Source organism: Pseudophryne corroboree, chromosome 2 (assembly GCF_028390025.1).
Source record: "Pseudophryne corroboree isolate aPseCor3 chromosome 2, aPseCor3.hap2, whole genome shotgun sequence".
In the NCBI taxonomy this organism is placed as follows: Eukaryota; Metazoa; Chordata; class Amphibia; order Anura; family Myobatrachidae; genus Pseudophryne; species Pseudophryne corroboree.
In genome coordinates, this window is record NC_086445.1 from 375,240,315 (window position 1) to 375,384,493 (window position 144,179).

The following is a 144,179-nucleotide window of genomic DNA, read 5'->3' on the forward strand; positions in this document are numbered from 1 at the left end:
CAATTCCGGGACCAGACAGACTGAAGTGATCGCAAGGGCTGAGTAAGTCCAGAGCTACTCAGAAACTGCAAAAAACTTTTTCGTCCCGCTCGGCTGCACAAGCGTTTACACACTTGCAAAGCGAAAATACACTCCCCTAGAGGCGGCAACTATCTGATCGCTGCTCTGCAAAAAATAGCCAGCGAGCGATCAACTCAGAATGAGGGCCTATGTGTTGGTATGGGATGTTTTCTGGGGCCAGATAGGTTTAGTAAAAATAGAAAGTAGATGATTGCCAACACTCATTATTTTGCCTCTCGATAAAACCATTTAATGATAGGGATGCTCATTATACAAATGGTGGTCAAAATTAGGGGACCATCTCTTACAGAAAACCACCACTGACTGCAGCGACCCTGTATGTAAATCAGTGTGAAAACCTCTCCATCAGATGACCCACTTACCTACAGCAACTGCTTTCATTCAACTGGTGGACAGCAGGACATTTATCCAGCAGTATACCCATAGATTTGCAAGTGCAGGAGCGATTTTGAAAGGAACCCAAGGCCTGATTCAAAGGCAGTCGCAACTGAGCGATTATCAGTAGACACGCTAGATTGGTGTGGTTATTTTATGCCATATAGTGCAGATCCATTAGCCCTTTGTCTCTAGTTTTTTACTGTGACGTACAGTGGAGGAGAGGCAGAGCCTTACCCATCATACTCCAGAGTTTTACTATGCAAACTTAGAATAATACAAAGATATTTATTAGCTTATAAATGTAATCTTTGTATTATTCTACTCATTTTTATAGTCAAAACTCACCAAATTTGCAGCACTCTTCTGGAACTACAGTCAGGGAGAAGCCAGAGATGAGGCCGCTATGACCTCAGCCTCCCCTCTGTGTTTGTCAGGAACTTTCTGGAGCTGGGGACTGGGCTGCACTGTGGCCAATAATACTGCAGAAAAAAACAAAAAAAAAAAAAGCACAAGGGGAGGATCAGAACTGCCTCACTGAGGGGGGGGGGGGGGGCTGGATTAATGCAGTATCTTATACAGAGAGTACCAAGGATTCTGGATAAAAGGTCCCATACCTGTACACAGGATAATACATGTATCACTAACAACATATCATAGAAAATAAGAATTTACTCACCGGTAATTCTATTTCTCATAGTCCGTAGTGGATGCTGGGGACTCCGTAAGGACCATGGGGATTAGCGGCTCCGCAGGAGACTGGGCACAACTATAAAGAAAGCTTTTAGACTACTGGTGTGCACTGGCTCCTCCCACTAAGACCCTCCTCCAGACCTCAGTTAGGATACTGTGCCCGGAAGAGCTGACACAATTAGGAAGGATTTTGAATCCCGGGTAAGACTCATACCAGCCACACCAATCACACCATATAACACGTGATACAATACCCAGTTAACAGCATGATAACAACTGAGCCTCTCAACAGATAGCTCAACAATAACCCTTTAGTTAAGCAATAACTATATACAAGTATTGCAGACAATCCGCACCTGGGATGGGCGCCCAGCATCCACTACGGACTATGAGAAATAGAATTACCGGTGAGTAAATTCTTATTTTCTCTAACGTCCTAAGTGGATGCTGGGGACTCCGTAAGGACCATGGGGATTATACCAAAGCTCCCAAACGGGCGGGAGAGTGCGGATGACTCTGCAGCACCGAATGAGAGAACTCAAGGTCCTCCTCAGCCAGGGTATCAAATTTGTAGAATTTTGCAAACGTGTTTGCCCCTGACCAAGTAGCAGCTCGGCAAAGTTGAAGAGCCGAGACCCCTCGGGCAGCCGCCCAAGAAGAGCCCACTTTCCTTGTGGAATGGGCTTTTACCGATTTAGGATGCGGCAGTCCAGACGCAGAATGTGCAAGCTGAATCGTACTACAGATCCAGCGAGCAATAGTCTGCTTAGAAGCAGGTGCACCCAACTTGTTGGGCGCATACAGGATAAAAAGCGAGTCAGTCTTCCTGACTCCAGCTGTCCTGGAAACATAAATTTTTAGGGCCCTGACTACATCCAACAACTTGGAAGCCTCCAAGTCATTCGTAGCCGCAGGCACCACGATAGGTTGGTTCAGATGAAAAGCTGATACCACTTTGGGGAGAAACTGGGGACGAGTCCTCAATTCTGCCCTATCCATATGGAAAATCAGATAAGGGCTTTTACATGACAAAGCCGCCAATTCTGAAACACGCCTGGCCGAAGCCAAGGCCAACCACATGACCACTTTCCACGTGAGATATTTTAAATCCACGGTTTTCAGTGGCTCAAACCAATGTGACTTTAGGAAATCCAACACCACGTTGAGATCCCAAGGTGCCACTGGAGGCACAAAAGGGGGCTGAATATGCAGCACTCCCTTAACAAAAGTCTGAACTTCAGGTAGTGAAGCCAATTCTCTCTGGAAGAAAATCGATAGAGCCGAAATCTGGACCTTAATGGAACCCAATTTAAGGCCCATAGTCACCCCTGACTGTAGGAAGTGCAGGAACCGGCCCAGCTGAAATTCTTCCGTTGGGGCCTTCCTGGCCTCATACCACGCAACATATTTTCGCCATATGCGGTGATAACGGTTCGCGGTTACTTCTTTCCTGGCTTTTATCAGCGTAGGAATGACTTCCTCCGGAATGCCCTTTTCCTTCAGGATCCGGTGTTCAACCGCCATGCTGTCAAACGCAGCCGCGGTAAGTCTTAGAACAGACAGGGCCCCTGCAGCAGCAGGTCCTGTCTGAGCGGTAGAGGCCATGGGTCCTCTGACATCATTTCTTGAAGTTCCGGATACCACGCTCTTCTTGGCCAATCCGGAACAATGAGTATAGTTCTTACTCCTCTTCTCCTTATTATCCTCAGTACCTTTGGTATGAGAGGAAGAGGAGGGAACACATAAACCGATCGGTACACCCACGGTGTTACCAGAGCGTCCACAGCTATCGCCTGCGGGTCTCTTGACCTGGCGCAATATTTTTCTAGCTTTTTGTTTAGGCGGGACGCCATCATGTCCACCTGTGGTTTTTCCCACTGGTTTACAATCATTTGAAAGACTTCTGGATGAAGTCCCCACTCTCCCGGGTGGAGGTCGTGCCTGCTGAGGAAGTCTGCTTCCCAGTTGTCCACTCCCGGAATGAACACTGCTGACAGTGCTAACACGTGATTTTCCGCCCATCGGAGAATCCTTGTGGCTTCTGCCATCGCCGTCCTGCTTCTCGTGCCGCCCTGTCGATTTACATGTGCGACTGCCGTGATGTTGTCTGACTGGATCAGTACCGGCTGGTTTTGAAGCAGGGGTTTTGCCTGACTTAGGGCATTGTAAATGGCCCTTAGTTCCAGAATATTTATGTGCAGGGAAGTCTCCTGACTTGACCATAGTCCTTGGAAGTTTCTTCCCTGTGTGACTGCTCCCCAGCCTCGAAGGCTGGCATCCGTGGTCACCAGGACCCAGTCCTGTATGCCGAATCTGCGGCCCTCTTGAAGATGAGCACTCTGCAGCCACCACAGCAGAGACACCCTTGTCCTTGGAGACAGGGTTATCAGACGATGCATCTGAAGATGCGATCCGGACCACTTGTCCAACAGGTCCCACTGAAAGGTTCTTGCATGAAACCTGCCGAATGGAATCGCTTCGTAGGAAGCTACCATTTTTCCCAGGATCCGCGTGCAGTGATGCACCGACACCTGTTTTGGTTTTAGGAGGCCTCTGACTAGAGATGACAGCTCCTTGGCCTTCTCCTCCGGGAGAAACACTTTTTCTCTGTTCTGTGTCCAGAACCATCCTTAGGAACAGCAGGCGTGTCGTAGGGACCAGCTGTGACTTTGGAATGTTTAGAATCCAGCCGTGCTGTTGTAGCACTTCCCGAGATAGTGCTACCCCTACCAACAACTGCTCTCTGGACCTCGCCTTTATCAGGAGATCGTCCAAGTACGGGATAATTAAAACTCCCCTCCTTCGAAGGAGTATCATCATTTCCGCCATTACCTTGGTAAAGACCCTCGGAGCCGTGGAGAGACCGAACGGCAACGTCTGGAATTGGTAATGACAATCTTGTACCACAAACCTGAGGTACTCCTGGTGAGGATGGTAAATGGGGACATGTAGGTAAGCATCCTTGATGTCCAGCGATACCATGTAATCTCCCTCGTCCAGGCTCGCAATAACCGCCCTGAGCGATTCCATCTTGAACTTGAATTTTTTTAATATATGTGTTCAAGGATTTCAAATTTAAAATGGGTCTCACCGAACCGTCCGGTTTCGGTACCACAAACATTGTGGAATAGTAACCCCTTCCTTGTTGAAGTAGGGGCACCTTTACTATCACTTGTTGTGAATACAGCTTTTGAATTGCCTGTAACACTGCCTCCCTGCCGGAGGGAGTGGTTGGCAAGGCAGATTTGAGGAAACGGCGGGGGGGAGACGTCTCGAATTCCAGTTTGTACCCCTGAGATACTATTTGAAGGATCCAGGGATCCACCCGTGAGCGAGCCCACTGCTTACTGAAATGCTTGAGACGGGCCCCCACCGTACCTGGCTCTGCCTGTGGAGCCCCAGCGTCATGCTGTGGACTTAGAGGAAGCGGGGGAGGACTTTTGCTCCTGGGAACTGGCTGTATGCTGCAGCTTTTTCCCTCTACCTCTGCCTCTGGGCAGAAAGGACGCGCCTTTAACCCGCTTGCCCTTATTGGGCCGAAAGGACTGTACCTGATAATACGGTGCTTTCTTTGCTTGTGAGGGAACATGGGGCAAAAATGTAGACTTCCCAGCTGTTGCTGTGGAAACGAGGTCCGAGAGACCATCCCCGAACAATTCCTCACCCTTATAAGGCAGAACTTCCATGTGTCGTTTGGAATCTGCATCACTTGTCCACTGCCGAGTCCATAACCCTCTCCTGGCAGAAATGGACATTGCACTAATTTTGGATGCCAGCCGGCAAATATCCCTCTGTGCATCCCTCATGTATAAAAGTGCGTCTTTTATATGCTCTACGTTCAGCAAAATAATGTCCCTGTCTAGGGTATCTATATTTTCTGACAGGGAATCTGACCACGCAGCAGCAGCGCTGCACATCCAGGCTGAAGCTATAGCCGGTCTCAGTATCACACCTGTGTGTGTATATATAGATTTCAGGATAGCCTCCTGCTTTCTATCAGCAGATTCCTTCAGGGCGGCCGTATCCGGAGACGGTAGTGCCACCTTCTTTGACAAGCGTGTGAGCGCTTTATCCACCCTAGGGGATGTTTCCCAGCGTGACCTATCCTCTGGCGGGAAAGGGTACGCCATTAGTAACCTCTTAGAAATTACCATCTTTTTATCAGGGGAAGCCCACGCTTCTTCACACACTTCATTTAACTCTTCAGATGGAGGAAAAGCTACTGGTAGTTTTTTCTCTCCAAACATTATACCCTTTTTTGTGGTACCGGGGGTAACATCAGAAATGTGCAACACATTTTTCATTGCCTCAATCATGTAACGTGTGGCCCTACTGGAAGTTACATTAGTCTCTTCGTCGTCGACACTGGAGTCAGTATCCGTGTCGACATCTGTGTCAACCATCTGAGGTAGCGGGCGTTTTAGAGCCCCTGATGGTTTTTGAGACGCCTGGGCAGGCACAGGCTGAGAAGCCGGCTGTCCCACATTAGGTATGTCGTCAAACCTTTTATGTAAGGAGTCGACACTATCACGTAATTCCTTCCACAGCACCATCCACTCAGGCGTCGACCCCGCAGGGGGTGACATCACATTTACAGGCATCTGCTCCGCCTCCACATAAGCCTCCTCATCAAACATGTCGACACAGCCGTACCGACACACCGCAAACACACAGGGAATGCTCTGACAGAGGACAGGACCCCACAAAGCCCTTTGGGGAAACAGAGAGAGAGCATGCCAGCACACACTAGAGCGCTATATAACACTGGGATCCCACTATCAATGAGTGTTTTCCCTATAGCTGCTTTTTATATATATATTACATATATATATATCTATACTGCGCCTAAATTTAGTGCCCCCCCCCCTCTCTTTTTTGCCCTTCTGTAGTATTCTCAGACTGCAGGGGAGAGCCAGGGAGCTTCCTTCCAGCGGAACTGTGAGGGAAAAATGGCGCCAGTGTGCTGAGGGAGAAGCCCCGCCCCCTTTTCGGCGGACTTTCTCCCGCTTTTTCTGTGATACTGGCAGGGGTAATTTACATCTATATAGCCTCTGGGACTATATATGATGTATATTTTGCCAGCCAAGGTGTTATTTATTGCCCTCAGGGCGCCCCCCCCCCCCCCCAGCGCCCTGCACCCATCAGTGACCGAAGTATGAGGTGTACATGAGGAGCAATGGCGCACAGCTGCAGTGCTGTGCGCTACCTTGGTGAAGACTGAAGTCTTCTGCCGCCGATTTTCCGGACCTTCTTCGTGCTTCTGGCTCTGTAAGGGGGACGGCGGCGCGGCTCCGGGAACGAACACCAAGGTCGGGTCATGCGGTCGATCCCTCTGGAGCTAATGGTGTCCAGTAGCCTAAGAAGCCCAAACTACCACCTGTTAGGTAGGTTCGCTTCTTCTCCCCTTAGTCCCTCGCTGCAGTGAGTCTGTTGCCAGCAGATCTCACTGAAAATAAAAAACCTAAATATACTTTCTAGGTGCTCAGGAGAGCCCCTAGTGTGCATCCAGCTCGGCCGGGCACAAGAATCTAACTGAGGTCTGGAGGAGGGTCTTAGTGGGAGGAGCCAGTGCACACCAGTAGTCTAAAAGCTTTCTTTATAGTTGTGCCCAGTCTCCTGCGGAGCCGCTAATCCCCATGGTCCTTACGGAGTCCCCAGCATCCACTTAGGACGTTAGAGAAAAGGTCTACAGTTTATTGTACTACAAATGCAAGATGAGTTTAATATATTGGGCCTTTAAGTTGATGCAGAAGCATATGTCCGACATGAACAATCTGAAATTGGTAAAAGCAATGTTTTGTGTTGTTTCCATTTTACCCTTAGTTTCTGTTACATAAAATGTTAGAAAATATCATTTGGTGCCCTAACTGTATATAAATGATGAACCCTAAGGCAAACTTTAAAAAACTCAGATGTTGCACTATTTAAAGTGTCTGTTCACCTGCCTATGACTTTATCATTATTGGTTCATATATATATACATATATATATATATATATATAGCTTTACCTATGTATTAGGAAATAGAATTATTAGTAATTGGTTATCCATAGAGGAAGCCTCTCTGCATGTGCATTTACATTTCTTGTCACTGCCCTAGGACGTAACTCTACAATAATAAACATAAACCAGTTGTGTGTCATATCTAAGGGCAACAAAAAAACATTTCTGACTGTTTATATAAAAGCAGAAAAAAAGAGAGCCAGAAAGATAATGCAGAGTGTATCGTAAAAGTTGCAGTAGAACACGTACAAGTAATAAAATTGTCATCATAAGTTATAAAAAGTCCTTCAAACAGTTACTATTAACATTTACAAATATATCTGCAAGTGTTACAGTATTCCAAAACTACATATTCTTAATATAAACGCAGACTTCTTCCTTTATAAGTAAAATACAGATACCGGAGATAGCAAAAACAGTACTTTGGACTTGGCAGCACAGAAAATGTAGATTTATTATGAAGTACTTGAACAGTCCATGTATATTTGTGAATAATATCAGATGTCTTCATTTTTAAATAAAAAAAATTGGTAACTAAAAGTAGAATGATACATTTTTTAGTAGGAACGGCTCTTATAATTTTGGACACAATTCACTTTCTGTATTTGTATATTATCTATGCACACAAACCTCATGTTTGTGCTAAAATGTTATTTACTTGTTCTTTTGATAGTGTTTTTGTATAAATAAAAATTTTAATTTGTGGATTACATTTCCAAAACTAAAATAAAATGGGATATAGTCGACATCCCAACAGTCAGAATTCTGATGCTCACAATACCGGTGGCGGGATAGCGGCGTGACAAAATGCAGACAACTTAAAATAGTTAGTACTACGATTAGGGGTGGATTAGGATTGGGGGTTAGATTTAGAATATTTACCTTATAATAAGTGTCTATCCCTTATAGCTGCTTATATATATTTTTAGCCAAATAAGTGCCCCCCCTCTCTGTTGTACCCTGTTTCTGTAGTGCAGTGCAGGGGAGAGTCTGGGAGCCTTCCTACCAGCGGAGCTGTGTGGGAAAATGGCGCCGTGTGCTGAGGAGATAGGCCCCGCCCCCTTCACGGCGGGCTCTTCTCCCGCTTTTATCTGGAAAACTGGCAGGGGTTAAATACATCCATATAGCCCAGGGGCTATATGTGATGTATTTTTTGCCATAGGAGGTATTTTCATTGCTGCCCAGGGCGCCCCCCCCCAGCGCCCTGCACCCTCAGTGACCGCCGTGTGAAGTGTGCTGGGAGCAATGGCGCACAGCTGCAGTGCTGTGCGCTACCTTAATGAAGACAGGAACGTCTTCTGCCGCCGATTTCTGGACCTCTTCACTCTTCAGCATCTGTAAGGGGGCCGGCGGCGCGGCTCCGGGACCCATCCAGGCTGTACCTGTGATCGTCCCTCTGGAGCTAATGTCCAGTAGCCAAGAAGCCCAATCCACTCTGCACGCAGGTGAGTTCGCTTCTTCTCCCCTTAGTCCCTCGATGCAGTGAGCCTGTTGCCAGCAGGTCTCACTGAAAATAAAAAACCTATTTAAACTTTACTTCTAAGCAGCTCAGGAGAGCCACCTAGCCTGCACCCTTCTCGTTCGGGCACAAAAATCTAACTGAGGCTTGGAGGAGGGTCATAGGGGGAGGAGCCAGTGCACACCACCTGATCCTAAAGCTTTACTTTTGTGCCCTGTCTCCTGCGGAGCCGCTATTCCCCATGGTCCTTACGGAGTCCCAGCATCCACTTAGGACGTCAGAGAAATTTTCATTATTTTCACTGCCGAAAACTCACTGCCAGCAGTCTGACCATTGGGGTGCCATACTGAATGCAAAAAAACCATTACAAGCAGCTGTTTAATAGGGAAAGAAGTGGCCTTGTACTCAATGCCTGTCTCAGATTGCTGGTACATAGACAAGGCCATAATTTAACAGGCCTAAAAGGGACTTGTTATCACAACAGATTCAGAGTAGTACGCAGGTCAGCAACAAATATGGCCGTATTGTGGTCACAGAATAAATAGGTATATTCTAATCTATTCAGAGTTGGTTAGATGCATGTGGCCGCATTTGCCCAATCCATCCAATTGTGAAGCCATTGTTGACATAATATCCGTGTTAACATTCTGAACATCGACTTTCAAAATGTTGACATTTTGTACCACACCCATTTTAAACACATCTTCTGGTTCACTAGGGACCTTATGTAATAGCTTGCGAGAGGCACGCATGGGTGCGATCGAGGAAGGTAGCCCATGTTTTCAAAGCAGCAATTATTTAAAAAGCCCAGATAATTGTAGTGTGTATGCCCAGCATAAGTCATAGCATAAACTTGCCCGTAACCCCCTTAACTTTATCCCTCTATGCTTAAATCAAAATAAATTCCTATCAAACGTCATATCAAAGATAAAATCTTACCTCTACTGAAACCTCTTCCAATGACAGCACAGACAACAGAAACAGGTTATTTCCTGTACTCCTGCTGTCAGTATTAGAGAGTGAGTAAAGGGAGTACACTCAGGGTGATTTTAGCCGAAAAAATGAACGATGACGACGTAAATGTCGTTATTAATTTTTAGGTTTATATCATCCAGTGTGTATTATTGGGGAACGATGAACAATGCGCGCTCACGCACTTCATTCAGCGATCACTAATATTGAGCGGACATGCAGCTCAAGCCGTCAGTGTCAGGCTGAGCTGCATGTTCGGGAATGCCGGTGGTGACGTCAGTAAACGTTATCGTTGAACGATAACGTTCAGCATGTACACACTATATCGTTGAACACTATAGCGTTCCACAATATAGTTGTCCATCGCCGGCAATTCCCCCGTCGCCTAGTGTGTACCCGCCTTAAGTAAGGTATTGGGGGGACGCAATTTAAAGCTGTGTTTTGTTAGTGAGGGGAAAATCTATTAGCATTGTATAATGCTAATTGAAATTACAGTAAAAAATTATCTATGTTCAAATGTAGTTATTTTTTATATCAGAATGAAAATTTTCCATCTTCTTTTTACAATTATCTTTGCCAGTTGTGTATAATTCCACGTCACTTTTAAATTAATGGTGGATCAATACATCAGTGGCCAAATATGTAGAAATAAAAGCCGTGCATCTCGACAAAGGAAACACCTGTTAACCAAACTCAATTTATTTTGTGTGTCCTGAGTGATCAAAATGAAATAAATCCACACTACATACAGAAACTGCAGCAAACTGTATTTTCCTTTTATTGCTCCCCATAACAGTCTACCAGTACTCTAGGCAGAGGACGACGAGTCCACTAGATCCCAATTGATGAAAATATATCATCTATGTCATCCGTCGCAATAAGATTTCGGTCTGTTCCTTTAGTGCTTGCGTCAGACATAAAGGTCTCCGAAGTTTCAGGTCTCAAAGAAATATCTGTGGCAGCTGTTGACACCGTCTCATCCCCAGTACACAAATCTAAACACAGAGGAGAGGTCTTTACATCTCTCTTAACTTTTGATTTAGAATAATTGATGCAACATTTGTGAAGTTTCTGTTTTCTTGAGTGAGCGGCCATATATTTCCAAGTCTGTGGAAATCTTTGTATTCTGAAACAAGACTTTGGATGATCTCCATTCAGAGTCTGTTTATGTAGACTGTGACATATGGACTTTTTCCAGCATTGCAGCTTCTTTTTTAAACTTTAAAAAAAAAAGAGAAAAATTGGTTTAATAATAAGTTCAGACTTTGCAGCGCAAGAAAACCCCCCATACAATACCATCAACCTATACAACTGCAGAGTTAAATAAATAGTGGTCATCAAGCTGTTTAATAAAATGTGTCTTAATAAGGAACATGATTCTATAATTAGGACAAACCCGCCAGATTATTACAATACATAACAACAAAACACTTATACTATGACCGCAGCATCTCTGCTTTCAGTGACAGCAATGAGCTCATGATGCTATGTTACTCTGGGAATCTTGACTACTGTGTATTCACTGAGCTATTTTCCTGCCAGTTGTATGCAGCTCTGCAGATTCTGCAATCTTAACACCCAAAAATAAGCACTTGCCCATAAAATGTGACACATTTGTGCAACGTTGTGCAATTGACATCCCAAAAATAAGAATTTACTTACCGATAATTCTATTTCTCGGAGTCCGTAGTGGATGCTGGGTTCCTGAAAGGACCATGGGGAATAGCGGCTCCGCAGGAGACAGGGCACAAAAAGTAAAGCTTTAGGATCAGGTGGTGTGCACTGGCTCCTCCCCCTATGACCCTCCTCCAAGCCTCAGTTAGGATACTGTGCCCGGACGAGCGTACACAATAAGGAAGGATTTTGAATCCCGGGTAAGACTCATACCAGCCACACCAATCACACTGTACAACCTGTGATCTGAACCCAGTTAACAGTATGATAACAGCGGAGCCTCTGAAAAGATGGCTCACAACAATAATAACCCGATTTTTGTAACTATGTACAAGTATTGCAGATAATCCGCACTTGGGATGGGCACCCAGCATCCACTACGGACTCCGAGAAATAGAATTATCGGTAAGTAAATTCTTATTTTCTCTATCGTCCTAGTGGATGCTGGGGTTCCTGAAAGGACCATGGGGATAATACCAAAGCTCCCAAACGGGCGGGAGAGTGCGGATGACTCTGCAGCACCGAATGAGAGAACTCCAGGTCCTCCTTAGCCAGGGTATCAAATTTGTAGGATTTTACCAACGTGTTTGCCCCTGACTAAATAGCCGCTCGGCAAAGTTGTAAAGCCGAGACCCCTCGGGCAGCCGCCCAAGATAAGCCCACCTTCCTTGTGGAATGGGCATTTACATATTTTGGCTGTGGCAGGCCTGCCACAGAATGTGCAAGCTGAATTGTATTACACATCCAACTAGCAATAGTCTGCTTAGAAGCAAGAGCACCCAGTTTGTTGGGTGCATACAGGATAACAGCAAGTCAGTTTTCCTGACTCCAGCCGTCCTGGAACCTATATTTACAGGGCCCTGACAACATCTAGCAACCTGGAGTCCTCCAAGTCCCTAGTAGGCGCAAGGCACCAAAATAAGCTGGTTCAGGTGAAACACTGACACCACCTTAGGGAGAGAACTGGGGACGAGTCCGCAGCTCTGCCCTGTCCAAATGGACAACCAGATATGGGCTTTTTTGAGAAAAAAACCACCAATTTGACACTCGCCTGGTCCAGGCCAGGGCCAAGAGCATGGTCACTTTTCATGTGAGATGCTTCAAATCCACAGATTTGACTGGTTTTAAACCAATGTGATTTGAGGAATCCCAGAACTACGTTGAGATCCCACAGTGCCACTGGAGGCACAAAAGGGGGTTGTATATGCAATACTCCCTTGACAAACTTCTGGACTTCAGGAACTGAAGCCACTTCTTTCTGGAAGAAAATCGACAGGGCCGAAATTTGAACCTTAATGGACCCCAATTTGAGGCCCATAGACACTCCTGTTTGCAGGAAATGCAGGAATCGACCGAGTTGACATTTCTTCGTGGGGCCTTTCTGGCCTCACACCACGCAACATATTTTTGCCACATGTGGTGATAATGTTGTGCGGTCACCTCCTTTCTGGCTTTGACCAGGGTAGGAATGACCTCTTCCGGAATGCCTTTTTCCCTTAGGATCCGGCGTTCCACCGCCATGCCGTCAAACGCAGCTGCGGTAAGTCTTGGAACAGACATGGTACTTGCTGAAACAAGTCCCTTCTTAGCGGCAGAGGCCATAAGTCCTCTGTGAGCATCTCTTGAAGTTCCGGGTACCAAGTCCTTCTTGGCCAATCCGGAGCCATGAGTATAGTTCTTACTCCTCTACGTCTTATAAGTCTCAGTACCTTAGGTATGAGAAGCAGAGGATGGAACACATACACCGACTGGTACATCCATGGTGTTACCAGAACGTCCACAGCTATTGCCTGAGGGTCTCTTAACCTGGCGCAATACCTGTCCCGTTTTTTGTTCAGACGGGACGCCATCATGTCCACCTTTGGTATTTCCCAACGGTTTACAATCATGTGGAAAACTTCCCGATGAAGTTTCCATTCTGCCGGGTGGAGGTCGTGCCTGCTGAGGAAGTCTGCTTCCCAGTTTCCATTCCCGGAATGAAACACTGCTGACAGTGCTATCACATGATTTTCCGCCCAGCGAAAAGTCCTTGCAGTTTTTGCCATTGCCCTCCTGCTTCTTGTGCCGCCCTGTCTATTTACGTGGGCGACTGCCGTGATGTTTTTCCCACTGGATCAATACCGGCTGACCTTGAAGCAGAGGTCTTGCTAAGCTTAGAGTATTATAAATTTACCCTTAGCTCCAGTATATTTATGTGGAGAAAAGTCTCCAGACTTGATCACTCTCCCTGGAAATTTTTTCCTTGTGTGACTGCTCCCCAGCCTCTCGGGCTGGCCTCCGTGGTCACCAGCATCCAATCCTGAATGCCGAATCTGCGGCCCTCTAGAAGATGAGCACTCTGTAACCACCACAGGAGAGACACCCTTGTCCTTGGATATAGGGTTATCCGCTGATGCATCTGAAGATGCGATCCGGACCATTTGTCCAGCAGATCCCACTGAAAAATTCTTGCGTGAAATCTGCCGAATGGAATTGCTTCGTAGGAAGTCACCATCTTTACCAGGACCCTTGTGCAATGATGCACTGATTTTAGGAGGTTCCTGACTAGCTCGGATAACTCCCTGGCTTTCTCTTCCGGGAGAAAACACCTTTTTCTGGACTGTGTCCAGAATCATCCCTAGGCACAGCAGACTTGTCGTCGGGATCAGCTGCGATTTTGGAATATTTAGAATCCACCCGTGCTGTTGTAGCAGTATCCGAGATAGTGCTACTCCGACCTCCAACTGTTCCCTGGACTTTGCCCTTATCAGGAGATCGTCCAAGTAAGGGATAATTAAGACGCCTTTTCTTCGAAGAAGAATCATCATTTTGGCCATTACCTTGGTAAAGACCTGGGGTGCCGTGGACAATCCAAACGGCAGCGTCTGAAACTGATAGTGACAGTTCTGTACCACGAACCTGAGGTACCCTTAGTGAGAAGGGCACATTTTGGACATGGAGGTAAGCATCCCTGATGTCTCGGGACACTATATAGTCCCCTTCTTCCTGGTTCGTTATCACTGCTCTGAGTGACTCCATCTTGATTTGAACCTTTGTAAGTGTTCAAATTTTTTTAGATTTAGAATAGGTCTCACCTAGCCTTCTGGCTTCAGTACCACAATATAATGTGGAATAATACCCCTTTTCTTGTTGTAGGAGGGGTAATTTGATTATCACCTGCTGGGAATACAGCTTGTGAATTGTTTCCCATACTGCCTCCTTGTCGGAGGGAGACCTTGGTAAACCAGACTTCAGGAGCCTGCGAAGGGGAAACGTCTCGACATTCCAATCTGTACCCCTGGGATACTACATGTAGGATCCAGGGGTCCTGTACGGTCCCAGCGTCATGCTGAGAGCTTGGCAGAAGCGGTGGAACGCTTCTGTTCCTGGGAATGGGCTGCCTGCTGCAGTCTTCTTCCCTTTCCTCTATCCCTGGGCAGATATGACTCTTATAGGGACGAAAGGACTGAGACTGAAAAGACGGTGTCTTTTTCTGCAGAGATGTGACTTAGGGTAAAAACGGTGGATTTTCCAGCAGTTGCCGTGGCCACCAGGTCCGATGGACCGACCCCAAATAACTCCTCTTCCTTTATACGGCAATACACCTTTGTGCCGTTTGGAATCTGCATCACCTGACCACTGTCGTGTCCATAAACATCTTCTGGCAGATATGGACATCGCACTTACTCTTGATGCCAGAGTGCAAATATCCCTCTGTGCATCTCGCATATATAGAAAATGCATCCTTTAAATGCTCTATAGTCAATAAAATACTGTCCCTGTCAAGGGTATCAATATTTTTAGTCAGGGAATCCGACCAAGCCACCCCAGCTCTGCACATCCAGGCTGAGGCGATCGCTGGTCGCAGTATAACACCAGTATGTGTGTATATACTTTTTATGATATTTTCCAGCCTCCTGTCAGCTGGCTCCTTGAGGACGGCCCTATCTATAGACGGTACCGCCACTTGTTTTGATAAGCGTGTGAGCGCCTTATCCACCCTAAGGGGTGTTTCCCAACGCGCCCTAACTTCTGGCGGGAAAGGGTATACCGCCCATAATTTTCTATCGGGGGGAACCCACGCATCATCACACACTTCATTTAATTTATCTGATTCAGGAAAAACTACGGTAGTTTTTTCACATCCCACATAATACCCTCTTTTGTGGTACTTGTAGTATCAGAAATATGTAACACCTCCTTCATTGCCCTTAACGTGTGGCCCTAATAAGGAATACGTTTGTTTATTCACCGTCGACACTGGATTCAGTGTCCGTGTCTGTGTCGACCGACTAAAGTAAACGGGCGTTTTAAAACCCCTGACGGTGTTTCTGAGACGTCTGGACCGGTACTAATTGTTTGTCGGCCGTCTCATGTCGTCAACCGACCTTGCAGCGTGTTGACATTATCACGTAATTCCCTAAATAAGCCATCCATTCCGGTGTCGACTCCCTAGAGAGTGACATCACCATTACAGGCAATTGCTCCGCCTCCTCACCAACATCGTCCTCATACATGTCGACACACACGTACCGACACACAGCACACACACAGGGAATGCTCTGATAGAGGACAGGACCCACTAGCCCTTTGGAGAGACAGAGGGAGAGTTTGCCAGCACACACCAAAAACGCTATAATTATATAGGGACAACCTTATATAAGTGTTTTCCCTTATAGCATCTTTTATATATTTCTAACGCCAAATTAGTGCCCCCCCTCTCTGTTTTAACCCTGTTTCTGTAGTGCAGTGCAGGGGAGAGCCTGGGAGCCTTCCCTCCAGCCTTTCTGTGAGGGAAAATGGCGCTGTGTGCTGAGGAGATAGGCCCCGCCCCTTTTTCGGCGGCCTCGTCTCCCGCTCTTTAATGGATTCTGGCAGGGGTTAAATATCTCCATATAGCCCCCGGAGGCTATATGTGAGGTATTTTTAGCCAAAAAAGGTTTTCATTTGCCTCCCAGGGCGCCCCCCTCCCAGCGCCCTGCACCCTCAGTGACTGCCGTGTGAAGTGTGCTGAGAGGAAATGGCGCACAGCTGCAGTGCTGTGCGCTACCTTAAGAAGACTGAGGAGTCTTCTGCCGCCGATTCTGGACCTCTTCTCGTTTCAGCATCTGCAAGGGGGCCGGCGGCGAGGCTCCGGTGACCATCCAGGCTGTACCTGTGATCGTCCCTCTGGAGCTAATGTCCAGTAGCCAAAGAAGCCAATCCATCCTGCACGCAGGTGAGTTCACTTCTTCTCCCCTAAGTCCCTCGTTGCAGTGATCCTGTTGCCAGCAGGACTCATTGTAAAATAAAAAACCTAAGCTAAACTTTTCTAAGCAGCTCTTTAGGAGAGCCACCTAGATTGCACCCTTCTCGGCCGGGCACAAAAATCTAACTGTGGCTTGGAGGAGGGTCATAGGGGGAGGAGCCAGTGCACACCACCTGATCCTAAAGCTTTACTTTTTGTGCCCTGTCTCCTGCGGAGCCGCTATTCCCCATGGTCCTTTCAGGAACCCCAGCATCCACTAGGACGATAGAGAAAAATAATTTGTACTGCTCTTCTGGAAATGACCATTAAAAAGGTTTCATTTTGCAAATACAGCCTCAAATCTTTCTATAACTGCTTGCTACAGTATACAGGGCCATCAATAGGCGTAGTGGTGTAAAAGACCACACTCCCGCATGCATGCGACGCCCACAGTAAAGGCCCACACAGATCTCTCCACATTTCTATTGCTATATATACACCACACTAACCAACAGAGTACATTTAACACTCCTCTCTCTTGCTAACATCTCCCTGCAGGCTGTACTGATAGAGTCCTCTGTGTTCAGTCAGCCGTATCACAAGTCTGATATCAACTAATCTGATTTTAGTAGTGCACACTAGGCCTAATTCAGATGTGATTGGAGTTGCTATCACTGCTGATTCCTTGGAAGCAGCATTTATAGTGCTGTATGGTGTCTATTATAAGCAGAAGCCTCCTGCTGCAGTAGTGATACGGCCTGCTTCCTTAGGTGTCCTCGGGCGGCTTACAGCACCCATGGTGCTGCACAATCCGCCTGTTTCAGAGGCCAGGAAATCTCTGTCCTATGACGGAGATACCCAACCTCTTCCCTTACACTAAACGGCAGCAAAACACCTCCGTTTTCACAAAGAAGGCAGCAGACTGTTAATTACTGACAGTGTGGTGTCGCTCTGCATCCTCTGACGCAGGACCCTCCTTGCCCACCAGAAGGCAGCAGACTGTTAATTACTGACAGTGTGGCGTCGCTCTGCATCCTGTGACGCAGGACCCGTTCACACACGCACAGAAAGGGTTCTGCGCATGTGCAAGGTACTGGTACTTTGCGACAATGGGCGCAGCTCTAACATCTGAATGAGGCCCACTGTATTCAGTGTTACTCTGCTCAAAGCAATCAATGTTAGCAAAGTGTTGCAGTGGTTGAAGATGGCCTTAAACATCTGGCTACTTTTAACTACACAACAGGTCCACTTTATAGCAGTGTGTATGTGGAAATGCTAAAACTGTATCTACGTGCTCTAGCCATACACACCTGTGTCCCAAGGCTTCTGCATTCTGCAGCCTGTAGCTTCGCAGATATAAGTTCCTGAAGAACACCGTATCATTTCTTAGTTTTCTCTCTTTGCACCATTTTACAGCAGAAACAAGCTGCTCAGACAGCTCTTTAAAACTCTCCGCCTGCTGAATTTTAGGCACCATGTGTTTCGCACATTTGCTTTCTCGTCTGTGTTTTGACAAACCTATGTGCTTGTTCTTGGAAAGAATGGACTCCTGCAGTGAACTGAAAACCTACAGCAAAAAACAGTTTTTAGATAAGCTGAAATACAAATGAGAGGCAAAATGCCGATTACTGCCCAACAAATAAAATAAATACACAAACTATATTAGACCACTTTTAACAAAACTCACAAACCACATTCCTTCTTGTCATCCGCACAAAATTAGTGGGCCCTTCTGCATTCCATATAAAGCATCTGCCTATGCTGCAACTCATACACTTCAACGCTCATATGATGTGGGCAGGATCAGTTAATGTTAGTTCATACCAGGATTACACCCTACCCCCCTGACCTTTGCCTTGTCCTCCCCTCTTGCATCACCAGTTATCAGCCATCTCTTAATTTCAAACTCAACAGGTGGTGTTCAAATAATATATCACTCCCAATCTCCTGTCTAAAATGATCCCCGTAATCGTGCATATTGCGCCCACAGTAATCATGTTTAGCTGTGTAAAGGGTTGGGTGACTCAATACTCCAGGGGTAGTGAGCTGAAATAATACCACCACGCCCCCGACGGCAGAAACAGAAAAGGGTGTGGAAAGGGGTGAAAAGAATTGAATACCGCCCAACATGTCATAGAAGTCATTCCTTTCCCCACTCCATGGTTAACTCACCTCACCTTTGACAATACTACCCTCTCCTCCAATCCTCAAGTCCACCATCTTTATGTCAAAGCATATAAGACCTCATCCTAACTCTTTCTCCTTGGCAAATACACACCTACTGTTATACTCCCTTTCAGTGTCACCCGCTTACATGTACCTGCTTCTGCTCTATTGACCTCTGTTCTCAGCATCTCTAGCCTTATTTCTTGCACCCACGTTCCTGGGCTTATTCATAAATGCACCCATCCCTCCTCTGTTCTCTCCCATTCAATTTATGACCTTATGTCCACCGTGTAATTTGTAGTTGTTCTGCTCTACTTTGTACTATGCAAATAGCAGCTGGTTATTCAGCATATAAATTCATAAATTATTTATTTTGTTAAAACCACTAATGCATGGCACTGCAGACCCATTATCGTGCCTTACATATAAATAAAAGAACACTAAAAAGTGGCCAGAGAGATCAGTCTCAGATATTCCCTCAGATATTCCCTGCTTCTAGAGAACTATAGATCCAGCATAACCTGGATAGAACAGTGACTTTCATGTCAGCTACTGTTTACTTCCAAATTATTCTGACTCTACCAGTGCTGGCAACAAAAAGACACAAGACAAACTCCTAGCCTTAAAGCAAAAAAATAAAATCATATTTTGCTTTGAAGTCCTATAACTGTATCATACATAAAACACACATATTTTATATTCCTGTACTCAGGGGAAGAAGACAGGTACAGGTTGAGTATCCCATATCCAAATATTCCGAAATACGGAATATTCCGAAATACGGACTTTTTTGAGTGAGAGTGGGATAGTGAAACCTTTGTTTTTTGATGGCTCAATTAACACAAACTTTGTTTAATACTCAAAGTTATTAAAAATATTGTATTAAATGACCTTCAGGCTGTGTGTATAAGGTATATATGAAACATAAATGAATTGTGTGAATGTACACGCACTTTGTTTAATGCACAAAGTTGTAAAAAATATTGGCTAAAATGACCTTCAGGCTCTGTGTATATGGTGTATATGTAACATAAATGCATTCTGTGCTTAGACTTGGGTCCCATCACCATGATATCTCATTATGGTATGCAATTATTCCAAAATACGGAAAAATCCCATATCCAAAATTCCTCTGGTCCCAAGCATTTTGGATAAGGGATACTCAACCTGTAATGAAAAAGGAGATTTATGGCAGACTTACCATTGTTAAATCTCTTTCTGCGTTACACTGGGTTCCACATGGAATACATTGGGGTGTAGAGATGGATCTTGATCCAAGCACCAACAGGTTAAAGCTTTAGCTGTCCCAAGATGCATTGGGGCCTTCTCTATAGCCCCGCCTCCAGGCACTGTGAGCTCAGTTTTGTTAACCGGGAGGATGCAGGAGCAGGTAAAAGAGAAGGCAGATGTTAGTCACATAGTTCCACATTCTCACGACAGGAGAAGGGATCAGCGACTAATGCCATACAAACCCATAGAAGCTAGTTGCGTCAGGTCAGGCGCCCTGTGGAACCCAGTGTACCTCACAGAAAGAGATTTAACTATGGTAAGTCTACCATAAATCTCCTTTTCTGCAGCGGGGCACACTGTGTTCCACAGGGAATACATTGGGGATGTCCCAAAGCAGTTCCTCAAGGGAGGGGACGCGCCTTAGCGGTTATGAGAACCCGGCGTCCAAAGGAAGCATCCTGGGAAGCGGAAGTATCAAAGGCATAGAACCTAATGAACGTGTTCACTGAGGACCACGTAGCCGCCTTGCACAAATGTTCTGCGGACGCGCCACGGCGGGCCACCAAGAGGGTCCAACAGACCGAGTAGAATGGACTTTAATAGCAGGTTGTGAAATCACAATTCTAATCCATCTGGCCAAGGTTTGCTTAGTCGCAGGCCAGGTACATTTGTGAAAACCAAAAGGTACAAAAAGGGAATCGTATATACGGAGAGCCCGCACCACATTCCAAGACCGCTCTTTGTAGGATAAACCAGAAGAGATGAAGGCCGAAACCACAATCTCTTGGTAAAGGTGAAAAGATAACACCACCTTAGGTAGATAACCAGGGCGAGTTCTAAGATCTGCCCGGTCACGGTGAAATAATAAGAATTTACTTACCGATAATTCTATTTCTCATAGTCCGTAGTGGATGCTGGGACTTCCGTAAGGACCATGGGGAATAGCGGCTCCGCAGGAGACTGGGCACAAAAAGTAAAAGCTTTAGACTAGCTGGTGTGCACTGGCTCCTCCCCCTATGACCCTCCTCCAAGCCTCAGTTAGGATACTGTGCCCGGACGAGCGTACATAATAAGGAAGGATTTTGAATCCCGGGTAAGACTCAAACCAGCCACACCAATCACACTGTACAACCTGTGATCTGAACCCAGTTAACAGTATGATAAACGTAGGAGCCTCTGAAAAGATGGCTCACAACAATAAACAACCCGATTTTTTGTAACAATAACTATATACAAGTATTGCAGACAATCCGCACTTGGGATGGGCGCCCAGCATCCACTACGGACTATGAGAAATAGAATTATCGGTAAGTAAATTCTTATTTTCTCTGACGTCCTAGTGGATGCTGGGACTTCCGTAAGGACCATGGGGATTATACCAAAGCTCCCAAACGGGCGGGAGAGTGCGGATGACTCTGCAGCACCGAATGAGAGAACTCCAGGTCCTCCTCAGCCAGGGTATCGAATTTGTAAAATTTTGCAAACGTGTTTGCCCCTGACCAAGTAGCTGCTCGGCAAAGTTGTAAAGCCGAGACCCCTCGGGCAGCCGCCCAAGATGAGCCCACTTTTCTTGTGGAATGGGCTTTAACAGATTTTGGCTGTGGCAGTCCTGCCACAGAATGTGCAAGCTGAATTGTACTACAAATCCAACGAGCAATCGTCTGCTTAGAAGCAGGAGCACCCAGCTTGTTGGGTGCATACAGGATAAACAGCGAGTCAGATTTTCTGACTCCAGCCGTCCCGGAAACATATATTTTCAGGGCCCTGACTACGTCCAACAACTTGGAGTCCTCCAAGTCCCTAGTAGCCGCAGGCACCACAATAGGTTGGTTCATGTGAAACGCTGAAACCACCTTAGGGAGAAATTGAGGACGAGTCCTCAATTCTGCCCTGTCTGAATGAAAAATTAGGTAAGGGCTTTTATATGACAAAGCCGCCATTTCTGAGACACGCCTGGCTGACGCCAGAGCTAACAGCATGACCACCTTCCATGTGAGATATTTTAATTCCACAGTGGTGAGTGGTTCAAACCAATGTGATTTTAGGAACCCTAAAACTACATTGAGATCCCAAGGTGCCACTGGTGGCACAAAAGGAGGTTGTATATGCAGTACCCCCTTGACAAACGTCTGAACTTCAGGCAATGAAGCCAGTTCTTTCTGGAAGAAGATAGACAGGGCCGAAATTTGAACCTTAATGGATCCTAATTTTAGGCCCATAGACAGTCCTGCTTGCAGGAAATGCAGGAAACGACCCAGTTGAAATTCCTCTGTGGGGGCCTTCTTAGCCTCACACCAGGAAACATATTTTCGCCAAATGCGGTGATAATGTTTCGCAGTTACATCCTTCCTGGCTTTGATCAGGGTAGGGATGACTTCATCTGGAATGCCTTTTTCCATCAGGATCCGGCGTTCAACCGCCATGCCGTCAAACGCAGCCGCGGTAAGTCTTGGAACAGACAAGGTCCCTGCTGGAGCAGGTCCTTTCTTAGAGGTAGAGGCCACGGGTCCTCCGTGAGCATCTCTTGCAGTTCCGGGTACCAAGTTCTTCTTGGCCAATCCGGAGCCACGAGTATAGTCTTCACTCCTCTCCTTCTTATGATTCTCAGTACTTTTGGAATGAGAGGCAGAGGAGGGAACACATACACCGACTGGTACACCCACGGTGTTACCAGAGCGTCCACCGCTATTGCCTGAGGGTCCCTTGACCTGGCGCAATATCTGTCCAGTTTTTTGTTGAGACGGGACGCCATCATGTCCACCTTTGGTTTTTCCCAACGGTTTACAATCACTTGAAAGACTTCTGGGTGAAGTCCCCACTCCCCCGGGTGGAGGTCGTGTCTGCTGAGGAAGTCTGCTTCCCAGTTGTCCACTCCCGGAATGAACACTGCTGACAGTGCCACCACATGATTTTCCGCCCAGCGAAGAATCCTTGCAGCTTCTGCCATTGCCCTCCTGCTTCTTGTGCCGCCCTGTCTGTTGACGTGGGCGACTGCCGTGATGTTGTCCGATTGGATCAATACCGACTGACCCTGAAGCAGAGGCCTTGCTTGACTTAGGGCATTGTAAATGGCCCTTAGTTCCAGGATATTTATGTGAAGAGACGTTTCCATGCTTGACCACAAGCCCTGGAAATTTCTTCCCTGTGTGACTGCTCCCCAGCCTCTCAGGCTGGCATCGGTGGTCACCAGCATCCAATCCTGAATGCCGAATCTGCGGCCCTCTAGAAGATGAGCACTCTGTAACCACCACAGGAGAGACACCCTTGTCCTTGGAGATAGGGTTATCCGCTGATGCATCTGAAGATGCGATCCGGACCATTTGTCCAGCAGATCCCACTGAAAAGTTCTTGCATGGAATCTTCCGAATGGAATCGCTTCGTAAGAAGCCACCATTTTTCCCAGGACTCTCGTGCATTGATGCACTGACACTTGGCCTGGTTTTAGGAGTTTCCTGACTAGCTCGGATAACTCCCTGGCCTTCTCCTCCGGGAGAAAAACCTTTTTCTGGACTGTGTCCAGAATCATCCCCAGGAACAGTAGACGTGTTGTTGGAATCAGCTGTGATTTTGGGATATTTAGGATCCACCCGTGCTGACGTAGCACTACCTGAGATAGTGCTACTCCGACCTCTAACTGTTCCCTGGACCTTGCCCTTATCAGGAGATCGTCCAAGTAAGGGATAATTAAGACGCCTTTTCTTTGAAGAAGAATCATAATTTCGGCCATTACCTTGGTAAAGACCCGTGGTGCCGTGGACAATCCAAACGGCAGCGTCTGAAACTGATAATGACAGTTTTGTACCACAAACCTGAGGTACCCTTGGTGAGAAGGGTAGATTGGGACATGGAGATAAGCATCTTTGATATCCAGAGACACCATATAGTCCCCTTCTTCCAGGTTCGCTATCACTGCTCTGAGTGACTCCATCTTGAATTTGAACCTTTTTATGTAAGTGTTCAAGGATTTTAGATTTAAAATTGGTCTCACCGAGCCGTCCGGCTTCGGTACCACAAACAGCGTGGAATAATACCCCTTTCCCTGTTGTAGGAGGGGTACCTTGATTATCACCTGCTGGGAATACAGCTTGTGAATAGCTTCCACTACCGCCTCCCTGTCGGAGGGAGACGTTGGTAGAGCAGACTTCAGGAACCGGCGAGGGGGAGACGTCTCGAATTCCAATTTGTACCCCTGTGATACTACCTGCAGGATCCAGGGGTCCACTTGCGAGTGAGCCCACTGCGCGCTGAAATTCTTGAGACGGCCCCCCACCGTGCCTGAGTCCGCTTGTAAGGCCCCAGCGTCATGCTGAAGACTTGGCAGAAGCGGGGGAGGGCTTCTGCTCCTCGGAAGAGGCTGCCTGGTGCAGTCTTTTTCCCCTTCCTCTGCCCCGGGGCAGAAATGAGTGGCCTTTTGCCCGCATGGGAACGAAAGGACTGAGTTTGAAAAGACGGTGTCTTTTTCTGCTGAGAGGTGACCTGGGGTAAAAAGGTGGATTTTCCAGCCGTTGCTGTGGCCACCAGGTCCGATAGACCGACCCCAAATAACTCCTCCCCTTTATACGGCAATACTTCCATATGTCGTTTGGAATCCGCATCACCTGACCACTGTCGCGTCCATAACGCTCTTCTGGCAGAAATGGACATCGCACTCACTCTAGATGCCAGGGTGCAAATATCCCTCTGTGCATCTCGCATATATAGTAATGCATCCTTTAAATGCTCTATAGTTAATAATATACTGTCCCTATCCAGGGTATCAATATTTTCAGTCAGGGAATCCGACCAAGCCACTCCAGCACTGCACATCCAGGCTGAGGCGATTGCTGGTCGCAGTATAACACCAGTATGTGTGTATATACCTTTTAGGATATTTTCCAGCCTTCTATCAGCTGGTTCCTTAAGGGCGGCCGTATCGGGAGACGGTAACGCCACTTGTTTTGATAAGCGTGTGAGCGCCTTATCTACCCTAGGGGGTGTTTCCCAACGCGCCCTAACCTCTGGCGGGAAAGGGTATAGTGCCAATAATTTATTAGAAATCAGCAGTTTTTTATCGGGGGAAAACCACGCTTTATCACTGTCGACCATCTGAGGTAACGGGCGTTTTAGCGCCCCCGACGGTGTCTGAGACGCCTGAACAGGCACTAATTGATTTGCCGGCTGTCTCATGTCGTCAACAGTTTTTTGCAAAGTGCTGACACTGTCACGTAATTCTTTAAATACGACCATCCAGTCAGGTGTCGACTCCCTAGGGGGTGACATCACTAACACAGGCAATTGCTCTGCTTCCACATAATTTTCCTCCTCATACATGTCGACACAATCGTACCGACACCCAGCACACACACAGGGAATGCTCTGAAAGAGGACAGGACCCCACGAGCCCTTTGGGGAGACAGAGGGAGAGTTTGCCAGCACACACCAGAGCGCTATATATATACAGGGATAACCTTATGTAAGTGTTACTCCCTTTATAGCTGCTGTTTTATATTAGCTGCCAATAGTGCCCCCCCCTCTCTTGTTTTACCCTGATTCTGTAGCAGGACTGCAGGGGAGAGTCTGGGAGCCTTCCTTCCAGCGGAACTGTGAGGGAAAATGGCGCTTGTGTGCTGAGGAGATAGGCTCCGCCCCCTTCACGGCGGCCTTTTCTCCCACTTTTTTTAGGAAAACTGGCAGGGGTGAAATGCATCCATATAGCCCAGGAGCTATATGTGATGTATTTCTTTAGCCATATAAGGTTTAAACATGTTTTATTGCGTCTCAGGGCGCTCCCCCCCAGCGCCCTGCACCCTCAGTGACCGGAGTGTGAAGTGTGCTGAGAGCAATGGCGCACAGCTGCAGTGCTGTGCGCTACCTTATCTGAAGACAGGAACGTCTTCTGCCGCCGATTTCTCCGGACCTCTTCGCTCTTCTGGCTCTGTAAGGGGGCCGGCGGCGCGGCTCCGGGACCCATCCAGGCTGAACCTGTGATCGTCCCTCTGGAGCTAATGTCCAGTAGCCAAGAAGCCCAATCCACTCTGCACGCAGGTGAGTTCGCTTCTTCTCCCCTTAGTCCCACGATGCAGTGAGCCTGTTGCCAGCAGGACTCACTGAAAATAAAAAACCTATTTAAACTTTTACTTCTAAGCAGCTCAGGAGAGCCACCTAGCATGCACCCTTCTCGTTCGGGCACAAAAACCTAACTGAGGCTTGGAGGAGGGTCATAGGGGGAGGAGCCAGTGCACACCAGCTAGTCTAAAGCTTTTACTTTTTGTGCCCAGTCTCCTGCGGAGCCGCTATTCCCCATGGTCCTTACGGAAGTCCCAGCATCCACTAGGACGCCAGAGAAATCAGAAGGGTGGACGACAGGACAAAGTGCCTTGGTCCGACACCCTCCTAGCAGAGATATGTAGGGAAATAGGGGAGGGGGATATGTTCTGTACCAGCTACTAATTCTAAATAATTGCTATTTGAAGAAAAAAGAGAGAGAACCCAGATAAATGTCCGTCAGTTTGATTAGGTACTAATTACTGGACGTTCGGGGGTGCTACCAGAGACAAGTTGAGTTATACAAAGAAAAAGAAGAGGAAAGAATGTCTCTTTGCTGGCGCACAAATGAAAATTAAAAATTAACTTTTAATAGATTTGTTAAAACGAAATAAAGAAAGTGCAATAAACTTGTGTGATATAATTATCATATATGGTGAATGAAAATAAATTATTAAAAGCAAGGTTCGCTACCTGTGTCGTGTCTTTATTAATCCAAATTTAATGTATCCTAAGCAGGCTATACTGTATTCGTACACTTCATTATATCAATTATTGGCTTATTAATTATAATTAGCCCAATATTAGGATGCTGAATACTTTATAATATTTATTAATTGTATATTATAGCCAGTAGGAACAGGACCTTGAGCGTGAGCCATTTAAGGTCCACTGACTCAAGAGGTTCAAATGGAGACACTTGCAGGGCATTCAGAACAACAGACAGATCCCATGGAGCCATAGGAGGGACATAGGGAGGCTGAATTCGTAAAACACAGAGTGAAAGTATGAACATCAGGAATAGATGCAATTTTTCTCTGAAACCATACCAACAAGGCAGGGATATGAACCTTGAGGGAGGCCAGACGAAGGCCTAAGTCCAGGCCTTGTTGCAGAAAAGCCAGAAGTATGGAAGTACTGAATTCGTAAGCCTCGTAATTCTTAGCAGCACACCAGGTGAAGTAAGAATTTCAGACCCTATAATAAATCCTCGCAGATGCCGGTTTGCGGGCCTTCAGCATAGTTTGGATGACCGCCACTGAGAATCCTTTGGCCCTCAGGAGTAAAGCTTCAAGAGCCACGCCATCAAAGCCAGCCTGGCCAAATATGGATAGACACAAGGGCCCTGAACGAGGAGGTCTGGGCATTGAGGAAGTACAAGAGGACACTCTATTGATAGACCCTGCAGGTCTGAGAACCAATGCCATCTGGGCCATGCTGGAGCGACTAGAAGTAGTATTCCTCCTACTTGCTTGCACTTCCGTAGTACCATGGGTAGGAGTGACACTGGAGGGAACACATAGGGCAGCCAAAAGTTCCATGGAATTGCCAGTGCATCCATGAACGCTGCTTGAGGATCCCTGGTTCTTGATCCGAAGACCGGAACTTTGTGATTGTGCCGAGACTCCATAATTTCTACATCTGGTAGGCCTCACTTGTTCACTAGGAGTTCAAAGACTTCCTGATGAAGACTCCACTATCCGGCGTGCACATCCTGATGACTGAGAAAATCACCTTCCCATTTGAGGACTCCCGGAATGAACACTTCCGATATTGCCAGCAGAAGGCGTTCCGCCCAACAAAGGATTTTTGACACCTCCATCATTGCCATGTGGCTTTGAGTGCCGCCTTGATGGTTTATGCACGCCACCATGGTGGCGTTGTCTGACCGTACTTGAACAGGCCTGTTCTGTATCAGAGGCAGGGCGAGAGACAAAGCATTGAACACTACCCGCAATTCCAGAATGTTTATCGGGAGGAGTGATTCCTCCATGGTCCACCGACCCTGGAAAGACCGCGCCCCCAACCCCTCAGACTGGCATCCGTAGTCAGTAGGACCCAGTTAGGGATCCAGAAGGGACGGTCCCCTTCTCAACTGTTGGTCCTGTAGCCACCAAGTCAGCGACAGACGAACCTCCGGAGTCAAGGAGATCATGTGAGACCTGATCCGATGAGGCAGGCCATCCCACTTGGACAGGATTAACCTCTGTAGAGGGCGGGAATGGAATTGAGCGTACTCTACCATGTTGGAAGCCGACACAATGAGGCCTAGTACTTGCATCGCCGAGTTTATCGACACTCTTGGGCGAGAAAGGAAGTATCTGATTCTGTCCTGAAATTTCAGGACCTTCTCTGGAAACAGAAACAGCCGCTGACTGTGTGTGTCCGGTAGTGCCCCCAGGTGCACCATGCTCCGAGCAGGGACCAGCAAGGACTTCTTCCAGTTGATGAGCCACCCGTGGGCTTGTAGGAAGTTTACAGTCGGTTGTAGATGACTGAGAAGGACATCGTGAGAGTTTGCCAGAATCAGCAAATTGTCCAGATACAGCAGGATCCTGACTCTCTGGCAACGGAGATGAGCCGTCATCACGGCCATAACCTTGGTGAAGATCCGAGGGACTGTGGCCAGTCCAAACGGCAGAGCCTGGAATTGATAGTGAAGGTTGCCAATAGCAAACCGCAGATATTGCAGATGCGATAAGGCAATAGGCATATGCAGGTAAGCATTTTGTATATCCAGGGATACCATATAGCCACCGGGTTCCATGGCCAGCACAATTGAGCGCAGAGTTTCCATATGGAACTTGGACACTCTCACAAACTTGTTCAGTAATTTGAGGTTGAGAATAGGCCGGAAAGACCCATCAGGTTTTGGGACTAAAAACAGGATCGAGTAGTATCCTCTGCCACTCTGGGACAGAGGTACCGGCACTACCACTCCTGTACCCAGGAGGGAACGCACAACCATCTGTAGAGCTTGTGTCTTTAACGGATCCGAAGGGATAACCGTTGTGCAGAACTGGCAAGGGGGGCGTCTCTTGAAAGAGACTGCGTACCCGTGAGAGTTAACTTCTCGCACCCATGCATCTGAAGTGGTCATTAACCAGACCTGGATGAATCGTAGAAGTCGGCCCCCCACCCTGGGATCCCTCCCAGGGGGAGGCCTGTCTGGTCATGAGCAGGCTTGTAATGAGAAGCAGGCTGACGAGCAGCCCAGGATAGTTAGGCCTTGGGCTTAGTGGTTGTTGGGAGCACGAGACATTCTCGGGTGTGCCTGACCTTCGCTTTCCCTTAAGGCCGAAAGCAGGGAAAAGCGGTACCTTATGCACCTTATACCTTCTGTGCAGAAGGAGTAGCATTTGGGAGAAAGGCAGTCATAGTAGCTGTCGATTCAGACGCAAAATTTATAATTAGGTCTTCCCCAAATAAGATGTTCCCAGTAAAGGGGAATACCTCCATGGACTTTTGGAGTCCAGATCCACCTTCCATGACCTCAACCACAGAATACGGCGAGCCAGGACAGACGTGTTTGACGCCTTGGCAACCAGCACACCCACCTCAGGGGACGCCTCCTGGTGTAGAAAAAAGTGGCAGTGGTTTTGTGAGACAGGGAATGTCTGGCATTGTCAGATATATCCTCGGGCAGCTCTTCCTCTAATGCCTGATCCAGTCATCAATCTATTTTGCAGCCCCAAGAGGACGCAATCGTGGTCTATGTACAACACCCGTAAGGGAGTAATAGACTTCAGGCACCCCTCCACACACTTATCTGTCGGTTCCTACAGTGAGGGGACAGTGATGAGAGGCAGAGTGGACGACACCCGATGGGTGACACATGAGTTCACTAGCAGTGAATTACCTACTTGTTATATAACTCTGCAGGGGGAGGATATCGAGCTAATGCCCGTGGTAGACAGAGGGAATGTCTTCCCTGGATTAGACCAGGAGTCTTGTCTGATGTACACTTAATGGTCAGATTGTGGTAACAGAGTTTCTCTGACGTCCTAGTGGATGCTGGGAACTCCGAAAGGACCATGGGGAATAGCGGCTCCGCAGGAGACTGGGCACAAAAGTAAAAGCTTTAGGACTAGCTGGTGTGCACTGGCTCCTCCCCCTATGACCCTCCTCCAAGCCTCAGTTAGATTTTTGTGCCCGAACGAGAAGGGTGCAATCTAGGTGGCTCTCCTGAGCTGCTTAGAGTAAAAGTTTAAATTAGGTTTTTTATTTTCAGTGAGTCCTGCTGGCAACAGGCTCACTGCATCGAGGGACTAAGGGGAGAAGAAGCGAACTCACCTGCGTGCAGAGTGGATTGGGCTTCTTAGGCTACTGGACATTAGCTCCAGAGGGACGATCACAGGCCCAGCCATGGATGGGTCCCAGAGCCGCGCCGCCGTCCCCCTTACAGAGCCAGAAGAGCAGAAGAGGTCCGGAAAATCGGCGGCAGAAGACGTCCTGTCTTCAATAAGGTAGCGCACAGCACCGCAGCTGTGCGCCATTGCTCTCAGCACACTTCACACTCCGGTCACTGAGGGTGCAGGGCGCTGGGGGGGGGCGCCCTGAGACGCAATAAAAATACCTTAGATGGCAAAAAATACATCACATATAGCTCCTGGGCTATATGGATGCATTTAACCCCTGCCAGAATACATAGAAAAACGGGAGATAAGGCCGCCGATAAGGGGGCGGAGCCTATCTCCTCAGCACACTGGCGCCATTTTCCCTCACAGCTCCGTTGGAGGGAAGCTCCCTGGCTCTCCCCTGCAGTCACTACACTACAGAAAGGGTTAAAAAAGAGAGGGGGGGCACTAATTACGCGCAGTATTAAAGATACAGCAGCTATAAGGGGAAAAACACTTATATAAGGTTATCCCTGTATATATATAGCGCTCTGGTGTGTGCTGGCAAACTCTCCCTCTGTCTCCCCAAAGGGCTAGTGGGGTCCTGTCCTCTATCAGAGCATTCCCTGTGTGTGTGCTGTATGTCGGTACGTTTGTGTCGACATGTATGAGGAGAAAAATGATGTGGAGACGGAGCAGATTGCCTGTAATAGTGATGTCACCCCCTAGGGGGTCGACACCTGAGTGGATGAACTGTTGGAAGGAATTACGTGACAGTGTCAGCTCTGTATAAAAGACAGTGGTTGACATGAGACAGCCGGCTACTCAGCTTGTGCCTGTCCAGACGTCTCATAGGCCGTCAGGGGCTCTAAAGCGCCCGTTACCTCAGATGGCAGATATAGACGCCGACACGGATACTGACTCCAGTGTCGACGGTGAAGAGACAAATGTGACTTCCAGTAGGGCCACACGTTACATGATTGAGGCAATGAAAAATGTTTTACACATTTCTGATAATACGAGTACCACCAAAAAGGGGTATTATGTTCGGTGAGGAAAAACTACCTGTAGTTTTCCTGAATCTGAGAAATTAAATGAGGTGTGTGATGATGCGTGGGTTTCCCCCGATAACAACTGATAATTTCTAAAATGTTATTGGCATTATATCCTTTCCCGCCAGAGGTTAGGGTGCGTTGGGAAACACCCCCTAGGGTGGATAAAGCGCTCACACGCTTGTAAGGGCTCTACCCTCTCCTGAGATGGCCGCCCTTAAGGATCCTGCTGATAGAAAGCAGGAGGGTATCCTAAAATGTATTTACACACATACTGGTGTTATACGGCGACCAGCAATCGCCTCAGCCTGGATGTGCAGTGCTGGGTTGGCGTGGTCGGATTCCCTGACTGAAAATATTGATACCCTAGATAGGGACAGTATATTTTTGCCTATAGAGCATTTAAAAGATGCATTTCTATATATGCGTGATGCACAGCGGAATATTTGCCGACTGGCATCAAGTCTAAGTGCGTTGTCCATTTCTACCAGTAGAGGGTTATGGACACGACAGTGGTCAGGTGATGCGGATTTCAAACGGCATTTGGAAGTATTGCCTTATTAAGGGGAGGAGTTATGTGGGGTCGGTCTTTCAGACCTGGTGGCCACGGCAACAGCTGGAAAATCCACGTTTGTACCCCAGGTCGCCTCTCAACATGAGAAGACGCCGTATTATCAGGCGCAGTCTTTTCGTGGACAAGCGGGCAAAATGTTCCTCATTTCTGCCCCGTGACAGAGGGAGAGGAAAAAGGCTGCAGAAATCAGCCAGTTCCCAGGAACAGAAACCCTCTCCCGCCTCTGCCAAGCCCTCAGTATGACGCTGGGGCTTTACAAGCAGAATCAGGCATGGTGGGGGGCCCGTCTCAATGAATTTCAGCGCGCAGTGGGCTCACTCGCAAGTAGACCCCTGGATCCTTCAGGTGATATCTCAGGGGTACAAATTGGAATTCGAGACGTCTCCCCCTCGCCGTTTCCTAAAGTCGGCTTTACCGATGTCTCCTTCTGACAGGGAGACAGTTTTGGAAGCCATTCACAAGCTGTATTCCCAGCAGGTGATAATCAAGGTACCCCTCCTGCAACAGGGAACGGGGTATTATACCACACTTTTGTGGTACCGAAGCCGCACGGCTCGGTGAGACCGATTCTAAATCTAAAATCTTTGAACACTTACATACAGAGGTTCAAATTCAAGATTGAGTCACTCAGAGCAGTGATTGCGAACCTGGAAGAAGGGGACTACATGATGTCTCGGGACATCAAGGATGCTTACCTTCATGTCCAAATTTACCCTTCTCACCAAGGGTACCTCAGGTTTATGGTACAGAACTGTCACTATCAGTTCAGACGCTGCCGTATGGATGGTCCACGGCACCCCGGGTCTTTACCAAGGTAATGGCCGAAATGATGATATTCCTTCGAAGGAAGGGAATTTTAGTTATCCCTTACTTGGACGATTCCCTGATAAGGGTAAGATCCAGGGAACAGTTGGAGGTCGGTGTAGCACTATCTCAGGTAGTGTTGCGGCAGCACGATTGGATTCTCAATATTCCAAAATCGCAGCTGGTTCCGACGACTCGTCTTCTGTTCCTAGGGATGATCCTGGACACAGTCCAGAAAAAGGTGTTTCTCCCGGAGGAGAAAGCCAGGGAGTTATCCGAGCTAGTCAGGAACCTCCTAAAACCGAGCCAAGTCTCAGTGCATCAATGCACAAGGGTTCCGGGTAAAATGGTGGCTTCCTACGAAGCAATCCCATTCGGCAGATTCCACGCAAGAACTTTCCAGTGGGACCTGCTGGACAAATGGTCCGGGTCGCATCTTCAGATGCATCAGCGGATAACCCTGTCACCAAGAACAAGGGTGTCCCTCCTGTGGTGGTTGCAGAGTGCTCATCTTCTAGAGGGCCGCAGATTCGGCATTCAGGACTGGGTCCTGGTGACCACGGATGCCAGCCTGCGAGGCTGGGGGGCAGTCACACAGGGAAGGAATTTCCAGGGCTTATGGTCAAGCCTGGAGACATCACTTCACATAAATATCCTGAAGCTAAGGGCCATTTACAATGCTCTAAGCTTAGCAAGACCTCTGCTTCAAGGTCAGCCGGTGTTGATCCAGTCGGACAACATCACGGCAGTCACCCACGTAAACAGACAGGGTGGCACAAGAAGCAGGAGGGCAATGGCAGAAGCTGCAAGGATTCTTCGCTGGGCGGAAAATCATGTGATAGCACTGTCAGCAATTCCGGGAGTGGACAACTGGGAAGCAGACTTCCTCAGCAGACACGACCTCCACCCGGGAGAGTGGGGACTTCACCCAGAAGTCTTCCACATGATTATAAACCGTTGGGAAAAACTCGACAGGTATTGCGCCAGGTCAAGGGACCCTCAGGCAATAGCTGTAGACGCTCTGGTAACACCGTGGGTGTACCAGTCAGTGTATGTGTTCCCTCATCTGCCTCTCATACCCAAGGTACTGACATTGATAAGATGGAGAGGAGTAAGCACTATATTCGTGGCTCCGGATTGGCCAAGAAGGACTTGGTAACCGGAACTTCAAAAGATGCTCACGGAGGATCCGTGGCCTCTACCTCTAAGAAGGGACCTGCTTCAGCAAGGACCCTGTCTGTTCCAAGACTTACCGCGACTGCGTTTGACGGCAGGGCGGTTGAACGCCGGATCCTGAAGGAAAAAAGGCATTCCGGATGAGGTCATCCCTATCCTGATCAAAGCCAGGAAGGATGTAACCGCAAAACATTATCACCGCATTTGGCGAAAATATGTTGCGTGGTGCGAGGCCAGTAAGGCCCGACGGAGGAAATTCAACTGGGTCGATTCCTACATTTCCTGCAAACAGGAGTGTCTATGGGCCTGAAATTGGGGTCCATTAAGGTTCAAATTTCGGCCCTGTCAATTTTCTTCCAAAAAGAACTAGCATCAGTCCCTGAAGTTCAGACGTTGTAAAAGGGGTACTGCATATACAGCCTCCTTTTGTGCCTCCAGTGGCACCTTGGGATCTCAATGTAGTTTTTGGGTTCCAAAAAGTCACATTGGTTTGAACCACTTAAATCTGTGGAGTTAAAATATCTCACATGGAAAGTGGTCATGCTGTTGGCCCTGGCCTGGGCCAGGCGCGTGTCAAAATTGGCGGCTTTATCCTGTAAAAGCCCTTATCTGATTTTCCATTCGGACAGGGCGGAATTGAGGACTCGTCCTCAGTTTCTCCCTAAGGTGGTTTCAGCGTTTCACCTGAACCAACCTATTGTGGTGCCTGCGGCTACTAGGGACTTGGAGGACTCCAAGTTGCTAGACGTTGTCAGGGCCCTGAAAATATATGTTTCCAGGACGGCTGGAGTCAGAAAATCTGACTCGCTGTTTATCCTGTATGCACCCAACAAGCTGGGTGCTCCTGCTTCTAAGCAGACTATTGCTCGTTGGATTTGTAGTACAATTCAGCTTGCACATTCTGTGGCAGGCCTGCCACAGCCAAAAATCTGTAAATGCCCACTCCACAAGGAAGATGGGCTCATCTTGGGCGGCTGCCCGAGGGGTCTCGGCTTTACAACTTTGCCGAGCAGCTACTTGGTCAGGAGGAAATACGTTTGTAAAATTCTACAAAATTGATACCCTGGCTGAGGAGGACCTGGAGTTCTCTCAATTGGTGCTACAGAGTCATCCGCACTCTCCCGCCCGTTTGGGAGCTTTGGTATAATCCCCATGGTCCTTTCGGAGTTCCCAGCATCCACTAGGACGTCAGAGAAAATAAGAATTTACTTACCGATAATTCTATTTCTCATAGTCCGTAGTGGATGCTGGGCGCCCATCCCAAGTGCGGATTGTCTGCAATACTTGTACATAGTTACAAAAATCGGGTTATTATTGTTGTGAGCCATCTTTTCAGAGGCTCCGCTGTTATCATGCTGTTAACTGGGTTCAGATCACAGGTTGTACAGTGTGATTGGTGTGGCTGGTATGAGTCTTACCCTGGATTCAAAATCCTTCCTTATTGTGTACGCTCGTCCGGGCACAGTATCCTAACTGAGGCTTGGAGGAGGGTCATAGGGGGAGGAGCCAGTGCACACCAGCTAGTCCTAAAGCTTTTACTTTTGTGCCCAGTCTCCTGCGGAGCCGCTATTCCCCATGGTCCTTTCGGAGTTCCCAGCATCCACTACGGACTATGAGAAATAGAATTATCGGTAAGTAAATTCTTATTTTTACTTACCCTCTGACGTGTGAACATATCAGTTTGTTTAACCACAGTAGGAGAATCCTCTTATCAGTTGTTTGTAGGATTTGTTTTCCAGTAACCCCAAGGGCAGTGGTATCATTTAGCAATGAAAAATCCTTGTCAGAAACACCTAATATAGGGACTGATAGGACAACATGTTCTGCCTCTTTTCAGCTAAAATATCAGAGAGATTATTGTATAGGGAGCAGGGAGCAGCCCGCTTAAATGACCCAGAGACACAAGAGTGACATGGAATAGTATTTTGCCTGATCAAGAAATGAGTCATACGCTACAACCCGTGAGGTAAAATTTTCTCGCCCAAAGCGGAGTAACCATGTGGACATCAGTGACTGTAATGTTACAGGTGGTCCCGGAGGGGGCATAAAGCGTTCAACTAGAGTACCCAGTAGGTTTGAGAACGCAGTCCAGGTTGGCTACAGATTGATTACAGGAGCTGCGAACTGACTAGGAGATATATATGAGACATAGCACACAGACCATCACACAAAACTTTTCCTCAGGTAAATCAGTTGCTCATGCTCTGCGTCCTCAGATTTACTGCCCTACATGTTAAACATTGTACACAACTGCAACAGAGAGCGGTTTAGTACGATGAAGCCAGAGAGTACAATACCTGCGAATAAATCCGTCAGCATGTGACTGAGTACCCAGTACACAACACCTGCAAATAAATCCGGTATTATGTGACTGAGTACACAGTAGAATATATGTAATAGGTAAATACTGTAACGCACTATATATTGACCCAGATGCACCTAGTCCCCTAGGGTACAGTATACAGTGATAGATATATCTGGAATACACCGCAGTGAAATCACACAGCAGATACAGGAACACAGTCACGTTTGCAATGCAGATAATTATTTTCATGACAATAAAATTGCAGTGGATTATTACATGAACACAATATAAATAAATAAATATATTTATGAGGAAGTCCAGGCCGTGGGCATAGGACGAAACGCGTTGAGCGTTTATACGTATGGACGACTAACTGACAGATAAGCTGTTTTTAATTTTCTATATGGTACGGGCAATGTTTTTACTGTTGGACTAGTTCCAAATAAATGTGTGTTTTGTATAAAACGTATTGCACCATCGGTCCTTTTTCTGCTCTTATCTTTACTATGTGAGTAAAAAGAAGGAGGAATATCACCAGGATATTACTGATGACATTGCTCATTCTGAGATTGTGACATTGTGCCATTGAGAAAGGTGGTTGGAATTCCACTATATACGGTACACCTCTATTTCACAGGGTGACAATAAGGGTGACGGGCATATCCTATATACAATACTACACTAGGAGGCGCCTATTCTAATTTTTTGTTATATATATATATATATATATATACACACACACACACACACACACACACACATATATACACACACACATATACATACATACATGATATACACATACATATAAAACAATGTGCCGTCTGAGACCGGACGTACATATCAGAATACTCGTACAATATATTCTGGTAGAGGTACACTTGTTCTTAACTAACACTGTCTTGATGTACAGGCGGGTTTACAAAGGAGACCTTGCCCTGAAGTCACGGAGACAAGTGGCATCTATTTTCGAAAATGGCGCCCAGCGTCTCAGTCAGGGAGTGAGGGAGAGTGTGAGGCAGCTCCAGGGCGGGAACACCAGCAGTAGATGGCGCCCTGTGCCGGGGGATGGGCTACAGGTCAAGCACTGGACATTAGTATATCTGACCTGTACTCCTATGCCCTTGTGGATATAGTGGGGTCCCTGCTCGGTCACAGTGTACACGCCAGCATCACAGTCCGTCTCCCTAGACTGCGATCGAATCGCGATTTAATGACGGGTCTCCTCTGGGGGACCCCTCTTACCTCCTCCCCGTAGCAGCCACACGAACCAGGAGAGCGTCTGCGACTGTGTGCCTGAGCCGGAGCGTCTCCGCCGCAAAAACCCGGGAACTGAGCCAGCGGGAGTATGTGACGCCGCTTGGGAGGTGAAGGAGCTGCAGTGCTGAAGTGTCACCCTGACATACAGCACTGACAGCCCAGTTCTGAAGAAATTTTCTGCTAGAAAAAGCTTTTCAGGGCTGCCCAGTGCAGCCCAACTGTTAAGTGACCTGCTTCTGCAGACACCAAATGAAAACTGAGCTCACAGTGCCTGGAGGTGGGGTTATAGAGGAGGCCCCAATGCATCTTGGGACAGCTAAAGCTTTAACCTGTTGGTGCCTGGATCAAGATCCATCTCTACACCCCAATGTATTCCCTGTGGAACACAGTGTACCCCGCTGCAGAAAATATTTTACCCTTCATGAGAAATGACCTATAGGATGAATGAAATACATTATTCCTGCATGTTCTTTCTCCTCTAGCCAACACATACAGCGTAATTAAACAAGATCATTAAGTTACTAAACCAGTAATCAAGTTTGTTGGGTTCACCACAAAGATTCGATGTACACACACGGTATCCATTTGGCAGGTCGACCCTACTTAGGTCGACACTCATTAGGTAGACCACTATTGGTCGACATTGAGATGGACCAGTGGTCGACACGAGAAAATGGTCGTCACGGCTTTTAAATAAAATTTTAAAAAATATAGATTTTTTTACTTTTTCATACTTAACCATCCACGTGGACTACGATTGTGAAGAGTAACCTTGCCCACAAAAAGGCAAGCAAAGCGAGACATGCAAGGGAATATGGTACACTAATTAGGGTTTCTGATTATGTTATGAAAAAAATGACACCAAAAACAGTTGAAAAATCCATGTCGACCTTTTCATGTGCCGACTATTTTACCATGTCAATGTCGACCAATAGTGGTCGACCTAATGACGTCGACCTTAACATGGTCGACCATTCATAACAGAACCTGCGCACAAATGGGACACCTCCCTGTGGCATCATGGGAAGGGGACGTACCCCTGAATGGAAGGCATGGCCTCATGACAACCCCACATTTTCATCACTTGGGGGCATGTCCAGCATTCCCAGAGACGCTGGGCTGCCTCCAGAGACACTCTGTCTGTACTGCTAACTCCTCCTCAGTAACAGGATCTGCACAATAATGTCACAGAGCAGCTCCCGGCTCCCTCTCACTGAGCATTCTGGTGTCAACCCCTGGAAGATTTTTTTTATTTATTTTTTAACCCTAGCCAATCCCGGGATTGACAGTTTTTCAATCCCGAGTCCCGGCATTGAAAAAACAGCCCGGGTTTGGCCTCCCTAATTGCCGCCACCTTGCCTACCAATTTCATTAGCAAACAGACTCTCCTCTGGGAGTCTGTGGGGACTCCTTTAAATTCAGGAGCCATCTGGAGGTTCCAGAAAAGCAGGTAGTATTGGTCTAAAGCCTGCTTCAGTGTGGTGCTTAACCAGATTTCTTGTCCAAAAAACAAGGATTTAGTAAAAGTTGATACAACATGCATATAAACATTATATGGGTGATTTTCCGTGATGCACAGGACAGCTACACAAATTCAAACAACATACTTCTCCAAAATACCAAGATTTTAGTGGGTATTAAATTATAGGGTAAGGTATCGCTACTAAGCAATTATGTTGTCACATAACAACAATTTCTTAACAGACCAGTTTAAAAGAAAAATTAAAAGCGTTTGATGCACGGGACTTTATGTTCACTTCCTGGAGAATCACCCATCAACACTTTCCATTGTCAGAGCCAATTATTTCTTCATATAACAAGATTAAAAAATGCTGATATTGTTTACAAGGAAGACTCATATTCAATTCATAAAAAGCTGCAACTTACTTTAAAATGGTCGGCCTTTACTGGCTGACATAATGCTTTCACATCAAAAGCCTCGAGCTTGCCTGAGTGGAACAAACACAAAACAGATTGGTACAACGTATTTGTACCTTCCACAAATACAATAGCCAAAAATAATATTACAGTATTTTAGATGAAAGCTGTAGCTAGAATTGGTCCATGCTCAAAATAAAACATTCATAATAATTGCATTTGTGTATTATACAGCCATCATTTATTACCAGAAGAAATTGTATATAATTTGTATGAAAGAAGAATAATTTCTCCCATTCACTCCTAAATTTCTACTATGCTAATATGAAGTTCCATTGTATGACACACAGCAGAATTACTCTGGCACATTAAACTTTTCTTTTGCAATTTTCAGTAAGTGCAAAACTTTGAAATTATATTTTAGGTTTCTCTTATTCCTTTGGTAGTTCTTCATTTTACCTATGTTCGGCATAAATGGTTATTCCATATTCTATTTTCCCATTATTTTCAGGGAATCCTTCTCATGCCTTGAGCAGTATAAATTTTGTGGGATTCCATCTATTAGTTAGAACTGCAGTCAGCTCTGATTAGGGAAACTTTAATTATGGCTACGTCGTATTACTTAGCCACAAAACTGTACTGTAAAGTAGTCAAGCAGCCTGTACATCTGTTTGATACACTGAATCTTGATACAAGGAGTTTTCCATGAGTCTTCCATATAGGCAAGTCTCTTTTTAAATATTTACACAATATAACACACACATATTTTGTGCCAGAAAAGTAATTACGTTTCATAAAAAAAAAAAAAAAAAGTTTCACATGCAAGCATATTGTCTGTACAGTGGCTGTTATTCAGCTTCAGTAGCAGTTCTGCTAAAATCGCAATGCGATCGCATCATACCGGGATGCAAAAGTCCACACAATCAGGAGGATGCATCGGCCGATATGCTTTTTTATGCAAATTTGCGACTGATGCTGAATAATCCCCGTTGTACAGTAGATTTAATTTAGTACCTTGAACTCAGTGATACAATGCAAAAAATATTATTCATCCAATTTATACATTGCAATCATGACCAATCATTTCCTTTTGTTTCAAGGATAAAAATACTATGGAGAAATGGGAGGTATTAAAAGAACTGCTCGATAGTAATACTCGCAAATTTATTCCCATGGGTAGCAAACAAAGGGGGTCATTCCGACCTGATCGCACACGCTGCAGTTTTTCACATCGGTGCGATCGGGTCAGAACTGCGCATGCTCCGGCACTGCAGTACGCCGGCACATGCCAGACGGCCGACAGCCGTAGTTGCCTAGCGATCGCCTCTGCCTGATTTGACAGGTAGAGGTGGGCGGGAGGGGGCGGTGCGGCTGCGTTTGGCCGCCGTTTTCGGGCGCTTTCCAGCCAACGCAGGAGTGGCCAGGCCGCGCGTGGGGGGGGCAGCCGCAGCAGCTCAGTGACGTCTCACGCTGGCCCTGTGCTGGGTGTTCCCCCGCATGTCTGTGTCAGTGATCGTACCTGTGCTAAATTTAGGACAGCTACGATCAGGTCGGAACGACCCCCAAAGGACTAAAAATTCCAAACCAATTTGGCTTAGCAAGATGATTAAGGAACTAATAGGCAAAAAAAGGTGAGCATTCAAAAAATGCAAATCAGACGGGAAAGCGGAGTTATTCCAGCACTATAAGGATTGTAACAAAATATGCAAAAAAAGAAATAAGAGCGACTAAAGTAGAAACTGAAAAGCTAGAAGCAAAGGAAAGCAAATCAAACCAAACCCCAAAAAAGGAGATTTATGGTAGGCTTACCATGGTTAAATCTCTGTCTGCGAGGTACATTGGTCCCACAGGGTTGTGCGTTCCCTCCTGGAGACAGGAGTGGTGGTGCCGGTAACTCTGTCTCAGAGAGACAGAGTATACTACTCTACCGTGTTTCTAGTACCGAAACCCAACGAGTCTTTCCGGCCCATACTCAACCTCAAATCACTGGACAAGTTTGTGAGAGTGTCCAAGTTCCGTATGGAAACACTGCGCTCAATACTTCACCTGGTGTGCTGCTAAGAATTACGATGCATACAAATTCAGAACTTCCAGACTTCTGGCTTTTCTGCAACAAGGCCTGGACTTAGGCCTTCTTCTGGCCTCCCTCAAGGTTCATAGCTCTTCCTTGTCGGTGTCGTTTCAGAGACAAATTGCGTCTATTCCTGACATCTGTTGTCCTGAATGTCTTGCAAGGGTCTCCATTTGAACCTCTTGAGTCAGTGGACCTTAAATGGCTCACGCTCAAGGTCTTTTTCCTACTGGCTATTGCCTCTGACAGGAGGGTGTCAGATAGGTGCTCTGTTCCTGTCGTCCACCCTTTCTGATATTTCACCGTGACCGGGCAGTTCTTAGGACTCGCCCTGGTTATTTGCCTAAGGTGGTGTCATCTTTTCACCTTAACCAAGAGAGTGTGGTTCCGGCCTTTATCTCTTCTGATTTGTCCTCCAAAGAGCGGTCTTTGGATGTGGTACAGGCTCTCCGTATTTATGTGGAGAGGACTTCCTCTATCAGGAGGTCAGATACCCTTTTTGTACTTTTTGGTTTTCACAAACGTGGCTGGCCTGCAAATAAGCAAACCTTGGCCAGATGGATTAGAATGGTGATTGCACAAGCCTATTCGCAGGCTGGACTTCCGGCTCCTCTGCTATCAAAGCCCATTCTACTCGGTCTGTTGGACCTTCTTGGGCGGCCCGCCGAGGCACGTCTGCTGAACAATTATGTAGTCCTCAGTGAACATGTTCATTAGGTTCTATGCCTTCGATACTTCCGCCTCCCAGGATGCTTTCTTTGAACACCAGGTTCTCATATCCGCTATGGCGCGTCCCCTCCCATGAGGAACTGCTTTAGGACATTCCCAATGTTTGCCTGTGGAAACCAATGTACCCCGCTGCAGAAAAGGAGATTTATGGTAGACTTACCATGGTTAAATCTCTTTCTGCAAGGTACATTTGTTCCACAGGACGTCCACCCTGACACACTTAGCTTCTATGGGTTTGTAGGGCATTAGCCGCTAGTCCCTTCTCCCGTCGTGAGAACGTGGTTCTGTGTGACCAACATCTACCTTCTCTTGCATTGGACTGGTTAACGAAGCTCAGCTCACAGTGCCTGGAGGCGGGGTTATAGAGGAGGCCCCAATGCATCCTGGGACAGTCTAAAGCTTTAGCCTGTTGGTGCCTGGATCAAGATCCATCTCTACACCCCCGATGTTTCCCTGTGGAAACCAATGTACCCCACTGCAGAAAATGTTTTAAATGTATCAACAGCAAAAGATTAAAGAAGGAAAGTATAGGCCCTTTAAAGGACAAGCTGGGAGTCTGAATCAAAAACGATAATGACATTGCGGACAAATTAAATGAGTTTTTCTCATCGGTAGTCATAAGAGAGCAAGGATTAACACACAGATGCAAGGATTAACACACAATTGCAACAAAGATAATATCTCACTACTAAGTGCTTATTTAAGTGAGGAGATAGTATGTGACCGATTAAAAGAAATTAAGATGAATAAGTCTCCTGGTCCCGACGGAATTCACCCAAGGGTTCTCATGAAGCTTCACTCCGAACTAGCAACACCGCTATTTTTGATCTTCAATGACTCACTTACAACAGGCATGGTTCCCAAACACAGACGTATAGCTGATGTAGTGCCAATATTCAAAAGTAAAGTAAAGCTGAACCGGGTAATTATAGACCAGTTAGTATTACATCTATAGTGGGGAAAGTACTGGAAGGTATTCTAAGGGACATTATACAGAAGTTCATTGAAGCCAATAAGATTATTAATAGGAACCAACGTGGATTTGTGAAGGATAGATCATGTCAAACAAACTTACTAAACTTTTATGAAACTGGTAGTGCGAACCTTGATCAGGGTAAGGAGGTCGATGTAATCTTTTTAGACTCTGCTAAAGCTTTCGACACAGCACCACACATGAGACCTATCTATAAGTTACAAGAACTAGGAAGCACAATATGCACTGGGGTCAGAAATTGATTAGATAATAGGGAGCAGCACATTGTGGTTAATGGACCTTTTTCAAATTGGACTGAAGTACTAAATGGTGTGCCACAAGGGTCTGTACTTGGACCACTACTGTTCAACATTTTTATTAACGATCTAGCAGTAGATCTGGAGAGCATAATGTCAATTTTTGCAAACAATACCAAATTGTGTAAGGTTATAAATACGGAGGGAGATGCCGAGTCTCTTCAGAACGACTGAGCCAAACTGGAAGCATGGCCAGCAAAATGGAGAATTAGCTTCAATACAGACAAGTGTAAGGTAATGCACTTTGGTAGCAAGAACAAAAATAACACCTACATACTAAATGGGGTAAAATTAGGTGATTCTGTAGTGGAAAAAGATTTAGGTGTTTACATAGATAGCAAACTAAGCAGCAGTACCCAAATTATGATTGCGGCAAAGAAGGCTAACAAGGTATTAGCATGTATAAAGCGGGGAATTGATGCAAGGGATGAGAGTGTTATGCTCCCATTATATAAATCACTAGTGAGGCTACATTTGAATACTGTGCACAATTTTGGGCACCATACTACAAACCGGATATCTGGAACTAGAAAAGGTTCATAGGCGGGCAACCAAACTAATTAAGGGGATGGAGACGCTGGAATACGAGGAAATGCTTGCAAGGCTTGGCATGTTTACACTGGAAAAGAGGAGACTAAGAGGGGACATGATCAACATTTACAAATATATAAGGGGACAATACACAGAGCTTGCTGGGGATCTGTTTTTGGTAAGATCAACACAGAGGACACGTGGACACCCGCTTAGGTTAGAGGTTTCGCACACATAAAGGTTTCTTCACAGTAAGGACAATACGTGTTTGGAATTCCCTGCCTGAGAGAGTAGTAATGGCGGACTCGGTCAACACTGGGCTAGATAAGTACCTAATGGATAAGGATATACAGGGTTATGGTGCGTAGTCAAGCACTATAGTTATTTTTTTTTTTTTTTAAAGAGGAATAAACACAACGGACGACATTAGCAACAGACTAAATTAGTCCTAAAAATAATATAGTGTAGGAGACCACAAATAGGTTGAACTTGATGGACAAATTGTCTTTTTTCAACCTCAAAAACTATGTTACCACAGTCACAAAATTGTATTAATAGTTGACAATTGCTTCAAGATTATTGTTGTCATTATTTTGAATACATATAAACATAATTTCTTTATTCTCTTACCTCTGATTAATTTCCTCACTTTAACTGGCTGTCCCAAATCAATACACATTCCTTTGGTTTCTTGTAAAGCTACATTCTCTGTCATTTCCATGTCTTTTTCATTACTAATCAGTTTACTAGTTTTGAATATTTTATTAAGCAATTGTGGTTCGCCCTTTTTGGAAAACATCAGGGGCAGTTTTTTCCTTCCCAAATCTGTAAACACGGGGCCAAGGTAATCTTCAATTTTGTCAGGAAATATAAAGTCTTTAAAGTATGGCATTTTCTGAAACTCGGACACTTCCCGCTGCACTGGCATCTGTGCGTTGTACAAGATGATGAGATGTCTTAAGACCCCTCTGTACATAACCCTGGAGAAAAAGGTGTTGTATAGCCATTATTGAATTATGTTACATTTTCTTTCTAGTCACATTGTTATCTTACTATTTACTATGGGGGTCATTCAGAGTTGATCACTCGCTAGCAGTTTTTAGCAGCCGTGCAAACGCATTGCCGCCGCCCACTGGGGAGTGTATTTTCGCTTTGCAGAAGTGCGAACGCTTGTGCAGCAGAGCGCCGGCAAAATCTTTTTGTGCAAAACAAGACCAGCCCTGTAGTTACTCTTCGTGTGCATTGATTCTAACGATGGAGGGACGGCTTTTGTCGTTACACACCCGCCCAGCTACGCCTGTGTTTTTTCTGCCACGCCTGCATTTTTCTAAGCACTCCCAGAAAACGGTCAGTTGACACCCAGAAATGCCCTCTTTCTGTCAATCTACTTGCGGCCGGCTGTGCGATTGGAATCGTCGCTAGAACCAGTGCAAAACCACAATGGACTTTGTACCTGTACGACACGCGTGCGCATTGAGGTGCATACGCATGCGCAGATTAGCCGTTTTTTTGACTGATCGCTACGCAGTGAACAACGGCAGCTAGCGATCAACTCGGAATGACCCCCTGTATACAAAGGCCACCAACATTAATGAGTACCGATTACCTACTGAATATTAAACATAGTCCAAAAGAAACAATATCAACAAAAGAAACATGTTACATTTATTGTTTGTTACAGCTGTATAGTTTCTCAGTAATACACATATTACTGAGTATTACTGACTGAGTGAAAGGAAAATGATCATATTTCATAACTATATATAAATATAGTTTGTTTTGATCATCAAAATGTAAACTGATGGAGAACTACATACTGAAAGTGTAAAAGGCAAAAAATAAGAATTTACTTACCGATAATTCTATTTCTCGTAGTCCGTAGTGGATGCTGGGGACTCCGTAAGGACCATGGGGATTAGCGGCTCCGCAGGAGACTGGGCACATCTAAAGAAAGCTTTAGGACTATCTGGTGTGCACTGGCTCCTCCCCCTATGACCCTCCTCCAAGCCTCAGTTAGGATACTGTGCCCGGACGAGCGTACACAATAAGGAAGGATCTTGAATCCCGGGTAAGACTCATACCAGCCACACCAATCACACCGTACAACTTGTGATCTGAACCCAGTTAACAGCATGATAACAGAGGAGCCTCTAGAAAAGATGGCTCACTACAGCAATAACCCGATTTTTTGGTAACAATAACTATGTACCAGTATTGCAGACAATCCGCACTTGGGATGGGCGCCCAGCATCCACTACGGACTACGAGAAATAGAATTATCGGTAAGTAAATTCTTATTTTCTCTAACGTCCTAAGTGGATGCTGGGGACTCCGTAAGGACCATGGGGATTATACCAAAGCTCCCAAACGGGCGGGAGAGTGCGGATGACTCTGCAGCACCAAATGAGAGAACTCCAGGTCCTCCTCAGCAAGGGTATCAATTTTGTAGAATTTTACAAACGTATTTGCTCCTGACCAAGTAGCTGCTCGGCAAAGTTGTAAAGCCGAGACCCCTCGGGCAGCCGCCCAAGATGAGCCCACCTTCCTTGTGGAGTGGGCATTTACAGATTTTTGGCTGTGGCAGGCCTGCCACCGAATGTGCAAGCTGAATTGTACAACAAATCCAACTAGCAATATTCTGCTTAGAAGCAGGAGCACCCAGCATGTTGGGTGCATACAGGATAAACAGCGAGTCAGTTTTCCTGACTCCAGCCGTCCTGGAAACATATATTTTCAGAGCCCTGACAACGTCTAGCAACTTGGAGTCCTCCAAGTCCCTAGTAGCCGCAGGCACCACAATAGGTTGGTTCAGGTGAAACGCTGAAACCACCTTAGGGAGAAACTGAGGACGAGTCCTCAATTCCGCCCTGTCCGAATGGAAAATCAGATAAGGGCTTTTACAGGATAAAGCCGCCAATTCTGACACGCGCCTGGCCCAGGCCAGGGCCAACAGCATGACCACCTTCCATGTGAGATATTTTAACTCCACAGATTTAAGTGGTTCAAACCAATGTGACTTTTGGAACCCAAAAACTACATTGAGATCCCAAAGTGCCACTGAAGGCACAAAAGGAGGCTGTATATGCAGTACTCCTTTTACAAACGTCTGAACTTCAGGGACTGAAGCTAGTTCTTTTTGGAAGAAAATTGACAGGGCCGAAATTTGAACCTTAATGGACCCCAATTTCAGGCCCATAGACACTCCTGTTTGCAGGAAATGTAGGAAACGACCCAGTTGAATTTCCTCCGTCGGGCCTTACTGGCCTCGCTCCACGCAACATATTTTCGCCAAATGCGGTGATAATGTTTTGCGGTTACATCCTTCCTGGCTTTGATCAGGATAGGGATGACTTCATCCGGAATGCCTTTTCAGGATCCGGCGTTCAACCGCCATGCCGTCAAACGCAGCCGCGGTAAGTCTTGGAACAGACAGGGTCCTTGCTGGAGCAGGTCCCTTCTTAGAGGTAGAGGCCACGGATCCTCCGTGAGCATCTCTTGAAGTTCCGGTTACCAAGTCCTTCTTGGCCAATCCGGAGCCACGAATATAGTGCTTACTCCTCTCCATCTTATCAATCTCAGTACCTTGGGTATGAGAGGCAGAGGAGGGAACACATACACTGACTGGTACACCCACGGTGTTACCAGAACGTCTACAGCTATTGCCTGAGGGTCCCCTGACCTGGCGCAATACCTGTCGAGTTTTTCCCAACGGTTTATAATCATGTGGAAGACTTCTGGGTGAAGTCCCCACTCTCCCGGGTGGAGGTCGTGCTGAGGAAGTCTGCTTCCCAGTTGTCCACTCCCGGAATGAATACTGCTGACAGTGCTATCACATGATTTTCCGCCCAGCGAAGAATCCTTGCAGCTTCTGCCATTGCCCTCCTGCTTCTTGTGCCACCCTGTCTGTTTACGTGGGTGACTGCCGTGATGTTGTCCGACTGGATCAACACCGGCTGACCTTGAAGCAGAGGTCTTGCTAAGCTTAGAGCATTGTAAATGGCCCTTAGCTTCAGGATATTTATGTGAAGTGATGTCTCCAGGCTTGACCATAAGCCCTGGAAATTCCTTCCCTGTGTGACTGCTCCCCAGCCTCGCAGGCTGGCATCCGTGGTCACCAGGACCCAGTCCTGAATGCCGAATCTGCGGCCCTCTAGAAGATGAGCACTCTGCAACCACCACAGGAGGGACACCCTTGTCCTTGGTGACAGGGTTATCCGCTGATGCATCTGAAGATGCGACCCGGACCGTTTGTCCAGCAGGTCCCACTGGAAAGTTCTTGCGTGGAATCTGCCGAATGGAATTGCTTCGTAGGAAGCCACCATTTTACCCAGAACCCTTGTGCATTGATGCACTGAGACTTGGCTCGGTTTTAGGAGGTTCCTGACTAGCTCGGATAACTCCCTGGCTTTCTCCTCCGGGAGAAAAGCCTTTTTCTGGACTGTGTCCAGGATCATCCCTAGGAACAGAAGACAAGTCGTCGGAACCAGCTGCGATTTTGGAATATTGAGAATCCAATCGTGCTGCCGCAACACTACCTGAAATAGTGCTACACCGACCTCCAACTGTTCCCTGGATCTTACCCTTATCAGGGAATCGTCCAAGTAAAGGATAACTAAAATTCCCTTCCCTCGAAGGAATATCATCATTTCGGCCATTACCTTGGTAAAGACCCGGGGTGCCGTGGACCATCCATACGGCAGCGTCTGAACTGATAGTGACAGTTCTGTACCATAAACCTGAGGTACCCTTGATGAGAAGGGTAAATTTTGACATGAAGGTAAGCATCCTTGATGTCCCGAGACATCATGTAGTCCCCTTCTTCCAGGTTCGCAATCACTGCTCTGAGTGACTCAATCTTGAATTTGAACCTCTGTATGTAAGTGTTCAAAGATTTTAGATTTAGAATCGGTCTCACCGAGCCGTCCGGCTTCGGTACCACAACGGTGTGGAATAATACCCCGTTCCCCTGTTGCAGGAGGGGTACCTTGTTATCACCTGCTGGGAATACAGCTTGTGAATGGCTTCCAAAACAGTCTCCCTGAAGGAGTCATCGGTAAAGCCGACTTTAGGAAACGGCGAGGTGGAGACGTCTCGAATTCTAACTTGTACCCCTGAGATATCACCTGAAGGATCCAGGGGTCTACTTGCGAGTGAGCCCACTGCGCGCTGAAATTCATTGAGACGGGCCCCCCACCGTGCCTGATTCTGCTTGTAAAGCCCCAGCGTCATACTGAGGGCTTGGCAGAGGCGGGAGAGGGTTTCTGTTCCTGGGAACTGGCTGATATCTGCAGCCTTTTTCCTCTCCCTCTGTCACGGGGCAGAAATGAGGAATCTTTTGCCCGCTTGTCCACGAAAAGACTGCGCCTGATAATACGGCGTCTTCTCATGTTGAGAGGCGACCTGGGGTACAAACGTGGATTTCCCAGCTGTTGCCGTGGCCACCAGGTCTGAAAGACCGACCCCAAATAACTCCTCCCTTTAATAAGGCAATACTTCCAAATGCCGTTTGGAATACGCATCACCTGACCACTGACGTGTCCATAACCCTCTACTGGTAGAAATGGACAACGCACTTAGACTTGATGCCAGTCGGCAAATATTCCGCTGTGCATCACGCATATATAGAAATGCATCTTTTAAATGCTCTATAGGCAAAAATATACTGTCCCTATCTAGGGAATCAATATTTTCAGTCAGGGAATCCGACCACGCCAACCCAGCACTGCACATCCAGGCTGAGGCGATTGCTGGTCGCAGTATAACACCAGTATGTGTGTAAATACATTTTAGGATACCCTCCTGCTTTCTATCAGCAGGATCCTTAAGGGCGGCCATCTCAGGAGAGGGTAGAGCCCTTACAAGCGTGTGAGCGCTTTATCCACCCTAGGGGGTGTTTCCCAACGCACCCTAACCTCTGGCGGGAAAGGATATAATGCCAATAACATTTAAGAAATTATCAGTTGTTATCGGGGGAAAACCACGCATCATCACACACCTCATTTAATTTCTCAGATTCAGGAAAACTACAGGTAGTTTTTCCTCACCGAACATAATACCCCTTTTTGGTGGTACTTGTATTATCAGAAATGTGTAAAACATTTTTCATTGCCTCAATCATGTAACGTGTGGCCCTACTGGAAGTCACATTTGTCTCTTCACCGTCGACACTGGAGTCAGTATCCGTGTCGGCGTCTATATCTGCCATCTGAGGTAACGGGCGCTTTAGAGCCCCTGACGGCCTATGAGACGTCTGGACAGGCACAAGCTGAGTAGCCGGCTGTCTCATGTCAACCACTGTCTTTTATACAGAGCTGACACTGTCACGTAATTCCTTCCAACAGTTCATCCACTCAGGTGTCGACCCCCTAGGGGGTGACATCACTATTACAGGCAATCTGCTCCGTCTCCACATCATTTTTCTCCTCATACATGTCGACACAAATGTACCGACATACAGCACACACACAGGGAATGCTCTGATAGAGGACAGGACCCCACTAGCCCTTTGGGGAGACAGAGGGAGAGTTTGCCAGCACACACCAGAGCGCTATATATATATATACAGGGATAACCTTATATAAGTGTTTTTCCCCTTATAGCTGCTGTATATTTAATACTGCGCGTAATTAGTGCCCCCCCTCTCTTTTATAACCCTTTCTGTAGTGTAGTGACTGCAGGGGAGAGACAGGGAGCTTCCCTCCAACGGAGCTGTGAGGGAAAATGGCGCCAGTGTGCTGAGGAGATAGGCTCCGCCCCCTTATCGGCGGCCTTATCTCCCGTTTTTTTATGTATTTTGGCAGGGGTTAAATGCATCCATATAGCCCAGGAGCTATATGCGATGCATTTTTTTGCCATCCAAGGTGTTTATTATTGCGTCTCAGGGCGCTCCCCCCCAGCGCCCTGCACCCTCAGTGACCGGAGTGTGAAGTGTGCTGAGAGCAATGGCGCACAGCTGCAGTGCTGTGCGCTACCTTGTTGAAGACAGGACGTCTTCTGCCGCCGATTTTCCGGACCTCTTCTGCCTTCTGGCTCTGTAAGGGGGCCGGCGGCGCGGCTCTGGGACCCATCCAAGCTGGGCCTGTGATCGTCCCTCTGGAGCTAATGTCCAGTAGCCTAAGAAGCCCAATCCACTCTGCACGCAGGTGAGTTCGCTTCTTCTCCCCTTAGTCCCTCGATGCAGTGAGCCTGTTGCCAGCAGGTCTCACTGAAAATAAAAAACCTAAACTAAAACTTTCACTAAGAAGCTCAGGAGAGCCCCTAGTGTGCACCCTTCTCGTTCGGGCACAGAAATCTAACTGAGGCTTGGAGGAGGGTCATAGGGGGAGGAGCCAGTGCACACCAGATAGTCCTAAAGCTTTCTTTAGATGTGCCCAGTCTCCTGCGGAGCTGCTAATCCCCATGGTCCTTACGGAGTCCCCAGCATCCACTTAGGACGTTAGAGAAAAACCTGTTCAAGGTGCAAATGAATGAGACTAAGTAGAGCATGTTTGTATACAACCAGTGTAAAGCACCAATTATCCTTACTACAATAGGAATGTGTCTATTTATACTACGCATATAGGAGGTCATTCAGATCGGATTGCTCCTGTGCGTTTACGCACAGCGGGCGATCAGATCTGAACTGCCCATGCACCGCAATGCACTGGCGCATCACACAACAGCAACAGGCATCAGCGCCTATCAATGGGATGGTTAGAAAAATCCGAACGCACGGGCAATCGCCAGGTGATTGACAAGAAGAGGCCGTTTGTGGGTGGCAACTGACCGTTTTCCAAGAGTGTCCGGAAAAACACAGACGGAATCAGGCGTTTTCTGGGAGGGTGTTTGATGTCAGCTCCGGCCCCGATCAGCAGTATTCAATCGCACAGGAAGAGTAAGTCTTGGGCTGAGCGGAGACTGCACACACTGATTTTTGTGCAGCTCTGCAACAGAAGCGATTGCACACTTGCACAGTGATTTTCTCCTCCCCCTGTAGGCAGCGACTATCTGATCGAACGCAGCCCAGCCATCAGATCTGAATTACCCCCATAATCACTAAAACTCATTAATATGTATAACTTCCCAAAATATAGGGTTGTGCAGGAACGTAGGAAGGGTGAACTCATAAAAAAAACTAAACATCTTTAACTTACAATACACATAACGTGTATATTTGTGTCACTATGTACATACCATAATCGGCTAAGCAATCCCAACAGAACAACATTTAGGACCATAAACTCCTGTAAATTCAGGTGCTGCAGACATAAACTGTTCAAGAAGTTTAAGGGAAAATATCAGGATTTGAATACAATAAAATTGTATTTTGTGGTGAACAGTTACCGACATAAATGTACTTAAGCATATATTCAGGTACACATAAAAAGCATATTCAATTGTTTTTTGTTTAGTACTCTATTTCACACACTTTTCTAACTTCCTAAGTAAATCACTTTGTTGTTAGATCTCAAAAAAACCCAACAGATTTGCAGCTGTTAGCAGGACATGCAAATCTTCATACGTATCAGTACTGCTATGTCTACGATCCCTGTAAATCGGAGACGGCACGTCCTTTTAATAATAACCCTCTAGTGTAGCACTTTGCTGTATTTCCCACCTTTGGATACTCATGAATTACTTGAGAAACATCCCATGATCTTTCAGGCAGTGCACTAATAAACTGGACCTCTCCTAGGGATTCAGCTCTCTATGGTGGCACGAGTGTACTGATCACCTGATCTCATAGACACTGCCACTTCTGCTACACATAACCGGTCATTGCCGATTCCAATAAACCTACTCTGACCTCCATGTTAAACCCAGCCAGGCTATCATTTGTGATCTGAACTTGTCTCTGTAAACAGGGTAACGGAATGATATTGTAGTCCGAAACCCCCTAGTGATACAGAACTGCTGTTCCGGCCCTTCATAAGTTATACAGGTTGACCAAACGCAAAGGCACATGTCGCTGCTTCATTTCTGCAGCTTTTTTTCTTTTCTTTTTTTTTACCCTTTACATACATTAATTTTTTTTGATCGTCCATCTCTACAACAGTTAACTTTAATTAGCTACAAAATTATGGTGTCTGAATATTTTTGATGACCCTTACTTTTACATAACGAGTATACACTAGGAACGGACTAAATTAGTGCAATGATTATTCCTACACAGGCTTAACCAGAGATCAAATGCTGCATAGCCAAATTTCATATTTTAATCCCTTACATTAATGCTATATGCAAGGCAAACAAAATCTATGGTTCAGAAATGTTATTAACAATATTTGATCATTTTGACGACTCATTAATTGGAACTGTGACTGACGAGTGTGTGGGCAAATTAAGCATTCATGTTTCTGCACAAGCAGAAAAACCTATCCTATCACCCTATTTAATAATTAGGTTGTGCCATCAGCATACAGAAAACTGTTGCATGCAATGCTGTTTACTCTGACGGTTAGAGCCTCCTGCAAATGTCCAACATTATGTAATGACCTCCATAACTTCTGCAGAAAAATGTCAGTCATGTGCATTTTGTAAATAAATGTGTAGCCTGATAAGATCCACCTTCTTTTACAGCCAGAACAGTAAATAGTTGTTACACGCAAGGTTGAAATAGTGCATTTTACATTGTCACACCTAGTTTGTGCCCCACTTTCTATAGGTTTCCTTATTATGTGCAACTAGAAGCAACATAGAAAGGATACTGAAAGGCCTTGCAGCAGCAATCCAAGAGACGGAGCAATAATTTGCAGGCGCCCAGAATCTTCATAGATCCTAGTTCCATAATAGGCTGACTCGGCAGAGAGCAATACTGTGTGTCGTCTAGTTCAGTATTCCTAAACAAATAAAACATTGAAGGTTACGCTTCACATCATATACAGCTCTAGGCATATAAAACTTGCAAAGAAAGAAACTATTCCACACTACTTTATAACCTAGTAAACATCAATACAGTAAACATTTGTAAAAGAAAATAAGATTTTACTTACCGGTAAATCTATTTCTCGTAGTCCGTAGTGGATGCTGGGGACTCCGTAAGGACCATGGGGAATAGACGGGCTCCGCAGGAGACAGGGCACTTTAAGAAAATTAGGATACTGGTGTGCACTGGCTCCTCCCTCTATGTCCCTCCTCCAGACCTCAGTTAAGGAAACTGTGCCCGGAAGACCTGACAGTACAAGGAAAGGATTTTGGAATCCAGGGTAAGACTCATACCAGCCACACCAATCACACCGTATAACTCGTGATAAACTTACCCAGTTAACAGTATGAACAACAACAGAGCATCAGATAACCCTGATGCAACCATAACATAACCCTTATTTAAGCAATAACTATATACAAGCATTGCAGACGAAGTCCGCACTTGGGACGGGCGCCCAGCATCCACTACGGACTACGAGAAATAGATTTACCGTTAAGTAAAATCTTATTTTGTCTAACGTCCTAGTGGATGCTGGGGACTCCGTAAGGACCATGGGGATTATACCAAAGCTCCCAAACAGGCGGGAGAGTGCGGATGACCCTGCAGCACCGAATGAGCAAACACAAGGTCCTCCTCAGCCAAGGTATCAAACTTGTAGAACTTTGCAAAAGTGTTTGAACCTGACCAAGTAGCCTCTCGGCAAAGCTGTAATGCCGGGACCCCTCGGGCAGTCGCCCAAGTAGAGCCCACCTTCCTTGTGGAGTGAGCTTTTACTCATTTTGGAAGCGGTAATCCAGCCGCAGAATGAGCCTGCTGAATCGTGTTACAGATCCAGCGAGCAATAGTTTGCTTTGAAGCAGGAGCACCCAGCTTCTTGGATGCATACAGGATAAACAGCGACTCAGTTTTCCTGACTCTAGCCGTTCTGGCTAAATAAACCTTCAAAGCCCTGACTACATCTAGTAACTTGGAATCCTCCAAGTCACGAGTAGCCACAGGCACCACAATAGGTTGGTTCATATGAAAAGATGACACCACTTTTGGCAGAAATTGCGGACAAGTCCGCAATTCTGCCCTGTCCATATGGAAAACCAGATAAGGGCTTTTATGTGACAAAGCCGCCAATTCTGACACACACCTAGCCGAAGCCAAGGCTAATAGCATGACCACCTTCCATGTGAGATATTTTAACTCCACGGTTTTAAGTGGCTCAAACCAGTGTGATTTCAGGAAACTCAACACCACGTTAAGATCCCAAGGTGCCACTGGAGGCACAAACGGGGGCTGAATATGCTGCACTCCCTTTACAAACGTCTGAACTTCAGGAAGAGAAGCCAGTTCTTTTTGAAAGAAAATGGATAGGTCCGAAATCTGGACCTTAATGGACCCCAATTTTAGGCCCAAAGTCACTCCCGACTGTAGGAAGTGAAGGAAACGGCCCAGCTGGAATTCCTCTGTAGGGGCATTCCTGGCCTCACACCAAGCAACATATTTTCGCCATATAGGGTGATAATGTTTAGCCGTCACGTCCTTCCTAGCCTTTATCAGAGTAGGAATAACCTCATCCGGAATGCCTTTTTCTGCTAGGATCCGGCGTTCAACCGCCATCCTGTCAAACGCAGCCGCGGTAAGTCTTGGAACAGATAGGGTCCCTGTTGCAACAGATCCTGTCTTAGAGGCAGAGGCCATGGGTCCTCTGTGAGCATTTCTTGCAGTTCTGGATACCAGGTCCTTCTAGGCCAATCCGGAACAATGAGTATTGTTCTCACTCCTCTTTTTCTTATGATTCTCAGCACCTTGGGTATGAGTGGAAGAGGAGGAAACACATAAACCGACTGGAACACCCACGGTGTCACTAGTGCGTCTACAGCTATCGCCTGAGGGTCTCTTGACCTGGCGCAATACCTCTGTAGCTTTTTGTTGAGGCGGGATGCCATCATGTCCACCTGTGGCAGTTCCCATCGCCTTGCAATCTGCGTGAAGACTTCGTGATGAAGTCCCCACTCTCCCGGGTGGAGGTCGTGCCTGCTGAGGAAGTCTGCTTCCCAGTTGTCCACTCCCGGAATGAACACTGCTGACAGTGCTCGTACGTGATTCTCCGCCCATCGAAGAATTCTGGTGGCTTCCGCCATCGCCACCCTGCTCCTTGTGCCGCCTTGGCGGTTTACATGAGCCACTGCGGTGATGTTGTCTGATTGAATCAGCACCGATTGGTTGCGAAGCAGGGTCTCCGCGTGACTTAGGGCGTTGTATATGGCCCTTAGTTCCAGGATATTGATGTGAAGGCAATACTCCTGACTTGACCACAGACCCTGGAAATTTCTTCCCTGTGTGACTGCCCCCCAACCTCGGAGGCTTGCATCCGTGGTCACCAGGACCCAGTCCTGAATGCCGAATCTGCGGCCCTCGAGAAGGTGAGCACTCTGCAGCCACCACAGAAGAGACACCCTGGCCCTGGGGGATAGAGTGATCAGCCGATGCATCTGTAGATGCGATCCGGACCACTTGTCCAACAGATCCCACTGAAAGGTCCTCGCATGGAACCTGCCGAAGGGAATGGCCTCGTATGATGCCACCATCTTTCCCAGGACTCGCGTGCAGTGATGCACTGACACCTGTTTTGGTTTTAAGAGGTCTCTGACCAGTGTCATGAGTTCCTGAGCCTTCTCCGTCGGGAGAAAAACCTTCTTCTGGTCTGTGTCCAGAATCATGCCCAGGAAGGGCAGACGCGTCGTAGGAATCAGCTGCGACTTTGGAATATTCAGAATCCAGCCGTGCTGTTGTAACACTTCCCGAGAGCGTGCTACGCTGATCAGCAACTGCTCTCTGGACCTCGCCTTTATGAGGAGATCGTCCAAGTATGAGATAATTGTGACTCCTTGCTTTCGCAGGAGCACCATCATTTCCGCCATTACCTTGGTAATTATTCTCGGTGCCGTGGACAGACCAAACGGCAACGTCTGGAATTGGTAATGACAATCCTGTACCACAAATCTGAGGTACTCCTGATGAGGTAGATAAATGGGGACATGAAGGTAAGCATCCTTTATGTCCAGAGACACCATAAAATCCCCCTCCTCCAGGCTTGCGATGACCGCTCTGAGCGATTCCATCTTGAACTTGAACCTTTTCAGGTATATGTTCAGGGATTTTAAATTCAATATGGGTCTGACCGAACCTTCCGGTTTCGGTACCACAACCATTGTCGAATAGTAACCCCTTCCCTGTTGAAGGAGGGGAACCTTTACCACCACCTGCTGGAGATACAATTTGTGAATTGCAGCTAACACTATTTCCCTCTCTATGTGGGAAGCTGGCAGGGCCGATTTGAGGTAACGGTGAGGGGGCATCACTTCGAATTCCAGCTTGTACCCCTGAGACCCAATCTCTATAGCCCAGGGATCCACCTGTGAGTGAACCCACTTGTGGCTGAAATTTCGGAGACGCGCCCCCACCGGGCCTGGCTCCGCCTGTGGAGCCCCAGCATCATGCGGTGGATTTAGTGGAAGCCGGGGAGGACTTCTGTTCCTGGGAACTAGCTGTATTGTGCAGCTTCTTTCCTCTACCCCTGCCTCTGGCAAGAAAGGACGCACCTCTGACTTTCTTGCCTTTTTGTGATCGAAAGTACTGCATTTGGTAATACGGTGCTTTCTTAGGTTGTGAGGGAATATATGGCAAAAAATTTGACTTTCCAGCCGTAGCTGTGGAGACTAGGTCCGAGAGACTGTCCCCAAACAATTCCTCACCCTTGTAAGGTAAAACCTCCATGTGCCTTTTTGAGTCGGCATCGCCTGTCCATTGCCGAGTCCACAGGACCCTTTTGGCAGAAATTGACATTGCATTTATTCTAGAGCCCAGTAGGCTAATGTCTCTTTGGGCATCTCTCATATATAGGACAGCGTCTTTTATATACCCCAGGGTCAGTAGTATAGTATCCTTGTCCAAGGTATCAAGTTCCTCAGAAAAGGTATCTGTCCATGCTGCTACAGCACTACACATCCAGGCCGACGCAATTGCCGGCCTTAGTAGGGTACCTGAATGTGTATAAATGGACTTCAGGATACCCTCCTGCTTTCTATCCGCAGCATCTTTTAGGGTGGCCGTATCCTGTGACGGCAGGGCTACCCTCTTGGATAAGCGTGTTAAAGCTTTGTCTACCCTAGGGAAGGATTCCCAGCGTAACCTGTCCGTTGGCGGGAAAGGATACGCCATAAGCATCCGTTTGGAAATCTGCAGTTTTCTATCTGGAGATTCCCAAGCTTTTTCACATAACTCATTTAACTCATGTGAAGGGGGAAAGGTCACCTCTTGCCTTTTTTCCCCATACATATAAACCCTCTTGTCAGGGACTGGGGTTTCCTCTGTGATGTGCAACACATCCTTCATTGCTATAATCATGTAGCGGATGGCTTTAGCCATTTTAGGCTGCAACTTTGCATCATCGCCATCGACACTGGAGTCAGAATCCGTGTCGATATCTGTGTCAACAATTTGGGATAGTGGGCGCTTCTGAGACCCTGACGGCCTCTGCGCTGTAGGATCAGGCATGGGTTGAGACCCTGACTGTCCCAAGGCTTCAGCTTTATCCAACCTTTTATGCAAGGAATTAACATTATCTTTTAAAACCTTCCACATATCCATCCAATCCGGTGTCGGCGCCGTCGGCGGCGACCCCACATTTATTTGTACCCGCTCTGTTTCCACATAGCCTTCCTCGTCAAACATGCCGACACAAGCGTACCGACACACCACACACACAGGGGATGCTATATTTGAAGACAGTTCCCCCACAAGGACTTTTGGAGAGACAGAGAGAGAGTATGCCAGCACACACCCCAGCGCTATATGACCCAGGAATCACACAGTAACTTAGTGTTAACCCAGTAGCTGCTGTATATACTGTTTTTGCGCCAAATTTATGTGCCCCCCCCTCTCTTTTTACCCTCTTTCTACCGTGATTCTGCAGGGGAGAGCCTGGGGAGCTTCCTCTCAGCGGAGCTGTGGAGAGAAAATGGCGCTGGTGAGTGCTGAGGAAGAAGCCCCGCCCCCTCAGCGGCGGGCTTCTGTCCCGCGTTTTGTGTGTAAAATAATGGCGGGGGCTCATGCATATATACAGTGCCCAACTGTATATATGCTGCTTTTTGCCAAGAGGTTCCCAATTGCTGCCCAGGGCGCCCCCCCCCCCTGCGCCCTGCACCCTACAGTGACCGGAGTGTGTGGGTTTAGTGTGGGAGCAATGGCGCACAGCTGCAGTGCTGTGCGCTACCTCATATGAAGACTGGAGTCTTCTGCCGCCGATTTCGAAGTCTTCCTGCTTCTCACGCCGGCTTCTATCTTCTGGCTCTGCGAGGGGGACGGCGGCGCGGCTCTGGGATCGGACGACCAAGGGTGCGTTCCTGTGTACCATCCCTCTGGAGCTAATGGTGTCCAGTAGCTTAAGAAGCAGGACCTATCTTCAGTGAGTAGGGCTGCTTCTCTCCCCTCAGTCCCACGTAGCAGAGAGTCTGTTGCCAGCAGATCTCTCTGAAAATAAAAAATCCTAACAAAATACTTTCTTTTTAGCAAGCTCAGGAGAGCTCACTAAGGTGCACCCAGCTCGTCCGGGCACAGACTCAAACTGAGGTCTGGAGGAGGGACATAGAGGGAGGAGCCAGTGCACACCAGTATCCTAATTCTTTCTTAAAGTGCCCTGTCTCCTGCGGAGCCCGTCTATTCCCCATGGTCCTTACGGAGTCCCCAGCATCCACTAGGACGTTAGAGAAAAATATTAATTGCAATCAGAGGAATTAGGTCACGCGTGAATGCACTGTGAGTAATAGGCAAAAGAACAGATTATTATTTTTTTAAATGTCTGCATTATGTAGTAAATAATCCAAGTTTAAAAAGTTGTCAAGTAAGCCACCCTGTGTAATAGCAGAGACAAACAACTTGCGTGTATACTGCAACTTTGGAACCACAAAACACTGTGGTTCCACAACATCTGGGCAGTCACAGGTTTAACCTGTTTCTTATTATTTACACCCATTAATAATTAAAATGAACACATGAAGAAAGGCTAATAGTTATATTTTAGCAAGATACATTTTATATACAGTAAAACGCATACGGTTTACATACTACTGACTGAGCAAACCACATACTTCGGACACAAATCGACAATCTCTTTTATGGAGGCTTCCAAGCCCATAGAACGGATTCGTTTTATACACTGCTGTACCTGTAGGAAAAGAAAAAAAGAAAAAGGTAAATCTAAACCAGCTTATCCCCCACCACAAACACCAGTGGCACGGGCCATCCTTTTTAGGATTCTGATGAGTGCCACTATTTTCTTTACATTTGTAATTAAGTACAGTCACACTATAAGGAATGCCAGCAGGAAACACAGGACACAGGATTCATTAACAGACGTAAAGTACAAAGAGAACAATGCTGGCCACACAATCTGCTATATCTGCAGCAATGATGGGTATCATGACTGATAACTCAACACAAGTGGCTCAAAAATAATCCAATGAGACCTTAACTAAAATGGTTTTTATTGTTATCGGGCACATTTGTAAATGTGTCAGGAAATTAATAGTATGAATGACTGGGCACTCTGCTAGGCACATCTACCCAGTCATGGGTTCCCCGTTTGCCCTCACTAGATTGATGATGGATATCTATGCCTAATACAGGCTTGGACAAATTTTTCACAAACCTACAAATCAGGGTAACTGCCTGTTTTAAATGTCATTGTCGGACACATGATACAATCTCTAAGGGCCAGAAAACCTACTAAATTAGCCACTTGGTATACACATAAAAATGTCATTTCCACTGATCCACATCAGCTTTCATTTGAGGGAAAGTGTAACAATAATGTAATAGTTTGCCATTGAATTAGTGCCATGGCTGGAAATGAAGTCGCTAAGACAAGCAAACATCCATTTGTTTCTGGCAGCTCAGTAAATACATTGTAAATTAACACTGCAGTACCTGATAAATATAATAGCATCTGAACCATATTGTTTATTGAACTTGTAAATAATGTCCATTTTCTTTTACAATAAAAATAAAATTACCTTATGATTTACATTGTCATATCTATAAATAATTTATCCAGGTTGACCACCACTGCCTTTACCAAGACATACAGGGATACATAATGAACACATTCTTCTATTACTGTATGTAAATATTAAATGAATCTTTAATGGAAGCACCACACTCCCTTTCCTCCTCTGCTCATCTCACCATCCCATCGGATTAACATAGTTACATTTATAGTGTTCTTTCTTGCACCCTGTACCTGTCGCAATCCGTGCAGTTCCTCTTTCCTGCCTGGGGCGTCTCTAGCTGCTCTGATGCTTCTAGCACACTCAGGTATGTTTCTCAGCTCTGGGATACAGACCAGAGTGTACTAGAAGCACCAGAGCAGAGCACGTCACCTCAGGCAGGAAAGAGGAACTGCACGGGTTGTGACAGGTGCTAGAATGAACACTAATTTATTAAAATGCAATACAGAACCAGCAAATCAATTCAGCTAACCAACAGCATAAGGGAGTGTTCCATATGAATCACAAGCCAGTATCTCTTTAGCTTGTGATTGGCCCTCCTGCTTAACCTCATCCCCAAGTTTTCTGCTGTGCCTAGAACAGGAATAGGTTTCCGGATAGGTAAGGTGCACCTAAGTAAGATTTTCTGCAAGGGACAGCAGTGTAATTTTAAAACAGCAAACTCACCAACAGAAGCAGCAATCTCACCAGAACAGAATCAGGTGTGCTGCTCTTTTAAAATAAACCAGTGGTAAGCTATAAGAAGGATGTGTTTTATAATTTCCCTTGTTCTTTTCTTCAGAATGCTACTCATTATTTATGGTGCTGGACTGTCTTGGCAACCAGTCATATGATAGACTGAAACACGACCTAGTGAGCAGAGAGGCTTTTAAAATTCCCTCTGAACTTTACCTGCCCTATTCTACACACACTTTGCCTGTTCTGTGCTATTCTCTTTCTGCCAGTTTATGACATACTTAAAGGGTGTGAGCCTGCAAAGACTGACTGTGACTGGCAGCCATTTTTGTTTGCCATCCAGACAGATTTCAAAAGGGGATAATGATTTGTAGAAGAATAGCCAAGACATTAGATGAATGCTTAAAAAGAGTACTTCACTTAAAATTCTATTTGGGGATTGCTGTTTAAGTAGGCTTACTGTACAGTATTTGAATATTCCTAGTATAAAACCATCAATCACAACCAAGGACACCTATCTTAGTTGTGCAAAGAGTACATGAAAGCAAATGTAATGAAGAACAAATATGGAATGTTGCATTCGGACTACAACAGGGAAAAAAAAATTAGTGGAGCAATATCAAATTAGTAATATAACTACAAAGTAATAGTGTACACACACGTGCTTTATCTGGGAAAATATAGTACTCAGGGCCGGCGCTACCATTAGGCAGCTTTAGGCAGCTGCCTATGAGCGCCGGCCACTAGAGGGCGGCATGCTCCCTTTAAATCCATTTAAAAAAAATATATATATTTTTCAATAATAGGTTAGCCTACGGGCGGCCGCGGCGAGGGTCTTGTACTAGCGCTCACATGCAGGGATGGATTGGCCTATGAGTATGAGGTTACCCGGAAGGATCCCAGGAGGCCGACCGTACTGTGGGGCCGATTGCCGCACGTGGCTCCGCCCCCTGCATAGCGCGTCCCTCAGCACTATATCTGGCAGCCGCCAGAACCAGCCGCAGCTTGGAGGAGCTCTGTCACTGGATAGTCTGTCATCTCACGTGACAGAGCTTCTCCAGTCACCAGTAACAGTTCCCGGCAGCCCCACAGCAGTGCACGCAGGGTGAGTCTGTCTCCTCTCCTGCTCTCTCTGCAACACTCCTGACCCCTTCTCACACACACTCCACACCCATCTGTTCCCTCCCCCACTCGCGGCACCCCCCATCCCCCACTTGTGGCACCCCTCCCCCACTCGTGGCACTCACCCTCCCCCACTCACGGCACCCCCTCCCCCACCTGCAGTATAATATGAGTAACGTTTGCATGCCTTCCAACATTTTCAACACAAAAATCGGTACACATTGGAAAAAGGGGCGTGGTCACGGGTAAAGGGGGCGTGGTCACGCCCCATCTCCTATACTTTCAATGGAAGTTTGGAGAGCCAAAAATAGGTACAGACCATTAAAAAAAAAAGGTACTGTACCCATTAAAAAGGTACAGTTGGAGGGTATGCGTATGTCGATGTGTGCTGTAACGTGTCGCCGCTGTGTGCTGTAATGTGAGTAACGGTTGTCTCTGTGCGATGTAACGCGACGTTGCTGTACGCTGTAATGTGACGCCACTGTGCGCTGTAATGTGATGCCACTGTGCGCTGTAATGTGAGTAACGGTTGTCGCTGTGTGCTGTAACGTGCCGCTGCTGTGCGCTGTAATGTGATGCCACTGTGCGCTGTAATGTGAGTAACGGTTGTCGCTGTGTGCTGTAACGTGCCGCTGCTGTGCGCTGTAATGTGATGCCACTGTGCGCTGTAATGTGCGTAACGGTTGTCGCTGTGTGCTGTAACGTGACGCTGCTGTGCGCTGTAATGTGATGCCACTGTGCGCTGTAATGTGAGTAACAGTTGTCGCTGTGCGCTGTAATGTGACGCCGCTGTGCGCTGTAATGTGAGTAACGGTTGTCGCTGTGCACTGTAATGTGACGCTGCTGTGCGCTGTAATGTGAGTAACGTATGTGGATGTGCACTGTAATGTGACGCCGCTGTGTGCTCTAATGTGACACTTCTGTGCGCTGTAATGTGACGCCACTGTGTGCTGTAATGTGAGTAACGGTTGTTCCTGTGCGCTGTAATGTGAGTAACTGTTGTTCCTGTGCGCTGTAATGTGAGTAAAGTTTGTCGCTGTGCGCTTTAATGTGATGCACTGTGTTCTGTAATGTGAACAACGGACATCGCTGTGTGCTGTAATGTGATGCCGCTGTGCGCTGTAATGTGAGTAACGGTTGTCGCTGTTTCGCAGTAATGTGAATAACGTATGTGGATATGCACTGTAATGTGAGTAACGGTTGTTTCTGTGCGCTCTAATGTGAAGCCTGCTGTGCGCTGTAATGTGAGTAACATTTGTCACTGTGCGCTTTAATGTGACGCCCGCTGTGCGCTGTAATGTGAGTAACGGTTGTCGCTGTGCACTTTAATGTGATGCACTGTGTTCTGTAATGTGAACAACGGACATCGCTGTGCGCTGTAATGTGATGCCGCTGTGCGCTGTAATGTGATGCCGCTGTGTGCTGTAATGTGATGCCGCTGTGCGCTGTAATGTGAGTAACGGACATTGCTGTGTGCTGTAATGTGACGCCACTGTGCACTGTAATGTGACGTCACTGTGCACTGTAATATGAGCAATGGACGTCGCTGGGCGTTGTATTGTGAGTACCGGATGCTGCTGGGCGGTGTAATGTGATGACGCTGTACGCTGTAATGTGAATAACAGACGCTGCTGTGCGGTGTATTGTGAATTGGAACTATTCTGTGGCCACAACCCCATATTTTTTGCCACGCACCTTTGGTGCGCCCTGTCAATATTTTGGTTATGTGGTTACCCTGAGGCTGCAACATATGCGTTACTGGATAGGATATCCTATTCATTACAGCACAGTGAATTACAGGTCATCGGTGCAGAGGAATGCTGGCCATACACCAGGTACGAATACACAATATTGACGCGTGGATCGACCCATTGCATGTTTTGGGTGCGATTACGGGTGGTCATTCCGAGTTGTTCGCTCGTTATTTTTTTATCGCAACGGAGCGATTAGTTGCTAGTACACATGCGCAATGTCCGCACAGCGGCTGCGCCAAGTAAATTTGCTATGAAGTTAGGTATTTTACTCACGGCATTACGAGGATTTTTCTTCGTTCTAGTGATCTTAATGTGATTGATAGGAAGTGGGTGTTTCTGGGTGGGAAACTGACCGTTTTATGGGTGTGTGTGAAAAAACGCTGGGGTTTCTGGGAAAACGCGGGAGTGGCTGAAGAAACGGAGGAGTGTCTGGGCGAACGCTGGGTGTGTTTGTGACGTCAAACCAGGAACGAAACTGACTGAACTGATCGCAATGGCAGAGTAAGTCTCGAGCTACTCAGAAAATGCTAAGAGAGGTCTAATCGCAATAATGCAAATACGTCGTTCGCAATTTTGAGAAGCTAAGATTCACTCCCAGTAGGCGGCGGCTTAGCGTGTGCAAAGCTGCTAAAAGCAGCTTGCGAGCGAACAACTCGGAATGACCTCCACGATGCGATGCGTGTCCCCGTGGGTCACACGTCGCATCAACTGATCATGTGTGCTGCACATATGATCATTCGATCTGGGTGGGGGTCAATTGCGGATCATATGATAGATTGTAAGGTGCATAAGCAACTACCGATCTATCGTACGTCAGGGAGCTGGCGGGGGAGCTCGTCGGACAACATTCATCTAATGCAAGTCGTACTAATATATGGCCAGCAGAAGAGTATTTTAGTATAAACTTAATGGGATTCTTCTAGTTTACTTAAAGCAAATCACAAATGAGTACACAATTTGAATTTCCTGCATAGGTGCAGGTCTGGAGGCACATGAAAAAAAAAGTTTAAATTCTAAGGCACAGTAGCAGTGCTGCCCCCAGGGCCCTTTCGTGACAGCATTGCTCGCAACCCATATTTATGGCCCTGTGTACTGATCCCGTCTACTTTAGTGTTGGTTCCACCTACCATTGATTTGGTGTCGCCCACATGGGGCCACTTCTAGAAATTTTTCCAGGGACACTTTTAGTTCCCAATCCGCCCCTGCTTACATGCCATGCACTTCAAGGAATCATCGTGCATGGTGCCCTCCCCCTGGCCTATCAGACACTTTCCGCTTCACAAAACTCAGCAGCACTGGGACCTCGGACATCCTCCTTGTGTCCTCCTAGCCGGCAGTTCCCTGTCCCTCCCCCTTGTTGTTCCTGCAGTGGCCGATCCTGACAAGCGCAGCTATTCTACCAATTACGTGTTTCCTGTGTAGCGCTGAACATTACCCCTGCGGATGATAGGGAGCTGCTGCCCGGGCTCATCGCAGCCAGCTGCGCAGTGAGAGGTGAGCACTACTGTGTTAGTGTGTGTGACAGTGGGTGACTGCTGAGTGCGAGTGTGTGTGACAGTGGGTGACTGGTTAGTGTGAGTGACTGGTGAGTGTGTGTGACAGCGGGTGACTGCTGAGTGTGAGTGTGTGTGACAGTGAGTGACAGTGGATGACTGCTGAGTGTGAGTGTGTGTGACAGTGGGTGACTGCTGAGTGTGAGTGTATATGCCACTGCATCTGCCCTGGTGCTGGGACCTGATTTGAGATGTCAGTGTCCCTGCTTGGGAAGGAGCTGCAGTTGGTGATAAATGGAACTGGGGAGAGGGGCTAGGGGCTAAATAGGAGAGGTTAGTTATACCCCTTTCACACCGTCTGGGGTGGGTCGCACCCAAGAGCATGACACCCAGGGTGCGACCCGCCTCAAGAACCTTTCACACCGCAGCCAGCAGCCTGGCATATTGACGTCAGCGGTGGCGCGGCGGGAGCAGTGCTTGGAGATGACATGATCTCAAAGCGCTGCCCGTACATAGAGAGTGAACAGGACAGTGAGCCAGATTGAAGACATGTTCAACCCTGCTCACGACCAGGGTTGAAATACCGGGTCGCTCGACCCGGTATTTCAACCCTTGCTCCTTTCAGACCGCAGATGAACACGGGTTATGCGCGCTCATGTGCCCACAACCCATGTTCATAGGTGGCGGTCTGAAAAGGGTATTAGAGGTGCCGGGGTGTGAGAAGGAAGCAGGTAGGAAGTGAAACAAGGTGCAGGGAATGAGGGCGGTGGTGAGGGGAGCAGTAAGAAGTGCAGGGGTTGAAAGGATAGCCGGCAGTTGCAGTTGCAGGGGGTAAGTAAAGGTGAGAGACGCAGGCGATCAGACACAAAGAAGAGCATGTGGGGAGTAGGAGGATTACCTAAAATGATGGGGGTGTTCAATTTATACTTCCATATTCCCACTTTGCGCATTGACAGTATGTGTATTTAGGACTGGGTGCATTTTAACATGTGTGCATTTAATGTAATATGACATAAGGCTTTCTTTTTCTGTTATTTTGCCGTTTCAGAATGATCACAAACATTATTTACACAGCCTCTAGAACGTGATCACTCCTCACATTTTGTCTTTCCTGTATATATGTATATATTTATGATGTAGTTTCTGATGCAGTCTCTTCACTCCAAACACATCGCAGGTGGTCTAATCGCACACAAATAGGTATATCGCCCGTTCTATTGAACGGGCGATGTATGTCTGTAGTGCATCAGTGGGTGTGTACACTTGTTATGTCTGTGAAGGCACCGTTCATAGACATATTGCATCAACTCTGCAGCACAGCTGATGCTGATATATCTTGCAGATATATCGGCCTGTCTGGCTGTGTGAATGGGCGACCGTCAGGGGTTAAAGTTGGGGGGGAATGAGGTGGAACTGAGTTCCACCACCTGTAATGGCAGGGGTCCGTGTGCACCGCACACATTGCACCCATTATAGAAACGCCAATGGTTGTGTGTGTAGATATTTTTATACAATTGCACAACAAGACTAATATACCAGCAGAGGGATCTGCAGATGTATGCATCAACACGGAACAGAAAATAATAAATAAAAGTCTTTGTAACTTTTACAACTAATCAATACTGTAGCTGCCAGCTTACTTAGAGGTCGGGGGTGGGGGGAGGCTGAAGTTTTGCCTAGGGTACCAAGAAACCTTGCACCGGCCCTGATAGTACTATACATCTAACTGAAGATAAAATAACAGATAATATATAGTATATATAGAACACACTATAACCCAAGTAGGAACACAGCGGAAGCCAGAAGAATATAGAACACACATGACAAAATCAATACGTAATCACTATGAAAGTCAATGAGCTAACATAAGCAAGCTAATGTACACACTGGCACAACCTGACTCAAAATGATTTCTAAGCAATTTTACATTATAAAACAAACCTGTTTTAAAGCCAAATATGGTTTATGGTAACTGAGACGGTGGTGGTAAATGTACAGTATGGAGTCCAAGGTAGCAATCTCAATATTCAATGCACTGCTTTTCAATGAGGAGTGGACTTCAAAACATCTTTCAAGAAGCTTGTTGATGTATTTTTCTGAAGAACATATAACAGTAATGTAAGTTTATGGAAACAAACTGTATGGTAATTACTTTTACATAAATCATATTCTTGGTTCATATACCCAAATATGACTTTCACTGCTTACTCCACAGTGGTATTTAATTTGGGGTATATTTGAAATATTTACCTAGTAAAGGTTTGTATTATATTTATTGGTAAAGAAAAGTTTCCTTATACCTTTCCATTCTACTATATTCACATTCATTTAGAATGTGAATATAGTAGAATGGAAAGGTATAAGGAAACTTATGGCATACAATAATTCTAACCTTTTACCTCATCTTGACACTCTCTGTCCGATATCACCCCAGACTTGCAGATTGCTGTGTGCAAAAATCAGTGAGTTTGGAGCAACTGTAAGTGTGTGCGAGAGACAGCCTCACTTATTCACAGACTTGCAGGGCAAGCCTAATGTAATCAACCCCTCAATGCAGTTCCTATTTTTAACACCAACTTCCATATCTAGTCTAAACACTAAACGGTGACACTAAATGATGTTTACACAATACCAAACCACTTTTAACAACTGTAAACATTAAAGTATATGCAGCATATTTATTTTACACTATACATATCTTGATAGGATGCACTCAGCCGTAGCTGCCACCCCATGTCTTAGCCCTAGACACCCCCCCATGTCTTAGCCCTCGACAGCCACCCCCCCCCCCCCCCCCCCGCCCTGTAGCGGCCTCCCCAGTCATGTCAGGTGAGGGGTAAAATAACGGTACCGTTCCCTGTCGGCATTCTAATTGTTGGGCTGTCTGTGTTGATCATGTGACTGCCAGACCCACCCATCTTGATAGCTTCAAAATAAAATATACACATAATGTGCTTGCAATGCCGATGTTGACGAAGATGATCAATTATCTACTACTACACGAGAGTGGAAAATCCTGAAAACTGGTACGGGGCATGCATTACACAGAGTGTACACACAAAGGTGCGGTTGTAATTGAGACGCATGGTATCAGAAATGTCTTGGAAAAGTGCTGGGCATTGCCGGGCAGTGGCTGAATAGACGCATGTAGATGGGCTGTCTTATGGACATATTATGGGAGTCTCATAGGCGCATCACTAAAATGTGTGCGTACTCAGACGTTCAATCATTCACTCTGGAGGCCATACTCAGATGATACACCTGCCATGGGGCTGGTGCAAGTTTCGATGGTGCAACCGATGGTGGCATCTAAAGATGAACCGAGCAGTATTTACATAATAAATACCACTAACACTCAACGGGATGCGGTTACATTGCCGGCAGTCGGGATCCCGGCGGTCAGGATAACAACGCTGGAATCCCGACCACTGACAATGCCGCCAGCCGGAATCCCGGCTAACAGGGGCTATTCCCATTCATGGGTGTCCACGACACCCATAGAGTGGAAACAGAACCTGTGACAAGTGCAGTGTGCCACCAAGCCCGCAGTTTGGCGAGCGCAGCAAGCCCAAGAGGGGACTTGGAGCGCTAGCCCCCCTGCCGGCATTCAGGGAGCCGGAATCCTTGCGTCGGTATGCTGACCACCGGGATCTCGGCCGTCGGCAAACCATACCTAATTATATTTACTTATTTCATCTATTTCACTAACAAAGATCAAAAATCCCTATTCTTTATTTCATATTACAAGCTGCAGAAGTAGCACATCACAGCTCACAGAAAAATAAAAATAGGATTTTGGTTACCTACCGGTAAATCCTTTTCTCGTAGTCCGTAGAGGATGCTGGGATCCATATTAGTACCATGGGGTATAGATGGGTCCACCAGGAGCCATTGGCACTTTAAGAGTTTAATAGTGTGGGCTGGCTCGTCCCTCTATGCCCCCCCTACCAGACTCAGTCTAGAAACTGTGGCCGAGGAGACGACATACTTCGAGAGAAGGAATTACACAGATAGTGGCGAGATTCATACCAGCTCACACAACAGGCAAATCCGGCTAACATGCCGGAACAACTCAGCAACAGCTGAAACAGCAAATAACGCAGAACTTACCTAGGAACCAGGTAACACTGAACTATAACCAATGAAGGAAAACGAAGCGCTGGGCGGGCGCCCAGCATCCTCTATGGACTACGAGAAAAGGATTAACCAGTAGGTAACCAAAATCCTATTTCTCTTACGTCCTAGAGGATGCTGGGGTCCATATTAGTACCATGGGGATGTACCAAAGCTCCCAGTACGGGAGGGAGAGCGCGGAGTCTCCTGCAACACCGCTTGACCAAACTGGAGGTCATCAGAGGCCAAAGTATAGAACTTGTAAAACTTGTCAAACGTGTTCAACCCAGACCAAGTAGCTGCTCGGCAGAGTTGTATTGCCAAGACACCCCGGGCAGCCACCCAGGAAGAGCCCACTTTACGAGTAGAGTGGGCCTTTACGGATTTCGGACACGCCAATCCTGCCGTGGAATAAGCATGCTGGATAGTGAACCTGATCCAGCGTGAAATCGACTGCTTAGAAGCAGGACATCTAATTTTCATTGTATCATAGAGGACAAACAGGGAGTCACTTTTCCTGTGACGAGCCGTCCTCTTCACGTAAATCTTCTAAGTACTCACTACATCCAAGGCCTTTGAAGTAATTGAGGAGTCAGTAGCCACTGGCACCACAATAGGTTGGTTGATGTGGAAAGCAGACACAACCTTAGGTAGGAACTGTGGACGAGTCCTAAGTTCCGCCCTGTCTTCATGGAAGATCAGATAGGGACTTTTACAAGATAAAGCCCCCAATTCTGACACGCGTCGTGCAGAAGCCAAGGCCAACAGGGTGACCGCCTTCCACGTGAGAAACTTGAGATCAGCCTCCTGTAAAGGCTCAAACCAAGCAGATTGTAGGAACTGCAACACCACATCAAGATCCCAAGGAGCCGTAGGTGCCACAAAGGGAGGATGGATGTGCAGAACCGCTTTCAAAAAGGTCTGAACCTCAGGAAGAACAGCCAATTGTTTTTGGAAGAAGATGGACAAAGCAGAGATCTGGACCTTGATGGAGCCCAGTCTCAGTCCCATATCCACCCCTGCTTGCAGGAAAAGGAGAAAACGTGCAAGTTGAAACTCCACTGCTGGAAACTTCTTTGCCTCACACCAAGAAACATATTTCTTCCAAATGCGATGATAATGCTTAGACGTTACCCCCTTCCTGGCCTGTATCAGGGTAGGAATGACCTCACTCGGGATACCCTTCCGAGCGAAGATCTGGCGTTCAACCGTGATGCCGTCAAACAAAGCCGCGGTAAGTCTTGATAAGCGAATGGCCCCTGCAGAAGCAGATCCTCCCGAAGGGGTAAAGGCCGTGGATCTTCCAGCAGAAGATCCAGCAGATCCGCGTACCAAGCCCTCCTTGGCCAGTCCGGAGCAATGAGGATTGCCAGAACCCTTGTTCTTCTCACGAGTTGAAGAACCCTTGGTATCAGAGGAAGTGGAGGGAACACATACACTGACTTGAACACCCAAGGTGTTACCAGTGCGTCCACCGCCACTGCCTGTGGGTCTCTTGACCTGGGACAGTACCTCCGTAGCTTCTTGTTGAGGCGGGAGGCCATCATGTCTATGTGAGGTACCCCCCACCAACCGGTTACCTCCTCGAACACCTCCGGATGGAGGCCCCACTCCCCTGGATGGAGATCGTGTCTGCTGAGGAAGTCTGCTTCCCAGTTGTCTACGCCCGGAATGAAGATTGCCTACATCGCCACCGCGTGCCTTTCTGCCCAGACAAGGATCTTTGACACCTCTGCCATGGCAGCTCTGCTCTTCGTTCCGCCTTGTCAGTTTATGTAGGCCACTGTGGTCACGTTGTCCGACTGCACCTGAACAGCCTGATCCTGAAGAAGGTGTGTTGCTTGTAGAAGGGCGTTGTAAACGGCCCTGAGTTCTAGGATGTTTATTGGGAGAAGTGACTCTTGAGCCGACCATCGTCCTTGAAAGGTTTCCCCCAGAGCGACCGCTCCCCAACCTCTTAGACTTGCATCTGTGGTCAACAGGATCCCGTCTTGAATTCCGAACCTTCTCCCTTCCAGAAGGTGTGGAAGTTGCAGCCACCAGTGGAGTGAAATCCTGGCTTTCGTAGACAGGCGTATCCTCTTGTGCATGTGTAGGTGAGAGCCCGACCACTGGTCCAAGAGGTCCAGTTGAAAAGGTCGAGCATGAAACCTGCCGTACTGCAGAGCCTCGTAGGCGGCAAACATCTTCCACAGAAGGCGGATGCATTGATGAACCGATACCCGGGAAGGACGTAGGACATCCCGGACCATTGTTTGAATCACCAATGCTTTCTCCACCGGGAGAAAAACCTTCTGCACTTCCGTGTCGAGGATCATTCCCAGGAAAGACAGCCACCTTGTCGGCTCCAGATGAGACTTTGGAAGATTCAGGATCCAACCGTGCTTCCCGAGTAGCTGCGTCGTGAGTGTGATGGACCGCAACAACCTCTCCTTGGATGACGCCTTGATCAGGAGATCGTCCAGATATGGAATTATGTTCACCCCGTTTGCGGAGGAGAACCATCATCTCCGCCATCACCTTGGTGAAGATCCTTGGTGCTGTTGAGAAGCCAAACGGTAGCGCCTGAAACTGATAGTGATCGTACATCAGCGCAAACCTGAGATAAGCTTGATGCGGCGCCCAAATTGGAATGTGGAGGTAAGCATCCTTGATGTCCATTGACATCAGGAACTCCCCCTCCGATAGCCCTGAAATGACAGCTCTCAGAGATTCCATCTTGAATTTGAACTCCTTGAGATAAGGGTTCAAAGATTTTAAATTTAGAACAGGCCGTATCGAACCATCCGGTTTCGGTACCACAAAAAGGTTCGAATAGTAACCCTTGTTCCGTTGTGGAAGAGGGACCTGAACAATGACCTTTGACACCACCAATTTCCTGATGGCGTCCAGAAGAATTGTCCTATCCGCCAGCAGAGCCGGTAAGCCTTACTTGAAGAAACGGTGAGGCGGAGGCTCTTGAAACTCCAGTCTGTACCCCCTGGGCACTATATCCAGGACCCAGGGGCCCAGACCCGACGACACCCAGACGTGGCTGAACTGCCTGAGTCTCGCCCCCACCTGACCTTCCTCCAGTCCTAGCTGTAGACCGTCATGCGGAGGACTTAGGAGTATCAGAAGCGGGCTTCTGGGTTTGGGAATCTGCGGGAGCAGGTTTCTTTCCTTTGGCACGACCACCTCTGAAGAAGGTGTTCGAAGGCTTATTCTTTCTAGGTCTCGCGGCCCGAAAGGACTGTGACGTGTTAGATGAAAAGGGCTTCTTCATAGCCGGTGCAGCCGAGGGGAGAAAAGGAGACTTACCCGCGGTAGCCGTGGCAATCTACGCATCCAGTGCCTCCCCAAACAGAGCCTGACCTTTGTACGGAAGGCCTTCCACACACTTCCTGGATTCCGCGTCCGCGGACCAGTTGCGCAGCCAGAGACCTCTGCGAGCAGAGACTGACATGGAGGAGATCCCCGCAGCCATGGAACCCAGATCCTTCTTGGAATCCACCAGGAACCCTGCAGAATCCTTAATATTACGTAAAAATAAATCAACGTCACCTTTGTCCAGTGCAGACCGATTCCTCTTGCAGAGTTATCGACCACCTGGCAATAGCTTTAGCAATCCAAGCACAGGCTATAGTAGGCCGCAATATAGCCCCTGAAGCCGTGTAAATGGATTTCAGCGTAGCATCCAGCTTGCGATCTGCCGGGTCCTTTAATGCAGGGACCGGTAATACCACCTGCTTGGACAGCCTGGATACAGAGGCGTCGACTATCGGCGGGGACTCCCATCTCTTCCTATCCTCCTCTGGGAAGGGAAAAGCAACCAAGACTCTCTTATGGGAATATGGAATTTCTTTTCTGGAGTTCACCATGCCTTTTCAAAGATAGCATCCAATTCCTTGGATGCCGGGAAGGTAAGGGGGGGGCTTCTTATTATCCGTAAAGAAGGCCTCCTCCACCTGTTCCGGAGCTGTGTCCGAAATGTGTAAAACATCCCTAACAGCCTCAATCATCAACTGCACCCCCCTAGCAAGTGATGCCGTTCCCCTCAACACATCCCCATCACCGTCTCCAGCGTCAGAATCGGTGTCCGTGTCATCCTGCATAATTGCACGCTTATGAGAATGTACCGTAGGGGACCCCCGAGGAGGCAGAATCAGACCATACGACCATAAAGGACTGAAGGACCTGAGTGGCGTGCTCAGTCCTAGCAACCCTATCAGAAATCTAAAAAATAGTCCCCCTCAGAGAGACTAACCATTCTGGCTCTCTAACTGGGATCTGCGCTAAAACAGTGAAATCCTGATTGCATGGAATGGAGTCTTCCTGGGAAGACAAATCCTCTGCAGCATATGAAACAGTGTCCCTAGACATGTTGGCATATACACTCAAACACCCCACAAACACACAGGGTATTATGCAGACGAGTCCCCCCCCCCCCCAAGAATGGCAGAGAGACACAGAGATTGGAGCCAACCCACACACAGCGCTCTTGAGGCAAAGGGAGTACCTTCCCAGCGCTGACTGTGTCCATTAATAGGTGACACAGCCTTTAGGCAGCCTCCCCCCTCTTCTACAGCCCCCTGGTACCATACAGACTGCTGGCGAAAGATCTGGAGGAACTTGGATCCAGTGAACTGTGACTGCAGGCAGGAAAAATGGCGCTGAACGCTGCTGGGTCCGCTCTGAGAAGCTCCGCCCCCTTCAATGGCGCTGTCTTCCCGCTCACAAGAGGATTATACTGGCCGGAGGAATATGCTGACCTGGGTCCGCAGACCCCGACACGCTGAAGACAACCAGTGCAGGGTCCGGAGCTGGCTCAGGGCGCTCCCTCCCAAGCGCCGCACCAAGGTACCGCTGAGCCTTCCAGGAGTGCAGGAACAACCGCGCTCCTGACCCGTAGCCGCCCTCTTCACACTGTCCCCCCGCTTGCTTATCTGACTCGCCACACTTCAGCTTCTGAGGGGGTGGCGGCTTGCTGCCGGGGCGAGCGTTCCCCTGTGGTGGGGTGCGATCAGACCCCTCTGGAGCCACCATCCAGTCAGTGGGAGCAGTGGCTCAAGACCACGCGGTGCGGACACTGCCTCCCCCCTCAGTCCCACGCTGCAGGGAGGCTGTCGCCAACAGCCTCCCTGTAAAATAAAAAAACCTGAAAGAAAAAATTACTCTTTACCAGAAGAACTCTGTAGAGCTCTCCTAGCTGTGGCCGGCTCCTCCGGGCACATTTTCTAAACTGAGTCTGGTAGGGGGGGCATAGAGGGAGGAGCCAGCCCACACTATTAAACTCTTAAAGTGCCAATGGCTCCTGGTGGACCCGTCTATACCCCATGGTACTAATATGGACCCCAGCATCCTCTAGGACGTAAGAGAAATAAAATTAAGCAGGTAATTTTGATAAGTGACGCCCTTAACAGTGCATGTTTTACAGATCTCCCAATTGGTGTACTGCCCATTACTGTTTGACACATTTTAAAAGTTCAACAGGTGGAGCCAATTATTTAATTGTGATACTGAGATCTGTAGAACACGCACTGAAGCATGTTGGGAAACACTGGTTTAAGGACTGAAATTAAATGATCTGTTTCCCCAGGTTGCTCATGATAAAGTCATCTAGATTGTTAGTGCACTGGTGCATTAAATGAAGTAAACATCCTGCCTGATGCGCCATCAGCACCATACTGCAAACAATACATTTACACCCTTTTACGCCAATGGCTTTAACAAAAAAGGAGTATAGAATTAATATTAGCCTGTAGCAGCAATGCCACTGAAACAAATTGTGTGTTCCTGACATTTTTAAAAAATCTTATTAGATAAATAAAACGATGATGAAATACAAGTGCCTATGCCTAGCCCATGTAAGATGGAGAAGTGTAAGAAAACATAAGGGGCTATATTTACGAAGTGGCAACTTTTGTAAGTCGCTGCATCTCGACAAGTTTGAGGTAAAAACTTAAAGTGGTATCATGCTTAATGTTAGGCATCATGCTTAAAAACCACTTAACTGACGATTTTTCCCTTCAAAAGCGTTAACAACATTGTTTTTTAAAATTTATTTTATTTAATAAAGTTGAAAAAGTATTTTTTTAAATATTTAAACATTATATTATGCACACCTACAGAACGGATCTCCTCGTCAAAAACGGGGGGACAGGGTGGGACGGCGCAGTTGCATGAAATCTGACCATGCCAGTTAAGTGGTTAATGTTAGTGCCACTTTAAACTTTCACCTCAACACCATCACTTTGTAAATATAGCACAAGGTCTGACAGTGCTTGGGTATAAGCTAAATTGGATACACACTATATGATATTTGTGCAATATATCATCCAGACATGGATTGGAAGGATATATAGTGTACATATCGTATAGTGTGTAACCCGAACTGTCGTTTATTGAAGCGCCCCATTGGATGTGCTGCATGTCTACTGGACCAATGCGGTGTAGCTACAGGCAGCATGTAACGATACAATATGCCGTTGTAAAGCAGATTATACAGCAGTGTGATGTATCATTTGCATCGACGCTGAGTCGCACAGTCAGAAGGTGTGTTCCCAGCTATAGACTGTGACCTGTTCACTATTATGTGTGGTATTTCTATGCAATTCTCATTTTTTGCGTTTCTGGCTGAAAATGAATAATGATATGAGTCCCTTACTACAGCATCTGACCTTATCTCCCTTTACACTCCCATCCGCCCTCTTTGCTCCACAAATTTACACCACCACTCCTGTCAACTGATTACTTCCTCCCATTCCTGCCTCCAAGGTTTTGGCCATGGTGCTCCCTATCTCTGGAATTTTCCACCTCTCTACAAAACTTTAAATGGGTTCTCAAGAACCACGCATCAAACCCAGGCATCTCTCATACTAAAATACTACAACATAGGAACAAAGGGTGCAGGTGCACCATACACCATTAAAATTATTATAACCATAATATAATATTTGAGGTTCTTGGCATATATTGGCCAGTATATGAGCCTGCCCACCTGCTTCACGGTGACCTCATCGGACAGGTCCCTAACACTATAGGAGTTCACCTCCGGGACGCAGAGCACCCCCAGACCACCCCAGCCAAACCACCCCAGGGCATCACACAGAAAAAAGGATAGGAGTGAAAGATCAGTGTTAAGCAAATGAAAGAGGCTGCTGAATGTAAAAGAAAAGAAGAGGACAGCAGTAAAGTGTTAGAATGTGAAGTTTAGCTGAGCAGTATTAGAAGTGTAAAAAATATGTGAAAAAAGCTACATAAATATAAAACAAACACAATGTGATATAAGTGTTAAAAGTAAATGTAAGGTGGTGATGCCCCAAGGTGGCCCAGCCAGAGCAATATAGGGAGCTCCACGCCCCAAAAGCTCACCCCCAAACTGTATATAATTAAAAGGATCATACCTATGTCTTTTGTGCAGTCAGAATGTGCTGGTTCCCTGTTTAAAAGCCTGAGAGGCAGTGGGTGGGGTGCTAATCCAGAGATGAGGGCTGTCCCAATCCCTCAGGTGTGTATACACACACATAATATAGACTATATGGAAACAGGGCCTGGACTGCACACCCTAGCTTATTATAATAAGAATTTACTTACCGATAATTCTATTTCTCATAGTCCGTAGTGGATGCTGGGGACTCCGAAAGGACCATGGGGAATAGCGGCTCCGCAGGAGACTGGGCACAAAGTAAAAGCTTTAGGACTAGCTGGTGTGCACTGGCTCCTCCCCCCATGACCCTCCTCCAAGCCTCAGTTAGGATACTGTGCCCGGACGAGCGTACACAATAAGGAAGGATCTTGAATCCCGGGTAAGACTCATACCAGCCACACCAATCACACCGTACAACTTGTGATCTGAACCCAGTTAACAGCATGATAACAGAAGGAGCCTCTGAAAGATGGCTCACAACAACAATAACCCGATTTTTGTAACAATAACTATGTACAAGTAATGCAGACAATCCGCACTTGGGATGGGCGCCCAGCATCCACTACGGACTATGAGAAATAGAATTATCGGTAAGTAAATTCTTATTTTCTCTAACGTCCTAGTGGATGCTGGGGACTCCGAAAGGACCATGGGGATTATACCAAAGCTCCCTAACGGGCGGGAGAGTGCGGATGACTCTGCAGCACCGAATGAGAGAACTCCAGGTCCTCCTCAGCCAGGGTATCAAATTTGTAGAATTTAGCAAACGTGTTTGCCCCTGACCAAGTAGCTGCTCGGCAAAGTTGTAAAGCCGAGACCCCTCGGGCAGCCGCCCAAGATGAGCCCACTTTCCGTGTGGAATGGGCTTTTACAGATTTTGGCTGTGGCAGGCCTGCCACAGAATGTGCAAGCTGAATTGTACTACAAATCCAACGAGCAATCGTCTGCTTAGAAGCAGGAGCACCCAGCTTGTTGGGTGCATACAGGATAAACAGCGAATCAGATTTCCTGACTCCAGCCGTCCTGGAAACATATATTTTCAGGGCCCTGACTACGTCCAGCAACTTGGAATCCTCCAAGTCCCTAGTAGCCGCAGGCACCACAATAGGCTGGTTTAAGTGAAATGCTGAAACCACCTTAGGGAGAAATTGAGGACGAGTCCTCAATTCTGCCCTGTCCGTATGAAAAATTAGGTAAGGGCTTTTATAGGATAAAGCCGCCAATTCTGAGACACGCCTGGCTGAAGCCAGGGCTAACAGCATTACCACTTTCCATGTGAGATATTTTAAGTCCACAGTGGTGAGTGGTTCAAACCAATGTGATTTTAGGAATCCCAAAACTACATTGAGATCCCAAGGTGCCACTGGAGGCACAAAAGGAGGCTGTATATGCAGTACTCCCTTGACAAACGTCTGAACTTCAGGAACAGAAGCCAGTTCTTTTTGGAAGAATATTGACAGGGCCGAAATTTGAACCTTAATGGACCCTAATTTGAGGCCCATAGACAGTCCTGTTTGCAGGAAATGCAGGAAACGACCCAGTTGAAATTCCTCTGTAGGGGCCTTCCTGGCCTCGCACCACGCAACATATTTACGCCAAATACGGTGATAATGTTGTATGGTTACATCCTTCCTGGCTTTGATCAGGGTAGGGATGACTTCATCCGGAATGCCTTTTTCCTTCAGGATCCGGCGTTCAACCGCCATGCCGTCAAACGCAGCCGCGGTAAGTCTTGGAACAGACATGGTCCCTGCTGGAGCAGGTCCTTTCTTAGAGGTAGAGGCCACGGGTCTTCCGTGAGCATCTCTTGAATTTCCGGGTACCAAGTCCTTCTTGGCCAATCCGGAGCCACGAGTATAGTCTTTACTCCTCTCCTTCTTATGATTCTCAGTACTTTTGGTATGAGAGGAAGAGGAGGGAACACATACACTGACTGGTACACCCACGGTGTTACCAGAGCGTCCACAGCTATTGCCTGAGGGTCCCTTGACCTGGCTCAATATCTGTCCAGTTTTTTGTTGAGGCGGGACGCCATCATGTCCACCTTTGGTTTTTCCCAACGGTTTACAATCATGTGGAAGACTTCTTGGTGAAGTCCCCACTCCCCCGGGTGAAGATCGTGTCTGCTGAGGAAGTCTGCTTCCCAGTTGTCCACTCCCGGAATGAACACTGCTGACAGTGCTATCACATGATTCTCCGCCCAGCGAAGAATCCTTGCCACTTCCATCATTGCCCTCCTGCTTCTTGTGCCGCCCTGTCTGTTTACGTGGGCGACTGCCGTGATGTTGTCCGACTGGATCAACACCGGCTGACCCTGAAGCAGAGGTCTTGCCTGACTTAGGGCATTGTAAATAGCCCTTAGTTCCAGGATATTTATGTGAAGTGACGTTTCCATGCTTGACCACAAGCCCTGGAAATTTCTTCCCTGTGTGACTGCTCCCCAGCCTCTCAGGCTGGCATCCGTGGTCACCAGGACCCAATCCTGAATGCCGAATCTGCGGCCCTCTAGGAGATGAGCACTCTGTAACCACCACAGGAGAGACACCCTTGTCCTTGGAGACAGGGTTATCCGCTGATGCATTTGAAGATGCGATCCGGACCATTTGTCCAGCAGATCCCACTGAAAAGTTCTTGCGTGGAATCTGCCGAATGGAATCGCTTCGTAAGAAGCCACCATCTTTCCCAGGACCCTTGTGCATTGATGTACTGACACTTGGCCTGGTCTTAGGAGGTTCCTGACTAGGTCGGATAACTCCTTGGCTTTCTCCTCCGGGAGAAACACCTTTTTCTGTACTGTGTCCAGAATCATCCCTAGGAACAGCAGACGTGTCGTCGGAATCAGCTGCGATTTTGGAATATTTAGAATCCATCCGTGCTGTCGTAGTACTACTTGAGATAGTGCTACTCCGACCTCTAACTGTTCTCTGGACCTTGCCCTTATCAGGAGATCGTCCAAGTAAGGGATAATTAAGACGCCTTTTCTTCGAAGAAGAATCATCATTTCGGCCATTACCTTGGTAAAGACCCGGGGTGCCGTGGACAATCCAAACGGCAGCGTCTGAAACTGATAGTGACAGTTCTGTACCACAAACCTGAGGTACCCTTGGTGAGAAGGGCAAATTGGGACATGGAGGTAAGCATCCTTGATGTCCAGAGACACCATATAGTCCCCTTCTTCCAGGTTCGCTATCACTGCTCTGAGTGACTCCATCTTGAACTTGAACCTTTTTATGTAAGTGTTCAAGGATTTCAGATTTAAAATGGGTCTCACCGAGCCGTCCAGCTTCGGTACCACAAACAGCGTGGAATAATACCCCTTTCCCTGTTGTAGGAGGGGTACCTTGATTATCACTTGCTGGGAATACAGCTTGTGAATGGCTTCCAATACCGCCTCCCTGTCGGGGGGAGACGTTGGTAAAGCAGACTTAAGGAACCGGCTAAGGGGAGACGTCTCGAATTCCAATTTGTACCCCTGAGATACTACCTGCAGGATCCAGGGGTCCACTTGCGAGTGAGCCCACTGCGCGCTGAAATTCTTGAGACGGGCCCCCACCGTGCCTGAGTCCGCTTGTAAGGCCCCAGCGTCATGCTGAGGACTTGGCAGAAGCGGGGGAGGGCTTCTATTCGTGGGAAGAGGCTGTTTGCTGCAGTCTTTTTCCCCTTCCTCTGCCCCGGGGCAGATATGAGTGGCCTTTTGCCCGCTTGCCCTTATGGGGACGAAAGGACTGAGCCTGAAAAGACGGTATCTTTTTCTGCTGCGAGTTGACTTGGGGTAAAAAGGTGGATTTTCCAGCCGTTGCCGTGGCCACCAGGTCCGATAGACCGACCCCAAATAACTCCTCCCCTTTATACGGCAATACTTCTATATGCCGTTTGGAATCCGCATCCCCTGACCACTGTCGCGTCCATAATCCTCTTCTGGCAGAAATGGACATCGCACTTACTCTTGATGCCAGAGTGCAAATATCCCTCTGTGCATCTCGCATATATAGAAATGCATCCTTTAAATGCTCTATAGTCAATAATATATTGTTCCTGTCCAGGGTATCAATATTTTCAGTCAGGGAATCCGACCAAGCCACCCCAGCACTGCACATCCAGGCTGAGGCGATTGCTGGTCGCAGTATAATACCAGTATGTGTGTATATACTTTTAAGGATATTTTCCAGCTTCCTATCAGCTGGTTCCTTGAGGGCGGCCGTATCAGGAGACGGTAACGCCACTTGTTTTGATAAGCGTGTGAGCGCCTTATCTACGCTAGGGGGTGTTTCCCAACGCGCCCTAACCTCTGGCGGGAAAGGGTATAATGCCAATAATTTTTTAGAAATTAGCAGTTTTTTATCGGGGGAAACCCACGCTTCATCACACACCTCATTTAATTCATCCGATTCAGGAAAAACTACGGGTAGTTTTTTCACACCCCACATAATACCCTTTTTTGTGGTACTTGTAGTATCAGAAATGTTCAAAACCTCCTTCATTGCCGTGATCATGTAACGTGTGGCCCTACTGGAAAATACGTTTGTTTCCCCACCGTCGACACTGGAGTCAGTGTCCGTGTCAGTGTCTGTATCGACCTGAGGTAACGGGCGTTTTATAGCCCCTGACGGTGTTTGAGACGCCTGTACAGGTATTAACTGATTTGCCGGCTGTCTCATGTCGTCAACAGTCTTTTGTAAAGTGCCGACACTATCACGTAATTCTTTCCATAAGACCATCCAGTCAGGTGTCGACTCCCTAGGGGGTGACATCACTAACACAGGCAATTGCTCCGCCTCCACACCATTTTCCTCCTCATACATGTCGACACAGCGTACCGACACACAGCACACACACAGGGAATGCTCTGACAGAGGACAGGACCCCACTAGCCCTTTGGGGAGACAGAGGGGGAGTTTGCCAGCACACACCAGAGCGCTATATATATACAGGGATAACCTTATATAAGTGTTTTTCCCTAATATAGCTGCTGTATATATTAATATGCCAATTTAGTGCCCCCCCTCTCTTGTTTTACCCTGTTTCTGTAGTGCAGGACTGCAGGGGAGAGTCAGGGAGCCTTCCTCCAACGGAGCTGTGAGGAAAAAATGGCGCTTGTGTGCTGAGGAGATAGGCTCCGCCCCTTTTTCGGCGGCCTTTCTCCCGCTTTTTTGTGGAAAACTGGCAGGGGTTAAATACATCCATATAGCCCAGGAGCTATATGTGATGTATTTTTAGCCATTTACGGTATTTTCATTGCGTGCCAGGGCGCCCCCCCCCAGCGCCCTGCACCCTCAGTGACCGGACTGTGAAGTGTGCTGAGAGCAATGGCGCACAGCTGCGGTGCTGTGCGCTACCTTATTGAAGACAGGACGTCTTCTGCCGCCGATTTTCTGGACCTCTTCACTCTTCTGGCTCTGTAAGGGGGCCGGCGGCGCGGCTCCGGGACCCATCCATGGCTGGGCCTGTGATCGTCCCTCTGGAGCTAATGTCCAGTAGCCTAAGAAGCCCAATCCACTCTGCACGCAGGTGAGTTCGCTTCTTCTCCCCTTAGTCCCTCGATGCAGTGAGCCTGTTGCCAGCAGGTCTCACTGAAAATAAAAAAACCTATTTAAACTTTTACTCTAAGCAGCTCAGGAGAGCCACCTAGATTGCACCCTTCTCGTTCGGGCACAATATCTTAACTGAGGCTTGGAGGAGGGTCATGGGGGGAGGAGCCAGTGCACACCAGCTAGTCCTAAAGCTTTTACTTTGTGCCCAGTCTCCTGCGGAGCCGCTATTCCCCATAGTCCTTTCGGAGTCCCCAGCATCCACTAGGACGTTAGAGAAAATAAGATTTTACTCACCGGTAAATCTATTTATCGTAGTCCGTAGTGGATGCTGGGAACTCCGTAAGGACCATGGGGAATAGAAGGGCTCCGCAGGAGACTGGGCACTCTAAAAGAAAGATTAGGTACTATCTGGTGTGCACTGGCTCCTCCCACCATGCCCCTCCTCCAGACCTCAGTTAGGATACTGTGCCCGGAAGAGCTGACACAATAAGGAAGGATTTTGAATCCCGGGTAAGACTCATACCAGCCACACCAATCACACCGTATAACTCGTGATACTACACCCAGTTAACAGTATGAAGTATAACTGAGCCTCTCAACAGATGGCTCAACAATAACCCTTAGTTAGGCAATAACTACATACAAGTATTGCAGACAATCCGCACTTGGGATGGGCGCCCAGCATCCACTACGGACTACGAGAAATAGATTTACCGGTGAGTAAAATCTTATTTTCTCTGACGTCCTAGTGGATGCTGGGAACTCCGTAAGGACCATGGGGATTATACCAAAGCTCCCAAACGGGCGGGAGAGTGCGGATGACTCTGCAGCACCGAATGAGAGAACTCAAGGTCCTCCTCAGCCAGGGTATCAATTTTGTAGAATTTAGCAAACGTGTTTGCCCCTGACCAAGTTGCAGCTCGGCAAAATTGTAAAGCCGAGACCCCTCGGGCAGCCGCCCAAGATGAGCCCACTTTCCTCGTGGAATGGGCTTTTACTGATTTAGGATGCGGAAATCCAGCCGCAGAATGCTCCAGCTGAATTGTGCTACAAATTCAGCGAGCAATAGTCTGCTTAGAAGCAGGAGCACCTATTTTGTTGGGTGCCTACAGGATAAAAAGCGAGTCAGTTTTCCTGACTCCAGCCGTCCTGGAAATATACATTTTTAAGGCCCTGACTACGTCCAGTAACTTGGAATCTTCCAAGTCCCTAGTAGCCGCAGGCACTACAATAGGTTGGTTCAAGTGAAAAGCTGATACCACCTTAGGGAGAAACTGGGGACGAGTCCTCAATTCTGCCCTATCCATATGGAAAATCAGATAAGGGCTTTTTCATGACAAAGCCGCCAATTCTGACACACGCCTGGCCGAAGCCAAGGCCAATAACATGACCACTTTCCACGTGAGATATTTCAAATCCAGTTTTAAGTGGCTCAAACCAATGTGATTTTAAGAAACTCAACACCACGTTGAGATCCCAAGGTGCCACAGGAGGCACAAAAGGGGGCTGAATATGTAGCACTCCCTTTACAAATGTCTGAACTCCAGGCAGTGAAGCCAGTTCTTTCTGGAAGAAAATCGACAGAGCCGAAATCTGGACCTTAATGGAACCCAATTTTAGGCCCATAGTCACCCCTGACTGTAGGAAGTGCAGAAAACGACCCAGCTGAAATTCCTCTGTCTTCCTGGCCTCACACCACGCAACATATTTTCGCCAAATACGGTGATAATGGTTTGCGGTTACTTCTTTCCTGGCTTTTATCAGCGTAGGAATGACTTTCTCCGGAATGCCCTTTTCCTTTAGGATCCGGAATTCAACCGCCATGCCGTCAAACGCAGCCACGGTAAGTCTTGGAACAGACAGGGCCCCTGCTGTAGCAGATCCTGTCTGAGCGGTAGAGGCCATGGGTCCTCTGATATCATTTCTTGAAGTTCTGGGTACCAAGCTCTTCTTGGCCCATCAGGAACCACGAGTATCGTTCTTACTCCTCGTTTTCTTATTATTCTCAGTACCTTTGGTATGAGAGGCAGAGGAGGGAATACATAAACCGACTGGTACACCCACGGTGTCACTAGAGCGTCCACAGCTATTGCCTGAGGGTCCCTTGACCTGGCGAAATATCTAGTTTTTTGTTTAGGCGGGACGCCATCATGTCCACCTGTGGCCTTTCCCAACGGTTTACCAACAGTTGGAAGACTTCTGGATGAAGTCCCCACTCTCCCGGGTGTAGGTCGTGTCTGCTGAGGAAGTCTGCTTCCCAGTTGTCCACTCCCGGATTGAACACTGCTGACAGTGCTAAGACGTGATTTTCCGCCCATCGGAGAATCCTTGTGGCTTCTGCCATCGCCATCCTGCTTCTTGTGCCGCCCTGTCGGTTTACATGGGCAACTGCCGTGATGTTGTCTGATTGGATCAGTACCGGCTGGTTTTGAAGCAGAGGCCTTGCCAGACTTAGGGCATTGTAAATGGCCCTCAGTTCCAGAATATTTATGTGTAGGGATGACTCCTGACTTGACCAAAGTCCTTGGAAATTTCTTCCCTGTGTGACTGCCCCCCAGCCTCGAAGGCTGGCATCCGTGGTTACCAGGACCCAGTCCTGTATGCCGAATCTGCGGCCCTCTAGAAGATGAGCACTCTGCAGCCACCACAGTAGAGATACCCTGGTCTTTGGAGACAGGGTTATCAGCTGATGCATCTGAAGATGCGATCCCGACCACTTGTCCAAGAGGTCCCACTGAAAGGTTCTTGCATGGAACCTGCCGAATGGAATTTTGCTTCGTAAGAAGCTACCATTTTTCCCAGGACTCGTGTGCAGTGATGCACCGATACCTGTTTTGGTTTCAGGAGGTCTCTGACTAGAGATGACAGCTCCTTGGCTTTCTCCTGCGGGAGAAACACTTTTTTTTGTTCTGTGTCCAGAACCATCCCCAGGAACAGTAGGCGTGTGGTAGGAACCAGCTGTGACTTTGGAATGTATAGAATCCATCCGTGCTGTTGTAGCACTTCCCGAGATAGTGCTACTCCGACCAACAACTGCTCCTTGGACCTCACCTTTATAAGGAGATCGTCCAAGTACGGGATAATTAAAACTCCCTTTTTTCGAAGGAGTATCATCATTTCTGCCATTACCTTGGTAAAGACCCTCGGTGCCGTGGACAGTCCAAACGGCAGTGTTTGGAATTGGTAATGGCAATCCTGTACCACAAATCTGAGGTACTCCTGGTGAGGATGGTAAATGGGGACATGTAGGTAAGCATCCTTGATGTCCAGGGATACCATGTAATCCCCCTCCTCCAGGCTTGCAATAACCGCCCTGAGCGATTCCATCTTGAACTTGAATTTTTTTATGTATGTGTTCAAGGATTTCAAATTTAAAATGGGTCTCACCGAACCGTCCGGTTTCGGTACCACAAACAGTGTGGAATAGTAACCCCGTCCTTGTGAAAGTAGGGGCACCTTGATTATCACCTGCTGGGAATACAGCTTGTGAATTGCCTCTAGCACAGCCTCCCTGCCTGAGGGAGTTGTCGGCAAGGCAGATTTGAGGAAACGGTGGGGGCGAAGACGCCTCGAATTCCAGCTTGTACCCCTGAGATACTACTTGAAGGATCCAGGGATCCACCTGTGAGCGAGCCCACTGATCGCTGAAATTTTTGAGGCGGCCCCCCACCGTACCTGGCTACGCCTGTGGAGCCCCCGCGTCATGCGGTGGACTCAGAGGAAGCGGGGGAAGAATTTTGATATTGGGAACTGGCTGACTGGTGCAGCTTTTTCCCTCTTCCCTCGTCTCTGTGCAGAAAGGAAGCGCCTTTGACCCGCTTGCTTTTCTGAAGCCGAAAGGACTGTACCTGATAATACAGTGCTTTCTTAGGCTGTGAGGAAACCTGAGGTAAAAAAATTTCTTCCCAGCTGTTGCTGTGGATACGAGGTCCCAGAGACCATCCCCAAACAATTCCTCACCCTTATAAGGCTCTATGTGCCTTTTAAAGTCAGCATCACCTGTCCAGTGTCGGGTCTCTAATACCCTCCTGACAGAATGGACATTGCATTAATTCTGGATGCCAGCCGGCAAAATATCCCTCTGTGCATCCCTCATATATAAGACGACGTCTTATGTTCGCAAAATAGTATCCCTGTTTGACAGGGTTACAGACCACGCTGCAGCAGCACTATCTGCAGGTCTCAGTCTAGTACCTGAGTGTGTAAATACAGACTTCAGGATAGCCTCCTGCTTTTTATCAGCAGGTACCTTCAAAGTGGCCGTATCCTAAGACGGCAGTGCCACCTTTGTTGATAAACGTGTGAGCGCCTTATCCACCCTAGGGGATATCTCCCAGCGTAACTTATCCTCTGGCGGGAAAGGGTACGCCATCAGTAACTTTTTAGAAATTACCAGTTTCTTATCGGGGGAACCCACGCTTTTTCACACTTCATTCACTCATTTGATGGGGGAACAAAACACTGCCTGCTTTTTCTCCCCAAACATAAAACCCTTTTTTAGTGGTACTTGGGTTAATGTCAGAAATGTGTAACACATTTTTTATTGCCGGGATCATGTAACGGATATTCCTAGTGGATTGTGTATATGTCTCAACCTCGTCAACACTGGAGTCAGACTCCGTGTCGACATCTGTGTCTGCCATCTGAGGGAGCGGGCGTTTTTGAGCCCCTGATGGCCTTTGAGACACCTGGGCAGGCGCGGGCTGAGAAGCCGGCTGTCCCATAGCTGTTACGTCATCCAGCCTTTTATGTAAGGAGTTGACACTGTCGGTTTATACCTTCCACCTATCCATCCACTCTGGTGTCGGCCCCACAGGGGGCGACATCACATTTATCGGCATCTGCTCTGCCATCACATAAGCCTCCTCATCAAACGTGTCGACACAGCCGTACCGACACACCGCACACACACACACAGGGAATGCTCTGACTGAGGACAGGACCCCACACAGCCCTTTGGGGAGACAGAGAGAGAGTATGCCAGCACACACCAGAGCGCTATATAATTTTGGGATTAACACTATATTGAGTAAATTTTTCCCAATAGCTGCTTGTATATACAATATTGCGCCTAAATTTTGTGCCCCCCCCCCCCCCCTCTCTTTTTAACCCTTTGAGCCTGAAAACTACAAAGGAGAGCCTGGGGAGCTGTCTTCCAGCTGCACTGTGAAGAGAAAATGGCGCCAGTGTGCTGAAGGAAAAGCCCCGCCCCTTTTTCAACTGACTTTCTCCCGCTTTTTCTGGAATACTGGCAGGGGTAATTTTACATCTATATAGCCTCTAGGACTATACATGATGTAGATTTGCCAGCCAAGGTGTCATATATTGCCCTCAGGGCGCCCCCCCCCCAAGCGCCCTGCACCCTCAGTGACCGGAGTGTGAAGTGTGCATGAGGAGCAATGGCGCACAGCTGCAGTGCTGTGCGCTACCTTGGTGAAGACCGAAGTCTTCTGCCGCCGATTTTCCGGACCTCTTCTTGCTTCTGGCTCTGTAAGGGGGACGGCGGCGCGGCTCCGGGAACAAACACCAAGGCCAGTTCCATGCGGTCGATCCCTCTGGAGCTAATGGTGTCCAGTAGCCTAAGAAGCCCAAGCTAGCTGCAAGCAGGTAGGTTCGCTTCTTCTCCCCTTAGTCCCTCGATGCAGTGAGCCTGTTGCCAGCAGGTCTCACTGTAAAATAAAAAACCTAAAATAAACTTTCTTTCTAGGAGCTCAGGAGAGCCCCTAGTGTGCATCCAGCTCGGCCAGGCACAGAAATCTAACTGAGGTCTGGAGGAGGGGCATGGTGGGAGGAGCCAGTGCACACCAGATAGTACCTAATCTTTCTTTTAGAGTGCCCAGTCTCCTGCGGAGCCCGTCTATTCCCCATGGTCCTTACGGAGTTCCCAGCATCCACTAGGACGTCAGAGAAAATGGGATGTGCTACCTTGCTGGGACTAAATACTGTAATACTACAACATAGGAATAAAGGGTGCAGGTGCACCATACATCATTAAAATTATTATAACCATAATATAATATTTGAGGTTCTTGGCATATAGTGGACAGTATATGAGCCTGCCCACCTGCTTCACGGTGACCTCATCGGACAGGTCCCTAACACTATAGGGGTTCACCTCCGGGACGCAGAGCACCCCCAGACCACCCCAGCCAAACCACCCCAGGGCATCACACAGAAAAAAGGATAGGAGTGAAAGATCAGTGTTAAGCAAATGAAAGAGGCTGCTGAATGTAAAAGAAAAGAAGAGGACAGCAGTAAAGTGTTAGAATGTGAAGTTTAGCTGAGCAGTGTTAGAAGTGTAAAAAATATGTGAAAAAAGCTACATAAATATAAAACAAACACAATGTGATATAAGTGTTAAAAGTAAATGTAAGGTGGTGATGCCCCAAGGTGGCCCAGCCAGAGCAATATAGGGAGCTTCACGCCCCAAAAGCTCACCTTCAAACTGACTTTGTATATACCGTATATACTCGAGTATAAGTCGACCCGTATATAAGCCGAGGCACCTAATTTTACCCCAAAAACCTGGGAAAACTTATTCACTCGAGTATAAGCCTAGGGTGGGAAATGCAGCTCTAGCCGTACACAGCCCTCAGTGCCAGATATGCCCTCATACTGCCAGATATGCCCCCACAGTGCCAGATATGCCCCCACAGTGCCAGATATGCCTGATATGCCCCACAGTGCCAGATGTGCCAGATATGCCCCACAGTGCCAGATGTGCCTGATATGCCCCACAGTGCCTGATATGCCCCACAGTGCCAGATGTGCCCCACAGTGCCAGATGTGCCAGATATGCCCCACAGTGCCAGATGTGCCTGATATGCCCCACAGTGCCTGATATGCCCCACAGTGCCAGATGTGCCTGATATGCCCCACAGTGCCTGATATGCCCCACAGTGCCAGATGTGCCTGATATGCCCCAAAGTGCCTGATATGCCCCACAGTGCCAGATGTGCCTGATATGCCCCACAGTGCCTGATATGCCCCACAGTGCCAGATACTTACCCTCCGTCGCTCCCGCGCTGTCTTCTGAAGGAGGGACACGGAGAGAGCAGCGCGCGGCTCTCCTGTGTCCCTCCTGCATCTCGGGCGGCAGCGGCGTGTGTTAAAGGAAGTGCCGGTTCGTGCACTTCCTTTAACACTCAGATGCCGCTGCTGCTGGAGATGCAGGAGGGACACAGGAGAGCCGCGCGCTGCGCTCTCTGTGTCCCTCAATGCTGACTCGATTATAAGCCGAGGTGGCTTTTTCAGCACAAAAAAACGTGCTGAAAAAGTCGGCTTATAATCGAGTATATACGGTAATTAAAAGGATCATACCTATGTCTTTTGTGCAGTCAGAATGTGCTGGTTCCCTGTTTAAAAGCCTGAGAGGCAGTGGGTGGGGTTCTAATCCAGAGATGAGGGCTGTCCCAATCCCTCAGGTGTGTATACACACACACATAATATAGACTATATGGAAACGGGGCCTGGACTGCACACCCTAGCTTATTATAATGGGATGTGCTACCTTGCTGGGACGAAGTACTGTAATACTACAACATAGGAACAAAGGGTGCAGGTGCACCATACACCATTAAAATTATTATAACCATAATATAATATTTGAGGTTCTTGGCATATAGTGGACAGTATATGAGCCTGCCCACCTGCTTCACGGTGACCTCATCGGACAGGTCCCTAACACTATAGGGGTTCACCTCCGGGACGCAGAGCACCCCCAGACCACCCCAGCCAAACCACCCCAGGGCATCACACAGAAAAAAGGATAGGAGTGAAAGATCAGTGTTAAGCAAATGAAAGAGGCTGCTGAATGTAAAAGAAAAGAAGAGGACAGCAGTAAAGTGTTAGAATGTGAAGTTTAGCTGAGCAGTGTTAGAAGTGTAAAAAATATGTGAAAAAAGCTACATAAATATAAAACAAACACAATGTGATATAAGTGTTAAAAGTAAATGTAAGGTGGTGATGCCCCAAGGTGGCCCAGCCAGAGCAATATAGGGAGCTTCACGCCCCAAAAGCTCACCTTCAAACTGACTTTGTATATAATTAAAAGGATCATACCTATGTCTTTTGTGCAGTCAGAATGTGCTGGTTCCCTGTTTAAAAGCCTGAGAGGCAGTGGGTGGGGTTCTAATCCAGAGATGAGGGCTGTCCCAATCCCTCAGGTGTGTATACACACACACATAATATAGACTATATGGAAACGGGGCCTGGACTGCACACCCTAGCTTATTATAATGGGATGTGCTACCTTGCTGGGACTAAGTACTGTAATACTACAACATAGGAACAAAGGGTGCAGGTGCACCATACACCATTAAAATTATTATAACCATAATATTTGAGGTTCTTGGCATATATTGGCCAGTATATGAGCCTGCCCACCTGCTTCACGGTGACCTCATCGGACAGGTCCCTAACACTATAGGGGTTCACCTCCGGGACGCAGAGCACCCCCAGACCACCCCAGGGCATCACACAGAATAAATTTACACCACCACTCCTGTCAACTGATTACTTCCTCCCATTCCTGCCTCCAAGGTTTTGGCCATGGTGCTCCCTATCTCTGGAATTTTCCACCTCTCTACAAAACTTTAAATGGGTTCTCAAGACCCACGTCTTCATCAAACCCAGGCATCTCTCATACTAACCCTCTGGTACATGGTTCACTTCTATCTGTGTCACCCCTGTCTGTCTGCCTCTTCCCTTTAGAATGTAAGCTCGCACGAGCAGGGCCATCTCCAGACATGTGCTTTTCCTTATCTTAAGCTGGGTACACATTCTACAAACAGCAAAAAGGAGATTTATGGTAGACTTACCATTGTTAAATCTCTTTCTGCGAGGTACACTGGATTCCACAGGGAATAACATCGGGGGGTGTAGAGTTGGAGCTTGATCCGAGGCACCAACAGGCTAAAGCTTTGACTGTTCCCAGGATGCACTGCACCGCCTCCTCTATAGCCCCGCCTCAAGGCACTGGAGCTCAGTTTTGTTAACCAGTCCAATGCAGTAGCAGTTAAGAGAGACGGTAGATGTTAGTCACATAGAACCACATTCTCACGACAGAAGAAGGAACTAGCGGCTAATGCCATACACACCCAAAGAAGCTAAGTGCATCAGGGTGGGCGCTCTGTGGAACCCAGTGTACCTTGCAGAAAGAGATTTAACCATGGTAAGTCTACCATAAATCTCCTTTTCTGCAGCGGGGTACACTGGTATTCCACAGGGAATAACATCGGGGATGTCCTAAAGCAGTTCCTCATGGGAGAGGACGCACTGTAGCGGGCACAAGAACCCGGCATCCAAAGGAAGTATCCTGGGAGGCGGAAGTATCAAAGGTATAGAACCTGATGAACGTGTTCACAGAGGACCACGTAGCCGCCTTGCACAATTGTTCAGCGGACGCGCCACGGCAGGCCGCCCAAGAAGGTCCAACAGACCGAGTAGAATGGGCTTTGATAACAGCAGGAGCTGGGAGTCCAGCCTGCGCATAGGCTTATGCAATCACCATTCTAATCTATCTGCCCAAGGTTTGCTTATTCGCAGGCAAGCCACGTTTGTGAAAACCAAAAAATGCAAAAAGGGAATCTGACCTCCTGATAGAGGCAGTCCTTTAAACATAAATACAGGAGAGACCGTACCACATCCAAAGACCTTTCTTTGGAGGACAAACCAGAAGAGATGAAGGCCGGAACCACAATCTCCTGGTTAAGGTGAAAAGATGATACCACCTTAGGCAAATAACCTGGGCGAGTTCAAAGAACTGTCCTGACATGGTGAAAAATTAGAAACAGTGGACGACAGGACAAAGCGCCTAAGTCCGACACCCTCCTAGCAGAGCCAATAGCCAACAGAAACATGACCTTAAGCCTAAGGCATTTAAGGTCCACAGACTCAAGAGGCTCAAATGGAGACTCTTGCAGGGCATTTAAGATGACAGACAGATCCCATGGAGCCACAGGAGGGACATAGGAAGGCTGAATCCGTAAAACACCCTGAGTGAACGTGTGAACGCCAGGAAGAGATGCAATTTTTCTCTGAAACCACACTGACAAGGCAGAGATATGAACCTTGAGGAAGGCCAGACGAGGGCCCAAGTCTAGGCCTTGTTGCAGAAAAGCCAAAAGTCTGGAAGCTTTGAAAGTATATGCATCATAATTCTTAGCAGCACACCAGGTGAAGTAAGACTTCCAGACCCTGTAATAAATCCGAGCCGATGCTGGTTTACGGCCTTTCAACATAGTTTGAATGACCACCTCAGAGAATCCTTTTGCTCTCAGGAGTGATGCTTCAAGAGCCACGCCGTCAAAGCCAGTCTGGCCAGGTCCGGGTAGACACAAGGGCCCTGAATGAGATGGTCTGGGCATTTAGGAAGTAGGCTCCCGTGAACAAGCCCGTTTGGTGAAACGTACGTAGGGACTGACGTCATCAAAGGACGTCGTACGGCCACGCCCCTTTTGGATTTCGGGCGGCCGCAGCACCTTCACTGTGAGGACACACATGTGAGACGAGGGGGAAAGTAGGAGCGGGCCAAGCCGGATTTGCGGAGATGACGGACTAACGCCGGCATCCAAAACAGTTGGAGCGGCGATTGGTAACATCACGGCAATACCCTGTATAATCCTTTCACGGTCGTATCACCTCAATCCCCTCCCTTTATCCCCTCCTCCCTGCCCCACACCACACACCGGTATCTGAGGATAACTATTAAGGATGTTCATGTATATGTACTCCCGATACATGGTGGAAGGCGCATTAGGGGAAGCAGGAACGGGTCGGGCTAGAAAGTGAAGGTGTCAGACCGGTACCTAAATTTGGCTTGAGTGGTGACTAATTGAACAATATCTTTAAAATAAGAATTTACTTACCGATAATTCTATTTCTCATAGTCCGTAGTGGATGCTGGGGAATCCGAAAGGACCATGGGGAATAGCGGCTCCGCAGGAGACTGGGCACAAAGTAAAAGCTTTAGGACTAGCTGGTGTGCACTGGCTCCTCCCCCTATGACCCTCCTCCAAGCCTCAGTTAGGATACTGTTCCCGGACGAGCGTACACAATAAGGAAGGATTTTGAATCTCGGGTAAGACTCATACCAGCCACACCAATCACACCGTACAACTTGTGATCTGAACCCAGTTAACAGCATGATAACAGAAGGAGCCTCTGAAAAGATGGCTCACAACAACAATAACCCGATTTTTGTAACAATAACTATGTACAAGTAATGCAGACAATCCGCACTTGGGATGGGCGCCCAGCATCCACTACGGACTATGAGAAATAGAATTATCGGTAAGTAAATTCTTATTTTCTCTAACGTCCTAGTGGATGCTGGGGACTCCGAAAGGACCATGGGGATTATACCAAAGCTCCCAAACGGGCGGGAGAGTGCGGATGACTCTGCAGCACCGAATGAGAGAACTCCAGGTCCTCCTCAGCCAGGGTATCAAATTTGTAGAATTTAGCAAACGTGTTTGCCCCTGACCAAGTAGCTGCTCGGCAAAGTTGTAAAGCCGAGACCCCTCGGGCAGCCGCCCAAGATGAGCCCACTTTCCGTGTGGAATGGGCTTTTACAGATTTTGGCTGTGGCAGGCCTGCCACAGAATGTGCAAGCTGAATTGTACTACAAATCCAACGAGCAATCGTCTGCTTAGAAGCAGGAGCACCCAGCTTGTTGGGTGCATACAGGATAAACAGCGAGTCAGATTTTCTGACTCCAGCCGTCCTGGAAACATATATTTTCAGGGCCCTGACTACGTCCAGCAACTTGGAATCCTCCAAGTCCCTAGTAGCCGCAGGCACCACAATAGGTTGGTTTAAGTGAAATGCTGAAACCACCTTAGGGAGAAATTGAGGACGAGTCCTCAATTCTGCCCTGTCCGTATGAAAAATTAGGTAAGGGCTTTTATAGGATAAAGCCGCCAATTCTGATACACGCCTGGCTGAAGCCAGGGCTAACAGCATTACCACTTTCCATGTGAGATATTTCAAGTCCACAGTGGTGAGTGGTTCAAACCAATGTGATTTTAGGAATCCCAACACTACATTGAGATCCCAAGGTGCCACTGGAGGCACAAAAGGAGGCTGTATATGCAGTACTCCCTTGACAAACGTCTGAACTTCAGGAACAGAAGCTAGTTCTTTTTGGAAGAATATCGACAGGGCCGAAATTTGAACCTTAATGGACCCTAATTTGAGGCCCATAGACAGTCCTGTTTGCAGGAAATGCAGGAATCGACCCAGTTGAAATTCCTCCGTAGGGGCCTTCCTGGCCTCGCACCACACAACATATTTACGCCAAATACGGTGATAATGTTGTACGGTTACATCCTTCCTGGCTTTGATCAGGGTAGGGATGACTTCATCCGGAATGCCTTTTTCCTTCAGGATCCGGCGTTCAACCGCCATGCCGTCAAACGCAGCCGCGGTAAGTCTTGGAACAGACATGGTCCCTGCTGGAGCAGGTCCTGTCTTAGAGGTAGAGGCCACGGGTCTTCCGTGAGCATCTCTTGAATTTCCGGGTACCAAGTCCTTCTTGGCCAATCCGGAGCCACGAGTATAGTCTTTACTCCTCTCCTTCTTATGATTCTCAGTACTTTTGGTATGAGAGGAAGAGGAGGGAACACATACACTGACCGGTACACCCACGGTGTTACCAAAGCGTCCACAGCTATTGCCTGAGGGTCCCTTGACCTGGAGCAATATCTGTCCAGTTTTTTGTTGAGGCGAGACGCCATCATGTCCACCTTTGGTTTTTCCCAACGGTTTACAATCATGTGGAAGACTTCTGGGTGAAGTCCCCACTCCCCCGGGTGAAGATCGTGTCTGCTGAGGAAGTCTGCTTCCCAGTTGTCCACTCCCGGAATGAACACTGCTGACAGTGCTATCACATGATTTTCCGCCCAGCGAAGAATCCTTGCCACTTCCGTCATTGCCCTCCTGCTTCTTGTGCCGCCCTGTCTGTTTACGTGGGCGACTGCCGTGATGTTGTCCGACTGGATCAATACTGGCTGACCCTGAAGCAGAGGCCTTGCCTGACTTAGGGCATTGTAAATGGCCCTTAGTTCCAGGATATTTATGTGAAGTGACGTTTCCATGCTTGACCACAAGCCCTGGAAATTTTTTCCCTGTGTGACTGCTCCCCAGCCTCTCAGGCTGGCATCCGTGGTCACCAGGACCCAATCCTGAATGCCGAATCTGCGGCCCTCTAGGAGATGAGCACTCTGTAACCACCACAGGAGAGACACCCTTGTCCTTGGAGACAGGGTTATCCGCTAATGCATTTGAAGATGCGATCCGGACCATTTGTCTAGCAGATCCAACTGAAAAGTTCTTGCGTGGAATCTGCCGAATGGAATCGCTTCGTAAGAAGCCACCATCTTTCCCAGGACCCTTGTGCACTGATGCACTGACACCTGGCCTGGTCTTAGGAGTTTCCTGACTAGGTCGGATAACTCCCTGGCTTTCTCTTCCGGGAGAAACACCTTTTTCTGTACTGTGTCCAGAATCATCCCTAGGAACAGCAGACGTGTCGTCGGAATCAGCTGCGATTTTGGAATATTTAGAATCCATCCGTGCTGTCGTAGTACTATTTGAGATAGTGCTACTCCGACCTCTAACTGTTCTCTGGACCTTGCCCTTATCAGGAGATCGTCCAAGTAAGGGATAATTAAGACGCCTTTTCTTCGAAGAAGAATCATCATTTCGGCCATTACCTTGGTAAAGACCCGGGGTGCCGTGGACAATCCAAACGGCAGCGTCTGAAACTGATAGTGACAGTTCTGTACCACAAACCTGAGGTACCCTTGGTGAGAAGGGCAAATTGGGACATGGAGGTAAGCATCCTTGATGTCCAGAGACACCATGTAGTCCCCTTCTTCCAGGTTCGCTATCACTGCTCTGAGTGACTCCATCTTGAACTTGAACCTTTTTATGTAAGTGTTCAAGGCTTTCAGATTTAAAATGGGTCTCACCGAGCCGTCCGGATTCGGTACCACAAACAGCGTGGAGTAATACCCCTTTCCCTGTTGTAGGAGGGGTACCTTGATTATCACTTGCTGGGAATACAGCTTGTGAATGGCTTCCAATACCGCCTCCCTGTCGGGGGTAGACGTTGGTAAAGCAGACTTCAGGAACCGGCGAGGGGGAGACGTCTCGAATTCCAATTTGTACCCCTGAGATACTACCTGCAGGATCCAGGGGTCCACTTGCGAGTGAGCCCACTGCGCGCTGAAAATCTTGAGACGGGCCCCCACCGTGCCTGAGTTCGCTTGTAAGGCCCCAGCGTCATGCTGAGGACATGGCAGAAGCGGGGAAGGGCTTCTGTTCGCGGGAAGAAGCTGTCTGTTGCAGTCTTTTTCCCCTTCCTCTGCCCCGGGGCAGATATGAGTGGCCTTTTGCCCACTTGCCCTTATGGGGACGAAAGGACTGAGCCTGAAAAGACGGTATCTTTTTCTGCTGCGAGGTGACTTGGGGTAAAAAGGTGGATTTCCCAGCCGTTGCCGTGGCCACCAGGTCCGATAGACCGCCCCCAAATAACTCCTCCCCTTTATACGGCAATACTTCCATATGCCGTTTGGAATCCGCATCCCCTGACCACTGTCGCGTCCATAATCCTCTTCTGGCAGAAATGGACATCGCACTTACTCTTGATGCCAGAGTGCAAATGTCTCTCTGTGCATCTCGCATATATAGGAATGCATCCTTTAAATGCTCTATAGTCAATAATACATTGTCCCTGTCCAGGGTATCAATATTTTCAGTCAGGGAATCCGACCAAGCCACCCCAGCACTGCACATCCAGGCTGAGGCGATTGCTGGTCGCAGTATAACACCAGTATGTGTGTATATACTTTTAAGGATATTTTCCAGCCTCCTATCTGCTGGCTCCTTAATGGCGGCCGTTTCTGGAGACGGTAACGCCACTTGTTTTGATAAGCGTGTGAGCGCCTTATCTACCCTAGGGGGTGTTTCCCAACGAGCCCTAACCTCTGGTGGGAAGGGATATAGTGCCAATAATTTTTTAGAAATTAGCAGTTTTTTGTCGGGGGTAACCCACGCTTCATCACACACTTCATTCAATTCATCTGATTCAGGAAAAACTACGGGTAGTTTTTTCACACCCCACATAATACCCCTTTTCGTGGTACTTGCAGTATCAGAGATGTGCAAAACCTCCTTCATTGCCGTGATCATGTAACGTGTGGCCCTACTGGAAAATACGTTTGTTTCTTCACCGTCGACACTGGAGTCAGTGTCTGTGTCTGGGTCCGTGTCGACCCACTGAGGTAACGGGCGTTTTATAGCCCCTGACGGTGTTTGAGACGCCTGGACAGGCACTAACTGAGCTGCCGGCTGTCTCATGTCGTCAACAGTTTTCTGTAACGTGCCGACACTGTCACGTAATTCCTTAATTACGGCCATCCATTCAGGTGTCGACTCCCTAGGGGGTGACATCACCATTATAGGCAATTGCTCCGCCTCCACATCATTTTCCTCCTCATACATGTCGACACACACGTACCGACACCCAGCACACACACAGGGAATGCTCTGATAGAGGACAGGACCCCACTTAGCCCCTTGGGGAGACAGAGGGAGAGTTTGCCAGCACACACCAGAGCGCTATATATGTATAGGGACAACCTTACAATAAGTGTCTATCCCTTATAGCTGCTTATATCTGTTATTTTGCCAAATAAGTGCCCCCCTCTCTTTTTTACCCTGTTTCTGTAGTGCAGGATGCAGGGGAGATTCTGGGAGCCTTCCTACCAGCGGAGCTGTGTGGGAAAAATGGCGCTGTGTGCTGAGGAGATAGGCCCCGCCCCCTTCACGGCGGGCTCTTCTCCCGCTTTTTTCTGGAAAACTGGCAGGGGTTAAATACATCCATATAGCCCAGGAGCTATATGTGATGTATTTTTTGCCAAATAAGGTAAATTCATTGCTTCCCAGGGCGCCCCCCCCCAGCGCCCTGCACCCTCAGTGACCGAAGTGTGAAGTGTGCTGAGAGCAATGGCGCACAGCTGCAGTGCTGTGCGCTACCTTATGAAGACAGGAAAGTCTTCTGCCGCCGATTTATGGACCTCTTCTTGCTTCAGCATCTGTAAGGGGGCCGGCGGCGCGGCTCCGGGACCCATCCATGGCTGGGCCTGTGATCGTCCCTCTGGAGCTAATGTCCAGTAGCCAAGAAGCCCAATCCACTCTGCACGCAGGTGAGTTCGCTTCTTCTCCCCTTAGTCCCACGCTGCAGTGAGCCTGTTGCCAGCAGGACTCACTGAAAATAAAAAAACCTAAGTATACTTTTACTTCTAAGCAGCTCAGGAGAGCCACCTAGATTGCACCCTTCTCGGCCGGGCACAAAGATCTAACTGAGGCTTGGAGGAGGGTCATAGGGGGAGGAGCCAGTGCACACCAGCTAGTCCTAAAGCTTTTACTTTGTGCCCAGTCTCCTGCGGAGCCGCTATTCCCCATGGTCCTTTTGGAGTCCCCAGCATCCACTAGGACGTTAGAGAAAATATATTTTCCACTCACGGCTACACTCATTACGCTTTTTCCCCCCTCCCCCTCCCCCCACATTGCATGTTATCAATCGAGGATTATTATTAGGGGTCATAATATTTACACCCCTGTGCATGACTTAATACTTAAATGCACTAAAAGAATATATATTTCTTCTAACATCCTCATTAGTCTAGATCACTTTATGTTGTCCTCACTTGTTGCACAAAAACGAAAGCAGATGTCTAACAAACCAGTAGTGCGCAGTAGAAAAGGACCAGCTTCCTAGGTACACCTCTAAGGGGAGAAAAAACACTATTTCTCTACAAGTGAAGTACTAGAGGTTTGTAGAGGGTACCCCTGGCGCTTGGTCTTTTAAAGATGATTACAAATACAATTCAAAGACAATACCATATAACGCATGCCAAATATCTCTAGATGGCCAGTATTGCTAATACATATAACTCAATGGATAAAAAAACAATATTTATTGAGCTAAAAGACAAACAACATGTGTACATATGACATGAACAATATAGGAAAGTGACTCGTGCATCCAGTGGTAAGCCGGATCAGCTGATATATAGGATCCTGCTGGGGGGATACTACCCCAATAGGTTGTTTCCTGGTGAGTGCCACGACTGGTCACCTCAGACCTGATTATAGTGCAGTGATGGTTTAGGTCTCTGTGCAAAAGCAGGCAATAAAGTGACTGGTGCGTACGTGGAAATATGAATCTCTCACCGTTAGGTTCCCGTGCGGTGGGCTGGTTTAAAATAAACAAGTTGGTCCAAGGCTGATAGGCCTGGCACCACCGCCACGGGTTTTATCAGCAGGGAGTCCTGGAAGTGTGCAGCTCCTTCTCCAAATAACGCGTTTCGGTCAAAGATGGCGACCTTTCTCAAAAATGGATAGAGAGCTGTAGTCCTTATGCTTCTTTTATACCCTAACTAATCCTCTAATGATGGCATAATCACATACAGGCGTGTTTCTGGAGTCATGTGACCGGAAACACATGACTGCGTTCCAGCGGCTATTTCCGTACCACCTATGTCCTCGAGAGCCGCACTTCCGGGATGACGTGACCAGAGTCACGTGGTTGCGTTCCAGCGGCCATTTCCGACTTTGCTGGATCTCATAGCGGAAGTGACGCGGCCGTTTCTTTCCTCACAAACCGTGTACATGTAACCAACGTGGCTTCCTGATGGTCCGGCGGACATCTTGCTTAAGGGAATATATCTTCTATTTGCCCAGAGGTTTTCACATGTATTGATCCCCACACCTGACCAAACTGGATGGTACTTCGTATTCCCATCATGTCCATCCCTGATTACCCGGGTGGGGATCTTAATTTCCTCAGACAGATGCATTGAAGATCAAAAGGATATGTAATGTGAAAGAAAAAAATATATAATTAATACACATTTAAATATATGATGAATATATATATATATCATTGTTACAGAACCAGTGTTTTAGGAATTTTTACATTTAATCAAGAAACCACCGTAATTCGAAGTCGACATTATGGCCTTTAGGTTTTAGCGTGTCGAGATCATATATCCATCTCATTTCACTTTGCGCTAAGCGCTTTTCCAGATTTTTATTACGCCAAGTAGGTTTTATCTGTTGTAGACCAATGAAACGTTTAATCTGTCCCTCACACTTATTGTGTTTTTTACTAAAATGTTCCGAGAGGGGATGAGTTTCTAGTCCCTTACGGATATTATAAATATGCTCCGCTGCTCTCGTTTTTAGTGGCCGTGATGTTTTTCCAATATAGATTTGGCCACAATTACATTCCAATAGGTAGATTACGTTCCTAGAATGGCAGGTTACAAAGTCTTTTATCACATATTTCTTGCCATTCACCTCAAAGTCAGTGATCTTTCTGACTATATCTTTTTTCGTAGTTGTTCTGCACATTAGGCAGTCCCCGCATCTGTGGAACCCCTTAGTACATGTCCTTCCTATGGTGTTCTCTTTTAGGCTACTGTTAACCAATTTATCCTTCAGAGATCTGGCCTTTTTGTATATGAACACAGGTTTCGTCGGTAAGGAATTCCCCAAAACTGGGTCATCCAGCAGTATTCGCCAATTGTCTCTAAACACTTTTTCAACCTTCTTATGGTATGCACCATATTGGGTGATAAAAGCCCATTCATAAGGGTTATCTTTCAAAATGGGTTTTTCCTTCTCTATCAGGAGCTCCTTTCTGTCTAGCTGGTGTACTTTCTCTTTAGCCTTTTTCAATGTGGACTCCTCATATCCTTTTTCCCTAAATCTTTCTGCCATTTCCTCGAGTTGTGTTTCCAGGATTATGGGGTCTGAGCAATTCCTTTTTACTCGTTTGAATTGCCCTACTGGTATATTTTCTAGCCATTTCTCATGGTGCTCGCTATTAATACTCAAGTAGGCATTGGAGTCCGTCGGTTTTCTATGAGTTTGAGTGTTTTTGTGGCCAAATCTATATTGGAAAAACATCACGGCCACTAAAAACGAGAGCAGCGGAGCATATTTATAATATCCGTAAGGGACTAGAAACTCATCCCCTCTCGGAACATTTTAGTAAAAAACACAATAAGTGTGAGGGACAGACTAAACGTTTCATTGGTCTACAACAGATAAAACCTACTTGGCGTAATAAAAATCTGGAAAAGCGCTTAGCGCAAAGTGAAATGAGATGGATATATGATCTCGACACGCTAAAACCTAAAGGCCATAATGTCGACTTCGAATTACGGTGGTTTCTTGATTAAATGTAAAAATTCCTAAAACACTGGTTCTGTAACAATGATATATATATATATATATATATATATTCATCATATATTTAAATGTGTATTAATTATATATTTTTTTCTTTCACATTATATATCCTTTTGATCTTCAATGCATCTGTCTGAGGAAATTAAGATCCCCACCCGGGTAATCAGGGATGGACATGATGGGAATACGAAGTACCATCCAGTTTGGTCAGGTGTGGGGATCAATACATGTGAAAACCTCTGGGCAAATAGAAGATATATTCCCTTAAGCAAGATGTCCGCCGGACCATCAGGAAGCCACGTTGGTTACATGTACACGGTTTGTGAGGAAAGAAACGGCCGCGTCACTTCCGCTATGAGATCCAGCAAAGTCGGAAATGGCCGCTGGAACGCAACCACGTGACTCTGGTCACGTCATCCCGGAAGTGCGGCTCTCGAGGACATAGGTGGTACGGAAATAGCCGCTGGAACGCAGTCATGTGTTTCCGGTCACATGACTCCAGAAACACGCTTGTATGTGATTATGCCATCATTAGAGGATTAGTTAGGGTATAAAAGAAGCATAAGGACTACAGCTCTCTATCCATTTTTGAGAAAGGTCGCCATCTTTGACCGAAACGCGTTATTTGGAGAAGGAGCTGCACACTTCCAGGACTCCCTGCTGATAAAACCCGTGGCGGTGGTGCCAGGCCTATCAGCCTTGGACCAACTTGTTTATTTTAAACCAGCCCACCGCACGGGAACCTAACGGTGAGAGATTCATATTTCCACGTACGCACCAGTCACTTTATTGCCTGCTTTTGCACAGAGACCTAAACCATCACTGCACTATAATCAGGTCTGAGGTGACCAGTCGTGGCACTCACCAGGAAACAACATATTGGGGTAGTATCCACCCAGCAGGATCCTATATATCAGCTGATCCGGCTTACCACTGGATGCACGAGTCACTTTCCTATATTGTTCATGTCATATGTACACATGTTGTTTGTCTTTTAGCTCAATAAATATTGTTTTTTTATCCATTGAGTTATATGTATTAGCAATACTGGCCATCTAGAGATATTTGGCATGCGTTATATGGTATTGTCTTTGAATTGTATTTGTAATCATCTTTAAAAGACCAAGCGCCAGGGGTACCCTCTACAAACCTCTAGTACAAAAACGAAAGCATCAAAAAGGTGCATCTATTTCATTTAAAAATATATATGTTGCATACTTATGTGATACTCTGTTACACTTTGATACATTTGTTGCACATTATTTTTCCATTCATGTGGTTTATGCATTTCTGAACTGATATGAGTTCTATATACTAATGAAATTTCATTGCAGAATTGTTACAAGCCTATACAAGGTTAATTTACCAAGTGATTGATTCTGTAGACCTATTGCTGGAAAACTTTTTTTGCAACATTGTTTCTCTCATATCTTTATGTGATAACTAACTGATTTTGCAGACTTTCTGCTGGAGTATTTTTCTGCAACAGTGTTTCTTTATATCTTTATGTGAGAGATTGGGACCTTCCTGCCAACAATTATTTATCATTTAAGGTACTCTAGATATTTATGATTTTGCTAAATCACCACGAGATGCCACCTCTGCCTAAATACCTCATCTGAATTACCAGCATATGTTGATTGATAAATGCTCAGGATATAATTTAATCAGAAAAAGTGTGTGAATATTAATTGATCTCCTGTATATGAAAATCACTGTATTATTCTTATGCACTTTGGCATAGGAAAATAAGAGGAGATCAGTTATAATATTTTGAATATTATTTGAATGAATTAGTTCAAACAAATTATACATTTCTGATTATCTGTTAGAGCTCTATCTCTTCTCAGCACTCTCTCATCTGGCTGATAGCTGTGCTGGCAAGGGTTCTGCCCTTCCCAGCGTACATTTGGCTATCACAACAGAAAGCAGAAGTGCTCCTTTCTTCCTTCTGCCTTAATCCTAAGTGGAGGTAGATCAACCAATTTATGATCTTCGCCTATCAAAAACTGGTGATGGTTCTCTTTTCCAACACTCTCTCATCTGGAAAAGCCTGGGGCCAATTTATCCAGTGACGTATAGTAGGCAGAGTACAGACAGCAGAAGTGGGTTCTCTCTTCTTTCATATGTCATCTTCATCATTCAAGGTCGTACTATCCTGAGAGTAGCCCGATCTTCTATCTCGGAAGCTGATAGGATAGACCTGGTTAGTACTTTGAAGGAGGACCGCTTAGGAATACCAGGCACTGTGGATATCACCAAGATGATCACCTATATCTTCATGTGAAAACACTGGTGGGGCAGTTCTAATCTGCTCACTCTCACTCATCTAATTTATTTCACCTTTCTCTCTTCTATTTTTGATTAATAGATATTTAATATGTTTGGAATACATAGGTCGATATTTTAATGGGATAAAATAAAAGCCAAGTTTTAGATTATTCATCATCATATCATTTCACTACAACTGATTAATTATCATTACCATTTTCAAATAAGAGTGCTCCCGAAAAGGATTTCTTTTGTCTTGTCTCCTTTTCTTTATATGCATTTAGGAAGTAGAAGAGGACGCTCTATCGAGAGACCCTGCAGGTCTGAGAACCAATGCTGTCTGGGCCATGCTGGAGCGACTAGGAGTAGAAATTCCTCTTTCTTGCGTGAACTTCCGCTGTACCCTGGGCAGGAGTGACACTGGAAGCAACACATATGGCAGCCTAAAGTTCCATGGAACTGCCAATGCGTCCACGAACACTGCGTGAGGATCCCTTGTCCTTGCTCCGAAGAACGGAACCTTGTGATGTTGAGATGCCATCAGATCTACATCTGGTAGGCCAACTTGTCCACTAGGAGTTGAAAGACTTCATGATGAAGACTCCACTCTCCGGCGTGCACGTCCTGATGACTGAGGAAGTCCGCTTCCCAGTTGAGGACTCCCGGAATGAACACTGCAGATATGGCTGGCAGATGGCGTTCCACCCATTGTAGGATTTTTGACACTTCCACCATTGCCATGCGGCTTCAAGTGCCGCCTTGATGATTTATGTAGGCCACCGTGGTGGCGTTGTCTGATTGTACTTGAATAGGCCTGTTCTGTACCAGAGGCAGCGCCAGTGTCAACGCATTTAACACTGCCCGCAATTCCAGAATATTTATCGGGAGGAGAGATTCTTCCCCGGTCCACCAACCCTGGAGTGAGTGTTGCTTAAACACCGCGCCCCAACTTCGCAGACTGGCATCTGTTGTCAGGAGGACCCAGTCAGAGATACAGAAGGGATGACACCTGCTCAACTGTTGGTCCTGTAGCCACCACCTCCGGAGTCAAGGAGATCATTTGAGACCTTATCCAATGAGGCAGGCTGTCCCATTTTGAAAGTATTAACCTCTGCAGAGGGCGGGAATGAAATTGAACATACTCTACCATGTCGAAAGCCGACACCACGAGGCCCAGTACTTGCATCACCGAGTGTATGGACACTCTTGGGCGAGAGAGGAAGCATCTGATCTTGTCCTGCAGCTTCAGGACCTTCTCCGGAGATAGAAACATTCATTGGCTCTGTGTGTCCAGCAGCGCCCACAGGTGCACCATGCTCCAAGCAGGTACCAGGGAGGACTTCTTCCAATTGATGAGCCACCCGTGGGCTTGTAAGAATTGGACCAACATCTCCATTTGACTGAGGAGGACATCCTGGGAGTTCGCCAGAATCAGCAAGTCGTCCAGATACGACAGGATCCGGATTCCCTGACGACGGAGGAAAGCCATGACCTAGGTGAAAATCCGAGGTGCAGTGGCCAGACCAATGGCAGAGCCTGGAATTGAAAATGAGGGTTGCCAATAGCAAACCGCAGATATTGCTGATGCCAAATGGCAATAGGTATGTGCAGGAAAGCATCCTGTATGTCCAGGGATACCATATAGTCCTCGGGTTCCATGGCCAGCACAATAGAGCGCAGGGTTTCCATATGAAATTTGGACACTCTCACAAACTTGTTCAATGATTTGAGGTTGAAGATAGGCCGGAAAGACCTGTTTGGTTTTCGGAACTAGAAACAGGGTCGAATAGTATCCCCTGCCTCTCTGGGATAGAGGTACTGGTACCACTGCTGTGTCCAGGAGGGATTGTACAACCAAGTGTAGAGCTTGCGCTTTTAATGGATCCAATGGGATAACCGTTGTGCAGAACTGGCGAGGGGGACGTCTCTTGAAAGAGACTGCGTACCCGTGAAAAACAACTTCCCACACCAAGGCGTCTGAAGTGGTCTTTAACCAGGCCTGGGCGAACTGCAGAAGTCGGCCTCCCACCCTGGGGCCCCCAGGGGGAGGCCCGCCCCATCATGTAGCATGCTTGTCTTGTTTGGAAGCAGGCTGACGGGTGGCCCAGGATTGTTTAGATTTGGGCTTAGTGGTCTTGGAAGTAGAAGCCTTTCTCGGATACGCCTAACCTTTTGCTTTACTTGGAGGCCGAAAGGAACGAAAAGTTGTACTCAGCCGGAGAAATGCAGTCTTGGCCGTCGCCAAGTTAGTCACAACCTTGTTCAGATCCTCCTCAAATAGTATGTCTCCCTTGAAAGGAAGCACAACCAAGGTCTTTTTAGAGTCCATGTCCACCTTCAAGGACCTCAACCACAGAATCCGACGAGCCAGGATAGACGTAGTAGAAGCCTTGGCCACCATGCAGGATCAGAGGCCGCCTCCTGAATATAGTAAGAGGCTGTGGTAATATATACGACGGATACTGACGGATCAGTAGATTCCCTATCCTCATTGGAAGAATTATCCGAAATATTAGTGGATTGTGAGGAAGAAATGGCCTTTTTCGATGACCCATTGGCCCCAAGAGAGGCGTGGACTGGACTTTTGTCTAACCAAAGTCTGATTTAATTGCTGTAACTGGGTAGACAGGGTATCCGCCCATGGCGGATTGACTACAGGAACAATATGTGGCTGTAATGGCACGGGAGGCCCCACAGCGGGCGTAAGACATGTTACAAGCGTAGTCAGTATTTTTGAAAAAGCTGCCCAAGGTTTGTCCTGATTGGCCACAGGCGGACTGGGAGATGTATGACACCTCGCGCCTGAACCAGCAGCTAAGACTTCCCCCACTAGAGAATCCGTAACGACAGCACTGCATGATGCAGGAGCGTCCGCGGATATCCCGCCCTGTGTAGCAGACATTGTATGGGATGTAGCCTTAGGGCATAACAGTACAATATAGCCAAACACAAAAACCAGCAAATAATCCCCTGTGTTTTGTGACAGTAAACACAGAGCAAAAACAGAGGATTTAAGCGGTGTGACTGAACAACACAGTAAGAAATACAAACACTACACCCTGTGTAGCACTATATATTATAGGAGACCCTGATGCACTTAGTTTCCCAGGGTACAGAATATAGTGATAGCAAAACGGGTGATACACAAGAAAGGAATCTACACAGCAGCTATAGGCACACTCAGTCACAGGTACAATGCAGGAATTATTACATATAAACAATAAAACTGCAGTGGACTAGTATTACATATACTTCTGTATATATACAGATATAACAATGCACAGAAAACACTGGATGTATATCACAGAATACTTGTACTAAATATTCAGATAGCAGTACACTTGTTCTTAACTAACACTGTCTAAAATGACATGTAGAATACTTAAGTGTCTGTAAATGCACAGCGCTGATGATACAGGCGGCTTTACAGAGGAGACAGTGCCCCGCAGTCCCGGAGATCAGACCAGCTATGTAATGGTGCCAAAATCTCTTCAGGGAGTGAGGAAGAGAGAGATATGCAGCTCCAGGGCGGGTACACAAGCAGTAGATAGCGCCCGGAGCTGGGGGAGGGGCTACAGGTCAGCACCTTATCCCCTCTGCTGGACTTCACCACCGGGTACTGTGGTGCCTTTTACAAACGGAATTTAGTAAATCCGACCTAAGCTCCTTGCCCTGGTGGATATAGTGGGGTCCCTGTGTGACACAGTGTCCACGCCAGCGGCGCGGTCCGTCTCCTGGGACCACGACCGAATCGAGATTTACCGGCGGGTCCCACCTGGGGGACCCTCTTACCTCCTCCCTTTAGTGCAGCCACGCGATCCAGGAGAATGACAGCGGTGGTGTGCCTAAGAAACCGGTGTGTCTCGGTGTGCAAGTACCCGGGAATCAGGCCGCTGGAGTTTGCAGCGCCGCTGAGGGAGGTGATGGAGCCACAGCACAGTATGTCATAAAGACATAGAAAGTGCTGCGGCCCTTGAAGTCTTCTAAAAAGCGCTCTTCAGGGCTGCCTAGCGCAGCCCCACCTGTTAGTGACCTGCACTGCAGGCACCAACTTACAAACTGAGCTCCAGTGCCTGAAGGCGGGGCTATAGAGGCGGTGCAGTGCATCCTGGGAACAGTCAAAGCTTTAGCCTGTTGGTGCCTCGGATCAAGATCCAACTCTACACCCCCCGATGTTATTCCCTGTGGAATACCAGTATACCCCGCTGCAGAAATATGTGTTGTCATCAACAATTTCCCTTGAACTCCCAGACAAATGATATAGTACATGCAATCTTGCAAAAGATATTGTCAGTGACCGCATCCAGGAGTATGCTGTCATTGATATTTTCAGATTGTGCTGCATGTAGGGCCGACCAGAAAACATTCCTGGCGGCCGCAGGATTACGCAAACAGAGCGTATACACTTGACGATTTGTGTTCCAAGCTGTCGTAAGGGTGCAAATTGTTTCAAATATTGTCTAGTGTGTCCCCAGCTTTAGACTGTTTTCTACTCCATATACCCTACAGCATGTAACCCTTGGTTTCTGCCACCCTGATGATTACTTCAGTGTCCTATTCCCTGATGAAGAAATGTTAATATACTATGTATTTGTCCTACATTGTCTTATACTGTAAATCACTGTTTTCTTGTTTTGCTCATTTATGTACTTTGTCAGGTATACCTTCCAACTGTAACTTTTTGGCAGGTACAGTACCTTTTTTATTTTTTATTTTAAATGGTCTGTACCGATTTTTGACTCTCCAAACTTCCATTGAACCGTGGTCACACCCCCTTTTCTAATTTGCACCGATTTTTATTTGTAAAATGTTGGTGTGTATGTGTTATGCCCCCTACACACTCGACGATGCACCGTCGAGGTGCCCGGCGACGGCCGACCCGGCGGCAGAGGTTTGGGGAAGTGTAGTTTCTTCACTCCCCCTGTCACCCGGCTCCATAGCACTGCATGCTAATATGGATGAGATTGTCCATATTGGCCTGCATGCATGAGCGACCCGGCACCAACGATGAACGAGCGCTGTGCCGTTCATCGTTGGTGCCTACACACTGAACGATATGAACGAAAACATTCATATCATTTAGTGTTATCGCCTAATGTGTAGGGCCCTTTAGCTGCTGCGAAAAACTTGGGGCGCAATATAAATAAACAATAATAATAATAATAGCAGTGACAATGCAGACTCTCAGCTGGTAAAATTATATTGACATTACATAATCCCCGCGAGATATAAAAAGGTCTCAACTAAATTAATGTTCTCGATCAGTGCCAAATTATTACTACTATTATAGATACAGCACATGTGATCTGGAAGCAGCCAGTTACCGCACTAGCTAGGGGTAAGATTACTGACTTATGGGAAAAGTCCTCTCGACGAAGGGAAACTAGTCGCTACACTGATTCCCATCACTAGAAAGGTCCTTTCCATGAAGAGAAACTAGGCTCTACCGTACATGTACACACGCGGTCACCTGTACTGTCTCTTAGCAGCACGGACACCTGGCACTGGATGGCGGGACGCGGGATATGGACGCGATTCCACGGAGCTGCCGCCATATTCAGTTACCCGAACAGGGCACACTCGCTTGCCTCTATTCTCACTACAGCAACAACAACACGCTGCTGCACAGCGCGCACATGCAGGGCACACTGCCCCGGAAGCAGATTCGGCCGGGTAACCCCACTCACTTTCCGGTAACCCCTGACCCCGCCCGTGTACGGAGTTACTGCTGCGCTGCTGTGCAGGGCACCTCCTCTGTGCGGAAAAGGTCGGGCGAGCATCTGGGACACACACACACAGGAGGCTAGGCTGCCTGGACTCGTACTCCGGGCTGGTGCAGGAAGCAGGGTCCGGGATACACTGACACAATAAGTCACTGCTGTGTGCGGACACTGCCGTTCAACCACCTACTGCTGTACTGAGGGGTCATGAAGCAGTGAAAAGAGTGGAGAAGTTGCCCATGTCAACCAATCAGCTGCTCCGTACAGTTGTATAGTATGCAAATGATAGTTGTTACTTGAATGCTGATTGGTTGCCATGGCCAACTTCTCTGGATTTCTTCTCTACACTTTTCACTGCTCCCACTGTCCGTTTTTCCAAATTGGGGCTCATCAATTGATGATATAACGCCCCGCCCACACAAGGCCATGCCTCTTTTCCGCGTTACTTGCTTTGCAGAAAATCGTTTTCCATCCATCAACTAGAAACTAACAATGGCTTAGGGCAACGTAGGTATTGGAAAACATCGGGGCTCCCCACTGATGGTAACAATCGCCAGACCCATCGGACATCCATGGAGTGCTATGTACAGTATGCAGTACTGGCATGGTTTGCAAACAGTACAATTGCGGGCAATGTTTCCACCCCCACAAGTTAGTCCGAACTTTACAGTAGTTTGGACTCACACAACTTTGTTTGCAGTCCCTTCGGGTCGCATACAAAATTGTGCAAATTTGGGTGGGATCGGGCTGCACGATGCGGTGCCATTGCTGGCATGTCTATGCAGAAAAATTATCATACAGTATTAACAATCACAATGCAGTCACTGCTCCAATATAGTTATTCTATTTTTTTTTAAGGTGCTACAAAGCTGTCTGCAACACCGTACAAGGAATAGACATAGCAATGTGTTATCGTGACATATCATGGGTACAATACAGTGTAAACTGATTTCTGGGAACATCACACAGCAATAAAACAACAGATGAGAGAATACAAAGACATGGGGTAAAGGTAGTAGGGAATACATTGTAAGGAAAGCATTGGTAAGTCGCAGGAACAGTAAGACAATTCAGCATTAGGGGGGATATTTAATAAACATCTCAATAATAATAAAAAAAGAGATAAATATTTTCCAGTGGCACCTGCAGCACAGTCCAAAATTCAAATAGGGGTGCCACACCAGCTGCCACCCCAAACACTGCCAAACATCACCGCCCGGCACTCACTGGCAGCTGGTGTGGCTCCCCTATTTGAATTTCTCTGACGTCCTAGTGGATGCTGGGGACTCCGTAAGGACCATGGGGAATAGACGGGCTCCGCAGGAGACTGGGCACACTATAAGAAATATTTGGTACTACCTGGTGTGCACTGGCTCCTCCCTCTATGCCCCTCCTCCAGACCTCAGTTAGATTTCTGTGCCCGGCCGAGCTGGATGCACACTAGGGGCTCTCCTGAGCTCCTAGAAAGAAAGTATATGTTAGGTTTTTTATTTCTCTAACGTCCTAAGTGGATGCTGGGGACTCCGTAAGGACCATGGGGAATAGCGGCTCCGCAGGAGACTGGGCACATCTAAAGAAAGCTTTGGGACTAACTGGTGTGCACTGGCTCCTCCCCCTATGACCCTCCTCCAAGCCTCAGTTAGATCTCTGTGCCCGAACGAGAAGGGTGCACACTAAGGGCTCTCCTGAGCTTCTTAGTGAAAGTTTTAGATTAGGTTTTTTATTTTCAGTGAGACCTGCTGGCAACAGGCTCACTGCATCGAGGGACTAAGGGGAGAAGAAGCGAACTCACCTGCGCGCAGAGTGGATTGGGCTTCTTAGGCTACTGGACATTAGCTCCAGAGGGACGATCACAGGCCCAGCTTGGATGGGTCCCAGAGCCGCGCCGCCGGCCCCCTTACAGAGCCAGAAGGCAGAAGAGGTCCGGAAAATCGGCGGCAGAAGACGTCCTGTCTTCAACAAGGTAGCGCACAGCACTGCAGCTGTGCGCCATTGCTCTCAGCACACTTCACACTCCGGTCACTGAGGGTGCAGGGCGCTGGGGGGGGGCGCCCTGAGACGCAATAAAAACACCTTGGATGGCCAAAAATGCATCACATATAGCTCCTGGGCTATATGGATGCATTTAACCCCTGCCAGAATCCATAAAAAAGCAGGAGAAAAGTCAGCGAAAAAGGGGCGGAGCCTATCTCCTCAGCACACTGGCGCCATTTTCCCTCACAGCTCCGTTGGAGGGAAGCTCCCTGGCTCTCCCCTGCAGTCACTACACTACAGAAAGGGTTAAAAAAGAGAGGGGGGCACTAATTAGGCGCAGTATTAACTATACAGCAGCTATAAGGGGAAAAACACTTATATAAGGTTATCCCTGTATATATATAGCGCTCTGGTGTGTGCTGGCAAACTCTCCCTCTGTCTCCCCAAAGGGCTAGTGGGGTCCTGTCCTCTATCAGAGCATTCCCTGTGTGTGTGCTGTATGTCGGTACTTTTGTGTCGACATGTATGAGGAGAAAAATTATGTGGAGACGGAGCAGATTGCCTGTAATAGTGATGTCACCCCCTAGGGGGTCGACACCTGAGTGGATGAACTGTTGGAAGGAATTACGTGACAGTGTCAGCGCTGTATAAAAGACAGTGGTTGACATTAGACAGCCGGCTACTCAGCTTGTGCCTGTCCAGACGTCTCATAGGCCGTCAGGGGCTCTAAAGCGCCCGTTACCTCAGATGGCAGAGATAGACGCCGACACGGATACTGATTCCAGTGTCGACGGTGAAGAGACGAATGTGACTTCCAGTAGGGCCACACGTTACATGATTGAGGCAATGAAAAATGTTTTACACATTTCTGATAATACGAGTACCACCAAAAAAGGGGTATTATGTTCGGTGAGGAAAAACTACCTGTAGTTTTCCTGAATCTGAGAAATTAAATGAGGTGTGTGATGATGCGTGGGTTTCCCCCGATAACAACTGATAATTTCTAAAATGTTATTGGCATTATATCCTTTCCCGCCAGAGGTTAGGGTGCGTTGGGAAACACCCCCTAGGGTGGATAAAGCGCTCACACGCTTGTAAGGGCTCTACCTTCGCCTGAGATGGCCGCCCTTAAGGATCCTGCTGATAGAAAGCAGGAGGGTATCCTAAAAGGTATTTACACACATACTGGTGTTATACTGCGACCAGCAATCGCCTCAGCCTGGATGTGCAGTGCTGGGTTGGCGTGGTCGGATTCCCTGACTGAAAATATTGATACCCTAGATAGGGACAGTATATTTTTGCCTATAGAGCATTTAAAAGATGCATTTCTATATATGCGTGATGCACAGCGGAATATTTGCCGACTGGCATCAAGTCTAAGCGCGTTGTCCATTTCTACCAGTAGAGGGTTATGGACACGTCAGTGGTCAGGTGATGCGTATTCCAAACGGCATTTGGAAGTATTGCTTTATTAAGGGGAGGAGTTATTTGGGGTCGGTCTTTCAGACCTGGTGGCCACGGCAACAGCTGGGAATTCCACGTTTGTACCCCAGGTCGCCTCTCAACATGAGAAGACGCCGTATTATCAGGCGCAGTCTTTTCGTGGACAAGGTTCCTCATTTCTGCCCCGTGACAGAGGGAGAGGAAAAAGGCTGCAGAAATCAGCCAGTTCCCAGGAACAGAAACCCTCTCCCGCCTCTGCCAAGCCCTCAGTATACGCTGGGGCTTTACAAGCAGAATCAGGCACGGTGGGGGGCCCGTCTCAATGAATTTCAGCGCGCAGTGGGCTCACTCGCAAGTAGACCCCTGGATCCTTCAGGTGATATCTCAGGGGTACAAATTAGAATTCGAGACGTCTCCCCCTCGCCGTTTCCTAAAGTCGGCTTCACCGATGTCTCCTTCTGACAGGGAGACAGTTTTGGAAGCCATTCACAAGCTGTATTCCCAGCAGGTGATAATCAAGATACCCCTCCTGCAACAGGGAACGGGGTATTATTCCACACTGTTGTGGTACCGAAGCCGGACGGCTCGGTGAGACCGATTCTAAATCTAAAATCTTTGAACACTTACATACAGAGGTTCAAATTCAAGATTGAGTCACTCAGAGCAGTGATTGCGAACCTGGAAGAAGGGGACTACATGATGTCTCGGGACATCAAGGATGCTTACCTTCATGTCAAAATTTACCCTTCTCACCAAGGGTACCTCAGGTTTATGGTACAGAACTGTCACTATCAGTTCAGACGCTGCCGTATGGATGGTCCACGGCACCCCAGGTCTTTACCAAGGTAATGGCCGAAATGATGATATTCCTTCGAAGGAAGTGAATTTTAGTTATCCCTTACTTGGACAATTCCCTGATAAGGGTAAGATCCAGGGAACAGTTGGAGGTCGGTATAGCACTATCTCAGGTAGTGTTGCGGCAGCACGATTGGATTCTCAATATTCCAAAATCGCACCTGGTTCCGACTACGTGTCTTCTGTTCCTAGGGATGATCCTGGACACAGTCCAGAAAAAGGTGTTTCTCCCGGAGGAGAAAGCCAGGGAGTTATCCGAGCTAGTCAGGAACCTCCTAAAACCGAGCCAAGTCTCAGTGCATCAATGCACAAGGGTTCTGGGTAAAATGGTGGCTTCCTACGAAGCAATCCCATTCGACAGATTCCACGCACCAGTGGGACATGCTGGACAAATGGTCCGGGTCGCATCTTCAGATGCATCAGCGGATAACCCTGTCACCAAGGACAAGGGTGTCCCTCCTGTGGTGGTTGCAGAGTGCTCATCTTCTAGAGGGCCGCAGATTAGGCATTCAGGACTGGGTCCTGGTGACCACGGATGCCAGCCTGCGAGGCTGGGGAGCAGTCACACAGGGAAGGAATATCCAGGGCTTATGGTCAAGCCTGGAGACATCACTTCACATAAATATCCTGAAGCTAAGGGACATTTACAATGCTCTAAGCTTAGCAAGACCTCTGCTTCAAGGTCAGCCGGTGTTGATCCAGTCGGACAACATCACGGCAGTCACCCACGTAAACAGACAGGGTGGCACAAGAAGCAGGAGGGCAATGGCAGAAGCTGCAAGGATTCTTCGCTGGGCGGAAAATCATGTGATAGCACTGTCAGCAGTATTCATTCCGGGAGTGGACAACTGGGAAGCAGACTTCCTCAGCACGACCTCCACCCGGGAGAGTGGGGACTTCACCCAGAAGTCTTCCACATGATTAAAAACTCGACAGGTATTGCGCCAGGTCCAGGGACCCTCAGGCAATAAGCTGTAGACGCTCTGGTAACACCGTGGGTGTACCAGTCAGGGTATGTGTTCCCTCCTCTGCCTCTCATACCCAAGGTACTGAGATTGATAAGATGGAGAGGAGTAAGCTCTATATTCGTGGTTCCGGATTGGCCAAGAAGAACTTGGTAACCGGAACTTCAAGAGATGCTCACGGAAGATCCGTGGCCTCTACCTCTAAGAAGGGACCTGCTCCAGCAAGGACCCTGTCTGTTCCAAGACTTACCGCGGCTGCGTTTGACGGCATGGCGGTTGAACGCCGGATCCTGAAGGAAAAAAGGCATTCCGGATGAAGTCATCCCTATCCTGATCAAAGCCAGGAAGGATGTAACCGCAAAAACATTATCACCGCAATTGGCGAAAATATGTTGCGTGGTGCGAGGCCAGTAAGGCCCGACGGAGGAAATTCAACTGGGTCGATTCCTACATTTCCTGCAAACAGGAGTGTCTATGGGCCTGAAATTGGGGTCCATTAAGGTTCAAATTTCGGCCCTGTCAATTTTCTTCCAAAAAAGAACTAGCTTCAGTCCCTGAAGTTCAGACGTTTGTAAAAGGGGTACTGCATATACAGCCTCCTTTTGTGCCTCCAGTGGCACTTTGGGTTCTCAATGTAGTTTTGGGTTCCAAAAGTCACATTGGTTTGAACCACTTAAATCTGTGGAGTTAAAATATCTCACATGAAATGTGGTCATGCTGTTGGCCCTGGCCTGGGCCAGGCGCGTGTCAGAATTGGCGGCTTTATCCTGAAAAAGCCCTTATCTGATTTTCCATTCGGACAGGGCGGAATTGAGGACTCGTCCTCAGTTTCTCCCCAAGGTGGTTTCAGCGTTTCACCTGAACCAACCTATTGGTGGTGCCTGCGGCTACTAGGGACTTGGAGGCCTCCAAGTTGCTAGACGTTGTCAGTGCCCTGAAAATATATGTTTCCAGGACGGCTGGAGTCAGGAAATCTGACTCGCTGTTTATCCTGTATGCACCCAACAAGCTGGGTGCTCCTGCTTCTAAGCAGACTATTGCTCGTTGGATTTGTAGTACAATTCAGCTTGCACATTCTGTGGCAGGCCTGCCACAGCCAAAAATCTGTAAATGCCCACTCCACAAGGAAGGTGGGCTCATCTTGGGCGGCTGCCCGAGGGGTCTCGGCTTTACAACTTTGCCGAGCAGCTACTTGGTCAGGAGCAAATACGTTTGTAAAATTCTACAAAATTGATATCCTGGCTGAGGAGGACCTGGAGTTCTCTCATTCGGTGCTGCAGAGTCATCCGCACTCTCCCGCCCGTTTGGGAGCTTTGGTATAATCCCCATGGTCCTTACGGAGTCCCCAGCATCCACTTGGGACGTTAGAGAAAATAAGAATTTACTTACCGATAATTCTATTTCTCATAGTCCGTAGTGGATGCTGGGCGCCCATCCCAAGTGCGGATTGTCTGCAATACTTGTACATAGTTATTGTTACAAAAATCGGGTTATTATTGTTGTGAGCCATCTTTCAGAGGCTCCTCTGTTATCATGCTGTTAACTGGGTTCAGATCACAGGTTATACGGTGTGATTGGTGTGGCTGGTATGAGTCTTACCCGGGATTCAAAATCCTTCCTTATTGTGTACGCTCGTCCGGGCACAGTATCCTAACTGAGGCTTGGAGGAGGGTCATAGGGGGAGGAGCCAGTGCACACCAGATAGTCCTAAAGCTTTCTTTAGATGTGCCCAGTCTCCTGCGGAGCCGCTATTCCCCATGGTCCTTACGGAGTCCCCAGCATCCACTACGGACTATGAGAAATAGAATTATCGGTAAGTAAATTCTTATTTTTACAGTGAGACCTGCTGGCAACAGGCTCACTGCAACGAGGGACTAAGGGGAGAAGAAGCGAACCTACCTGCTTGCAGCTAGCTTGGGCTTCTTAGGCTACTGGACACCATTAGCTCCAGAGGGATCGACCGCAGGACCCGTCCTTGGTGTTCGTTCCCGGAGCCGCGCCGCCGTCCCCCTTACAGAGCCAGAAGCAAGAAGATGGTCCGGAAAATCGGCGGCAGAAGACTTCAGTCTTCACCAAGGTAGCGCACAGCACTGCAACTGTGCGCCATTGCTCCTCATACACACTTCACACTCCGGTCACTGAGGGTGCAGGGCGCTGGGGGGGGGCGCCCTGAGCAGCAATAAAATCACCTTGGCTGGCAAAATAACCACAATATATAGCCCCAGAGGCTATATATGTGGTAATTACCCCTGCCAGAATACAGAAAAAAGCGGGGGGAAAGTCCGCCAAAAAAGGGGCGGAGCCATCTCCCTCAGCACACTGGCGCCATTTCTCCCTCACAGTTCCGCTGGAAGGAAGCTCCCTGACTCTCCCCTGCAGTCTACACTACAGAAAAGGGAAAAAAAGAGAGGGGGGGCACAAATTTGAGGCGCAGTAAATATTATAGCAGCTATAGGGGACATAATTCAGTTAGTCCCTGCATTATATAGCGCTCTGGTGTGTGCTGGCATACTCTCTCTCTGTCTCCCCAAAGGGCTTTTGTGGGGTCCTGTCTCCTTTAAGAGCATTCCCTGTGTGTGTGTGCGGTGTGTCGGTACGGCTGTGTCGACATGTTTGATGAGGAGACTTATGTGGAGGCGGAGCAGATGCCTATAAATGTGATGTCACCCCCTGCGGGGCAGACACCTGAGTGGATGGACTTATGGAAGGAATTACGTGCAAGTGTCGACTCCTTACATAAAAAATTTGACGACATGCCAAATGCGGGACAGCCGGCTTCTCAGCTCGTGCCTGCCCAGGCAATTCAAAGGCCATCAGGGGCTCTAAAACGCCCACTACCTCAGATGGCAGACACAGATGTCGACACGGATACTGATACCAGTGTCGACGACGATGAGTCAAATTTAATGTCCACTAGGGCCATTCGTTGCATGATTGAGGCAATGAAAGAGGTTTTACACATTTCTGATATAAACCCAGGTACCTCAAAAAGGGGTATTATGTTTGGGGAGAAAAAGCTACCAATAGTTTTTCCCCCATCTGAAGAATTAAATGAAGTGTGTGAAGAAGCGTGGGATTTCCCTGATAAAAAATTGGTGATTTCAAAAAAATTACTAATGGCGTTCCCTTTCTCGCCAGAGGATAGGTCACGTTGGGAAACTCCCCCTAGGGTGGATAAAGCGCTCACACGTTTGTCTAAAAAGGTGGCACTACCGTCTCCGGATACGGCCGCCCTAAAGGAACCTGCTGATAGAAAGCAGGAGGCTATCCTAAAGTCTATATATACACACACTGGTGTTATACTGAGACCAGCTATTGCTTCAGCGTGGATGTGCAGTGCTGCTGCTGCTTGGTCAGATTCCCTGTCGGAAAATATTGACACCCTGGACAGGGACACTATATTGCTAACCGTAGAGCATATAAAAGACTCAGTCTTGTACATGAGAGATGCACAGAGGGAGATCTGCCGGCTGGCATCTAGAATAAGTGCATTGTCCATTTCTGCTAGGAGAGGCTTATGGACTCGGCAGTGGACAGGGGATGCAGATTCTAAAAGGCACATGGAAGTTTTGCCTTATAAGGGTGAGGAGTTATTCGGGGATGGTCTCTCAGACCTTGTTTCCACAGCAACAGCTGGGAAGTCAGCATTTTTGCCCCATGTCCCCTCACAGCCTAAGAAAGCGCCGTATTATCAGGTACAGTCCTTTCGACCCCAGAAAAATAGGCGGGGGAAAAGGCAGGTCCTTTCTGTCTAGAGGCAGAGGAAGGGGAAAAAAGCTGCACCACGCAGCAGGTTCCCAGGAACAAAAGTCCTCCCCCGCTTCTTCCAAATCCGCCGCATGACGGTGGGGCTCCACAGGCGGAGCCAGGTACGGTGGGGGGCCGCCTCAAAAATTTCAGCGATCAGTGGGTTCGCTCACGGGTGGATCCCTGGATCCTTCAAGTAGTATCTCAGGGGTACAAGCTGGAATTCGAGGCGCCTCCCCCCCGCCGTTTCCTCAAATCGGCCTTACCGACAACTCCCTCGGGCAGGGAGGCTGTACTAGAGGCAATTCACAAGCTGTATTCCCAGCAGGTGATAGTCAAAGTACCCCTACTTCAACAAGGACGGGGTTACTATTCCACACTGTTTGTGGTACCGAAACCGGACGGTTCGGTGAGACCCATTTTAAATTTGAAATCCTTGAACATAAAAAGATTCAAGTTCAAGATGGAATCGCTCAGGGCGGTTATTGCAAGCCTGGACGAGGGGGATTACATGGTATCCCTGGACATCAAGGATGCTTACCTGCATGTCCCAATTTACCTTCCTCACCAGGAGTACCTCAGATTTGTGGTACAGGATTGCCATTACCAATTCCAGACACTACCGTTTGGACTGTCCACGGCACCGAGGGTGTTTACCAAGGTAATGGCAGAAATGATGATACTCCTTCGAAAAAAGGGAGTTTTAATTATCCCGTACTTGGACGATCTCCTAATAAAGGCGAGGTCCAGGGAGCAGTTACTGGTCGGAGTAGCACTATCTCGGGAAGTGCTACAACAGCATGGCTGGATTCTAAACATTCCAAAGTCACAACTGGTTCCTTCCACACGCTTACTGTTCCTGGGGATGATTCTGGACACAGAACAGAAAAAAGTGTTTCTCCCGCAGGAGAAAGCCAAGGAGCTGTCATCTCTAGTCAGAGACCTCCTAAAACCAAAACGGGTATCGGTGCATCACTGCACACGAGTCCTGGGAAAAATGGTGGCTTCGTACGAAGCAATTCCATTCAGCAGGTTCCATGCAAGGACCTTCCAGTGGGACCTCTTGGACAAGTGGTCGGGATCGCATCTTCAGATGCATCAACTGATAACCCTGTCTCCAAGGACCAGGGTGTCTCTACTGTGGTGGCTACAGAGTGCTCATCTTCTAGAGGGACGCAGATTCGGCATACAGGACTGGGTCCTGGTGACCACGGATGCCAGCCTTCGGGGCTGGGGCGCAGTCACACAGGGAAGAAATTTCCAGGGACTTTGGTCAAGTCAGGAGTCGTCCCTACACATAAACATTCTGGAACTGAGGGCCATTTACAATGCCCTAAGTCAGGCAAGGCCCCTGCTTCAAAACCAGCCGGTTCTGATCCAATCAGACAACATCACGGCAGTCGCCCATGTAAACCGACAGGGCGGCACAAGAAGCAGGGTGGCGATGGCAGAAGCCACAAGGATTCTCCGATGGGCGGAAAATCACGTACTAGCACTGTCAGCAGTGTTCATTCCGGGAGTGGACAACTGGGAAGCAGACTTCCTCAGCAGACACGACCTACACCCGGGAGAGTGGGGACTTCATCCAGAAGTCTTCCTACTGTTGGTAAACCGTTGGGAAAGGCCACAGGTGGACATGATGGCGTCCCGCCTCATCAAAAAGCTAAAGAGATATTGCGCCAGGTCAAGGGACCCTCAGGCGATAGCTGTGGACGCTCTAGTGACACCGTGGGTGTACCAGTCGGTTTATGTGTTCCCTCCTCTGCCTCTCATACCAAAGGTACTGAGAATAATAAGAAGGCGAGGAGTAAGAACGATACTCGTGGTTCCGGATTGGCCAAGAAGAGCTTGGTACCCGGAACTTCAAGAAATGTTATCAGAGGACCCATGGCCTCTACCGCTCAGACAGGATCTGCTACAGCAGGGGCCCTGTCTGTTCCAAGACTTACCGCGGCTGCGTTTGACGGCATGGCGGTTGAATTCCGGATCCTAAAGGAAAAGGGCATTCCGGAGGAAGTCATTCCTACGCTGATAAAAGCCAGGAAAGAAGTAACCGCAAACCATTATCACCGCATTTGGCGAAAATATGTTGCGTGGTGTGAGGCCAGGAAGGCCCCTACAGAGGAAATTCAGCTGGGTCTTTTTCTGCACTTCCTACAGTCAGGAGTGACTATGGGCCTAAAATTGGGTTCCATTAAGGTCCAGATTTCGGCTCTGTCGATTTTCTTCCAGAAAGAACTGGCTTCACTGCCTGAAGTTCAGACTTTTGTAAAGGGAGTGCTTCATATTCAGCCCCCTTTTGTGCCTCCTGTGGCACCTTGGGATCTCAATGTGGTGTTGAGTTCCCTAAAATCACATTGGTTTGAACCACTTAAAACCGTGGATCTGAAATATCTCACGTGGAAAGTGGTCATGTTATTGGCCTTGGCTTCGGCCAGGCGTGTGTCAGAATTGGCGGCTTTGTCATGTAAAAGCCCTTATCTGATTTTCCATATGGATAGGGCAGAATTGAGGACTCGTCCCCAGTTTCTCCCTAAGGTGGTATCAGCTTTTCACTTGAACCAACCTATTGTGGTTCCTGCGGCTACTAGGGACTTGGAGGATTCCAAGTTACTGGACGTAGTCAGGGCCTTGAAAATATATGTTTCCAGGATGGCTGGAGTCAGGAAAACTGACTCGCTTTTTATCCTGTATGCACCCAACAAAATAGGTGCTCCTGCTTCTAAGCAGACTATTGCTCGCTGGATTTGTAGCACAATTCAGCTGGCGCATTCTGCGGCTGGATTGCCGCATCCTAAATCAGTGAAAGCCCATTCCACGAGGAAGGTGGGCTCATCTTGGGCGGCTGCCCTAGGGGTCTCGGCTTTACAACTTTGCCGAGCTGCAACTTGGTCAGGGGCAAACACGTTTGCTAAATTCTACAAATTTGATACCCTGGCTGAGGAGGACCTTGAGTTCTCTCATTCGGTGCTGCAGAGTCATCCGCACTCTCCCGCCCGTTTGGGAGCTTTGGTATAATCCCCATGGTCCTTACGGAGTCCCCAGCATCCACTAGGACGTCAGAGAAAATAAGAATTTACTCACCGGTAATTCTATTTCTCGTAGTCCGTAGTGGATGCTGGGCGCCCATCCCAAGTGCGGATTGTCTGCAATACTTGTATATAGTTATTGCCTAACTAAAGGGTTATTGTTGAGCCATCTGTTGAGAGGCTCAGTTATATTTCATACTGTTAACTGGGTTTAATATCACGAGTTATACGGTGTGATTGGTGTGGCTGGTATGAGTCTTACCCGGGATTCAAAATCCTTCCTTATTGTGTACGCTCTTCCGGGCACAGTATCCTAACTGAGGTCTGGAGGAGGGGCATAGAGGGAGGAGCCAGTGCACACCAGGTAGTACCAAATCTTTCTTATAGTGTGCCCAGTCTCCTGCGGAGCCCGTCTATTCCCCATGGTCCTTACGGAGTCCCCAGCATCCACTACGGACTACGAGAAATAGAATTACCGGTGAGTAAATTCTTATTTTTAGACTGTGCTGCAGCCGCCACTGGAAAATAGATATTTATCTCTTTTTTAATTTATTTATTTGAGATAATTATGTTTATTAAATATCCCCCTAGATGAGCCTGTACACAACAGAAGGGTGAGGATGCAGTATCAGAGTAGGGATAGCCATCAGTGGTGGAGGTCTGATGGTTCTCCACCAATGATGGCACAGACTGTCTCTGGGGGCAGCCCAGTATCTCCAGGAATGCTGGGCATAGCCCCAGAGTGATGAAAATAGGATGTTCCTTGAGGACACACTCCCCTCAAGGCCACTACAGTGACACACCCCCTGTTTGGGCAAGCACATCTTTGCCGCGTGCAGGAGTTTATTGCGCACCAAATGCCACAACCCCAGTGATGCTGCTGCCAAGGGGGAGGGAGTGAGTTTCTGCGATCCCTCAGCACCCTAAATTGTTCAAGAAAGCAGGAGTAACCCCTGAACATGTTATGAGGTGGAAATACCACATAAAATAGAGAAAGAGACCAAGGGCCTAATTCAGATCTGATCGCAGCAGCAAATATGTTCTCTAATGGGCGAAACCATGTACACTGCAGAAGGCGCAGATATAGATGTGCAGAGAGAGTTAAGGGCCCATACACTACAACGATATGTCTGAGGCTGAAGTCGGGTGCAATTTCCCCTGAACTCCCCTGGGACCTTCCCGGGAGTGATTCCATACGATTTGGTACTTTTGTGCTATTTTTGCATAAAATATATCGAATGCGATTGATGAAGCCACTATAAATCGCATGTGATATATCGTATGACATACAGTTGTACCATAAGATATAGCTGATGGGCTGAATTGGGGGGCTGGGAGTGTCCTGAGAATGCCAATCAAACTTCCCTGTGATACATCACATGTGATATATCACATGCACAAAAAACACACTTTTTCCATCCGATTCAATCCAATTCCGATATATCATTAGTGCAGCACCAACGACCTAGGGGCTCCGATCCGATGCTCACGGGGCCACGCATCAGATTGGATTGGATGTAAAACACATACGATTTGACACTTTTCATAAGATATATCTTCCAGAAAGGTCGAAATCGCATGAAATTAATCATGTAAAATAGTTGTAGTGTATGGGCCCCTGTAGATTTGGCTGGGTTATATTGTTTCTGTGCAGGGTAAATATGCTTACCTACATATACTTATTGCCGTGTCGCATCAGCTATACCTGCGGTTTGCTATTGGCAACCTCCATTATCAATTCCGGGCCTTACCCTTTGGACTGACTATGGCTCCGCGAATCTTCACCAAGGTAATGGCGGTGATGACTGCCCTGCTCCGCCGTCAGGGTATCGGGATCCTACCGTATCTGGACGTCTTGCTGATCCTGGTGAATTCCCCAGACGTTCTCCTCCGTCATCTGGATCTGACGGTCCAGTTTCTGCAAGCCCACAGGTGGCTCATCAACTAAAAGAAATCATCCCTGGTCCCTGCTCAGAGCATGGTGCACCTGGGGGCGTTGTTGGACACACACAACCAGCGGTTGTTCTTGTCTCAGGAGAAAGTCTTGAAACTTCAGGTCAGAATGCGATGCTTTCTCTCTCGCCCACGAGTGTCGATACACTCGGCGATGCTAGTACTAGGCCTCATGGTGTCAGATTTCATGATGGTAGAATACGCTCAATTTAATTTCTGCCCTCTGCAGAAGCGGATTCTTGCCAAGTGGGATGGCCTGCCTCACCGGATCAGGTCTCACATGATCTCCTTGTCTCCGGAGGTTTGTCTGTCACTGAGCTGGTGGCTACAGGACCAACAATTGTGCAGGAGTCGTCCCTTCTGGATCTCCAACTGGGTCCTCCTGACGACGGATGCCAGTCTGAGGGGTTGGGGGCGCGGTGTTGGAGCAACTTTAACTCTTCAGGGTCGGTGGACCAGGGAGGAGTCTCTCCTCCCGATAAACATTCTGGAATTGTGGGTAGAGTTCCATGCGTACATAAATCATCAAGGCGGCACTCGAAGCCGCATGGCAATGATGGAAGTGTCAAAGATTCTTCAATGGGCGGAACGCCATCTGCCAGCAATCTCGGCAGTGTTCATTCTGGGGGTCCTCAACTGGGAAGCGGACTTCCTCAGTAGTCAGGACGTACACGCCAGAGAGTGGAGCCTTCATCCCAAAGTATTTCAACTTCTAGTGGACAAATGGGGTCTACCAGATGTAGACCTGATGGCGTCGTGACACAATCACAAGGTTCCGGTCTTCGAAGCAAGAACAAGGGATACTCAAGCAGAGTTCGTGGACACACTGGCAATTCCATGGAACTTTCGGCTGCCATACGTGTTCCCTCCGGTGTCACTTCTGCCCAGAGTAGTGAGGAAGTTCAAGCAAGAAGGAGGAATCTTACTTCAGATAGCTCAGGCATGGCCCAGACGGCATTCGTTCTCCGACCAACAGGGTCTCCCGCTGGAGCGTCCTCTTTTGCTTCCACAGTGACCAGACCTCCTCATTCAGGACCCTTGTGTTTACCAGGATCTGGGCCGGCGTGGCTCTTGAAGCTTCCGTACTGAGGGTCAAAGGATTTTCTGAGGCAGTCATTCAAACTATGTTGAAGGCCCGTAAGCCAGCTTCTGCTCGGATTTACCATAGGGTCTGGAATTCTTACTTTGCTTGGTGCGCATCTAACAATCATGTCGTTTATGTTATGCACACCAGTGCCTGCAGGAATGTACTGGTGTCTGAACTGTTATGCACACCAGTGCCTGCAGGAATGTACTGGTGTCTGAACGGATAGGGATGCAAAACAAATGAACTCACAGACAGACTGGGGAATATGACATTACGTACACAGAAGGTGATAGGGTAACAAAATAAACACAAAGTGAACAGAGAAGCCCAGAGGCTAAGAAACTGGGTGTCTCCCTAGTATTAGTAATGCTCAGATGGAAAAAGCAAGATGTTGTGTTTTAATACGTAGAGAACCCGAAATGCTGTTGCTAAGGGCAACAGCAAAACCCTAAAGGGTTACCAACGGGTGTGGCAGTAAACTCCTTGGTCAGAGATGGAATGATAGACACAAGGAGAGTCTCCACAATCCTAATCCTCACTTGCAGTGCACAGGTTCAGCTTACTGCCACTAAATTGACCCCTGAACACCTTGCACAGTGAGACAGGATTTAGGCAGGCAATTCTGAGAATACAGCCGCAAACTTGCTAAGTTCACAGAGTAGCAAAAGAACCCCAGCAAGTTAAACGACTGACTCCAGTCTTACTGCTAGGTCTGGATTGGCAGAGTGTAATACCAAATCCCCAGGCCTATTTGCAGTAAGCAACAACAAATACAAAGCTACACAGTACTGGCTAACTTTTAGGAACTGACTAACCAACAAAGATTCAGCAGCATCTGCTTAACCTGAGAAGAGACCTTATATAGCAGGTGCTGTCCACGCCCCACTCAGACCTCACAGACTGTGAGCACAAAAACCAGCACCGGATCCCCTGCCGTGCACAGAGCCTGTAACCACTGCACAGCAAAAGACCCGAACCGGAGTATCAGCTGCGCTCAGGTTACTCCGCTAGCACTTGTCTCCCGGTTGCCATGACGACGTGGCAGCACAGGGCAGGAGACCCTAACAGTACCCCCCCCTCTGACGAGGGGTCAAAAAAACCCTACCACCGGGTTTATCGGGGAACTGCGAGAAGAAAGAGCGTATCAGTCTGGGGGCATGAAGATCACAACTGCGCACCCACGACCGCTCCTCCGGGCCATACCCCTTCCAGTGCACCAAAAATGACAGCCGACCCCGAACCATCTTGGAGTCAAGAATCCTTTCAACAACAAACTCCCTCTGGCCACGTATCAGAAGAGGAGAAGGTCTTCCACTGGAAGAAGGATTACTAATCGCCCGTTTTAAAAGGGAACAATGAAATGTTTTATTGATACCCAAAGAACGGGGCAGATCTAACTGAAATGCCACCGGATTGATAACCCTGGTGATCTTATAAGGGCCGATGAACCGGGGGCCTAACTTATGAGATGGCTGTCTCAACTTCAAATTCTTGGTAGACAACCAGACGAAGTCTCCTAATTTGAAGCTGCAGGGTCTTTTCCGCTTATCAAAAACCCTTTTGGTCACTAATGACACAGACACAAGGGCTTTCTTCACTTTCCTCCAAATACCTCTAAGGACCGAAACCACAGAGGAACCACCAGGCGTGGAGTCCAGGGGGTCAAAAGAATTGGCCTTAGGATGATGCCCATACAGACAAAGGAAGGGAGAGATCCCTGTAGCAGAGTGAGCCGCGTTGTTATAGGCAAACTCCGCCATGGACAGATGAGCAACCCAGTCAGTCTGACACTTGGAGACATAACACCTGAGGAACTGCTCCAAGGACTGGTTCACCCTTTCAGTCTGCCCATTAGACTGCGGATGGTAGCCTGACAACAAGCTGACAGAAATCTGGAGATCGGAACAAAATGCCCTCCAGAATTTGGCCACAAACTGGGATCCGCGGTCATAGACCACATCAAGTGGCAACCCGTGGAGACGCACAACATGCAGCATAAATAATTCAGACAGGCGTCTGGCCGATGGCAGCCCAACCAGTGGAACGAAGTGCGCCATCTTCGAAAACCTGTCAACGACAACCCAGATGGCTGTCATCCCCGAGGATTTGGGCAAGTCCACCACAAAATCCATTGAAATGTGGGTCCATGGCTTAGATGGGATAGAGAGTGGATGTAATGGGCCAACAGGAACCCCTCTAGGAGTCTTATTTCGGGCACAGATGTCACATGCCCGAACCCACTGATCCACATCCTTAGCCACCGAGGGCCACCACACCGCCCTAGATAGCAACTCCTGAGTTCTGGCAATACCCGGGTGACCTGCTGACTTCTTGGCATGGAATTCCAGGAACACTCGCTGTCTTAACCTAGGAGGCACAAACAAAAGACCTACCGGAAGGTCTGGAGGAGCCTGATCCTGTGCTCTAAGGACTAATGATAAGAGGTCCTGGGTAATGCCCACTTTAATACATGATGTGGACACAATGGGCAACGGCTCCTCGGTGGTCTCCTGGATTGGAGCAAAACTCCGCGAGAGCGCATCAGCCTTGATGTTTTTTGACCCAGGGCGATATGTTATCAAAAAATTAAAGCGAGCAAAAAACAAAGCCCATCGTGCCTGCCTGGCATTGAGACGCTTCGCTGACTCTAAATATGCCAGATTCTTATGGTCGGTGAGAATTGAGACCACAAACTTAGCCCCCTCAAGCCAGTGTCTCCACTCCTCGAGTGCATCCTTAATAGCCAACAATTCCCGGTTACCCACGTCATAATTCATCTCGGCAGGCGAAAATTTACGGGAAAAGTAAGCACAGGGATGAAGGCGATTATCAGACACTCCCATCTGAGAGAGCACTGCCCCAATACCCATCTCAGAGGCATCCACCTCCACCACAAAAGGACGCTCTGGATCTGGGTGTCGCAGCACCTTGGCCGATACAAATGCCCTTTTGAGACGGGCAAAAGCCGCTTTAGCCTCACAAGACCAGTGAGCAACATCCGCCCCTTTCTTAGTGAGTGCCACCAAGGGCGCCACTATAGACGAAAATCCAGCGATAAATCGTCTATAAAAATTTGCAAAGCCCAGGAAACGCTGAAGCGCCTTTAAACTAGTGGGCTGCACCCAATCCAGGACTGCCTGTACCTTGGAACCCTCCATTTGGAAACCTTCTGGGGAGATAATATATCCTAGAAATGCGATTTGCTGAACTTCAAATTCGCACTTCTCCAGCTTCGCCCCAAGCTGGTGGTCTCTGAGTTTCTGGAGGACTAAGCGTACATGCTTCCGATGTTCCTCCAGTGAATGGGAGAAGATTAGGATGTCATCTAAGTATACAACTAAGAATCTATCCAAATATTCCCTGAGTACATCATTCATGAAATCCTGGAAGACTGCCGGGGCATTACAGAGCCCAAAAGGCATCACCAAATATTCATAATGCCCTGAGTGGGTATTGAAGGCAGTCTTCCATTCATCCCCCTCTCTTATTCGGATTAGATTGTACGCACCGCGTAGGTCAATCTTAGAAAAAATGGTGGCAGTACAAAGCTGGTCAAACAAGACCGAAATGAGAGGCAGTGGGTATGAGTTTTTAATCGTGATACGGTTCAATTCCCTGAAGTCGATGCAGGGTCGCAACGAACCGTCCTTTTTACCCACGAAGAAGAACCCCGACCCAACTGGAGACTGTGAAGGTCTGATAAATCCCTTAGCCAAGTTCTCCTGAATGTACTCTGCCATAGCCTGAGTCTCAGGACGTGACAGGGAGTACAACCTGCTCTTGGGAAGCTTAGCATTTGGCAACAAATCAATGGCACAGTCATAGGGGCGATGGGGAGGTAGTACCTCTGCAACTTTTTTGGAGAACACGTCCGCAAAATCTGCATAACACCCTGGCAATCCTGGCAAACTTAGCTGCGAGAGCCTGACTGGAAGGCTCAAGCAACTCCTGAAACAATCAGTACCCCAACTAAGAATCTCCCCAGAGACCCAGTCAAATTGAGGATTGTGGGCCCTTAACCAGGGTAACCCCAACACCAATGGGGCAAAAGTACAGACAGTCACATAAAAGGACAATTTTTCAGAGTGTGTGGCTCCAATAAACAAAGAAATCTGGCTAGTGCAAGAGGTAATTTTACCTTGGGATAATGGTTCCCCGTTTAACCCACAAATCTCAATTTCCGATGCCAAGGGTACTAAGGGAACAGAGTGTTTCAGGGCGAATTGGCGGTCCATAAAAACCCCGTCGGCCCCACTGTCCACAAAGGCCTCAGTCTTGACAGTTTGACCGAGGATCTTCAAGGTCACCGGAATGATAAAAGTCTTCTTGGGAAATTCTGACTTCTGGCCTGACAGGATATTTCCCATCACCCTCAGGCCCTGAAGTTTTCCGGCTTTTCTGGGCATGATACTACCACATGACCTTTATTCCCACAGTACAAACACAACCCCTGCTGTCTCCTCCGCGTCTTCTCACGCGAGGAGAGGCGGGTAGCCCCAATCTGCATAGGCTCCTCGGAAAATTCCTCAGAGTCTGAGGTTCCCTTGGGAAAGAAGGAAACCTCGGTCTCCCTTTCAAGCCTACGCTCTCTCAGCCGTCTATCTACCCGGATGGATAACTGCATGAGCTGATCCAAGCTATCAGGCAAGGGATATTGAACCAGTTGGTCTTTTATCTGGTTAGAAAGATCTCTTCGGTACTGGTGTCTCAGGGCTGGGTCATTCCACTGGGTATCATGGGCCAACCTCCGAAACTCCGTACAGTAAACCTCAACTGGCCTTCGCCCTTGCTTAAGGATCGAAATCTGAGCCTCGGCTGAGGCCGTCTTGTCAGGGTCATCATACAGCATGCCCAGTGCCGTAAAAAAAGCATCAACACTTTTAAGCGACGGACAGTCAGGCTGCAACCCATATGCCCAGACCTGTGGGTCTCCTTGTAGCAAGGAAATCACTATGCCCACCCGCTGAATCTCCGACCCAGAAGACTGAGGCCTAAGCCGGAAGTATAGCTTGCAGCTCTCCTTGAAACAAAAGAACTGCGAGCGATCTCCAGAAAAACGATCCGGGAGATTTACTTTCGGCTCCTTAACCCCTGAAGGTGCTGCTGCTGCGGGAGCTCCGCCAGCGGCCTGGGAGGTGTGCATTTTAATGGACAAATCATTAAATTGTCGAGTCAGGACCTGCACCTGATCGACCACCTGTTGCAACGTATTTTGAGGGGTATGCTCCATATTCCCACAAAATTTCAACAGGAGTATTAGGCTGCTGAATATGTTATGCACACCAGTGCCTGCAGGAATGTACTGGTGTCTGAACTGTTATGCACACCAGTGCCTGCAGGAATGTACTGGTGTTTGAACTGTTATGCACACCAGTGCCTGCAGGAATGTACTGGTGTCTGAACGGATAGGGATGCAAAACAAATGAACTCACAGACAGACTGGGGAATATGACATTACGTACACAGAAGGTGATAGGGTAACAAAATAAACACAAAGTGAACAGAGAAGCCCAGAGGCTAAGAAACTGGGTGTCTCCCTAGTATTAGTAATGCTCAGATGGAAAAAGCAAGATGTTGTGTTTTAATACGTAGAGAACCCGAAATGCTGTTGCTAAGGGCAACAGCAAAACCCTAAAGGGTTACCAACGGGTGTGGCAGTAAACTCCTTGGTCAGAGATGGAATGATAATAATAATAATAATTTTATTTATATAGCGCTCTTTCTCCAATAGGACTCAAGGCGCTTAACAGATACATAGCATAATATAGTACAGAAAATAATGAAGTACATTTTCATAAAATACAGAAGCATGAAGATACTAAAAGGGACACTATGGAAATGCTTTAGTAAACAGAAAAGTCTTGAGTCTACTTTTGAAGGATTCTATAGTTGGGGCCTCTCGCACTGTGCGGGGAAGTGAGTTCCATAGAGTCGGAGCCGCATGACTAAAAGCTCGACCCCCAGATGAATTACGGTAGATTCTAGGTACTGCTAAAAGTCCTTCATCTACAGATCGCAGTAATCGAGTGGGGCAGTATGGGGTCAGAAGCTGTTTCAGGTACCTTGGGCCTTGGTCATGTAATGCTTTGAAACTCAGTAAGCCAATCTTGAAGATGATTCGCCATCTTACAGGCAGCCAGTGAAGGGAGTAGAGGATGGGTGTTATGTGGCTAGAACGGGGCTGGTTGGTTAATAGCCTGGCAGCTGTGTTTTGCACCAGCTGTAAGCGTTGCAATTCTTTTGCTGGTAGACCAAGGTAGAGGGCATTACAGTAGTCTAAACGAGATGATACAAATGCATGTATGACTTTTGGCATGTCATCTGAGGGAATTAAGTGCTTGATTCTGGCTATGTTCCTCAGGTGAAAGAATGAGGATTTGATTGTGGCTGATATCTGATGTTTAAGTGTCAAGCCACCATCCAGGACAACGCCAAGATTCCGCACACGATCACTGGTCTGTAATTCTGAATCCCCCAGTGTAAGTCCAGTTGGTTGGCTATGCTGCAGTCTTGTCCTTTGATGTTGCGGTCGTATCAAAAGGACCTCTGTTTTATCCGGGTTCAGTCGCAGCCAACTGGCGCTCATCCACTCCTGTAGTTCAGCTAGACAGCCATTTAGGGTTGCTATTGGGTTATCAGTGCCCGGAGCAAAGGACAAGTACAGTTGTGTATCATCTGCATAGCAGTGGTAGACCAGGCCATGGCGCCTGATTATTTCGCCCAATGGGAGCATGTATACTGCAAAAAGCATGGGGGATAGTATAGAACCTTGTGGGACACCACATGGCAATGGTACTGGTGGTGATGAGTATAATCCAGATGATACTCTCTGTGACCTGCCTGTGAGAAATGATTTGAACCAGCTTAGGACTGTGCCATCCAGACCACAGAAATGTATCAGTCGCTCAATCAGAAGCCCATGGTCCACGGTATCAAATGCTGCCGAGAGATCCAGAAGGATTAATATTGAACAGTCACCTCTGTCTTTTGCCATCAGAAGATCATTTAACACACACACCAGGGCTGTTTCAGTGCTATGTCTTCTCCTGAATCCTGATTGAAATGGATCATAAATATCATGGGTTGTGATAGACACAAGGAGAGTCTCCACAATCCTAATCCTCACTTGCAGTGCACAGGTTCAGCTTACTGCCACTAAACTGACCCCTGAACACCTTGCACAGTGAGACAGGATTTAGGCAGGCAATTCTGAGAATACAGCCGCAAACTTGCTAAGTTCACAGAGTAGCAAAAGAACCCCAGCAAGTTAAACGACTGACTCCAGTCTTACTGCTAGGTCTGGATTGGCAGAGTGTAATACCAAATCCCCAGGCCTATTTGCAGTAAGCAACAACAAATACAAAGCTACACAGTACTGGCTAACTTTTAGGAACTGACTAACCAACAAAGATTCAGCAGCATCTGCTTAACCTGAGAAGAGGCCTTATATAGCAGGTGCTGTCCACGCCCCACTCAGACCTCACAGACTGTGAGCACAAAAACCAGCACCGGATCCCCTGCCGTGCACAGAGCCTGTAACCACTGCACAGCAAAAGACCCGAACCGGAGTATCAGCTGCGCTCAGGTTACTCCGCTAGCACTTGTCTCCCGGTTGCCATGACGACGTGGCAGCACAGGGCAGGAGACCCTAACAGTTTACAAGTTTAAAACGGCCTAATTTTTGGCCTTCCTACAACAGGGCCAGAACTTGGGCCTTCGGCTGGCCTCCCTCAAGGTTCATATTTCTGCCTTGTCGGTATGGTCCTGCCGGGATCCTTGGGTGAGGGACCCCATTTCCCAAGGTTACCAGCTGGAATTTCAAACACTACCTCCTCACAGATTTTTCAAGTCGGGCTTACCAGCTTTACCCGCAGCAAGAGTTGCCTTGCAAGTGGCTACTCAAAAACTTTTGCAGACAGGGGTGGTGGTTCCAGTATTCTCTCCATTACGAAACTGGGGTTTTTACTCCTGTCTGTTTGTCGTTCCCAAACCGGACGGTTCGGTGGGCCCCATCTTGAACCTGATGTTATGAGCCACTGCAATGGTACATTCCTGTTTGCATTTTGCTCATGTATTTTATGTTATATTTCTGTTTCCATGCCAGGATTTCTCATGTACTTGCTTAGAGTACTGTTGGCCGCCTGTGGTGAGTCTGTGTAATTACAGCCTGTTTCCTATGTGTTCAGTCTCACCTGCCAGTAATTAGGTCTTTACCTTGTGCCTGGCTTCCAGCTATCCTGATTAGAGCGTGTTCCCTTTATTACTCAGCCGGCCCTGCATCCAGAGCTGGTGATAGAAGTAGGGGTTTGTACCTGTATGTTCCTGGTTAGCTTCCTGCAAACTTGTTCCTGGTCCCTGTCAGCTCATTGGAGATCGTGCCTGTGTTGTGCTGTGACCTGGAGACTTTGCCTGATTGATTCTTGACCAGATCTTGCCAGCTGGTATTCAGGACTTTGTGGAGTATCCACGCTAACAGTTCTTTGTTTATATTTTTATCTTTAACATCCCTGGTGTTATGATTCCAGCACTCCTGACCAGAGGAGATCTTATGACAATGACCAGAGCGCTGGAATGGAATGCTGGTAACGGGAGCAGGAAAGACTAGTTGCCCCTGGCGCCCTAACTCTATTGTCTCACTCGTGCTATCGGAAATCCCTTGCGAGACTATGGTTTCTTGAGCCCTTGGCAGCCACGTTTGAAGGGCGGATTATGTCTGCCCAACTCCGGTGCCCCCCGGTCTTAATGAGAGACAAAGGGAAATCCGAGGCAGGATGATAACAAGAGGACCTCTGACTGACAACAGGCCAGGGGCAACAAGCTAACTAGCAAAGACCTGAAGTATGTGCGGAAAAACCGCCAGGGAAAAGGACAACCAAAAATCCACTTGTCCAATACTCCTACCCAGCACCGCCGGATACCAGAGTGGACCTGTGGAAGCGGAACCCTCCGCAAAATGCTCCAAAACACAAATAATAAATGGTAAAGCGGCCAAGCCGCAACACACGGCAAAGCCGTGACTCACGAACACCACTGGATGTTAAACGGTGATCAGTCAGGACTCCAGGAACAAGATGACAACTTCCGAGTACAGGACTACTGGAGACTGGAATGACCGGATACAGCAAGACTGGAAACAGACTCTCAGCAAACAAGGACAGCATGCAGGAAGCTATTACCGGCGTCTGTGAGAAGCCCTGAGAGTGCATATAAACAGGAGTCCTCCAATCAGCTGCTGACAGGGCTGATTACATAAATGCCGTGCAGCTGCCTTGCTGCACGGCCAGGAAACAGGTGCACAATCATTTTAACTGGACCCAGCAACGGGGAACGCGGTCCGCCAGTGGCGTCCCCGTTGCTAGGGTCCGCGCGGCTCCGTGCGCCCGGCGTCTAGCGTTGCCAGGGAGCCGGCGGCTGTACGCGTACGGCGTCCCTGGTTGCTAGGCGCCGGGCCGCACCGACGAGCGGACCCCGGCACCTAACACCTGGGCATTGTTGCTCTCACTGTTTATTTGCTTATAACATCTAAAACCATTGTTGGTCTCATTATCACTCGTGCATTGGTGTTGCAGGGTTAGTTAGGTTTCCCCTTAGTCTCGGGTGGTGCCTTGTCACTTACTAAGACTGGGGGGCATCAGAGTTTGGGCGGACCTAATTCGCCCATTCAAACGCGGCTGCCGTGGGCATAGAACTTTAGCACCGCAGGCACCATACGACGACTAAGAGGGGTAACGGAGTCAGGGGTAGAGCACGAGTTGCTGCCAACCTCAAACCTAGCCGCAGCTTTACCGGTGAGTACTGGAACTTTCCAGTGGTCGCATACTCCCCTGAGTTCCAGGTACTCAATTCCACACACCTGAAGTCTCTAAAACCGTATCTGCAGGTGTTTAAATTCAAGATGGAATCCCTGCGGGCGGTGGTGTCCGCTCTGGAGGAGGGGGAGTTCCTGGTGTCTCTGGATGTCAAGGATGCTTACCTACACATTCCATGTGGTCCCCTCATCAGGCTTACCTCAGGTTTGCCATATTGGGCGAAAATTTCCAGTTTCAGGCCTTATCCTTTGGATTATCCACAGCTCCGAGGGTCTTCAGCAAGGTCATGGCGTAGATGATGCTGCAACTGCGCATGATGGGAGTAAACATAGTCCACTACTTGGACGATCTCCTAATAAAGACTGTGTCCAGGGAGCATCTGCTGCACAGCATTGATCTGACGACTTGCCTGCTTACGGATCATGGGTGGATCCTGAATTTTCAGAAATCTCACCTGTAACCGACCCAACGTCTTCAGTTCCTGGGAATGATTCTGGATACAGTGTCTCAAAAGGTGTTTCTACCGATGGACAAGGCCTTGACTATCCAGGCTATGGTTCGCTCGGTGCTCAGTCCTTGCAGTGTATCCATACATATTTGCATCCAATTACTGGGCAAAATGGTGGCTGCTTACGAGGCAAGCCAATACGGCAGATTTCATGCTCGTCCATTTCAGCTGGATCTGCTGGACAAATGGTCGGGGTCTCACCTTCACATGCATCAGGAAGTGACTTTGTCTCTGAAAGCCTGGATTTCTCTATTATGGTGGCTACAGCTTCCTCACCTGGTAGAGGGCAGGAGTTTCAATATCCACTCGTGGATTCTACGGACAACAGATGCCAGCCTCCGGGGATGGGGGGCTGTAACCCAAGGGGTCAAGACAGGAATCTGCTCTGCCGATAAACATCCTGGAACTCAGGGCAATTTACTATGCTCTTCTGCAGGCATCTCATCTCCTAAAGGATTAGGCGATCCAGGTTCAGTCGGACAACGCCACAGCGGTGGCGTACATAAACCGACAAGGGGGAACAAGAAGCAAAGCAGCGATGAGAGAGGTATCAAAAATCCTCCTCTGGGTGGAGGCCAATGCAAGGCCCATCTCAGCCATATGAGTGGACAACTGGGAAGCAGACTTCCTCAGCAGGCACGACCTCCATCCAGGGGAATGGGCCTACATCCCCAGGTGTTTCAACAGTTAATTAGTCGGTGGGGCTGTCCGCAGATAGAGCTGATGGCTTCTCGACTCAACAAGAAGCTATGCCGTTACTGTTCCAGGAAGAGGGATCCACAGGCAGTTGCAGTGGGCGCGCTGACAACGCCGTGGATGTACCAGTTTGTATACCTGTTCCCTCTACCGCTAATTCCAGGGGTTCTCAAAAGACTAAGAAGGGAAAGCATTCAGGCAATTCTAAATGCCCCAGATTGGACTCGATGGGCGTGGTACTCTGACCTGCTAACCATGGCTCTGGAGGATCCCTGGCCTCTACCGCTCCGAGACGATCTTCTTCAACACGGTCCGTTCATCTATCCGGACTTACAGCGGCTACGTTTGACGGCTTGGAAGTTGAGAGGGAATTTCTAGCTAGACAGGGTTTTCCCTCCAGGGACATTTCCACCATGGTCCAGGCCAGGAAGATGGTTAAGTCAAAACATTACCATCGTCTCTGGAAAAAGTATGTTTCTGCAGCGGGGTACACTGGTATTCCACAAGGAATAACATCATTGTGTAGAGTTGGATCTTGATCTGAGGCACCAACAGACTAAAGCTTTGACTGTTCCCAGGATGCCTTGCACCACCTCGTCTATATTCCCGCCTCCAGGCACTGGAGCTCAGTTTGTAAGTTGGTGCCTGCAGTGAAAGCAGCTATCAGGATGGGCTGCTCCAAGGAGCCCTGAAAAGAGATTTTCTGAGAAGAAAGAAGACTTCAAGGGCCACAGCACAGGCACTAGATGCTATATGTCGCTCTGACATATCGTGCTGCGGCTCCATCACCTCCCCCAGCGGCGCTGTATACCTGGTTGCCGGGTACTTACAGCGGAGGCACTCCGGTCCCTTCAGGCACACATACCGTCGTTGCTCTCCTGGATCACATGACAGCATCATAAGGAGGAGGTAAGAGGGTCCTCCAGACGGGACCCGTCGAAATCGCGATCCGGCGCGGTCTCCGGAGACCGCACCGCTGGCGTGGACACTGTGGCCGTGCATTGACCCCACTATATCCACCAGGGCAAGGGGCACAGGTCGGATTTACTAAAATCCATTTAGTATAGGCCCCACAGTACCCGGTAAACTCCAGCAGAGGGAATAAGGCTTTGACCTGTAGCTCCTCTCCCAACCCCAGGCACCAACTAAAGCAGATGTTCCCACCCTGGAGCTGCATCTCTCTCCCTCACTCCCTGTCAGCGTTTGGGCACCATTACACAGAGCTGCGCTGATACTGGGAATGCTGGGCACGGTCTCCTCTGTAAAGCTGCCTGCCTCATCAGCGCTGTGCATTTACAGGACACTTAAGTATACTACGTTGTTTAGACAGTGTTAGTTAAGAACAAGTGCATAACTACAGGGATATTTATATTTAGTACAAGTATCCTGTGATATACATACAGTATTTACTGTGCATTGTTATATCTTTATACATATATAGCTTTACTTAGTATTGCCAGTCCAGTGCAGTTTTATTGTTTGCAATAATGTCTGCATTGTATATGTGACTGTGTGTGCCAATAGCTGCTGTGTGGTTCCTATTCCCTGTATCTCACACATATTGCTATCCCTATATTCTGTACCCTGAGGGGGGCTAAGTGCGACAGGGTCCTATATAATAATAAGATTTTACTTACCGGTAAATCTATTTCTCGTAGTCCGTAGTGGATGCTGGGGACTCCGTAAGGACCATGGGGAATAGACGGGCTCCGCAGGAGACATGGGCACTTTAAGAAAGAATTTAGATTCTGGTGTGCTCTGGCTCCTCCCTCTATGTCCCTCCTCCAGACCTCAGTTAGAGAAACTGTGCCCGGAAGAGCTGACAGTATAGGGAAAGGATTTTGGAAATCCAGGGCAAGACTCATACCAGCCACACCAATCACACCGTATTACTTGTGATAACTTTACCCAGTTAACAGTATGAACAACAACAGAGCATTAGATCAACCCTGATGCAACTATAACATAACCCTTATTTAAGCAATAACTATATACAAGCATTGCAGAAGAAGTCCGCACTTGGGACGGGCGCCCAGCATCCACTACGGACTACGAGAAATAGATTTACCGGTAAGTAAAATCTTATTTTCTCTAACGTCCTAGTGGATGCTGGGGACTCAGTAAGGACCATGGAAATTATACCAAAGCTCCCAAACGGGCGGGAGAGTGTGGATGACTCTGCAGCACCGATTGAGCAAACACAAGGTCCTCCTCAGCCAGGGTATCAAACTTGTAGAACTTTGCAAAAGTGTTTGAACCTGACCAAGTAGCCGCTCGGCAAAGTTGTAATGCCGAGACCCCTCGGGCAGCCGCCCAAGAAGAGCCCACCTTCCTTGTGGAATGGGCCTTAACCGATTTAGGCAGCGGCAATCCAGCTGTAGAATGAGCCTGCTGAATCGTGTTACAGATCCAGCGAGCAATAGTTTGCTTTGAAGCAGGCACCCCAAGCTTGTTGGAAGCATACAGGATAAACAAAGATTCTGTTTTCCTGACCCTAGCCGTTCTGGCTACATAAACCTTCAAAGCCCTGACCACATCAAGTAACTCGGAATCCTCCAAGTCAGTAGTAGCCACAGGCACCACAATAGGTTGGTTTATATGAAAGGATGAAACCACTTTCGGCAGAAATTGCGGGCGGGTCCACAACTCTGCTTTATCCGCATTGAAAACCAGATAAGGGCTTTTATGTGACAAAGCCGCCAATTCTGACACACGCCTAGCCGAAGCCAAGGCTAGCAGCATGACCACCTTCCACGTGAGATATTTCAATTCCACCGTTTTGAGTGGTTCAAACCAGTGTGATTTCAGGAAACTCAACACCACGTTAAGATCCCAAGGTGCCACTGGAGGCACAAAAGGGGGCTGAATATGCAGCACTCCCTTTACAAACGTCTGAACTTCAGGCAGAGAAGCCAGTTCTTTTTATAAGAAAATGGATAGGGCCGAAATCTGGACCTTAATGGAACCCAATTTTAGGCCCAAAGTCACTCCCGACTGTAGGAAGTGAAGGAAACGGCCCAGCTGGAATTCCTCCGTAGGGGCATTCCTGGCCTCACACCAAGCAACATATTTCCGCCATATACGGTGATAATGTTGAGCCGTCACGTCCTTCCTAGCCTGTATCAGCGTAGGAATGACCTCATCCGGAATGCCTTTTTCTGCTAGGATCCGGCGTTCAACCGCCATGCCGTCAAACGCAGCCGCGGTAAGTCTTGGAACAGACAGGGCCCCTGTTGCAACAAGTCCTGTCTTAGAGGCAGAGGCCACGGGTCCTCTGTGAGCATTTCTTGCAGATCTGAATACCAAGTCCTTCTTGGCCAATCCGGAACAATGAGTATTGTTCTCACTCCTCTTTTTCTTATTATCCTCAGCACCTTGGGTATGAGAGGAAGAGGAGGAAATACATAGGCCGACTGGAACACCCACGGCGTCACCAGTGCGTCCACAGCTATCGCCTGAGGGTCTCTTGACCTGGCGCAATACCTCTGTAGCTTTTTGTTGAGGCGGGATGCCATCATGTCTACCTGTGGCAGTTCCCACCGACTTGCAATCTGCGTGAAGACTTCTAGATGAAGTCCCCACTCTCACGGGTGGAGGTCGTGCCTGCTGAGGAAGTCTGCTTCCCAGTTGTCCACTCCCGGAATGAACACTGCTGACAGCTTCTACCATCGCCACCCTGCTCTTTGTGCCGCCTTGGCGGTTTACATGAGCCACTGCGGTGATGTTGTCTGACTGAATCAGAACCGGTTGGTCGCGAAGCAGGGACTCCGCTTGACGTAGGGTGTTGTATATGGCCCTTAGTTCCAAGATGTTGATGTGAAGGCAAGTCTCCTGACTTGACCACAGACCATGGAAATTTCTTCCCTGTGTGACTGCCCCCCACCCTTGGAGGCTTGCATCCGTGGTCACCAGGACCCAGTCCTGAATGCCGGATCTGCGGCCAACCAGAAGGTGAGCATTCTGCAGCCACCACAGAAGAGACACCCTGGCCCTGGGGGATAGGGTGATTAACCGATGCATCTGAAGATGTGATCCGGACCATTTGTCCAGTATATCCCATTGAAAGGTCCTCCCATGGAACCTGCCGAAGGGAATGGCCTCGTATGATGCCACCATCTTTCCCAGGACTCGCGTGCAGTGATGCACCGACACCTGTTTTGGTTTTACTAGGTTTCTGACCAGTGTCATGAGTTCCTGAGCCTTCTCCATCGGGAGATAAACCCTCTTCTGGTCTGTGTCCAGAATCATGCCCAGGAAAGGCAGACGAGTCGTAGGAATCAACTGCGACTTTGGAATATTTAGAATCCAGCCGTGTTGTCGTAACACTTCCAGAGAGCGTGCTACGCTGATCAGCAACTGCTCTCTGGACCTCGCTTGTATGAGGAGATCGTCCAAGTATGGGATAATTGTGACCCCTTGCTTCCGCAGGAGTACCATCATTTCCGCTATTACCTTGGTAAATATTCTCGGTGCCGTGGAGAGACCAAACGGCAACGTCTGAAATTGGTAATGACAATCCTGTACCACAAATCTGAGTTACGCCTGATGAGGTGGATAAATGGGGACATGAAGGTATGCATCCTTTATGTCCAGAGACACCATAAAATCCCCCCCTCCCAGGCTTGCGATGACCGCTCTGAGCGACTCCATCTTGAACTTGAACCTTTCCAGGTATATGTTCAGGGATTTTAAATTCAATATGGGTCTGACCGAACCGTCCGGTTTCGGTACGACAAACATGGTCGAATAATAACCCTTTCCTTGTTGAAGGAGGGGAACCTTGACCACCACCTGTTGAAGATACAATTTGTGAATTGCAGTTAACACTATTTCCCTCTCTAAGGGGGAAGCTGGCAGGGCCGATTTGAGGTATCGGTGAGGGGGCATCTCTTCGAATTCCAGCTTGTATCCCTGAGACACAATCTCTATTGCCCAGGGATCCAACTGGGAGTGAACCCACTTGTGGCTGAAATTTCGGAGACGCGCCCCCACCGGGCCTAGCTCCGCCTGTGGAGCCCCAGCGTCATGCGGTGGATTTAGTGGAAGCCGGGGAGGACTTCTGTTCCTGGAAACTAGCTGCGTTGTGCAGCTTCCTTCCTCTGCCCCTGCCTCTGGCAAGAAAGGACGCACCTCGGACTTTCTTGCCTTTTTGTGATCGAAAGGACTGCATTTGGTAATACGGTGCTTTCTTAGGTTGTGAGGAAACATATGGCAAAAAATTTGACTTTCCAGCAGTAGCTGTGGAGACCAGGTCCGAGAGACCCTCCCCAAACAATTCCTCACCCTTGTAAGGTAAAACCTCCATGTGCCTTTTTGAGTCGGCATCACCTGTCCATTGCCGAGTCCACAGGACCCTTCTGGCAGAAATCGACATAGCATTTATTCTAGAGCCCAGTAGACTAATGTCTCTTTGAGCATCTCTCATATATAGGACAGCGTCTTTTATATGCCCCAGGGTCATTAATATAGTATCCTTGTCTAAGGTATCAAGTTCCTCAGACAGTGTGTCCGTCCATGCTGCTACAGCACTACACACCCAGGCCGACGCGATCGCTGGCCTCAGTAAGGTACCTAAATGTGTATAAATGGACTTCAGGGTACCCTCTTGCTTTCTATCCGCAGCATCTTTTAGGGTGGCCGTATCCTGTGACGGCAGGGCTACCCTCTTGGATAAGCGTGTTAAAGCTTTGTCCACCCTAGGGGAGGATTCCCAGCGTAACCTGTCCGTTGGCGGGAAAGGATACGCCATAAGCATCCGTTTGGAAATCTGCAGTTTTTTATCTGGAGATTCCCAAGCCTTTTCACATAACTCATTTAGCTCGTGTGAAGGGGGAAAGGTCACCACCTGCCTTTTTTCCCCATACATATGAACCCTCTTGTCAGGGACTGGGGTTTCCTCTGTGATGTGCAACACATCCTTAATTGCGATAATCATATAACGGATGGATTTAGCCAATTTAGGCAGTAACTTTGCATCATCGTAATCAACACTGGAGTCAGAATCCATGTCGGTGTCTGTGTCAACAATTTGGGATAGTGGGCGCTTCTGAGACCCTGACGGCCTCTGCGACATAGGATCAGGCACGGGCTGAGACCCTGACTGTCCTGAGGTTTCAGCTTTATCTAACCTTTTATGCAAGGAATTAACATTATCATTTAAAACCTTCCACATATCCATCCAATCAGGTGTCGGCGCCGTCGGCGGAGACACCACATTCATTTGCTCCCGCTCTGTTTCCACATAGCCTTCCTCGTCAAACATGTCGACACAAGCGTACCGACACACCACACACACAGGGAATGCCCTTTTTGAAGACAGTTCCCCCACAAGGCCCTTTGGAGAGACAGAGAGAGAGTATGCCAGCACACACCCCAGCGCTATATAACCCAGGAATAACACAGTAACTTAATGTTAACCCAGTAGTCGTTGTTATATTGATTTTAGCGCCTAATTATGTGCCCCCCTCTCTTTTTACCCTCTTCTACCGTGTATCTGCAGGGGAGAGTCTGGGGAGCTTCCTCTCAGCGGAGCTGTGGAGAAAAAATGGCGCTGGTGAGTGCTGAGGAAGAAGCCCCGCCCCCTCAACGGCGGGCTTCTGTCCCGCTTCAATGTACAATTTTTTGCGGAGGCTCATACATATATACAGTGCCCAACTGTATATATGCAAACTTTTGCCAAAGAGGTCCTAATTGCTGCCCAGGGCGCCCCCCCCCCCCCCCCGCGCCCTGCACCCTTACAGTGACCGGAGTATGTGGGTGTGTGTGGGAGCAATGGCGCACAGCTGCAGTGCTGTGCGCTACCTCAGTGAAGACTGGAGTCTTCTGCCGCCGATTTCGAAGTCTTTTTGCTTCTTATGCTCACCCGGCTTCTGTCTTCCGGCTCTGCGAGGGGGACGGCGGCGCGGCTCTGGGATCGGACGACGAGGGTGAGATCCTGTGTACGATCCCTTTGGAGCTAATGGTGTCCAGTAGCCTAAGAAGCAGGACCTATCTTCAGAGAGTAGGGCTGCTTCTCTCCCCTCAGTCCCACAATGCAGGGAGTCTGTTGCCAGCAGAGCTCCCTGAAAATAAAAAACCTAACAAAATACTTTCTTACAGCAAGCTCAGGAGAGCTCACTGAACAGTACCCAGCTCGTCCGGGCACAGATTCAAACTGAGGTCTGGAGGAGGGACATAGAGGGAGGAGCCAGAGCACACCAGAATCTAAATTCTTTCTTAAAGTGCCCATGTCTCCTGCGGAGCCCGTCTATTCCCCATGGTCCTTACGGAGTCCCCAGCATCCACTAGGACGTTAGAGAAATATATATATGCACCTGAGGTAAATATTCCAGCTGAGGGTCCAGGTACCAGGGGTCCAGTACCCCTCAGTCAGCCTGCAGCACCGGTGGCACACCAAGACCCACCTTGGGCTGCTTTTTCTAATCTGCTGACACTAGTAATGAGACACGCCCCCTGTGGGACCTCCTGTGCCATTGCAGCCACATATTGTCCCTGCAGTTAATTAGCCATGGGCAGATACACTGTCAACTCAGTTACAGCAATTAAATCAGTCTTTGGTTAAACAAAAACCTAACCGTCACCCTCCTTGGACCAAAGGGTCATCTAAGCGGACCATTACTTCCTCACAATCCACGCAGGTTTTGGATACTTCATCCGATGAAGATGGCATAAACACTGACCCCTCAGACACTGATGCAGATGCTTCTGATGGGAAATCTATTTCACAGGTGGATGTTCCTGACCTTTTGGAGGCTATCAAACTGATTCTTCAGATTGATGATGAATCTGAACCTCCAGTTACTTCTAAGAAACCCGATAAGTTCAAACGTCAGAAGGTCACTAAGTTAGTTTTGCCCCATTCTGACCATTTAGTTGACATACGTCAGGAATCCTGGGAGCCTCCAG

At 47.8% G+C, this 144,179-nt stretch overlaps 1 protein-coding gene across 2 annotated transcripts; it reads right to left on the reverse strand.

The window, feature by feature from the left end:
* Nucleotides 1-10,338: 10,338 nt before the first annotated feature.
* On the reverse strand, nucleotides 10,339-110,373 carry NEPRO (nucleolus and neural progenitor protein). 2 transcript variants are annotated; one of them, XM_063953201.1, is made up of 9 exons: nucleotides 110,176-110,373; nucleotides 67,841-67,995; nucleotides 59,938-60,014; nucleotides 53,577-53,708; nucleotides 52,063-52,140; nucleotides 44,521-44,870; nucleotides 39,279-39,340; nucleotides 17,774-18,030; nucleotides 10,339-10,802 (listed from the first exon to the last, which is right to left on the reverse strand). In XM_063953201.1, the coding sequence occupies exons 3-9, from the start codon at nucleotides 59,982-59,984 to the stop codon at nucleotides 10,415-10,417; spliced, it is 1,314 nt and encodes a 437-aa protein (XP_063809271.1). In that variant the 5' UTR covers nucleotides 59,985-60,014; nucleotides 67,841-67,995; nucleotides 110,176-110,373; the 3' UTR covers nucleotides 10,339-10,414. The 2 variants fall into 2 exon arrangements, with proteins under 2 accessions (XP_063809271.1, XP_063809270.1); XM_063953200.1 differs by lacking the exon at nucleotides 110,176-110,373 and adding an exon at nucleotides 109,959-110,167.
* Between the last annotated feature and the right edge of the window lie 33,806 nt (nucleotides 110,374-144,179).

Excerpts from the sequence above, each read along its gene's own strand:
- NEPRO (XM_063953200.1), bottom strand. The coding sequence starts at position 110,043 with ATGGCGGCAGCTCCGTGGAATCGCGTCCATATCCCGCGTCCCGCCATC. Across the intron at positions 60,015-67,840 it reads CATATTTGGCTTTAAAACAG|GTACAGCAGTGTATAAAACG; the intron begins GTTTGTTTTATA and ends CTTTTCCTACAG. Across the intron at positions 39,341-44,520 it reads AGTGAGGAAATTAATCAGAG|GCAAGCTCGAGGCTTTTGAT; the intron begins GTAAGAGAATAA and ends TGTTCCACTCAG.